This window comes from Osmerus eperlanus, chromosome 2, assembly GCF_963692335.1.
Source record: "Osmerus eperlanus chromosome 2, fOsmEpe2.1, whole genome shotgun sequence".
Taxonomy (NCBI): domain Eukaryota; kingdom Metazoa; phylum Chordata; class Actinopteri; order Osmeriformes; family Osmeridae; genus Osmerus; species Osmerus eperlanus.
Window position 1 is genome coordinate 21,846,165 of NC_085019.1, and position 139,013 is coordinate 21,985,177.

General features: G+C 46.8%; 11 protein-coding genes across 18 annotated transcripts in view; 4 read left to right on the forward strand and 7 right to left on the reverse strand.

Annotated features, from left to right (window-relative positions):
- The window catches only part of farsa (phenylalanyl-tRNA synthetase subunit alpha), a 6,564-nt gene extending 5,547 nt beyond the window's left edge, over positions 1-1,017 (forward strand). The window contains 1 exon segment of the mRNA XM_062483864.1: positions 295-1,017. Within this exon segment, the coding sequence (XP_062339848.1) occupies positions 295-400 (106 nt within the window). The 3' untranslated portion in view covers positions 401-1,017.
- A 6,395-nt stretch (positions 1,018-7,412) lies between these two features.
- On the reverse strand, positions 7,413-16,611 carry LOC134015233 (alpha-2-macroglobulin-like protein 1). Its single transcript, XM_062454626.1, has 35 exons — positions 16,450-16,611; positions 16,006-16,189; positions 15,529-15,685; positions 15,285-15,337; positions 15,160-15,180; positions 14,879-15,047; positions 14,724-14,805; positions 14,405-14,643; positions 14,178-14,287; positions 13,833-13,997; positions 13,519-13,746; positions 13,071-13,134; positions 12,852-12,997; positions 12,399-12,548; positions 12,109-12,285; positions 11,920-11,992; positions 11,629-11,770; positions 11,230-11,455; positions 10,975-11,101; positions 10,780-10,901; positions 10,647-10,698; positions 10,465-10,548; positions 10,176-10,352; positions 9,993-10,074; positions 9,712-9,868; positions 9,413-9,487; positions 9,168-9,333; positions 8,823-9,019; positions 8,531-8,743; positions 8,339-8,454; positions 8,142-8,232; positions 7,994-8,053; positions 7,751-7,856; positions 7,631-7,673; positions 7,413-7,462 (listed from the first exon to the last, which is right to left on the reverse strand). Exons 1-35 carry the CDS (start codon positions 16,515-16,517, stop codon positions 7,459-7,461), a joined length of 4,326 nt encoding a protein of 1,441 aa, XP_062310610.1. The 5' UTR covers positions 16,518-16,611; the 3' UTR covers positions 7,413-7,458.
- Positions 16,612-16,622: 11 nt separating this feature from the next.
- LOC134015270 (synaptonemal complex central element protein 2-like) lies at positions 16,623-67,808 on the forward strand. Of its 2 annotated transcripts, XM_062454690.1 has the most exons (7): positions 16,623-16,821; positions 17,120-17,205; positions 17,334-17,434; positions 17,580-17,766; positions 18,093-18,288; positions 43,863-43,909; positions 67,763-67,802. In XM_062454690.1, exons 2-5 carry the CDS (start codon positions 17,134-17,136, stop codon positions 18,285-18,287), a joined length of 555 nt encoding a protein of 184 aa, XP_062310674.1. In that variant the 5' UTR covers positions 16,623-16,821; positions 17,120-17,133; the 3' UTR covers position 18,288; positions 43,863-43,909; positions 67,763-67,802. The 2 variants fall into 2 exon arrangements, with proteins under 2 accessions (XP_062310674.1, XP_062310682.1); XM_062454698.1 differs by lacking the exons at positions 16,623-16,821; positions 17,120-17,205; positions 17,334-17,434; positions 17,580-17,766; positions 18,093-18,288 and adding exons at positions 42,754-42,836; positions 42,965-43,065; positions 43,211-43,397 and having other exon boundaries at positions 43,714-43,909; positions 67,763-67,808.
- On the reverse strand, positions 21,170-24,837 carry LOC134038109 (glutaryl-CoA dehydrogenase, mitochondrial-like). Its single transcript, XM_062483724.1, has 3 exons — positions 24,715-24,837; positions 23,305-23,465; positions 21,170-21,824 (listed from the first exon to the last, which is right to left on the reverse strand). The coding sequence occupies exons 1-3, from the start codon at positions 24,801-24,803 to the stop codon at positions 21,751-21,753; spliced, it is 324 nt and encodes a 107-aa protein (XP_062339708.1). The 5' UTR covers positions 24,804-24,837; the 3' UTR covers positions 21,170-21,750.
- LOC134015224 (alpha-2-macroglobulin-like protein 1) lies at positions 33,344-42,556 on the reverse strand. The gene is made up of 35 exons (XM_062454614.1): positions 42,395-42,556; positions 41,951-42,134; positions 41,474-41,630; positions 41,230-41,282; positions 41,105-41,125; positions 40,824-40,992; positions 40,670-40,751; positions 40,351-40,589; positions 40,124-40,233; positions 39,779-39,943; positions 39,466-39,693; positions 39,011-39,074; positions 38,792-38,937; positions 38,339-38,488; positions 38,049-38,225; positions 37,860-37,932; positions 37,569-37,710; positions 37,170-37,395; positions 36,915-37,041; positions 36,720-36,841; positions 36,587-36,638; positions 36,405-36,488; positions 36,116-36,292; positions 35,934-36,015; positions 35,653-35,809; positions 35,354-35,428; positions 35,109-35,274; positions 34,764-34,960; positions 34,472-34,684; positions 34,280-34,395; positions 34,083-34,173; positions 33,935-33,994; positions 33,692-33,797; positions 33,572-33,614; positions 33,344-33,403 (listed from the first exon to the last, which is right to left on the reverse strand). Exons 1-35 carry the CDS (start codon positions 42,460-42,462, stop codon positions 33,400-33,402), a joined length of 4,326 nt encoding a protein of 1,441 aa, XP_062310598.1. The 5' UTR covers positions 42,463-42,556; the 3' UTR covers positions 33,344-33,399.
- On the reverse strand, positions 46,773-48,425 carry LOC134038487 (glutaryl-CoA dehydrogenase, mitochondrial-like). Its single transcript, XM_062483878.1, has 2 exons — positions 48,303-48,425; positions 46,773-47,052 (listed from the first exon to the last, which is right to left on the reverse strand). The coding sequence occupies exons 1-2, from the start codon at positions 48,389-48,391 to the stop codon at positions 46,773-46,775; spliced, it is 369 nt and encodes a 122-aa protein (XP_062339862.1). The 5' UTR covers positions 48,392-48,425.
- Positions 56,938-66,141, reverse strand: LOC134015291 (alpha-2-macroglobulin-like protein 1). The gene is made up of 35 exons (XM_062454721.1): positions 65,980-66,141; positions 65,536-65,719; positions 65,059-65,215; positions 64,815-64,867; positions 64,690-64,710; positions 64,409-64,577; positions 64,255-64,336; positions 63,936-64,174; positions 63,709-63,818; positions 63,364-63,528; positions 63,046-63,273; positions 62,598-62,661; positions 62,379-62,524; positions 61,926-62,075; positions 61,636-61,812; positions 61,447-61,519; positions 61,156-61,297; positions 60,757-60,982; positions 60,502-60,628; positions 60,305-60,426; positions 60,172-60,223; positions 59,990-60,073; positions 59,701-59,877; positions 59,519-59,600; positions 59,238-59,394; positions 58,939-59,013; positions 58,694-58,859; positions 58,349-58,545; positions 58,057-58,269; positions 57,865-57,980; positions 57,668-57,758; positions 57,520-57,579; positions 57,277-57,382; positions 57,157-57,199; positions 56,938-56,988 (listed from the first exon to the last, which is right to left on the reverse strand). Exons 1-35 carry the CDS (start codon positions 66,045-66,047, stop codon positions 56,985-56,987), a joined length of 4,326 nt encoding a protein of 1,441 aa, XP_062310705.1. The 5' UTR covers positions 66,048-66,141; the 3' UTR covers positions 56,938-56,984.
- Positions 67,809-68,425: 617 nt separating the features above from the next.
- Positions 68,426-74,445, reverse strand: LOC134015262 (glutaryl-CoA dehydrogenase, mitochondrial-like). Its single transcript, XM_062454676.1, has 12 exons — positions 74,359-74,445; positions 73,689-73,802; positions 73,554-73,589; positions 73,257-73,397; positions 72,921-72,983; positions 72,351-72,521; positions 71,959-72,088; positions 70,700-70,916; positions 70,482-70,585; positions 70,072-70,197; positions 69,655-69,815; positions 68,426-69,142 (listed from the first exon to the last, which is right to left on the reverse strand). Exons 2-12 carry the CDS (start codon positions 73,789-73,791, stop codon positions 69,069-69,071), a joined length of 1,326 nt encoding a protein of 441 aa, XP_062310660.1. The 5' UTR covers positions 73,792-73,802; positions 74,359-74,445; the 3' UTR covers positions 68,426-69,068.
- A 1,395-nt stretch (positions 74,446-75,840) lies between these two features.
- Positions 75,841-93,881, forward strand: LOC134015241 (choline transporter-like protein 2). Of its 4 annotated transcripts, none has more exons than XM_062454646.1 (22): positions 75,841-76,023; positions 83,698-83,746; positions 83,861-83,934; positions 84,284-84,368; positions 84,606-84,690; positions 84,801-84,914; positions 85,115-85,175; positions 85,821-85,944; positions 86,125-86,208; positions 86,317-86,429; positions 86,770-86,901; positions 87,627-87,726; positions 88,015-88,107; positions 88,359-88,443; positions 88,623-88,885; positions 89,014-89,108; positions 89,350-89,453; positions 89,661-89,734; positions 89,809-89,879; positions 90,059-90,147; positions 90,341-90,425; positions 91,307-93,881. In XM_062454646.1, exons 1-22 carry the CDS (start codon positions 75,993-75,995, stop codon positions 91,507-91,509), a joined length of 2,214 nt encoding a protein of 737 aa, XP_062310630.1. In that variant the 5' UTR covers positions 75,841-75,992; the 3' UTR covers positions 91,510-93,881. The 4 variants fall into 4 exon arrangements, with proteins under 4 accessions (XP_062310630.1, XP_062310648.1, XP_062310622.1 ...); XM_062454664.1 differs by having other exon boundaries at positions 75,842-76,023; positions 92,777-93,881; XM_062454638.1 differs by lacking the exon at positions 75,841-76,023 and adding an exon at positions 81,059-81,742.
- Positions 93,882-99,588: 5,707 nt separating this feature from the next.
- LOC134015344 (ral guanine nucleotide dissociation stimulator-like 1) lies at positions 99,589-115,287 on the forward strand. 3 transcript variants are annotated; one of them, XM_062454802.1, is made up of 17 exons: positions 99,589-99,999; positions 102,895-103,184; positions 104,490-104,534; positions 104,904-105,073; positions 105,398-105,549; positions 105,826-106,074; positions 106,361-106,464; positions 107,201-107,285; positions 108,365-108,436; positions 109,007-109,093; positions 109,368-109,400; positions 109,974-110,095; positions 110,267-110,356; positions 110,538-110,673; positions 111,556-111,861; positions 112,272-112,386; positions 112,830-115,287. In XM_062454802.1, the coding sequence occupies exons 1-17, from the start codon at positions 99,976-99,978 to the stop codon at positions 112,964-112,966; spliced, it is 2,217 nt and encodes a 738-aa protein (XP_062310786.1). In that variant the 5' UTR covers positions 99,589-99,975; the 3' UTR covers positions 112,967-115,287. The 3 variants fall into 3 exon arrangements, with proteins under 3 accessions (XP_062310786.1, XP_062310794.1, XP_062310803.1); XM_062454810.1 differs by having other exon boundaries at positions 107,270-107,285; XM_062454819.1 differs by lacking the exon at positions 108,365-108,436.
- Positions 115,288-137,181: 21,894 nt separating this feature from the next.
- LOC134015296 (mediator of RNA polymerase II transcription subunit 1-like) overlaps positions 137,182-139,013 on the reverse strand; it is an 11,161-nt gene continuing 9,329 nt past the window's right edge. For both annotated transcript variants that reach the window (XM_062454741.1, XM_062454733.1), the window contains one exon: positions 137,182-139,013. This exon is cut by the window's right edge. The gene's annotated coding sequence lies outside the window, so the exon portion shown is untranslated.

The following is a 139,013-nucleotide window of genomic DNA, read 5'->3' on the forward strand; positions in this document are numbered from 1 at the left end:
ACAGCCCCTACTAATGACTCCTGAGTCCGAGTACTATGGAGGCCCTGTAATCCTCCCCCTCAGGGTTAATCTCCTTCTGGCCATCCCCACTTTCTCTCCTCTATGGTTGCGCTTCTATCAACTATTTACAGTATACGATGTATCACCAACCTGTCTCCGGAGGTCGGAGGAGGACATCCCCCCTCCCCCCCCCCCCCCCCCCCCCCCAAGTTGTTTGTGTTCAACTTTCCCATACTGTTGTGCTAAAAGTGACCTATACTGACATGTGACCTCTGACCCCTCTGTGACCTCCAGGCCCACCATGATCAAGTACGGTATCAACAACATCCGTGAGCTGGTGGGACACAAGGTCAACCTACAGATGGTCTACGACAGCCCCATCTGTCGACTGGACTCCTAGATTCTCATCAGGCATCTGTCCGGACAGGCCTTCTCCTCCATTGCCACCTATTGTACACCTCCAGGACCTGTCCCCTATCAGGACCCTTATGCTCTCTAGTAACTATACCACAGACTCACTCAACAAACCCATTCGAGTGCATGTAATCCGTGCTCGGGACACTGGCTGCCAGTTAGACAGATTTGTCTGTCTGAGAGTGTGTTGGAAAAAGGACTTACTTTCTCTACGTCTAGAATTGGAGCTGGACGCTTGCCATTGTCTAATCACTTGATAAACACACAGGTTATGCTTTGGATTTTAATTTATTGAACAGTTACGTAAGACACCCTTGTGTACCATTCACGGTCCTGTATGCATGTGCAGTGCACCAGTGCTGGTGTTATGAACTCTGATGATTCTGATGAACATTAGTGAAAAAGGGACTTTGCCATAAGACAATTATTTGAATTAAACTGTCATTAAACTCAACTGGATCTACTTAGGTCCTTTTGTACCCCTCTCCTGTAAAATGTTTGTACATTGACAAAACAGGCTTTGGAACTCACCGCCCATCCTACTGTCTTCTCGGCCCATGTCATGATGAAAAGATCAAATAAACATATAACAAAGACAAGTATTACTACATATCTATCTTGGTTGTTTTTCCTGAAATCACCCCAACCCAGCAGCTTCGGAGAACAACCGTGCTGGAAAACTTGACCTCTGTTACTAAGAACTGCTTGTATTCATACCGCCAGATCCAATTATTTATGGCCCGGTTTGGATGGCATTGAGATTTGTGATCCAGTGTTGTGTTGAGCGACGCTTTATTTTTGAGAGGCCCATTAAAATGTTTGACGAGCGCCGTTCTTGATGTGCTGTATTATCTTGGCCTACTGTTAAGGTGAGGGGAACCCTCATGATGGACATATTAGAAGTGTTTGTTCTCTTGAATGTTCATCCCAGACATTCCCCCTGCCAAGGAAATGTCCCGCTGGATTAGCCAGTAGGATCCCAGGAGTAATGAAGGTCCAAATCTGATCCTGTCAGATGCTGGATTCTCCGTTATCTTGGTGCAGTGCCTGGTACTCCTCATCCCATTGGCTCGTCTCATGTGAGACACGGTGTCTTCATGTTATGAGAAGTGTGTTTGTGTGTAATGGAGGGACTGGTTAACTTGGACGACTTAAGTGGAGTTCTGTGTAATTCCACGATAAGGAGCTGGGATTATGATTAACCTTCCTCACCTCCTAAACCGCAGGCATCGTACACAGCCTCCTGTGGTGTGTGTGTGTGTCTACGTTTCTTATGCAAGCACTTTCTTATGAAGTAGCTTGATCCATGTTAAATCCCCTTCCATGTCATTACTCTTTCCGATCATTTATACTCTCTCCATCCATGAACTTGGAACACGCCGATGTCACTGGACTACTCAGAATTCAACGGTTTTAGCAACAGCATGGCATGCAATTCCAACTGAGCTGATGCTTCGTAGACCAAGACCCATGTTGGACCATCCCAGAAAAACTGTTGCTGCATGATCAGAGGAACCCTGTTTAGCATTAGCAACTTGGTGAATGTCCCGCCGTTAATGAGAGATACCCCAATTAAAGACAGTGACCTTTGCGTACCTGCAGTGACCTGCACGTACACCCCCCCCCCCCCCCCCCAGACGCAATCAGGACGCGCGATATGCACCTATCTCTACCAGAAATGACCATTAGACATTCTCTCGCTCGCTCGAAATACAAAATCCCCGATTTCCGGGAGATTGTACAGCACTTGCGGGCGTCAGGGAGCCGCTATTGAAATGCGGGAGACTCCCGGACCTTCCGGGAGACTTGGCATGTCTGAGTTTGGACTGTATCACAGTAGGTGTAGCGTGCGGGCCCCAGACAGGGAATCCTGTGCGGCAGCTACAATACTAGCTCCCGGAGTAAGTCGTGTTTACTTAATGACTAGCTGGAAGTCCCTAAGTCGTTCTGTTAAGCTAATCCCTCAACGTCTGGAAATAACATTTAAACCAGAGAAGGGCAGTGGAGCTAAGGTGATGGGTTTACTAGAACTCAGCAGTCTGTTGATACCATGGATAAACAAGTTAATTTGACTGAACTTCTGTGTCAGTGAGATTGTTGTGTTTTCCCTCCAGTAACTAGTCTAGTGCCTTTTACCTGACGACTCCTTGGTTACATAACATCATTAACCCTTGTGTTATCTTCGGGTCATTCTGACCCATCAGTCATTGTGACCCACCGTCGTATTGCGACAGATTTACCGCATACAAAGACAAAGAGAAGCATTTTCTTTTAACCGTTGGGCTGTCTCAGACCCCCCACATTGCAAAGGTTAAAAGAAAATTATTTTAATTTGTTTTTGTATTGGGTAAAATTGGGTAAACACAACGATGGTTCGTTATGAACCTTTGGGTCATGTGACCCGAAGGCAGCACGAGGGTTAAAACAGAGAAAGACTTTCCAGTGTTGTCAGATTCAAAGGCTGACATGCATTGTTAAACATTTATTGTTGCATTGGTGTGGTGTTTTTGACAGAAGTTTACATCACAGATTTTAAGCAATCACTACACAATAATATTCTTTAGCAGTGGTTGTATATATTTTCAAACATCAAACTACATCCGTTTACAGTAAACAAATACAGTCATGAGTCATTTCCACACTTGTGTATTAAAACACTTTTGTGCATTGAGTTGAGACATTTGACATCAGTACATTTATGTACAAGATATGGTTGAATCTAATGGTTGCAGTCTAAGTAGTCCTTTGATGGTGTCACCTTGTTCTCCATCCCCAGTTATTTATTCAATTTTCAATCAAATTGAATTTATTTATTCAATTTTCTCCAGTTGTCTGGTATTTTCTCTGGACATTGCCTTTTTTGGTCCTCTCTGATAGTCGGTCCCTTCTCCCCCTCTCAAAGTTCATTTGGCTTCGTTGTTGATGGAATGCTGAACAGGATGCTTTACCGATATGCAATTGTCTTTGGAGATAAGTATTCATGTTTTTTCGGGATTCTGGGAAGCGAAGTTTTTAAAGGTTACGTAACATAAAGGGAAGAGTAGCTAGAAACCCAAAGTACTCTTGTGTTTTTGCACGATCACTGATGGACTGGGGATGGAAGATGACATGGAAAATCCCCATCAAATCCATTTCATCCTCTTGGATTTGAATCGGTTTGGCTCTTTTTACAACGTCGATCTTCAGCTAATCTTTTCGAGGCAACAATGTTCATTTCACTCTGTCTTGGCAGGTGAACGTCCGTTTAAAAGCATAAAGGGTGTGTTGCAGTTCAAAAGAAAATGGAAATTGATTGCATAACTGAGTGGTACAGCTATCCTGATTCCTGAGGCCAGACTGTGGGCCGTGTACTGTACAGTATATCCTGTGAAGATAAAGGTTGACGTATCCAGAAGTTGACAGTGTGTAGTCTGAAGTCAGGAGTGGTTCTCTCCCACAGTACTGACCGAGGGGCTCTGTCTCTCTCAAACCTCCCTGGGCAAGGCGCTGTAAGGAGCAGAGCTGCCGGGGAGGATGGAGGGACTGTTGTTGGTGCTGTGCGTGGGGAAGAAGGGGATGTGGGGCATCGCAGAGAGCAGCGACGGGCTGTACGGGACGCTCTCGTCCAGGGGACAGGAGATGACCACCTCGTCCTGGTCCCACACGTGGAAGGCGTTGTGGTGGGACAGAGACATGATGGGAGGTGGGTGGCTGGGTCCGGTGACCCGGTTCAGGACGTTCTCCTTCATCAGTTCGTCTTCCCTGGTGGGGCCCAGCAGACATTCTGAGGATGGGGGGGAGAACTTTGTCAAGCTCAATCACATGCATGGTGTCTGCCAGATGCTGCTGGTGTAATCATAATAATGGAAAATACTAACATACTTTAAACATCATATCAAATATGATATTAAACAGTCAGCAATACAATTAATTCGCCTGAAAATAATTGTACAAAATGGGAACAGAAATATGTATTTTTGTAACACAATTTAGTTTCCCATAGATATTTTTTTATGTTCACGGGTCTCCTTATCAATTACCTGCAATATCGATGGCCAGGTCCTTGATGAGATGTCCAACTATGGCATAGGCGACTCCAACCACTACTACTGCAGCCATCAGCATGTACAGAACCGGCTTAGGCAGCGGAATGAGTGAAGGCACGAGCGGCTTGTATTGCTTGTACATAGGCTCTTCCGTGAAAGTCAGAGCGGTGAGATTCATGGAATTCATGGCAAAAACTTGGTAGTGGCTTTCCAGAAGATGGATGACCTTTCAAGAAATCACTTTATTCGATTCCTCGGTGGAGCTCAACTTCTTTGATGCATCAGTACGATGTGGTTCTATGGAGAGAACCCGTTGTTATGAACTTTGAAATCCAACTGCTTAAGTGACACACGTTGTTCAGTCCAACATACAATTCAAGAGAATGTAAAAGCTATATACCTGCATCTTTGTCAGCCTTGTTCAAACACAAACCTGCAGCGATTTGAGCTTGTAGCCTATCTGTTGATGAGATACAGGCATTCGATTTGATCAAAAACGTTTTCTCATTGTTCAACTCAGTCCATGCATTTGGAGACTACCCTTTCAACATACAACTTTTTACGCGATAGTTGCTGTCCTCGGTGCTGAACTGAAATCGCTCGAGCCACCTGTTGTAACTAAATTTCCCTGACCGACCGCCTCCTATTTGTCGTTATCTGACTTGCTTTGGAAAATGATGGTACCCTTGAACGTACCTCCCTCTTTTTAGACAACCCTCTGCTATGCTTAAATAAGCTACCGCCGTGCCCTTAATTCTCCTGTTGAGGATTTACGAAGAAAAGGTATAGTGTAAACTAGGAGCTATTCTGAGTAAGTTGCGTGTCGGACCAATTAAACGCTCTCGACAATTGTCGAGCATCAACACTCGACCGCCTGCGGCTATTTGCGTTAATCCATGTTAGCTACCTTGAAATCACAGGTTCTAATTTAAGATACAAATAATTCCACAACCTGATGCCATAAGAAAAACTGTTGCACCAAAACAACCACACACTCCAAAAAAACTTTTGTTGTTGAACAATTTATACACCACATCTACATTCATTTAAATGCACAGGGCTATGTTAATATACAATTGTTATTTAATTATAATTTTTGATTATTCGAGGTAAAGGTTTTGACATTCATCACCATTAGAGTTCGTCATATTATGCGCAATCAAATTGTCAATAGTTTCATCCTGAGGCTCCTACTGTAGGCCTACCTCGGATTTCAAAATCTTCAAATCATAATATTCACACCCCTCAATACTTACCAGATTATCTGTTTGAAATTTGATGGAAGGTTTTACTCGGAATCAACCATAAATCTGAGTTTCATCACCGTATATTAAGCCACATTTACCAGTGGATTAGTAAGTACCTGCTAAATGTATTGCATTAATGGAATCTCGTTTGCAGTGGTGAAATGTGCAGAAGGGACACTATTCATTCCAACTCAGTGTGACTAAGATACAGTATGGGATAGTCAAGGTTGGACAGTGATAGATAAACCGTTTGTCAATCCAAATGCATACTCAACACATTTATAGACAATTTGTTCAAAACATATGACCGAATCAAAATGCAGATTCATTGGTCAAACATTGAACAGCCTTTTTCTTATGTAAGTGGGTTTGGGCATACCCACACTAGGATTTGTTAGTTTCATAATTCCCTACTTCAAATCAGAGGGAGCAGCCAGACATTCAAAGACGCTGAAGAGGTTTTATTCAGTGTAGAACTGGAGCCTGGATCTGCAGGGCCCAGCTCTCGGGTTCTGTGAGCAAGCTGGGGCCAGTTGTGCAGTTCGAGGAGCCAGTTACATTAAACATTATTGTTGTGATATACAGTAGTTTTCTTCATTGCATCGACAGGCAAAATACCAGGTTTATCATTATTCAGTCTCTACATTTAGGGGGGCCACAGGGGGGGTCTGAGCTTGTTGTCGCAGGGGCGTGACCTCTTGGCCTTGATGGGAAAAACCCTATAGATTATCCACTGGATATAGACTTCAATATTACTCACAAAGAAAATTCTGCCTCTCGTACGTCTGTGTGTGCATACTCTCACAACACACACACACAGCGGACTATGGCTGTGAGTTCCTGTTAGTGGGAAATTCTAGAAAGGAACAATGACTAAAACAGAAGGGCTCAAATACAAAACTGTTGCAGTCGCCCCTTCCAAGGACCAGTTTCCAGGGTGATCAATAGACGTTAGTTTGTAACACAATAACACTCACATTCCTCTCTGAACCAGACATCCGACAGTCAACACCATTTGAATGGGTTCAATTTAGCAAGGTAGCTGGAATAAATAGGTTATCATACTAACCACAATGATAAGATGGATAGCAGCTCGGTAGTACCAGAGCCATAGAGCGTTTTGGGTGCTCTAATGAAAATGACACCAATGAGGTCATAATCAAATACAGGCAGCACATTTTAGCGGGGTTTATTAACTGGACTTTTAACAATTAAGTGTTCCATTTGTTTTTTACTGTACCCAAATACTATCAAGTGAAATATAGAAATATGGTGACGCAATACATGTCATCGTGGAATCTTGCGACTAAGCAAATTCAGTGCGAGATTCAATTTGACAGAACTCAAAACTAAATACATGGAAGTAGTACAATTCCTATAGGCATATTACAAGCATGCCGGCGTTGTTAATGATAAGTGGACACAGTGGAAGATACGCGTCATTTAGCCTATTTGACATGGATGGCTTTATGAATCACGTTTGTCAATGTTGATCAGTAAGTGAATTATATCTCCCTTCAACAAAGGTCATTCTGATGCCCCTCTCCCAGGGCTTATTACGCAGTTAAGTGTTTACTGAACAAAAAGTTGTCACAAGTCGGGCAACATTATGTAATACACGGCAAAAAGTAGTGCCTTTGATCTTCAGCAGCAAACTAAAGCAAAAAAAATAAAAATTGGTGGGTGTAGAGAAACACAGTAGAGCAGATTATATAAAAGCTTTTATTGGTCAGATACAAGAAATGTTATGCAGATGTCCATCATGTTACACATCACCTGTGGAAATAAAGTCAGAAGTTGCACATGAACCCCTCAAAATGCTTGTTGCTACGGTGAGACATCCTACTGTCCCATTTCAGTAACAATCTACAGTAAGCAGTAATCAAAAGGCAACGTTAAGTACAGTGGGGGGCAGGAACTGCAGTGAAGCAGAGATTGATCAACTTACTTAGACAGGTAGAGCTGTACTCACTAACCGCCTCGTCACCTGAGGAAAGATGCATGGAAATTGAGCAAAAAGGCACATGATAGCCCATTGTGCGTGTGCCCGGTGTACATTCATACTTTTCTGGTAATAGTCGTAGACTTTGACCACAGCAGGTTGGAGGTTCTTGACAGGAAAGTCTTCCACCATGACGAGCGTGTAGGACATGGTCTCCATTCGCTTCAGCTGGAAAACAAGGCCTTGCATTAGACTGCAATTAAATCAATACTGGCAATGCACCCATTTGAAAGTAGTGTCATTTTTACAGCTGTGTTTGTAGATGACTGGACCAGTAGTTCCAGTTCAGCCTAGGGTTCACCTACCCGTTCTACATAGATGATCACATGTCCATCCTTCTCATCAACACGCTTTGAAGTCTTCATCTGGAGGAACACAATGCGAACATTACAGTAGGATGGTAGTGTAGAGGTATCAAGCCACTTCTAGTGAACACAAAACGTCTGAACTCACAGGGTTCACTGAGGTCTTGTCTAGGACGAAGCCGGAAAGCAGTTTGACGTCAATAATAACCATGTTGGTCTCATTCCGGAGACCACTGTACCTACAAAAGACAATTTGAAATAAAGTCACGTCAGTCCACGTGCTTAAACTATACTTGTAGCTTTAAGGATGTTATTCCAGTTGGCTTGGTCAAAGAGGGCCAGTACCTGACTTTAACCACCAAGATGAGGGAGGGATTGGGTTCACACCTATCGACCACCTCAACTGTCACAGCAAAGGCAGAGACGTCTGGACGAGGGGGGGTGTTGTAATACAGAGCGATCTGGAACAGGTTGGAAGTCAGAGGTTACACAACTGCAGTAAGGTCGGTGATGGTAACTAAGGGGGTACAGTCTGACCTGGACAAACACACAGCTCTCCCCTTCAGCCCTGATCAGGTACTCTCCAGGAACCTGCTCTAGTGGCTGTTCCTGGTACAGCAGGCGGTTCTGCTGGTCCACCCTGAAGTCCTGCCTCCAGCCACCAGAGGTCACCACCACTGTAGTAGCACCTCCTGGACTGTAGGTGGCAGCACCGTATTTTGCCAGGGCCTGCAGTGCCACCACTGTGTCCTGGTGAAAAAGGTCAATAGACAATGTTATAGTATATGGAGTTGTTTGGTTTTTTTCAGTGGAATGTAGGCATCCCTACTTGTGTAGAAGAGAAGCCTCCATTGGGGTCCTGTTGCTTGACCAGCCAGAGGACGATGCTGGATGCGTAGTCCAAGCCAAAACCCTCCATCACCGGTCCGGAGAGAAGCGCGAGCAGCACGTACGAGGTCATCTCCACGGCGATGGAGTTCAGGCCAGTCCCAGGAGTGGCCGTTCCCTCCCAGTGACGAGCACCATCTGTGGAGGGCGTGTTCTCAGCATCAGGAACAGTTCTCACACACGACCCAACCGTTGCTTCTCATCATTGGCCCCTCTGAATCTACACCAGTTGTTCCATGGTCCTAACCCATGGGCACCAACCAGCCAGGCCAGTCTAGCCAGGTACCTGTGATCTGGGCAGCCTGGTCCAGGTGGGTGATCAGCATGCTCCGTGTGTCCTGGTCTCCTGCCAGGGTGAAGGTGTAGGAGAGCAGGGCTACAGTGTAGAGGTTAGCCACTGGGTTGGCTATCGCAGTCTGTAAGCAGCCCAGACAGGTCACCACCATGGGGTCCTGGAGACAGACAAGCAGTTAGGGTAAGGGGTGTGACTGCAGGGAGGTTACGGCAATACTGTAGACTGTCTCCACCTACAGTGGTGTCATGGCCCAGCTCCAGCAGAGCTGCAGTGACGTAGGCAGTCAGGGACACGTCGTCACTCACGCCTCCCTGAAAGTCACAAGACAAAACGGGAACCAAGTTGGCCAACAGGGCTTCGACAGAGGCGCTTCGTTTCAGGTGGTCATAACATGGCCAGGTATGTGGGATTAAATGTTGTGTCCCTAGATGACACCGATTTGGTCAAAGGCTTAAAGCCTTGTCAGGTCACGACGGTCACGCTGTACAAATCAGGGCCAGGTAGTGAATAGTCAACCTGATCCTTCTGCCTTTACCTGCATGTCATTGTGGAAGAGCTTCCCCACAGAGGTGACGCAGCCATTAGGCTGCTGCAGACCGGCCAACCAGGACTTCGCCATGGTGATGTGGACGGGGTCGATAAAAACTAAAGGACTCGCCCCTCCGAAAGACTTCATTACGAAGGTGGTCAACCTGTGGCCACAAACGAAACTCAGATGGCGGCAGCCAGCCAAACATGTGCTACAGCCAGTTGAGAAATGGGATTCATTTTGCTACTACAGCATCTCGGGCATCTAGATCGACCAAGCAGACCCACCACGTGTTGCCAGACTCATCCCTCTGGCCAAAGGCGCTGTACGATCCATCAGTATGTCTGTAGTTGAGCTCATTCTGATAACCTGAATAAAAAAAAAGAGAATCCAAACCCAACAGGTGAAAACACGTCACCACTGGAAGCCAGTCATTCAAGCCTTCCCACCGGCTTGTGCCTCGGACTCACCACCCTGCAGGAAGACGACGGCCTTGAGCCCGATCTCAGTGGTCAGTTGATGGGTGCTCCGCAGGTACTCCAGGATGTAGACGTTGGGGGCGAACTGAAGCATGTTCTGCTCTCCACAACCGGAGGGCATGGCCAGCAGGCTGCCCACATTCCTCAAGGCCCTGCCCATCAGGTCACCTGGGAGGAGGCGCCAGGTGGTCTTTATTGGAGCCAATTAAAAGAATTGCAACCGATGCTGCCAAGTGGCAGCAGTACTGAAGGGTGAGTATACAGTACTGGAGGTTCTTACCCAGGACAGAGAGCGAGGCCTTGGCTGATCCAATCACAAACTCAGCTGGCAGCTGCAGAGAGATCGTCTCCTCTACTGGACCCGCTGGAGACAGCAAGTGGACAAGAGCATTACCCATTAGAAGCGTCAACATGTGCAAGCCACCAGTGTTGATATTAGACCAGTGTTAGTAGCAGGCTCACCTGCAGGGCAGAGGAGAGCATTGTAGCTGACAGTCTCTTGGATCCCCTCAGCCTACAGGTAAAGACATTAAATCTTAACATCCTTGAGTTCATATGGGCTTGAACCCACAACATTGACGCAGCAGCAACTCACCTCCACCAAGAATGTCTGGACCACCGTGTCAATGCGGCCCATCTTGGGAACAGTGGGCAGGCCTTTGCCACAGCGAACAACGGTCTTTATGGCCTCTGCGCTCACCTTCACACTCACCTCCCCTAGTCAAACACCATCAAGGGTCAAGTCTTGCATGATCGAGTGCCTACAAAGCTCATATTCCCCCCTCCTCACCTAGAGCGGTGGGGGTGATGAGCCACTGGAAAGTTCTGCTCTCAATGGCACACAGACACAGCTGGTACTGGCAGTCAACACAGGATGTGATGCTGAACTGGTCTGATTGTGACACGGTCACTTTCACCTAAGGAGCAGATAGGACATTCAGGACACTTCATCCTCAAAAACAAAGAACCAGTCGTTGCTTAGTGACACCAGTAGTCGAGCCCCGCCTCCTTCAGGCTGCCGCAAGACAAGGAGCTCCTCATTTACCATGATGCACGTGGAGAGGTAGTTGAAGACGGTGGCCCGGAGGGCGAACACCTCGCCGCGGATGACTGAGAACGGTAAGGTGAGGCTGACGAAGAACGGCTGGAAGGCTGTGAGGGTCGTACTGGGCGCCAGACCCAGACCCCCAGGGGACGTGCAGAAAGCTCCAGAAGCCCATGTGGTAATGGTGTCAGGGACGGTCTTCTCAACCGTCATGGTGCCAGAGTCTCTGGGGGGGGAGAACATGCTGGGTTAGTCTGAAGAATCTAACAGCACCTCAAGAGTAGTTGACACGTTCAACATGTCACAATTCAAGGTTGGTCCAAGCATTGTAATTGACGCTGTACTTTATACCAAAACTACAACGCGTCTATTGAATGCTCATATCGGCAGGTGATTTACCCAACAGGCACCATGTCCCAGATCCAGGTTTCTGGGAAGTATGTTCGCAGTGTCTCTTCTCGGACCACGTCAGCTGAACCACTGATGGGGGCATTCAACACTAGGGGTGCAGCCTGAGGCTCTCTCTGCATAGCATTCAGCACTGGGAGAGAATGTTTTGGGGTTCATGGTCAGTCCCAACATGTCTGGGGAGAATCTCTGGTCATAGAATGCTGAAGGTTAACTTATGAAACCTGAACCCAGTATAAATGTGATGTGCATGGTTGAAATGATTATTCTGCATGAACATACCAGGGTAAGGGTAGGATGTACAGTCAAAAGGCATCTGCACATCAGAGTTGGTCATGATCTTCATGCCTATATCCTAAAAAAAGAAAGACAAAAGACTTGTATTGAACTACAAAAATCAGGGTTAAAAAAAAATTAGCCACTTAAATTTTTGCTTGAAAACAAGAAATACCATCCCTTGATAGCACTTACTCTGAAGACTCGATAAACATCGACCCTGTTGTTAAAAATCCAGAAGTGGCCTAATCGCCTGTCCACTGGCAAGGGAAAGGGGTTCAAGGGTCCCTCAGGTGTGCATGGGTTGGATTCAGGGTCTTCGATATTGTAATTGTAGCCTGACAACTTGTAGAACGGTAGTAGGCTATACACCTGCATACAGAGAAACAAAGGGTCACTGCAACGATCAAAACGCACGCAGTATACGAGCAGGCACTTGTCAAGATGGTTCCAGAGCATGTGGTCAGATAAGAGCGGCAGGGTACCGATTGGCTGCTGAGCTCCTCTCCAGGCTGTAGCAGCAGGACTGACTGGTCGATGGACCTGACGGAACAGAGGGAGCCTGGCTGAGCCTTCAGCATCAGGGACACAGTCCCTCCAGGTAGTGCCTGGAGCGAGGAGAACTGCAGAGACACCTGCACACACACAGCATAAACTTAGCATAGCCAATACACATGTATGGAAAGTTTGTTGGTTGAGGTTAGGAAGCCCTCTTATTGTACAATTCTGGCGATGCTGACCACATCCGCGTACCCCCCCACTACACACTTCCTTTTCAGAGGGCTTCAAGCATTTTACTGTCTGGGTGGGGTCTGATCAGTCATCCAAGTGGAATCCTGAACAATCTGACAACTAAAGATTACTGGTCAAATTCTGAACCCTAGTGGGGACCATGCATCTATGACTGGGTTCTACACAGGCGGTGGAGACAAGCATACCTTGTTCTTGAGGCAGAGCTCGACAGGGAAGTCCATGCTGTCGGCCACAATCACTCCATTGGGCATGATTGTGTACACAACCACTTGTGCCACTGGGGCAAGCTCATCAACATGCTCAAGTGGCACACGCAAAGTCCCTCGGTTTTCTAGAGACAGTTGACAGTATGATCAACCTACAGGAAAAGTTACAGTAAATGTGACAAGGCTCCTCGACTGTACCTGAGTTCTTCACAACAGACACGGGGAGACGCCCACTTCTCACCACACTGCCTCTGGACATCACCTACAGGACACACAAATACCAGACAAAGTTTATTACATTTACATTTAATCATTTAGCAGATGCTCTTATCCAGAACGACTTAAAGTACAGGGACATTCGAGGCAAGTAGGGTGAAGTGCCTTGCCCAAGGACACGTCATTCGACACGAGAATCGAACCAGCGACCTTCTGATTACTAGCCCGATTCTCTAACCGCTCAGCCACCTGCCCCCCTATGCTTTGTCAATGGAATCTAAGCAAACAACCACTCCACACCCAGGTCAGGCTGTGAACCCATCTTAGCTCTGCTTGCTTACGTAAAGCATGCTACGCCATCTTAAGTTCAGTTTGAGACCATTCCCTTTTTGGTGCCATGTTAAGACAACGGTCTCATCTAGAATCTCACCATATAAAAGAAGTCCATAGTCTTCTGGCCCTTATCGAGTTCCTTCCCCTTGACAGTGTAGGAGGCGAGTAAGACGGCGTCAGCGTCGCAGGATAAGCTCTGGTTGGCATACTGGAGAGATACAGAGCTCCTGCTCTTGGAGTAGAAGGCTGTGATGTAGTGGTAGGCTGAGCTGTATACTGGCGTGCGTGTCAGTCCAAAAGACAACGCTTCCAACGTGGAGCGGGCCTGAATACAGCACAAGAAAGCCAGGGGTGGAAGTTACGTGCTAAACAAGGTCACCTGGGTAGGGGGGGGGGGGGTGGCAGGCAGACCTCCAGAGATGCACCATTCTTCCAGGTGGTGGTGACCAGAGAGAAGGACACCATGCCACTGCTGTCTGTGGTAAGGGTCCAGTTCTCTGACTGCCCATCTGTATTCAGGATCAGGTAGACCAACTCGTCAGCAGCGGGGGAGAGGTCTGGGCCCACCACCTTGATCTGGAAATCACAGGACACAGATGACTGCAGCACAACACCAAAGCTGTCGGCTTAGTTTTTCATTAGAAACCAAAATCGCATATCCAACTGTATACATGGCTTGGAGCAGTGACCATTTCAAAAATGTGAAATTGATCATGTGCCGCATAGTTCTACTACGGCTGACGGTCGAGCGGTCACCTTGCCCTGGAAAAGGATGCCAGGTTTGAAGTATGAGGGGACACCCTCAAACGTGACATCTCTGATAGTGCTGGTGAACACGGCACTGCCACTGCCCTTCATGACAACCCCTGGTGGAAGGACAGACCAGGTCAGGGAAGAAAACATCCGTTTGAGCACCATGAATAGGCTCCAACATTGTCAGCATCTCCCTTTGCCACGTCACTGACCCAGTCTCCTCCCCTTACCTGTCCCACTCTCCTCTAGTTCCGCCTGCACCTCAAAGACATCCTGATACCCATATTGGTCCAGTCTGAACAGAGTCAAGTCCACCACTTGTGTCGCACAGCCGTTTGGATCAGTCAAACCCAGGTTATACTTCTCGCAGATGTTTGAGCCTCCTTCTGGGTGACCCCAAATAGAATAGTAGTTGTTCCTGCAGACCTCAGCCCTCAACGAGCCCAGGACAGGCTTCCCATACGTGTACCTGAGGACCAGCACACACTCAGCTTAATACCAAAACTGGTCTAACGGAGTCACGTGACCCAAGGTTTCTGTAGAACTTACTTTCCACACACCCTCAGTGTGACCTCAGTGTCTAGGATGGTGACGCTGGGCAGAGACACCGTGACCTCGAACTTGGGCAGAACTGGAATTGAGACAGTGTTAGAGCAGAACCAACCATCACCAGGGGCTTGAACACACACAGGGCCCATTCTGACCATATTCTTTGAGGTCGAAGCCAGTGGAGGTCTGCTCCCCCTTCTCGTTCCAGACGGTGATGATGTATCGGCCCAGAGGGGCCTCTGCTGTGGTGGGGTGGGAGAGGTCCAGCATGCCACTGACCGTTGAAAGGTCCAGCCACTGAGCGATGCGGTTGGAGTTGGGATCCTGGGCACCCGTCAGAAATGCAGAAAGTGTGTTTAGCGTCAGAGGGGAGGGGCATCTCCAGAAAATGGCTTGCCTGTCTGGGGTTAGTCCTTCAAATACCAAGTAGTCTTACCTGAATCGCCACAGTTTGATACTGGGGGGGAAAGAGAAACAGTGTAAAGCAAAGTTGACTGATCATGGAGCTACTGGAGGAAGTTAAGGATCAAAAACTTGGAGCAGTCTCAGGAGGTAGCTCACCTTCTGGTTGTACGTCCCAAAACTGGAAGTCAGAGAGACGACTCGGAACTGAACTGGAAAATGGTCAGAAAACATCACATACAGGAACAATGCCATCCAGCCAGTAGGCTTGGAATGTTTGTAGACCTGCAAGCGTGGCACAGACTAGCCATGCGCAAGTCAACTCAATTTTGTATTCCATGCCAAGCAGAGCAAAGGGGGAAAGAAGCGCATCAGAAGGGTCTCCAACAGGAATACCACCTACCCTTCTGGCCAGGTTTGTAGATGGGCTTGTCTGTCTGGATGATGGTGATGAAGTTAGAGGGTGTAATGAGGATCTTTGTCTCCTTGCTCATCGAGTCCTTATATCCAGTCAGAGAGACACCGAGGGTGGCCACAGTCTCAAGCAACACAGAGGGTACCTAAAAGACATCTAGATATGGGCATTTTGGCAGGCAAAACACATGGACTACAGATCTCAGCATTGGGTTAAAAAAGGAGTTCACTCCTCCAAAGCCAGAAACAGCCCTGTATGCATGAAGGTCTAGTCAAGCATGGAGGGCACTTGGCTCAGCTCGTAAAAAAGGTTTGACCTTAGCCCATCTACAGTACTTATTGGAGCGTACTGGCCTACACAACTTGACATTTACAAAACAGTTTAGGTCAACAAGCTAAGTTTTTACATGTGAACCATAGAGTAAGAGGGAGGGGGACAGACAGAAGGGGGGGAATACAAAAATACCTCAAAGGGGAGACAGATATAAAAGCCCTTGTTGACGCTGGTCTCCAGCAGCCTGGCTAACTGTCCCTGCTCCAGCTGAAGGGTCACCACGAGGGAAAGGGGCTCCGTGGGCTTGTGAACATGGACACACAGGGTCTCCATGCTCCCACCCACCACCTGGGAGCTCATCGTCACCAAGTAGATGCTACAGAGGACAAGACATGGATCAGTTGGCTGCCAAAGTACGCAACTCATCTAGGCTTGTCTCGACTCCGGCGGGAGTCAACAAGTTAATGGATTTCATGACTCTGCATTGAGTGATAACAAACCAAGCCACCATGTGGGTGTTGAGTTGTCAAGTAGTCGATGTGTGCACAACAAATTAAAGTGTAGTTTGCTCATCTCATACAGGACACAATTACACATTTCAAATGTTTGGTATGGAAATAGGCAAAGCGTACTTACGATTCATTGAACATGCGCGAGGTCGCAGTTTGCAAAAGCGCAGAAACCACTAAAGCGAAGAAGAGCATTTTTGGTTCCAAGACGGTACGGTCGGTGTTGGTCAGCCGCAAAGAGGAAAATGATCGGTCAGAAAATGTTCTTCGACCGGTGAATACTAAGGACTCACTGGATACATCTACTTGTAGCAAAGAACACGACTCCCAATTGGTTAATTGATGTCCCACCGTCTTCCTCCCGCCTCTTTGATTAAATCCACCAATTTAACCTACCTGACTATCGTGCGCTCATTCGCTGTCTTTTCGCGCGCATTGAAGTTGGCAAGGTCGTTTTTAGGAAGAAGTTAACAACATTCTGCAAGAAGCGAATTTTGTCCTTATCCAACTGATGGTAACAAAACGCATTTTTTTGTTGTTGACAGATTTCAAATTTACAAACTGAAGTAGCTATAGCTAACTGCTACTAATGTTTAAATAGCTATTGACTAGCAAAGTACTACTGTTGCATCTACAACTCAGCTAACTACTGTAACTTTCCGTTAGCTACTGTAATGTCTGTATCTGTACTAGCTAGATAATCTCGCTGTACTAGCCCTACTGAACACTACTAGCGTTACATGGTAAAGTTAGGCGAAACATCGACAATATCAGGCAATGGATTACAAGCTAGCTACCTTATCCCCAGAACATGGAACAGTTCTATATTGGAGAGTCAGGTCCTGGCCGTCAGTCAACTTCAAAATCTACCTACACAGCAAAGGTAGGCTACAGTAGTGTAATTTATGTCTTAGCCAAAAAATGTAAATGCTGTGATTCCATGAGGCTGACGTTAACTGAGTAGTCGTCCCTGAAATATGATTAAATAACGTCTTATGTATTTTTCCATAGGAACGTAAAACAACTTCCTTAACGAGACCTGGCATTGAGCATGACCTTTCAGGTGATGATACATTGTCATTTGACCTGGATGAAAGCCATGAACAGCAAAGGTAGGCTTCATGACGTGACATAATAGGCTGTTAGTGGTTAGGATAGTTGCCTTCAAGTGTTTTACCTTTTTAACATTTGAATGGTATCATATGGAGTTTTACATAATAGCTTAACTGAAGAATCTTCTCGTTTTTTTGCTGCAAGTGAGGACTCTGGTGCCAACATGTCAATCATCAGCGACAGAGAGGAGTCCAGCCAGCTGACCTTTACTCTCAACTCTAGGATAGAGGAGATAGGAAGGAGAGCTCAGAATCTGGTAGAGAGGATCAACCAGAGCAGGGCCACAGACCAGGAGATCATGACCAGCTTTGAGAACAAGCTGATGAGCAAGGTGATGATGTGGCAAGTGTCCTGGCTGTCAACGTCAACTTGATAGCAAGTTTTTGTATCAGAATCAGGTTGATTCGCCAAGTGTACACAAACAAGGAATTTGCTTTGGTGGGCAAATATTGGATACTATAGACCGGTTCTGCAGCCGTGACGATGTATGTATAATTGGTCCAGTAAGTGAAATGGTAAATGGTATATTTACAGTATGTGTGTAACGTTATATAGTGATGTCTGAAATAGATCCACTTGTGTGCCAGTGTATGTGAGCATTTGACCAGTGTACATGCGTTGGTGTGTGTGTGCATGTGTGTGCATGTGTGTGTCCAGGTGAGTGAGGTGTGCCTGCAGGTGAAGGAGCAGATGTTCCGGAGCTACGACGAGCACGGCCGTGTGATGGAGGGCCGTCTGAAGGAGCTGTCCGAGGTGCTGGCGAGGAGCAGCCAGCTCAGCACAGAGCTGCAGGGAGCCAGCCACACCCTGACCGCCATCAACATGGGCCTTCAGCAGAGACCCGGGCTCTGATCTGTCACACATGCACCTGCTATGACTGCCCTATACTGTAGGCCTAGTTCAGCCTACCCATTGTGTTCGTTGTGACTGTTGACATTACTGCACGGCCCTCTGTTCGACTGTGCTATTGATAGGTTCAATGTCTAAGTCGTTCAGGTGTGTATACTGTAACTGGCAGTCTTGCATGGTTGACCTTGGGCTTGTGCCTTGTGTGTGACAGTCAATGTGGTGTAACTGCCAAATGTAATAAACAATTTGAATAAAATTGAGATATTTACTCTCTCCCAATAATTGTCTCCCGAAAAACCCATCTTAACAAAAGGGATGCTATAAATCCTTACCATTGTCATTGTGAGATTCAATCCAAGTATATCCTGGCAGACAGCACATATCCATGGCATGTGAAGGGATAAAACTAGTGTTCCTCTCCACTGTAAACCACATCACAATACATTAAATCTGGTCCAAAACGTAAGCTGCGGTGCTGTTTAGACATTGAACCAGTTGTCTTCATGCCCAATCGCATTGATTGAAAATACATAACTCCCATGGATAAGTATGACAGAATAAACACCAGCTAAAAAAATTGTAGTAAATCATGCTGAATTAAATGGACCACACCTACTGTTTGAAGGTTTATACCCCAGGCACCTGATGCGCCCAACAAAACATAATTGAAACAAACCCCAAAATGTTTAAGGTCAGAAAAGCTTTATTCAAACCATGCATGACCACATCTGGTTAATGAGCTCATAAAGTAAGTAAGTAAGTAAGTAAGACTTTATTTATATAGCACATTTCATACAAGAATTGTAGCTCAAGGTGCTTTACATAAAATCAATAAAAACAATAATACAAGTGATAAACAATTCAAACAAAAATTAAAATCCCAATAAGATCTCTGTTCAAGAGAGAAAACAACTTTAAAGTAGGAAAACCCTTTTGAGATCAAATTACTTAAATGCTTCTGTAAAAAGGTAGGTTTTAAGCTGTCTTTTAAAAATGTCTAGAGTGTTTGCTTCCCTAATATTTATGGGTAATTTGTTTCATAGTTTTGGGGCGTAATTGACAAAGGCCGAATCACCAATCTTCTTATGACTGCTTCTGGTGACCTCTAATAGGCCTGCATTTGATGATCGCAGTGTTCTAGCTGGTGTGTAGTTTATAAAGGAGTTAGCAATGTAGCTAGGTCCTTGTCCGTGTAGAGCTTTGTATGTGAGGAAAAGGACCTTAAAGTCAATTCTGAAGGTAACAGGGAGCCAGTGTAAAGTAGCTAGGACAGGACTAATGTGTTCTCTCCTTTTAGTTTTGGTTAATAATCTAGCTGCAGAATTTTGAATGAGCTGTAGTCTTTCAATGGTTTTCTTGGGAAGACCAGTGAAAAGTGCGTTACAGTAGTCCAGCCGGCTGGATATAAAAGCATGAATTAACTTCTCTGCATCATTTTGGTTTATGAATGGTCGTACCTTTGCTATATTCCTCAGGTGAAAGAAAGCTGTTTTGGTCACTTTATTAATGTGAGAGTTGAAATTCAAATCTGAGTCCAGGATTACACCGAGACTCGTCACCTCTGGTTTTAGACAGGGGGTTAAGCCTCCAAAATTCTTATTAAGCATCTCTCTTTTGGATTTGGGTCCACATAGTAGGACTTCGGTTTTGTCTTCATTTAATTTAAGAAAGTTATCATTCATCCATTTGTTTATTGCCAACAGGCAGTTGGTAATGGAATTGATGGCCGTTGCATCGTTGGGTTCAGTGGATATATATAGTTGTGTGTCATCCGCATAGCTATGGAAATCTATGTTATGTTCTCTGATTATGTCGCCGAGTGGTAACATATAAAGAGAAAAAAGTAATGGACCTAAGCAGCTTCCTTGAGCAACCCTGTAGCAGTTCTCATGTTTCTTGGACCTATGGTCACCTAAACTAACATAAAACTTCCTTCCTGTGATATATGATTTCAGCCAGTTCAATACACTATCCGTGAACCCAATAAGCTTTTCCAGTCTATTGATTAGGATGTTGTGATCAATTGTATCAAATGCTGCACTGAGATCTAACAGGATAAGGATAGAGACTTTATTTGCATCAGAGTTTAGTCTGAGGTCGCTAATTATTTTGGTGAGAGCAGTTTCAGTACTGTGATATTTCCTGAAACCTGACTGCGAGACTTACAGGATGTTATTTTCTTCAAGAAAATAATTTAATTGGACTAAAACGATCTTTTCCAGTACTTTACTAATAAATGGAAGGTTTGATATTGGTCTGTAATTTGCAAGTAGACTGTTATCCAATTTGGGTTTCTTTAATAGGGGCTTTACAACAGCTGTTTTGAAGGCATCTGGGAAGACGCCAGTTCTAAGGGATGTGTTTATAATCTCTAGCACCGGACCTGAGACACTATCAAACACTCGCTTAAAGAATGTTGTGGGTATAGGATCAATATCTGAGGTTGTGGAGTTAGATTCGCTGACAATTTTGGAAAGTTCACTAAGTGTGATACAGGTAAATGTGCTCATGGTTATGTTGCAGAATCTACTGATGTCAGTTTCGACCCCACTATTAATAATACTCGCTCTGATCAAAGTTATTTTGTTCTTGAAGAACAAAGCAAGCTCTTCACATTTAACTGCTGAGGACGGAGGTGGGGCGGGAACAGTGTTTAGCAGCTGGTCAATGGTGGAGAAAAGAACTCTGGAATTTCTGGCATTTTCTGTAATAATGTTGGAGAAATATTCTCTCCTTGCTAGACGGATGGTTTTGTTATAGGTGGTTAGTGTATCTTTGTAGATATTGTAGTGGATAGTGATCTTTGTTTTCCTCCATTTTCTCTCTGCTGCACGGCATTTTCTTTTCGTTTCACTAACATTTTTATTTCTCAGCCATGGGTGCCAACAGATTACATCTTAACCCTCAAAAAACATTTCCTCAAAATGCTCAAGTGAAATTTAACCACGAGAAATGATGAGAGAGGTTGTGAGTTTGAACTTTGGTACTCACAAACACAGATCTGAAGACTCAGTCCCAAGTTCACATCTGGACCTCAATCTAAACCGTTTCCCCCCCCGAAAACATTTTAAATCATTTGACTAAAGTAACACTTTATCCCTTTTAATTGAAATTGGTTATAATGAAACTTTCTAACTTATGTTCAGAAAGTCAGGACTTTGAGACTGAGAGTAGAAAAATAGCTTTAGTCGGAATTGAAAATCTGCCTAAAATAATTATAGTTCACAACAGCCCAAAGGTTCAGTGATAAACTTCTCTTAAAACCTATACCTGGTTATTCCCTCAAAATAACGATTTAATGTACACAATCTACAAACTTAGGAGAGAGAAAACCTTGGCATTATGGTATACAGAGTTGACAGTCCATTTCAACAACCTGCCAGCTACTTAAGCATTGTTCAGAAGCAGTTTGAAGGGTGGTTTATATTAGTTGTTGTCTGTAGAGGTGCTAACAGCTGCTGGCAGTCTACTTCCCCACAGTGAAGGACTGTAGTCCAGTGATAGCTCTGCCCAGAATCAGAGCATGGATGTCATGGGTACCTGTGGAAGACCAGAAACAATAAGCACACAGGGAGTCAGATGGCTGAGCGGTGAGGGAGTCGGGCTAGTAATCTGAAGGTTGCCAGATTCCCGGTCATGCCAACTGACATTGTGTCCTTGGGCAAGGCACTTCACCCTACTTGCCTCGGGGGAATGTCCCTGTACTTACTGTAAGTCGCTCTGGATAAGAGCGTCTGCTAAATGACTAAATGTAAAATGTAAATGTAAGCACACACTTGGAATGGTGGGTGGCAGCAATGCATAATATGGGAATATCCACCAAACTAAATGTGCGAAGAAAATACAGATCGTGTGTTCTGCAGGGAATGTCTTAACCCTTGTGATATCTTCGGGTCATTCTGACCCATGAGTCATTGTAACCCACCGTCGTATTGCGACAAATTTACCGCATACAAAAACAAAGTGAAGCATTTTCTTTTAACCGTTGGGCTGTCTCAGACCCCCACATTGCAAAGGTTAAAAGAAAATTATTTGTATTTGTTTTTGTATTGGGTAAAATTCAGTGGCGGCTGCTGATCTTTCAAAGAGGGGAAGCTCATTTTCGGCCTACATCCTAAAAATGTTTTATTTATTTGGCTATTCACTGGCTAGTTCACCACTACGACACTAGCCTAGCCTACTGAATGAATGAACGAACGATCTAACAAAACAATATTAATCAAGGAGGAAATGTGGAAATTAGGTTAAACTGAAACAAGGAACGTGGTGTATAATTGTATGAAATGTATGATGAAAATTGGTTAGCAATTTCGCCAAGCAAATACCAAGAAATAGGTTGCTGCAGCTTTGGTGACTTTTTGTAGTACAACATTACTGTCAATCAAAAGGAGACGTAGTCTTTCGACAGACCCTCCAATCATCACGCGGAAGCTCAGCGTCCAGGCCAGCCCACTCCTCCATTCACCCCCAGAGACGCTGAGCGTCCGAGGCAGGACATAATCTCAGCATTCATCCAATGACCGTATAGTTTCGAAGCACTGAAAAAAACTGTTAAAAGCAGCCCCATTGAAGTCCATGTAAGCTGAGCTTCAACAGGGAAATGCACTGTGACGCTACGGGAATGTATGAGAAGGAAATCAGTCAGTCGACCTGCTAATATATGTAGCTGATTCTGAAAGAACTCGTCTTCGATATGAACGTGTTCTAACGCATTTAAAATGTTAACACAATAGTAAATATTTGACCATTAATTTTTTGAAATTTTAGGGGACGCTGAGCTTCCCTTGCAGTCTTAAAGAAATCGCCACTGGTAAAATTGGGTAAACACAACGATGGTTCGTTATGAACCTTTGGGTCATGTGACCCGAAGGCAGCACAAGGGTTAAAGATCTCTGCGGGTCTTAATTGTGGCAAAAGCAATACTTTCCTCCCATGTCTAGTGCTCCCATACTGCCCCCTGCTGGAGAGAATGTGCACTGACCCATCCATCCTCCTCTCCCCTCCCCTCCACCCTCCTCACCTTCGTAGGTGTTGACGGCCTCCAGGTTCATGACGTGGCGGATGACGTGGTACTCGTCGGAGATGCCATTGCCCCCCAGCATGTCTCGGGCGTGCCGGGCGATGTCCAGGGACTTGCCACAGCTGTTCCTCTTCAGCATGGAGATCATCTCCGGGGCCGCTCTGACGGGGGAGGAACCCGCAACACACGTCACCCCCTTTTCTACACGCCGTACCTAAGAGTCATCTGATCCGTCAAGGTATTCTTTGTTTCCAGGCCCCCTGTGTTCTCTAAAATGCCAGCTCTCTCCCCATGTTATGTGATGAATTTGATGGTTGACATATATCAAATCAAATCAAATGTATTTGTATAGCCCTTTTTACATGCAAGCATGTCACAGAGGGCTTCACATATGCCCATAGAACTGCCCCTCAACCAACCTAAACCCTCAAGGAAGACAAGGAAAAACTCCCAAAAAACTCAACAGGAGAAAAAAATGGAAGAAACCTTGGGAGGAGCAATTCAGAGAGGGATCCCCTCCTCCAGAGACGGTTGGTGAGAGAGAGGAGCAGAACACAGGCTAAACATAGTCATACAATGTCGATGGGTTTTTAAAACACCACAATCCATTGTTCAACTTTATAGATGTAGGACAGGACCGGGAGACTCGCGACCAGGTCCAGCGTTGGCTGACCGACGACCAGGCAGGTCGTCAACTGACAACTCAAACCCCCCACACTACAAGGGATGTGTGTGTGTGTGGGGGGGGGGCAGAGAGAGGAGAGCATGGATTAGAGAATGCCAGGAGCAGCTAACAGTTACAGTCATAATAGAATGAGATCCCCACCTGTCAAGTGTGGACTGGTGCAGCAATTTAACAGAGCAAAAAAGGGGAATTTGATGTAACACCACACACCAAGACAGCGACAGCCCCCCTCATTTGGAACATGAAATCTGTTCCAGGGGAAGAGAACTCTAAAATAAGTTATACTTATAGAATAAGGATGGAAACAACCCGTCCCCCGTTGCCTCCAACTAGTAACATACTTACCTTTAACAGTCGTAGAATTGACTAAACAATAACGTTTTTAACCTAATTTTAAATGTCGAAACAGTATCAGACTCCTTAATTGAGACAGGTAATTTGTTCCAGAGAAGAGGTGCTCTATATGAGAACGCCCTACCTCCAGCTGTTTTTTTCTTAATTTTGGGAACCACCAAAATTATTTCTATATTTTTTAGGACCGAAAATTTGAACCTCGGTTTTATCCGAATTTAGAAGAAGGAAATTTGCAGTCATCCAAGCTCTCAACCTAAAAAAAAACATTTTTCCATATATGTGGTTTAATCTGAGTTTGGTCCTCTTAAGAGGTTGTTTTTGACATCTACAAAAGCACCAGTCAGGGTTCGCCGTGTCCAGCCCCTACGTACTTCTTGTCGTCGATGAGCCTGCCCAGTTGCAGGCAAGCCTGCAGGCCGATGGTGATCTCAGTCAGCATGTCGGCCATCTTCTTCTGCATCAGCTGGTTCCTGGCCAGAGGCACCCCAAACTGGATCCTGGGGTGACGAGAGAGGGGACAGGAAACCGCGTCACTACAGTGCGTGGAGGAGAGAGGGGGCCTAACAGGGCACTGTGTTGAGAAACCGTCCTGTAGATGTGTTTATATATCTTATGGTTAGAATGTTGACGAATATGGACAGTTGAGGGTTCTTGAACGTGCTTAAGTAGCAGTGTAGAATCATGACATAATTACATTTCGCCCCGGATCTCCAGGGGCGCTGTACAGGGGGGAAAAGTTAGGACGATTCTAAGGGCCCCTGACTGACAGGGGCCCCAAAAAATAGGCAAAAAGTAATATAAAATTATATTATATATACCATCATCGAGTATAATACATTTAAAATATAATAATACAATGATGGCCCACTTTGAATTTTTGCCATGGGGCCCGAAATTCCTGGCGGCGCCCTTGCGGATCTCTAACCACAGGCTCAGATTGGTTACTAATTAAGATCTATTGGGTATCAAACAGCTTACACCACCTTATGAGCAATCAAATTGCGCAATCTGCTAAATGACTAAATGTAAATTGGGTGTGCTCAAGCCTTCGGCGAGAGCACAACCTTTGTTCTCTCACATATATATTATTATTCTTTTTGCCCCCCTAAAACTCAGTCAATATTTGGCCTACATAGACAACCTAGGTGTCAAAAGTTTCGTCTTGGTAGCGATTGAGTTGCTTCTATTGGGATTTACGTTCCGTTGCATGGTTTAGGCTCAAGTTACGTTTTTGTGGCGAAAAGTGAAGCTAACGGTGGCTAATTTGCTAGCCACAGTCACTGACGTTACTAACGTCACTACGTCACTAACGTCACGAAAACACGCGTGACTACCTTTGGCAGAACATTCGTTTCGCATCTGTTAACTTGGGGGATAGCTAGGCTAACTATAGCTTTACTGCAAGGCAGCTGCAGAAACGCCACAAGCAAAGAGGCCAGGGTGATAACTATTTACTCATTTTACTTTGTGATATGACACACAATTGTGATGTGTAATGTACAATATAAGCTGATATTATTAAGGAAGTACATCTACTTTCGGAAACAGTAGTCTACTATTTCACTGAAGTATTAGCATCATGACATTAGCCTGTGTTGCCCGGGCAACACATACTACAGTGGTCTATGATGTAGCGTTATCTGTTTTCAATCGTTAAAATAAACATTCCTCACATATACATTTTCGTTGTAGGATTTATTCTGACATTAGTAAACGATTTGTTGGTGAAATTACCATTACCTGTGGTTTCAAACTAGTGTACTGTAGCTCACTGCAACGCTGTAGCCTACGCGAGACACTACACAAACATCTAGCTACACAACTGTTTAGGAAGTCAAACGGCGACAGAACATGTTCGGCACTCCCCTTACTTAAATCAAAAGTCTATCTAACTACTAACCTGAACTTCATTGCCACAGCCTAAATGTTGTCATTCTGTTCATGAAAATAATTAATTTCAGCCTAAACCGTACAACGGAACGTTAAATCCAATTCAACCAACGCAATCGCTACTAAGATGAACACAGCAGTAGTCTAGTACTGTACCGTAGTAGTACAATTTACCGGGGCAACTTTTCCACACAGGGCTATATCGCATTTTGCGTTGTTACTGACAATGAATGATCGCTACCAGTGAGCTTTTTATGAATGAGCGATTTTCCACAAAATAAATGTCAAGCTTATTTACGTTTTGGGGGGCATATTTTCAGTTAGCAGATGGTACTGTTTGAATCGCGATTCCATCTTCTACTGCCGGGTAACGTCGTAGAATAATCTTCAAAGGGGGTTCTTTATTAATGAATGAATGCAATGAGTAGGCTAAATGCCTGAAAATATCACGAGAAGGGAAAAACTTAAAATGACGTTTAAGTCATAGAGATTAGGTCAATTTTTACACCGGTCTGCCAAATTTATTCGTTTTGATTCAACGATGAGGCAGCCTCTTGCAGGGGAAATGAGAAGACATCTATTTCATTCTACACTTCACTCGTATTTTCAGTTGTAAATGAGCAGCAAAAAAAAAATGCTTTTAAATCTATGTAATCTTTATAAATAATAAGTATGCATTTTTATATAAAATATACAGAAATATCAGTTGTAAAAATGTCATTCAAAAACGGACCCCTGTGCAACCGACGCAAGCAAGCACACCCTACAATTTCCCCAGAAATTGTACCCTCTCTAGTTGTTGGTATTATTATTAGGGTTCCTCCGGTAGGAGGGAACCTATTGTTATTGTTGGTATTCTTATTAGTATTTTTCTTCTCCTTGCGCCCATTTTGCGGAGGAACCCGCATCGCAGCTTGCAGCTATATTCTTATTATTATATTTCTTGCGCCACAATAACTCAACATGTTATTGGTAACACATTTTCTAATTTGGCACATTGATACTTCATCCAAGTGGGTACCCCCACACCAAATATGGGACACCTTCGACTGTAGGGGGCGCCACAGGCCACGCCCTAAAGTCCGATTTTCAAAGTGATGGCATTTCCACCCCATTGCTCCAATTCTTCTGAAACTTGGTGTGCATGGCTCATTTTTCACGAGGAACATAAAAGCCTCAAGGACTCATAAGGTCCGCCATGATGGATTTTCCTGTACAGTGATAATTTGGGAAAACCTTCAAAATTCCTCTTCTCTTGAACCAAAGCTTTAATTGACTTGAAATGTTGAACAGATATGTATCATGGATGTATCTAAAAACGTTACTTAAGACAGTTGAATCAAATACAAAATGGCTGAAAAGGGTGTACTTATGTAAATGTCCACATTGCCTCAATACATTTGTGTCACTAAATCAAATGTCATTTTGAATGATGGTTTTTCAAACCTAATAGGGTTCAAGATGACATCACTCTGAAGTACCATAAACAATTTCACCTTGGTATGTCAAAAGATCATTGAATTAGAGCTGTTTCAACCTTGGCTGAATCTAACAAGGCTTACCACAGGAGAAACAGCTTACTTTTTCATACAGTAACTGAACATGACAATATTCAACACTGAGAATAGCTCAATGGGCTGGGACGGTGACCCGCTAAGTATAAGGTCGTAGGTTCGAATCCAGCCACAGTGGTTGAGCCTATCTTAAATTTGAATATCTGTTTAGTTAAACAGGATGACATCGTTCTGAAGTACCATGCGCAATTTCACCTTGGTATGTCAAAAGATCATTGAATTACAGCTGTTTAAACTTTGGCCGAATCGAACAATCCGTGCTACAGGAGAAACGGATTCTTTTTTTGTACAGTAACTGACCACGCATTCTCATCCTCGAGGGTAGCTCAATGGGTTGAAACGGTGTCCTACAAAGTGCAAGTCACAGGTTTGAATCCAGGCACAGTCTTTTGGCCTGTCATAATTTAGATTACTTGTTTAGTTAAACATGCAGACATCATTCTGAAATACCATGTGCAATTTCATGCAATTTCACCTTGAAATGTCAATCGTTTCTTAAACTTTGTCCCAAAGTTGACCAAAAACTAATACTCATATCACGCAGTCGGAACACAGCTAGATAATCAGCGTCAGCACCCTTGGGTACCCAGCATGCAGTGCGGCATGTCAAAAAAACGCAAAGACTTGTGGAAAATAGTTTGGTTACAACAGCCGTGCGAGGGATTTCAGTTGTTGTGTTCGTTCAGTTAGATGTTTGTAATGTTATTGTTTGTTGGTTAATATTTACATTTAGTCATTTAGCAGACGCCCTTATCCAGAGCGACTTACAGTAAGTACAGGGACATTCCCCTGAGGCAAGTAGGGTGAAGTGCCTTGCCTAAGGACACAACGTCATTTTGCACGGCTGGGAATCGAACTGGCAACCTTCTGATTACTAGCCCGACTCCCTCACCGCTCAGCCATCTGACAAATATAATTTTGTTGGTCACCCTGATTGTGCATGTTGTGTAGTTTAATGGCACCAGAGAGTCGGCTGCTGTGCTGTGACAGGCTATTCTTGCAAGGAGCTGAATATGAGTGCTGCCCTATCCCAGTTGCCCACATGACTATTGTTAGTCGTGCATTGACTGAGAGTCTGGAAAGAGATCAACTCAAAAAGAGTTTCCGTATCCTATAAAAAGTTAATACTCAGCCCTTACTAATTATAAAATCTCAGCAGTTGGTGTGTAGCAGAGAGGCTAGAGAGACAGACTAGTAACCTTATGCTCATGAGTTCAAATCCCCGTTCAGCCTATTATTGTTGGCCAAACATGAAATAGTTTTGCTCTCTTGTTGTCCAAGTCTCGATCTTCTACAGTGCACATGTTTATAATATTTTGCCATTTTGCGGAGGAACCCGCATCGCTGCTTGCAGCTATATTCTTATTATTATATTTCTTCTCCTTGCGCCCCAATATCTCAAAAGGTCCCTGGTCATAAATGTTCTAATTTGGCACATTGATACTACATCCAAGTGGGTACCCCCACACCAAATACGGGCCACATCGGACCATAGGGGGCGCCACAGGCCACGCCCAAAAGTACAATTTTATAAGTGATGGCATTTCCACCCCATTGCTCCAATTCTTCTGAAACTTGGTGTGCATGCCTCATTTGTCATGAGGAACAAAAAAGCCCCAAGGACCCATAAGGTCCACCATGATGGATTTTCCTGTACAGTGATAATTTGGGAAAACCTTCAAAATTCCTCTTCTCTTGAACCAAAGATCTATTTGACTTGGAATTTTGTACAGATATGTATCATTGATGTATTTAAAAACTTTACTTAAGGCAGTTGAATCAAATACAAAATGGTTGAAAGGGGTGTATTTATGTAAATGTCCACATTGCCTCAATATGTTTGTGTCACTAAATCAAATGTCATTTTGAATGATGGTTTTTCCAAACCTAATAGTCTTTAATGTGACACCCCCCTGAAGTACCCTGCAAAGTTTCACCTTGATATGTGAAAATATGACTGAATTACAGCTGTTTGAGCTTGGACAAAATCTGACAATGCTTGCCTTTTTTTATTATCCAGTTACTGAACATGGCAAAATCCGGATCTGTGAATGGGTCAATTAGATGAGATGTTGTGCTGGTAAACGTAGGGTTGTAGGTACAAAACCAGTCAAATGCATATTTTTTTTGTTGTTGGACAGAACTGTTTCCAGTCTTCCGGTCAATCCTCCGGTTGTAAAACATAGCAATGAGTGTTTATTTGAGCCCATAACAACACTCAGATCATCTGTTTAGGCGAGACTGTGTAAACCACTGCAAAACAAGACAGGTTTACTACAGTAGCTAGCTACTTGGAGTCTATGCATGGTAGTGTCAGATTCACAACCGAGTTAGCTTTAATGAAGTATATTGATTGTTCAGCTGGATCCCTTGCCTGTTGCACAAATTCATTTCAGTAACCTAAACCAGGACAAGGTATAAACTTTTTTTTTATTATTATGACAGAAATTACAGTTTCAAGTCTTCTGGTTAATCCCAGTGTAACTATCTATGATGTCAATTTTACAACATTTTGCCATGTTGAAGGAGGAATCCGCCATTGCTGCTTGCAGCTATATTGTCTGGTTGAAATTTGATGGAAGGTTTTACTCGGAATCAACCATAAATCTGAGTTTCATCACCGTTTATTAAGCCACATTTACCAGTGGATTAGTACCTGCTAAATGTATTGCATTAATGGAATCTCGTTTGCAGTGGTGAAATGTGCAGAAGGGACACTATTCATTCCAACTGTAGCGGGGTTTTCACGGTTAAGATTAGCTATACTTAATTTATAATAAAGTATATAGTTCTTGGGGGCACCACCTCTTATTTGTTAAAGGGACAGAGGAAACCTTATTGAGTAATATCCTTCGTAATAATCAGTCTAATCTTAAGTAGTGAATTCTATGAAAGTAGAGCAGATCAGATAACATGAGGGATAACGCGAGTATTATAAACAATGATTTATTTAAGGAAATGTAATTATAATGAACAAATACCAGAGAAGTTATAGGTTAGTTGAGAGAGTTGAGTTGAACTGTATACAGTAGGTCCTAAACTATGATGAGGGTTGGTACAAGATGGTCGGTTGAGAGCGTGTGGGGAGGGGGAAGAGAGAGAGAGATAGGCTTCTGGTGAACAATGGGAGAGTATGTTAACTAATCCTAACGAAAGTTAAGTTAAATCATTTGCAAACTAAAATCAAACGTAACTAATTAAATCACAATATGCCAATGTTCACAAGTAAGAAATGTAGCAATATCGCAGTTACTGTTGTCAGTTTGAAGAAGATGAGTCCATGTTCCGTTCGTTGTTGTCAAACGGTTAGAGCAAAGGAATCTTTCGTTCAAGTTCCTAGTGGTCCAGTGAGTTGCTGATTGAGAAGGATGTCAGATGTGTCGCAAACACTTCCGGTGAATCCTTGCGAAAAAGCAAGGTTTGCTTGTGCGTCGGCATTTTATAATCCTTGCGAAAGGGGGGTATCCTTTTGGAGGTGAACTCTTTGATTGGTCAGTTACTCCTGACATTGACGTATGGGTGTGAAGTGGTTGATAACTTTTCAGAGTTCAGCTATTTCAAATGTCCATGTATTGCTTATACTTCAAAATATAACAATACAACATTAATAAATGGTTTAGTTTGTAGATTACAATCATTTTGATATCAAGATTGACTGATTTATCATAACAGGAAAAGAAGTTACATTAAAACATCAAATTATATCAACACAGCATTAAAGGGAAAGCATACATTATAACACATCAACTACTGTCATTGAAATAGTGTCCATGAGCCATGTAGTCGTTGAGAATATGTTTGTAAATCCAGAAATGTTAGTTCTTCCTTAAAATCCTTTGTCTCCATACTGTAAGGCCATTTTGGTCTACCTTCTGACCCCATGCTGGGCCAGAAGCTTTGAAGCTCCTGCTCTGGAGATAAGGACAAAGGGGGAAAACCCCCTTTCTCCCTGTCGGGGGTAGGGGAAAGGTGTGATGGTACGTGGTTTGTCTGTTGGCTCTGCTACACAACTCGATGTGACCAAGATACAGTATGGGATAGTCAAGGTTGGACAGTGATAGATAAACCGTTTGTCAATCCAAATGCATACTCAACACATTTATAGACAATTTGTTCAAAACATATGACCGAATCAAAATGCAGATTCATTGGTCAAACATTGAACAGCCTTTTTCTTATGTAAGTGGGTTTGGGCATACCCACACTAGGATTTGTTAGTTTCATAATTCCCTACTTCAAATCAGAGGGAGCAGCCAGACATTCAAAGACGCTGAAGAGGTTTTATTCAGTGTAGAACTGGAGCCTGGATCTGCAGGGCCCAGCTCTCGGGTTCTGTGAGCAAGCTGGGGCCAGTTGTGCAGTTCGAGGAGCCAGTTACATTAAACATTATTGTTGTGATATACAGTAGTTTTCTTCATTGCATCGACAGGCAAAATACCAGGTTTATCATTATTCAGTCTCTACATTTAGGGGGGCCACAGGGGGGGTCTGAGCTTGTTGTCGCAGGGGCGTGACCTCTTGGCCTTGATGGGAAAAACCCTATAGATTATCCACTGGATATAGACTTCAATATTACTCACAAAGAAAATTCTGCCTCTCGTACGTCTGTGTGTGCATACTCTCACAACACACACACACAGCGGACTATGGCTGTGAGTTCCTGTTAGTGGGAAATTCTAGAAAGGAACAATGACTAAAACAGAAGGGCTCAAATACAAAACTGTTGCAGTCGCCCCTTCCAAGGACCAGTTTCCAGGGTGATCAATAGACGTTAGTTTGTAACACAATAACACTCACATTCCTCTCTGAACCAGACATCCGACAGTCAACACCATTTGAATGGGTTCAATTTAGCAAGGTAGCTGGAATAAATAGGTTATCATACTAACCACAATGATAAGATGGATAGCAGCTCGGTAGTACCAGAGCCATAGAGCGTTTTGGGTGCTCTAATGAAAATGACACCAATGAGGTCATAATCAAATACAGGCAGCACATTTTAGCGGGGTTTATTAACTGGACTTTTAACAATTAAGTGTTCCATTTGTTTTTTACTGTACCCAAATACTATCAAGTGAAATATAGAAATATGGTGACGCAATACATGTCATCGTGGAATCTTGCGACTAAGCAAATTCAGTGCGAGATTCAATTTGACAGAACTCAAAACTAAATACATGGAAGTAGTACAATTCCTATAGGCATATTACAAGCATGCCGGCGTTGTTAATGATAAGTGGACACAGTGGAAGATACGCGTCATTTAGCCTATTTGACATGGATGGCTTTATGAATCACGTTTGTCAATGTTGATCAGTAAGTGAATTATATCTCCCTTCAACAAAGGTCATTCTGATGCCCCTCTCCCAGGGCTTATTACGCAGTTAAGTGTTTACTGAACAAAAAGTTGTCACAAGTCGGGCAACATTATGTAATACACGGCAAAAAGTAGTGCCTTTGATCTTCAGCAGCAAACTAAAGCAAAAAAAATAAAAATTGGTGGGTGTAGAGAAACACAGTAGAGCAGATTATATAAAAGCTTTTATTGGTCAGATACAAGAAATGTTATGCAGATGTCCATCATGTTACACATCACCTGTGGAAATAAAGTCAGAAGTTGCACATGAACCCCTCAAAATGCTTGTTGCTACGGTGAGACATCCTACTGTCCCATTTCAGTAACAATCTACAGTAAGCAGTAATCAAAAGGCAACGTTAAGTACAGTGGGGGGCAGGAACTGCAGTGAAGCAGAGATTGATCAACTTACTTAGACAGGTAGAGCTGTACTCACTAACCGCCTCGTCACCTGAGGAAAGATGCATGGAAATTGAGCAAAAAGGCACATGATAGCCCATTGTGCGTGTGCCCGGTGTACATTCATACTTTTCTGGTAATAGTCGTAGACTTTGACCACAGCAGGTTGGAGGTTCTTGACAGGAAAGTCTTCCACCATGACGAGCGTGTAGGACATGGTCTCCATTCGCTTCAGCTGGAAAACAAGGCCTTGCATTAGACTGCAATTAAATCAATACTGGCAATGCACCCATTTGAAAGTAGTGTCATTTTTACAGCTGTGTTTGTAGATGACTGGACCAGTAGTTCCAGTTCAGCCTAGGGTTCACCTACCCGTTCTACATAGATGATCACATGTCCATCCTTCTCATCAACACGCTTTGAAGTCTTCATCTGGAGGAACACAATGCGAACATTACAGTAGGATGGTAGTGTAGAGGTATCAAGCCACTTCTAGTGAACACAAAACGTCTGAACTCACAGGGTTCACTGAGGTCTTGTCTAGGACGAAGCCGGAAAGCAGTTTGACGTCAATAATAACCATGTTGGTCTCATTCCGGAGACCACTGTACCTACAAAAGACAATTTGAAATAAAGTCACGTCAGTCCACGTGCTTAAACTATACTTGTAGCTTTAAGGATGTTATTCCAGTTGGCTTGGTCAAAGAGGGCCAGTACCTGACTTTAACCACCAAGATGAGGGAGGGATTGGGTTCACACCTATCGACCACCTCAACTGTCACAGCAAAGGCAGAGACGTCTGGACGAGGGGGGGTGTTGTAATACAGAGCGATCTGGAACAGGTTGGAAGTCAGAGGTTACACAACTGCAGTAAGGTCGGTGATGGTAACTAAGGGGGTACAGTCTGACCTGGACAAACACACAGCTCTCCCCTTCAGCCCTGATCAGGTACTCTCCAGGAACCTGCTCTAGTGGCTGTTCCTGGTACAGCAGGCGGTTCTGCTGGTCCACCCTGAAGTCCTGCCTCCAGCCACCAGAGGTCACCACCACTGTAGTAGCACCTCCTGGACTGTAGGTGGCAGCACCGTATTTTGCCAGGGCCTGCAGTGCCACCACTGTGTCCTGGTGAAAAAGGTCAATAAACAATGTTATAGTATATGGAGTTGTTTGGTTTTTTTCAGTGGAATGTAGGCATCCCTACTTGTGTAGAAGAGAAGCCTCCATTGGGGTCCTGTTGCTTGACCAGCCAGAGGACGATGCTGGATGCGTAGTCCAAGCCAAAACCCTCCATCACCGGTCCGGAGAGAAGCGCGAGCAGCACGTACGAGGTCATCTCCACGGCGATGGAGTTCAGGCCAGTCCCAGGAGTGGCCGTTCCCTCCCAGTGACGAGCACCATCTGTGGAGGGCGTGTTCTCAGCATCAGGAACAGTTCTCACACACGACCCAACCGTTGCTTCTCATCATTGGCCCCTCTGAATCTACACCAGTTGTTCCATGGTCCTAACCCATGGGCACCAACCAGCCAGGCCAGTCTAGCCAGGTACCTGTGATCTGGGCAGCCTGGTCCAGGTGGGTGATCAGCATGCTCCGTGTGTCCTGGTCTCCTGCCAGGGTGAAGGTGTAGGAGAGCAGGGCTACAGTGTAGAGGTTAGCCACTGGGTTGGCTATCGCAGTCTGTAAGCAGCCCAGACAGGTCACCACCATGGGGTCCTGGAGACAGACAAGCAGTTAGGGTAAGGGGTGTGACTGCAGGGAGGTTACGGCAATACTGTAGACTGTCTCCACCTACAGTGGTGTCATGGCCCAGCTCCAGCAGAGCTGCAGTGACGTAGGCAGTCAGGGACACGTCGTCACTCACGCCTCCCTGAAAGTCACAAGACAAAACGGGAACCAAGTTGGCCAACAGGGCTTCGACAGAGGCGCTTCGTTTCAGGTGGTCATAACATGGCCAGGTATGTGGGATTAAATGTTGTGTCCCTAGATGACACCGATTTGGTCAAAGGCTTAAAGCCTTGTCAGGTCACGACGGTCACGCTGTACAAATCAGGGCCAGGTAGTGAATAGTCAACCTGATCCTTCTGCCTTTACCTGCATGTCATTGTGGAAGAGCTTCCCCACAGAGGTGACGCAGCCATTAGGCTGCTGCAGACCGGCCAACCAGGACTTCGCCATGGTGATGTGGACGGGGTCGATAAAAACTAAAGGACTCGCCCCTCCGAAAGACTTCATTACGAAGGTGGTCAACCTGTGGCCACAAACGAAACTCAGATGGCGGCAGCCAGCCAAACATGTGCTACAGCCAGTTGAGAAATGGGATTCATTTTGCTACTACAGCATCTCGGGCATCTAGATCGACCAAGCAGACCCACCACGTGTTGCCAGACTCATCCCTCTGGCCAAAGGCGCTGTACGATCCATCAGTATGTCTGTAGTTGAGCTCATTCTGATAACCTGAATAAAAAAAAGAGAATCCAAACCCAACAGGTGAAAACACGTCACCACTGGAAGCCAGTCATTCAAGCCTTCCCACCGGCTTGTGCCTCGGACTCACCACCCTGCAGGAAGACGACGGCCTTGAGCCCGATCTCAGTGGTCAGTTGATGGGTGCTCCGCAGGTACTCCAGGATGTAGACGTTGGGGGCGAACTGAAGCATGTTCTGCTCTCCACAACCGGAGGGCATGGCCAGCAGGCTGCCCACATTCCTCAAGGCCCTGCCCATCAGGTCACCTGGGAGGAGGCGCCAGGTGGTCTTTATTGGAGCCAATTAAAAGAATTGCAACCGATGCTGCCAAGTGGCAGCAGTACTGAAGGGTGAGTATACAGTACTGGAGGTTCTTACCCAGGACAGAGAGCGAGGCCTTGGCTGATCCAATCACAAACTCAGCTGGCAGCTGCAGAGAGATCGTCTCCTCTACTGGACCCGCTGGAGACAGCAAGTGGACAAGAGCATTACCCATTAGAAGCGTCAACATGTGCAAGCCACCAGTGTTGATATTAGACCAGTGTTAGTAGCAGGCTCACCTGCAGGGCAGAGGAGAGCATTGTAGCTGACAGTCTCTTGGATCCCCTCAGCCTACAGGTAAAGACATTAAATCTTAACATCCTTGAGTTCATATGGGCTTGAACCCACAACATTGACGCAGCAGCAACTCACCTCCACCAAGAATGTCTGGACCACCGTGTCAATGCGGCCCATCTTGGGAACAGTGGGCAGGCCTTTGCCACAGCGAACAACGGTCTTTATGGCCTCTGCGCTCACCTTCACACTCACCTCCCCTAGTCAGAAACACCATCAAGGGTCAAGTCTTGCATGATCGAGTGCCTACAAAGCTCATTCCCCCCTCCTCACCTAGAGCGGTGGGGGTGATGAGCCACTGGAAAGTTCTGCTCTCAATGGCACACAGACACAGCTGGTACTGGCAGTCAACACAGGATGTGATGCTGAACTGGTCTGATTGTGACACGGTCACTTTCACCTAAGGAGCAGATAGGACATTCAGGACACTTCATCCTCAAAAACAAAGAACCAGTCGTTGCTTAGTGACACCAGTAGTCGAGCCCCGCCTCCTTCAGGCTGCCGCAAGACAAGGAGCTCCTCATTTACCATGATGCACGTGGAGAGGTAGTTGAAGACGGTGGCCCGGAGGGCGAACACCTCGCCGCGGATGACTGAGAACGGTAAGGTGAGGCTGACGAAGAACGGCTGGAAGGCTGTGAGGGTCGTACTGGGCGCCAGACCCAGACCCCCAGGGGACGTGCAGAAAGCTCCAGAAGCCCATGTGGTAATGGTGTCAGGGACGGTCTTCTCAACCGTCATGGTGCCAGAGTCTCTGGGGGGGGAGAACATGCTGGGTTAGTCTGAAGAATCTAACAGCACCTCAAGAGTAGTTGACACGTTCAACATGTCACAATTCAAGGTTGGTCCAAGCATTGTAATTGACGCTGTACTTTATACCAAAACTACAACGCGTCTATTGAATGCTCATATCGGCAGGTGATTTACCCAACAGGCACCATGTCCCAGATCCAGGTTTCTGGGAAGTATGTTCGCAGTGTCTCTTCTCGGACCACGTCAGCTGAACCACTGATGGGGGCATTCAACACTAGGGGTGCAGCCTGAGGCTCTCTCTGCATAGCATTCAGCACTGGGAGAGAATGTTTTGGGGTTCATGGTCAGTCCCAACATGTCTGGGGAGAATCTCTGGTCATAGAATGCTGAAGGTTAACTTATGAAACCTGAACCCAGTATAAATGTGATGTGCATGGTTGAAATGATTATTCTGCATGAACATACCAGGGTAAGGGTAGGATGTACAGTCAAAAGGCATCTGCACATCAGAGTTGGTCATGATCTTCATGCCTATATCCTAAAAAAAGAAAGACAAAAGACTTGTATTGAACTACAAAAATCAGGGTTAAAAAAAAATTAGCCACTTAAATTTTTGCTTGAAAACAAGAAATACCATCCCTTGATAGCACTTACTCTGAAGACTCGATAAACATCGACCCTGTTGTTAAAAATCCAGAAGTGGCCTAATCGCCTGTCCACTGGCAAGGGAAAGGGGTTCAAGGGTCCCTCAGGTGTGCATGGGTTGGATTCAGGGTCTTCGATATTGTAATTGTAGCCTGACAACTTGTAGAACGGTAGTAGGCTATACACCTGCATACAGAGAAACAAAGGGTCACTGCAACGATCAAAACGCACGCAGTATACGAGCAGGCACTTGTCAAGATGGTTCCAGAGCATGTGGTCAGATAAGAGCGGCAGGGTACCGATTGGCTGCTGAGCTCCTCTCCAGGCTGTAGCAGCAGGACTGACTGGTCGATGGACCTGACGGAACAGAGGGAGCCTGGCTGAGCCTTCAGCATCAGGGACACAGTCCCTCCAGGTAGTGCCTGGAGCGAGGAGAACTGCAGAGACACCTGCACACACACAGCATAAACTTAGCATAGCCAATACACATGTATGGAAAGTTTGTTGGTTGAGGTTAGGAAGCCCTCTTATTGTACAATTCTGGCGATGCTGACCACATCCGCGTACCCCCCCACTACACACTTCCTTTTCAGAGGGCTTCAAGCATTTTACTGTCTGGGTGGGGTCTGATCAGTCATCCAAGTGGAATCCTGAACAATCTGACAACTAAAGATTACTGGTCAAATTCTGAACCCTAGTGGGGACCATGCATCTATGACTGGGTTCTACACAGGCGGTGGAGACAAGCATACCTTGTTCTTGAGGCAGAGCTCGACAGGGAAGTCCATGCTGTCGGCCACAATCACTCCATTGGGCATGATTGTGTACACAACCACTTGTGCCACTGGGGCAAGCTCATCAACATGCTCAAGTGGCACACGCAAAGTCCCTCGGTTTTCTAGAGACAGTTGACAGTATGATCAACCTACAGGAAAAGTTACAGTAAATGTGACAAGGCTCCTCGACTGTACCTGAGTTCTTCACAACAGACACGGGGAGACGCCCACTTCTCACCACACTGCCTCTGGACATCACCTACAGGACACACAAATACCAGACAAAGTTTATTACATTTACATTTAATCATTTAGCAGATGCTCTTATCCAGAACGACTTACAGTAAGTACAGGGACATTCGAGGCAAGTAGGGTGAAGTGCCTTGCCCAAGGACACAACATCATTCGACACGAGAATCGAACCAGCGACCTTCGGTTAGAGAATCGGGCTAGTAATCAGCACAGCCACCTGCCCCCCTATGCTTTGTCAATGGAATCTAAGCAAACAACCACTCCACACCCAGGTCAGGCTGTGAACCCATCTTAGCTCTGCTTGCTTACGTAAAGCATGCTACGCCATCTTAAGTTCAGTTTGAGACCATTCCCTTTTTGGTGCCATGTTAAGACAACGGTCTCATCTAGAATCTCACCATATAAAAGAAGTCCATAGTCTTCTGGCCCTTATCGAGTTCCTTCCCCTTGACAGTGTAGGAGGCGAGTAAGACGGCGTCAGCGTCGCAGGATAAGCTCTGGTTGGCATACTGGAGAGATACAGAGCTCCTGCTCTTGGAGTAGAAGGCTGTGATGTAGTGGTAGGCTGAGCTGTATACTGGCGTGCGTGTCAGTCCAAAAGACAACGTTTCCAACGTGGAGCGGGCCTGAATACAGCACAAGAAAGCCAGGGGTGGAAGTTACGTGCTAAACAAGGTCACCTGGGTAGGGGGGGGGGGGTGGCAGGCAGACCTCCAGAGATGCACCATTCTTCCAGGTGGTGGTGACCAGAGAGAAGGACACCATGCCACTGCTGTCTGTGGTAAGGGTCCAGTTCTCTGACTGCCCATCTGTATTCAGGATCAGGTAGACCAACTCGTCAGCAGCGGGGGAGAGGTCTGGGCCAACCACCTTGATCTGGAAATCACAGGACACAGATGACTGCAGCACAACACCAAAGCTGTCGGCTTAGTTTTTCATTAGAAACCAAAATCGCATATCCAACTGTATACATGGCTTGGAGCAGTGACCATTTCAAAAATGTGAAATTGATCATGTGCCGCATAGTTCTACTACGGCTGACGGTCGAGCGGTCACCTTGCCCTGGAAAAGGATGCCAGGTTTGAAGTATGAGGGGACACCCTCAAACGTGACATCTCTGATAGTGCTGGTGAACACGGCACTGCCACTGCCCTTCATGACAACCCCTGGTGGAAGGACAGACCAGGTCAGGGAAGAAAACATCCGTTTGAGCACCATGAATAGGCTCCAACATTGTCAGCATCTCCCTTTGCCACGTCACTGACCCAGTCTCCTCCCCTTACCTGTCCCACTCTCCTCTAGTTCCGCCTGCACCTCAAAGACATCCTGATACCCATATTGGTCCAGTCTGAACAGAGTCAAGTCCACCACTTGTGTCGCACAGCCGTTTGGATCAGTCAAACCCAGGTTATACTTCTCGCAGATGTTTGAGCCTCCTTCTGGGTGACCCCAAATAGAATAGTAGTTGTTCCTGCAGACCTCAGCCCTCAACGAGCCCAGGACAGGCTTCCCATATGTGTACCTGAGGACCAGCACACACTCAGCTTAATACCAAAACTGGTCTAACGGAGTCACGTGACCCAAGGTTTCTGTAGAACTTACTTTCCACACACCCTCAGTGTGACCTCAGTGTCTAGGATGGTGACGCTGGGCAGAGACACCGTGACCTCGAACTTGGGCAGAACTGGAATTGAGACAGTGTTAGAGCAGAACCAACCATCACCAGGGGCTTGAACACACACAGGGCCCATCTGACCATATTCTTTGAGGTCGAAGCCAGTGGAGGTCTGCTCCCCCTTCTCGTTCCAGACGGTGATGATGTATCGGCCCAGAGGGGCCTCTGCTGTGGTGGGGTGGGAGAGGTCCAGCATGCCACTGACCGTTGAAAGGTCCAGCCACTGAGCGATGCGGTTGGAGTTGGGATCCTGGGCACCCGTCAGAAATGCAGAAAGTGTGTTTAGCGTCAGAGGGGAGGGGCATCTCCAGAAAATGGCTTGCCTGTCTGGGGTTAGTCCTTCAAATACCAAGTAGTCTTACCTGAATCGCCACAGTTTGATACTGGGGGGGAAAGAGAAACAGTGTAAAGCAAAGTTGACTGATCATGGAGCTACTGGAGGAAGTTAAGGATCAAAAACTTGGAGCAGTCTCAGGAGGTAGCTCACCTTCTGGTTGTACGTCCCAAAACTGGAAGTCAGAGAGACGACTCGGAACTGAACTGGAAAATGGTCAGAAAACATCACATACAGGAACAATGCCATCCAGCCAGTAGGCTTGGAATGTTTGTAGACCTGCAAGCGTGGCACAGACTAGCCATGCGCAAGTCAACTCAATTTTGTATTCCATGCCAAGCAGAGCAAAGGGGGAAAGAAGCGCATCAGAAGGGTCTCCAACAGGAATACCACCTACCCTTCTGGCCAGGTTTGTAGATGGGCTTGTCTGTCTGGATGATGGTGATGAAGTTAGAGGGTGTAATGAGGATCTTTGTCTCCTTGCTCATCGAGTCCTTATATCCAGTCAGAGAGACACCGAGGGTGGCCACAGTCTCAAGCAACACAGAGGGTACCTAAAAGACATCTAGATATGGGCATTTTGGCAGGCAAAACACATGGACTACAGATCTCAGCATTGGGTTAAAAAAGGAGTTCACTCCTCCAAAGCCAGAAACAGCCCTGTATGCATGAAGGTCTAGTCAAGCATGGAGGGCACTTGGCTCAGCTCGTAAAAAAGGTTTGACCTTAGCCCATCTACAGTACTTATTGGAGCGTACTGGCCTACACAACTTGACATTTACAAAACAGTTTAGGTCAACAAGCTAAGTTTTTACATGTGAACCATAGAGTAAGAGGGAGGGGGACAGACAGAAGGGGGGGAATACAAAAATACCTCAAAGGGGAGACAGATATAAAAGCCCTTGTTGACGCTGGTCTCCAGCAGCCTGGCTAACTGTCCCTGCTCCAGCTGAAGGGTCACCACGAGGGAAAGGGGCTCCGTGGGCTTGTGAACATGGACACACAGGGTCTCCATGCTCCCACCCACCACCTGGGAGCTCATCGTCACCAAGTAGATGCTACAGAGGACAAGACATGGATCAGTTGGCTGCCAAAGTACGCAACTCATCTAGGCTTGTCTCGACTCCGGCGGGAGTCAACAAGTTAATGGATTTCATGACTCTGCATTGAGTGATAACAAACCAAGCCACCATGTGGGTGTTGAGTTGTCAAGTAGTCGATGTGTGCACAACAAATTAAAGTGTAGTTTGCTCATCTCATACAGGACACAATTACACATTTCAAATGTTTGGTATGGAAATAGGCAAAGCGTACTTACGATTCATTGAACATGCGCGAGGTCGCAGTTTGCAAAAGCGCAGAAACCACTAAAGCGAAGAAGAGCATTTTTGGTTCCAAGACGGTACGGTCGGTGTTGGTCAGCCGCAAAGAGGAAAATGATCGGTCAGAAAATGTTCTTCGACCGGTGAATACTAAGGACTCACTGGATACATCTACTTGTAGCAAAGAACACGACTCCCAATTGGTTAATTGATGTCCCACCGTCTTCCTCCCGCCTCTTTGATTAAATCCACCAATTTAACTTACCTGACTATCGTGCGCTCATTCGCTGTCTTTTCGCGCGCATTGAAGTTGGCAAGGTCGTTTTTAGGAAGAAGTTAACAAGCTAGCTACCTTATCCCCAGAACATGGAACAGTTCTATATTGGAGAGTCAGGTCCTGGCCGTCAGTCAACTTCAAAATCTACCTACACAGCAAAGGTAGGCTACAGTAGTGTAATTTATGTCTTAGCCAAAAAATGTAAATGCTGTGATTCCATGAGGCTGACGTTAACTGAGTAGTCGTCCCTGAAATATGATTAAATAACGTCTTATGTATTTTTCCATAGGAACGTAAAACAACTTCCTTAACGAGACCTGGCATTGAGCATGACCTTTCAGGTGATGATACATTGTCATTTGACCTGGATGAAAGCCATGAACAGCAAAGGTAGGCTTCATGACGTGACATAATAGGCTGTTAGTGGTTAGGATAGTTGCCTTCAAGTGTTTTACCTTTTTAACATTTGAATGGTATCATATGGAGTTTTACATAATAGCTTAACTGAAGAATCTTCTCGTTTTTTTGCTGCAAGTGAGGACTCTGGTGCCAACATGTCAATCATCAGCGACAGAGAGGAGTCCAGCCAGCTGACCTTTACTCTCAACTCTAGGATAGAGGAGATAGGAAGGAGAGCTCAGAATCTGGTAGAGAGGACCAACCAGAGCAGGGCCACAGACCAGGAGATCATGACCAGCTTTGAGAACAAGCTGATGAGCAAGGTGATGATGTGGCAAGTGTCCTGGCTGTCAACGTCAACTTGATAGCAAGTTTTTGTATCAGAATCAGGTTGATTCGCCAAGTGTACACAAACAAGGAATTTGCTTTGGTGGGCAAATATTGGATACTATAGACCGGTTCTGCAGCCGTGACGATGTATGTATAATTGGTCCAGTAAGTGAAATGGTAAATGGTATATTTACAGTATGTGTGTAACGTTATATAGTGATGTCTGAAATAGATCCACTTGTGTGCCAGTGTATGTGAGCATTTGACCAGTGTACATGCGTTGGTGTGTGTGTGCATGTGTGTGTCCAGGTGAGTGAGGTGTGCCTGCAGGTGAAGGAGCAGATGTTCCGGAGCTACGACGAGCACGGCCGTGTGATGGAGGGCCGTCTGAAGGAGCTGTCCGAGGTGCTGGCGAGGAGCAGCCAGCTCAGCACAGAGCTGCAGGGAGCCAGCCACACCCTGACCGCCATCAACATGGGCCTTCAGCAGAGACCCGGGCTCTGATCTGTCACACATGCACCTGCTATGACTGCCCTATACTATAGGCCTAGTTCAGCCTACCCATTGTGTTCGTTGTGACTGTTGACATTACTGCACGGCCCTCTGTTCGACTGTGCTATTGATAGGTTCAATGTCTAAGTCGTTCAGGTGTGTATACTGTAACTGGCAGTCTTGCATGGTTGACCTTGGGCTTGTGCCTTGTGTGTGACAGTCAATGTGGTGTAACTGCCAAATGTAATAAACAATTTGAATAAAATTGAGATATTTACTCTCTCCCAATAATTGTCTCCCGAAAAACCCATCTTAACAAAAGGGATGCTATAAATCCTTACCATTGTCATTGTGAGATTCAATCCAAGTATATCCTGGCAGACAGCACATATCCATGGCATGTGAAGGGATAAAACTAGTGTTCCTCTCCACTGTAAACCACATCACAATACATTAAATCTGGTCCAAAACGTAAGCTGCGGTGCTGTTTAGACATTGAACCAGTTGTCTTCATGCCCAATCGCATTGATTGAAAATACATAACTCCCATGGATAAGTATGACAGAATAAACACCAGCTAAAAAAATTGTAGTAAATCATGCTGAATTAAATGGACCACACCTACTGTTTGAAGGTTTATACCCCAGGCACCTGATGCGCCCAACAAAACATAATTGAAACAAACCCCAAAATGTTTAAGGTCAGAAAAGCTTTATTCAAACCATGCATGACCACATCTGGTTAATGAGCTCATAAAGTAAGTAAGTAAGTAAGTAAGACTTTATTTATATAGCACATTTCATACAAGAATTGTAGCTCAAGGTGCTTTACATAAAATCAATAAAAACAATAATACAAGTGATAAACAATTCAAACAAAAATTAAAATCCCAATAAGATCTCTGTTCAAGAGAGAAAACAACTTTAAAGTAGGAAAACCCTTTTGAGATCAAATTACTTAAATGCTTCTGTAAAAAGGTAGGTTTTAAGCTGTCTTTTAAAAATGTCTAGAGTGTTTGCTTCCCTAATATTTATGGGTAATTTGTTTCATAGTTTTGGGGCGTAATTGACAAAGGCCGAATCACCAATCTTCTTATGACTGCTTCTGGTGACCTCTAATAGGCCTGCATTTGATGATCGCAGTGTTCTAGCTGGTGTGTAGTTTATAAAGGAGTTAGCAATGTAGCTAGGTCCTTGTCCGTGTAGAGCTTTGTATGTGAGGAAAAGGACCTTAAAGTCAATTCTGAAGGTAACAGGGAGCCAGTGTAAAGTAGCTAGGACAGGACTAATGTGTTCTCTCCTTTTAGTTTTGGTTAATAATCTAGCTGCAGAATTTTGAATGAGCTGTAGTCTTTCAATGGTTTTCTTGGGAAGACCAGTGAAAAGTGCGTTACAGTAGTCCAGCCGGCTGGATATAAAAGCATGAATTAACTTCTCTGCATCATTTTGGTTTATGAATGGTCGTACCTTTGCTATATTCCTCAGGTGAAAGAAAGCTGTTTTGGTCACTTTATTAATGTGAGAGTTGAAATTCAAATCTGAGTCCAGGATTACACCGAGACTCGTCACCTCTGGTTTTAGACAGGGGGTTAAGCCTCCAAAATTCTTATTAAGCATCTCTCTTTTGGATTTGGGTCCACATAGTAGGACTTCGGTTTTGTCTTCATTTAATTTAAGAAAGTTATCATTCATCCATTTGTTTATTGCCAACAGGCAGTTGGTAATGGAATTGATGGCCGTTGCATCGTTGGGTTCAGTGGATATATATAGTTGTGTGTCATCCGCATAGCTATGGAAATCTATGTTATGTTCTCTGATTATGTCGCCGAGTGGTAACATATAAAGAGAAAAAAGTAATGGACCTAAGCAGCTTCCTTGAGCAACCCTGTAGCAGTTCTCATGTTTCTTGGACCTATGGTCACCTAAACTAACATAAAACTTCCTTCCTGTGATATATGATTTCAGCCAGTTCAATACACTATCCGTGAACCCAATAAGCTTTTCCAGTCTATTGATTAGGATGTTGTGATCAATTGTATCAAATGCTGCACTGAGATCTAACAGGATAAGGATAGAGACTTTATTTGCATCAGAGTTTAGTCTGAGGTCGCTAATTATTTTGGTGAGAGCAGTTTCAGTACTGTGATATTTCCTGAAACCTGACTGCGAGACTTACAGGATGTTATTTTCTTCAAGAAAATAATTTAATTGGACTAAAACGATCTTTTCCAGTACTTTACTAATAAATGGAAGGTTTGATATTGGTCTGTAATTTGCAAGTAGACTGTTATCCAATTTGGGTTTCTTTAATAGGGGCTTTACAACAGCTGTTTTGAAGGCATCTGGGAAGACGCCAGTTCTAAGGGATGTGTTTATAATCTCTAGCACCGGACCTGAGACACTATCAAACACTCGCTTAAAGAATGTTGTGGGTATAGGATCAATATCTGAGGTTGTGGAGTTAGATTCGCTGACAATTTTGGAAAGTTCACTAAGTGTGATACAGGTAAATGTGCTCATGGTTATGTTGCAGAATCTACTGATGTCAGTTTCGACCCCACTATTAATAATACTCGCTCTGATCAAAGTTATTTTGTTCTTGAAGAACAAAGCAAGCTCTTCACATTTAACTGCTGAGGACGGAGGTGGGGCGGGAACAGTGTTTAGCAGCTGGTCAATGGTGGAGAAAAGAACTCTGGAATTTCTGGCATTTTCTGTAATAATGTTGGAGAAATATTCTCTCCTTGCTAGACGGATGGTTTTGTTATAGGTGGTTAGTGTATCTTTGTAGATATTGTAGTGGATAGTGATCTTTGTTTTCCTCCATTTTCTCTCTGCTGCACGGCATTTTCTTTTCGTTAAAGATCTCTGCGGGTCTTAATTGTGGCAAAAGCAATACTTTCCTCCCATGTCTAGTGCTCCCATACTGCCCCCTGCTGGAGAGAATGTGCACTGACCCATCCATCCTCCTCTCCCCTCCCCTCCACCCTCCTCACCTTCGTAGGTGTTGACGGCCTCCAGGTTCATGACGTGGCGGATGACGTGGTACTCGTCGGAGATGCCATTGCCCCCCAGCATGTCTCGGGCGTGCCGGGCGATGTCCAGGGACTTGCCACAGCTGTTCCTCTTCAGCATGGAGATCATCTCCGGGGCCACTCTGACGGGGGAGGAACCCGCAACACACGTCACCCCCTTTTCTACACGCCGTACCTAAGAGTCATCTGATCCGTCAAGGTATTCTTTGTTTCCAGGCCCCCTGTGTTCTCTAAAATGCCAGCTCTCTCCCCATGTTATGTGATGAATTTGATGGTTGACATATATCAAATCAAATCAAATGTATTTGTATAGCCCTTTTTACATGCAAGCATGTCACAGAGGGCTTCACATATGCCCATAGAACTGCCCCTCAACCAACCTAAACCCTCAAGGAAGACAAGGAAAAACTCCCAAAAAACTCAACAGGAGAAAAAAATGGAAGAAACCTTGGGAGGAGCAATTCAGAGAGGGATCCCCTCCTCCAGAGACGGTTGGTGAGAGAGAGGAGCAGAACACAGGCTAAACATAGTCATACAATGTCGATGGGTTTTTAAAACACCAAAATCCATTGTTCAACTTTATAGATGTAGGACAGGACCGGGAGACTCGCGACCAGGTCCAGCGTTGGCTGACCGACGACCAGGCAGGTCGTCAACTGACAACTCAAACCCCCCACACTACAAGGGATGTGTGTGTGTGTGGGGGGGGGGGCAGAGAGAGGAGAGCATGGATTAGAGAATGCCAGGAGCAGCTAACAGTTACAGTCATAATAGAATGAGATCCCCACCTGTCAAGTGTGGACTGGTGCAGCAATTTAACAGAGCAAAAAAGGGGAATTTGATGTAACACCACACACCAAGACAGCGACAGCCCCCCTCATTTGGAACATGAAATCTGTTCCAGGGGAAGAGAACTCTAAAATAAGTTATACTTATAGAATAAGGATGGAAACAACCCGTCCTCCGTTGCCTCCAACTAGTAACATACTTACCTTTAACAGTCGTAGAATTGACTAAACAATAACGTTTTTAACCTAATTTTAAATGTCGAAACAGTATCAGACTCCTTAATTGAGACAGGTAATTTGTTCCAGAGAAGAGGTGCTCTATATGAGAACGCCCTACCTCCAGCTGTTTTTTTCTTAATTTTGGGAACCACCAAAATTATTTCTATATTTTTTAGGACCGAAAATTTGAACCTCGGTTTTATCCGAATTTAGAAGAAGGAAATTTGCAGTCATCCAAGCTCTCAACCTAAAAAAAAACATTTTTCCATATATGTGGTTTAATCTGAGTTTGGTCCTCTTAAGAGGTTGTTTTTGACATCTACAAAAGCACCAGTCAGGGTTCGCCGTGTCCAGCCCCTACGTACTTCTTGTCGTCGATGAGCCTGCCCAGTTGCAGGCAAGCCTGCAGGCCGATGGTGATCTCAGTCAGCATGTCGGCCATCTTCTTCTGCATCAGCTGGTTCCTGGCCAGAGGCACCCCAAACTGGATCCTGGGGTGACGAGAGAGGGGACAGGAAACCGCGTCACTACAGTGCGTGGAGGAGAGAGGGGGCCTAACAGGGCACTGTGTTGAGAAACCGTCCTGTAGATGTGTTTATATATCTTATGGTTAGAATGTTGACGAATATGGACAGTTGAGGGTTCTTGAACGTGCTTAAGTAGCAGTGTAGAATCATGACATAATTACATTTCGCCCCGGATCTCCAGGGGCGCTGTACAGGGGGGAAAAGTTAGGACGATTCTAAGGGCCCCTGACTGACAGGGGCCCCAAAAAATAGGCAAAAAGTAATATAAAATTATATTATATATACCATCATCGAGTATAATACATTTAAAATATAATAATACAATGATGGCCCACTTTGAATTTTTGCCATGGGGCCCGAAATTCCTGGCGGCGCCCTTGCGGATCTCTAACCACAGGCTCAGATTGGTTACTAATTAAGATCTATTGGGTATCAAACAGCTTACACCACCTTATGAGCAATCAAATTGCGCAATCTGCTAAATGACTAAATGTAAATTGGGTGTGCTCAAGCCTTCGGCGAGAGCACAACCTTTGTTCTCTCACATATATATTATTATTCTTTTTGCCCCCCTAAAACTCAGTCAATATTTGGCCTACATAGACAACCTAGGTGTCAAAAGTTTCGTCTTGGTAGCGATTGAGTTGCTTCTATTGGGATTTACGTTCCGTTGCATGGTTTAGGCTCAAGTTACGTTTTTGTGGCGAAAAGTGAAGCTAACGGTGGCTAATTTGCTAGCCACAGTCACTGACGTTACTAACGTCACTACGTCACTAACGTCACGAAAACACGCGTGACTACCTTTGGCAGAACATTCGTTTCGCATCTGTTAACTTGGGGGATAGCTAGGCTAACTATAGCTTTACTGCAAGGCAGCTGCAGAAACGCCACAAGCAAAGAGGCCAGGGTGATAACTATTTACTCATTTTACTTTGTGATATGACACACAATTGTGATGTGTAATGTACAATATAAGCTGATATTATTAAGGAAGTACATCTACTTTCGGAAACAGTAGTCTACTATTTCACTGAAGTATTAGCATCATGACATTAGCCTGTGTTGCCCGGGCAACACATACTACAGTGGTCTATGATGTAGCGTTATCTGTTTTCAATCGTTAAAATAAACATTCCTCACATATACATTTTCGTTGTAGGATTTATTCTGACATTAGTAAACGATTTGTTGGTGAAATTACCATTACCTGTGGTTTCAAACTAGTGTACTGTAGCTCACTGCAACGCTGTAGCCTACGCGAGACACTACACAAACATCTAGCTACACAACTGTTTAGGAAGTCAAACGGCGACAGAACATGTTCGGCACTCCCCTTACTTAAATCAAAAGTCTATCTAACTACTAACCTGAACTTCATTGCCACAGCCTAAATGTTGTCATTCTGTTCATGAAAATAATTAATTTCAGCCTAAACCGTACAACGGAACGTTAAATCCAATTCAACCAACGCAATCGCTACTAAGATGAACACAGCAGTAGTCTAGTACTGTACCGTAGTAGTACAATTTACCGGGGCAACTTTTCCACACAGGGCTATATCGCATTTTGCGTTGTTACTGACAATGAATGATCGCTACCAGTGAGCTTTTTATGAATGAGCGATTTTCCACAAAATAAATGTCAAGCTTATTTACGTTTTGGGGGGCATATTTTCAGTTAGCAGATGGTACTGTTTGAATCGCGATTCCATCTTCTACTGCCGGGTAACGTCGTAGAATAATCTTCAAAGGGGGTTCTTTATTAATGAATGAATGCAATGAGTAGGCTAAATGCCTGAAAATATCACGAGAAGGGAAAAACTTAAAATGACGTTTAAGTCATAGAGATTAGGTCAATTTTTACACCGGTCTGCCAAATTTATTCGTTTTGATTCAACGATGAGGCAGCCTCTTGCAGGGGAAATGAGAAGACATCTATTTCATTCTACACTTCACTCGTATTTTCAGTTGTAAATGAGCAGCAAAAAAAAAATGCTTTTAAATCTATGTAATCTTTATAAATAATAAGTATGCATTTTTATATAAAATATACAGAAATATCAGTTGTAAAAATGTCATTCTAAAACGGACCCCTGTGCAACCGACGCAAGCAAGCACACCCTACAATTTCCCCAGAAATTGTACCCTCTCTAGTTGTTGGTATTATTATTAGGGTTCCTCCGGTAGGAGGGAACCTATTGTTATTGTTGGTATTCTTATTAGTATTTTTCTTCTCCTTGCGCCCATTTTGCGGAGGAACCCGCATCGCAGCTTGCAGCTATATTCTTATTATTATATTTCTTGCGCCACAATAACTCAACATGTTATTGGTAACACATTTTCTAATTTGGCACATTGATACTTCATCCAAGTGGGTACCCCCACACCAAATATGGGACACCTTCGACTGTAGGGGGCGCCACAGGCCACGCCCTAAAGTCCGATTTTCAAAGTGATGGCATTTCCACCCCATTGCTCCAATTCTTCTGAAACTTGGTGTGCATGGCTCATTTTTCACGAGGAACATAAAAGCCTCAAGGACTCATAAGGTCCGCCATGATGGATTTTCCTGTACAGTGATAATTTGGGAAAACCTTCAAAATTCCTCTTCTCTTGAACCAAAGCTTTAATTGACTTGAAATGTTGAACAGATATGTATCATGGATGTATCTAAAAACGTTACTTAAGACAGTTGAATCAAATACAAAATGGCTGAAAAGGGTGTACTTATGTAAATGTCCACATTGCCTCAATACATTTGTGTCACTAAATCAAATGTCATTTTGAATGATGGTTTTTCAAACCTAATAGGGTTCAAGATGACATCACTCTGAAGTACCATAAACAATTTCACCTTGGTATGTCAAAAGATCATTGAATTAGAGCTGTTTCAACCTTGGCTGAATCTAACAAGGCTTACCACAGGAGAAACAGCTTACTTTTTCATACAGTAACTGAACATGACAATATTCAACACTGAGAATAGCTCAATGGGCTGGGACGGTGACCCGCTAAGTATAAGGTCGTAGGTTCGAATCCAGCCACAGTGGTTGAGCCTATCTTAAATTTGAATATCTGTTTAGTTAAACAGGATGACATCGTTCTGAAGTACCATGCGCAATTTCACCTTGGTATGTCAAAAGATCATTGAATTACAGCTGTTTAAACTTTGGCCGAATCGAACAATCCGTGCTACAGGAGAAACTGATTCTTTTTTTGTACAGTAACTGACCACGCATTCTCATCCTCGAGGGTAGCTCAATGGGTTGAAACGGTGTCCTACAAAGTGCAAGTCACAGGTTTGAATCCAGGCACAGTCTTTTGGCCTGTCATAATTTAGATTACTTGTTTAGTTAAACATGCAGACATCATTCTGAAATACCATGTGCAATTTCATGCAATTTCACCTTGAAATGTCAATCGTTTCTTAAACTTTGTCCCAAAGTTGACCAAAAACTAATACTCATATCACGCAGTCGGAACACAGCTAGATAATCAGCGTCAGCACCCTTGGGTACCCAGCATGCAGTGCGGCATGTCAAAAAAACGCAAAGACTTGTGGAAAATAGTTTGGTTACAACAGCCGTGCGAGGGATTTCAGTTGTTGTGTTCGTTCAGTTAGATGTTTGTAATGTTATTGTTTGTTGGTTAATATTTACATTTAGTCATTTAGCAGACGCCCTTATCCAGAGCGACTTACAGTAAGTACAGGGACATTCCCCTGAGGCAAGTAGGGTGAAGTGCCTTGCCTAAGGACACAACGTCATTTTGCACGGCTGGGAATCGAACTGGCAACCTTCTGATTACTAGCCCGACTCCCTCACCGCTCAGCCATCTGACAAATATAATTTTGTTGGTCACCCTGATTGTGCATGTTGTGTAGTTTAATGGCACCAGAGAGTCGGCTGCTGTGCTGTGACAGGCTATTCTTGCAAGGAGCTGAATATGAGTGCTGCCCTATCCCAGTTGCCCACATGACTATTGTTAGTCGTGCATTGACTGAGAGTCTGGAAAGAGATCAACTCAAAAAGAGTTTCCGTATCCTATAAAAAGTTAATACTCAGCCCTTACTAATTATAAAATCTCAGCAGTTGGTGTGTAGCAGAGAGGCTAGAGAGACAAACTAGTAACCTTATGCTCATGAGTTCAAATCCCCGTTCAGCCTATTATTGTTGGCCAAACATGAAATAGTTTTGCTCTCTTGTTGTCCAAGTCTCGATCTTCTACAGTGCACATGTTTATAATATTTTGCCATTTTGCGGAGGAACCCGCATCGCTGCTTGCAGCTATATTCTTATTATTATATTTCTTCTCCTTGCGCCCCAATATCTCAAAAGGTCCCTGGTCATAAATGTTCTAATTTGGCACATTGATACTACATCCAAGTGGGTACCCCCACACCAAATACGGGCCACATCGGACCATAGGGGGCGCCACAGGCCACGCCCAAAAGTACAATTTTATAAGTGATGGCATTTCCACCCCATTGCTCCAATTCTTCTGAAACTTGGTGTGCATGCCTCATTTGTCATGAGGAACAAAAAAGCCCCAAGGACCCATAAGGTCCACCATGATGTATTTTCCTGTACAGTGATAATTTGGGAAAACCTTCAAAATTCCTCTTCTCTTGAACCAAAGATCTATTTGACTTGGAATTTTGTACAGATATGTATCATTGATGTATTTAAAAACTTTACTTAAGGCAGTTGAATCAAATACAAAATGGTTGAAAGGGGTGTATTTATGTAAATGTCCACATTGCCTCAATATGTTTGTGTCACTAAATCAAATGTCATTTTGAATGATGGTTTTTCCAAACCTAATAGTCTTTAATGTGACACCCCCCTGAAGTACCCTGCAAAGTTTCACCTTGATATGTGAAAATATGACTGAATTACAGCTGTTTGAGCTTGGACAAAATCTGACAATGCTTGCCTTTTTTTATTATCCAGTTACTGAACATGGCAAAATCCGGATCTGTGAATGGGTCAATTAGATGAGATGTTGTGCTGGTAAACGTAGGGTTGTAGGTACAAAACCAGTCAAATGCATATTTTTTTTGTTGTTGGACAGAACTGTTTCCAGTCTTCCGGTCAATCCTCCGGTTGTAAAACATAGCAATGAGTGTTTATTTGAGCCCATAACAACACTCAGATCATCTGTTTAGGCGAGACTGTGTAAACCACTGCAAAACAAGACAGGTTTACTACAGTAGCTAGCTACTTGGAGTCTATGCATGGTAGTGTCAGATTCACAACCGAGTTAGCTTTAATGAAGTATATTGATTGTTCAGCTGGATCCCTTGCCTGTTGCACAAATTCATTTCAGTAACCTAAACCAGGACAAGGTATAAACTTTTTTTTTATTATTATGACAGAAATTACAGTTTCAAGTCTTCTGGTTAATCCCAGTGTAACTATCTATGATGTCAATTTTACAACATTTTGCCATGTTGAAGGAGGAATCCGCCATTGCTGCTTGCAGCTATATTGTCTGGTTGAAATTTGATGGAAGGTTTTACTCGGAATCAACCATAAATCTGAGTTTCATCACCGTTTATTAAGCCACATTTACCAGTGGATTAGTACCTGCTAAATGTATTGCATTAATGGAATCTCGTTTGCAGTGGTGAAATGTGCAGAAGGGACACTATTCATTCCAACTGTAGCGGGGTTTTCACGGTTAAGATTAGCTATACTTAATTTATAATAAAGTATATAGTTCTTGGGGGCACCACCTCTTATTTGTTAAAGGGACAGAGGAAACCTTATTGAGTAATATCCTTCGTAATAATCAGTCTAATCTTAAGTAGTGAATTCTATGAAAGTAGAGCAGATCAGATAACATGAGGGATAACGCGAGTATTATAAACAATGATTTATTTAAGGAAATGTAATTATAATGAACAAATACCAGAGAAGTTATAGGTTAGTTGAGAGAGTTGAGTTGAACTGTATACAGTAGGTCCTAAACTATGATGAGGGTTGGTACAAGATGGTCGGTTGAGAGCGCGTGGGGAGGGGGAAGAGAGAGAGAGATAGGCTTCTGGTGAACAATGGGAGAGTATGTTAACTAATCCTAACGAAAGTTAAGTTAAATCATTTGCAAACTAAAATCAAACGTAACTAATTAAATCACAATATGCCAATGTTCACAAGTAAGAAATGTAGCAATATCGCAGTTACTGTTGTCAGTTTGAAGAAGATGAGTCCATGTTCCGTTCGTTGTTGTCAAACGGTTAGAGCAAAGGAATCTTTCGTTCAAGTTCCTAGTGGTCCAGTGAGTTGCTGATTGAGAAGGATGTCAGATGTGTCGCAAACACTTCCGGTGAATCCTTGCGAAAAAGCAAGGTTTGCTTGTGCGTCGGCATTTTATAATCCTTGCGAAAGGGGGGTATCCTTTTGGAGGTGAACTCTTTGATTGGTCAGTTACTCCTGACATTGACGTATGGGTGTGAAGTGGTTGATAACTTTTCAGAGTTCAGCTATTTCAAATGTCCATGTATTGCTTATACTTCAAAATATAACAATACAACATTAATAAATGGTTTAGTTTGTAGATTAAAATCATTTTGATATCAAGATTGACTGATTTATCATAACAGGAAAAGAAGTTACATTAAAACATCAAATTATATCAACACAGCATTAAAGGGAAAGCATACATTATAACACATCAACTACTGTCATTGAAATAGTGTCCATGAGCCATGTAGTCGTTGAGAATATGTTTGTAAATCCAGAAATGTTAGTTCTTCCTTAAAATCCTTTGTCTCCATACTGTAAGGCCATTTTGGTCTACCTTCTGACCCCATGCTGGGCCAGAAGCTTTGAAGCTCCTGCTCTGGAGATAAGGACAAAGGGGGAAAACCCCCTTTCTCCCTGTCGGGGGTAGGGGAAAGGTGTGATGGTACGTGGTTTGTCTGTTGGCTCTGCTACACAACTCGATGTGACTAAGATACAGTATGGGATAGTCAAGGTTGGACAGTGATAGATAAACCGTTTGTCAATCCAAATGCATACTCAACACATTTATAGACAATTTGTTCAAAACATATGACCGAATCAAAATGCAGATTCATTGGTCAAACATTGAACAGCCTTTTTCTTATGTAAGTGGGTTTGGGCATACCCACACTAGGATTTGTTAGTTTCATAATTCCCTACTTCAAATCAGAGGGAGCAGCCAGACATTCAAAGACGCTGAAGAGGTTTTATTCAGTGTAGAACTGGAGCCTGGATCTGCAGGGCCCAGCTCTCGGGTTCTGTGAGCAAGCTGGGGCCAGTTGTGCAGTTCGAGGAGCCAGTTACATTAAACATTATTGTTGTGATATACAGTAGTTTTCTTCATTGCATCGACAGGCAAAATACCAGGTTTATCATTATTCAGTCTCTACATTTAGGGGGGCCACAGGGGGGGTCTGAGCTTGTTGTCGCAGGGGCGTGACCTCTTGGCCTTGATGGGAAAAACCCTATAGATTATCCACTGGATATAGACTTCAATATTACTCACAAAGAAAATTCTGCCTCTCGTACGTCTGTGTGTGCATACTCTCACAACACACACACACAGCGGACTATGGCTGTGAGTTCCTGTTAGTGGGAAATTCTAGAAAGGAACAATGACTAAAACAGAAGGGCTCAAATACAAAACTGTTGCAGTCGCCCCTTCCAAGGACCAGTTTCCAGGGTGATCAATAGACGTTAGTTTGTAACACAATAACACTCACATTCCTCTCTGAACCAGACATCCGACAGTCAACACCATTTGAATGGGTTCAATTTAGCAAGGTAGCTGGAATAAATAGGTTATCATACTAACCACAATGATAAGATGGATAGCAGCTCGGTAGTACCAGAGCCATAGAGCGTTTTGGGTGCTCTAATGAAAATGACACCAATGAGGTCATAATCAAATACAGGCAGCACATTTTAGCGGGGTTTATTAACTGGACTTTTAACAATTAAGTGTTCCATTTGTTTTTTACTGTACCCAAATACTATCAAGTGAAATATAGAAATATGGTGACGCAATACATGTCATCGTGGAATCTTGCGACTAAGCAAATTCAGTGCGAGATTCAATTTGACAGAACTCAAAACTAAATACATGGTAGTACAATTCCTATAGGCATATTACAAGCATGCCGGCGTTGTTAATGATAAGTGGACACAGTGGAAGATACGCGTCATTTAGCCTATTTGACATGGATGGCTTTATGAATCACGTTTGTCAATGTTGATCAGTAAGTGAATTATATCTCCCTTCAACAAAGGTCATTCTGATGCCCCTCTCCCAGGGCTTATTACGCAGTTAAGTGTTTACTGAACAAAAAGTTGTCACAAGTCGGGCAACATCATGTAATACACGGCAAAAAGTAGTGCCTTTGATCTTCAGCAGCAAACTAAAGCAAAAAAAATAAAAATTGGTGGGTGTAGAGAAACACAGTAGAGCAGATTATATAAAAGCTTTTATTGGTCAGATACAAGAAATGTTATGCAGATGTCCATCATGTTACACATCACCTGTGGAAATAAAGTCAGAAGTTGCACATGAACCCCTCAAAATGCTTGTTGCTACGGTGAGACATCCTACTGTCCCATTTCAGTAACAATCTACAGTAAGCAGTAATCAAAAGGCAACGTTAAGTACAGTGGGGGGCAGGAACTGCAGTGAAGCAGAGATTGATCAACTTACTTAGACAGGTAGAGCTGTACTCACTAACCGCCTCGTCACCTGAGGAAAGATGCATGGAAATTGAGCAAAAAGGCACATGATAGCCCATTGTGCGTGTGCCCGGTGTACATTCATACTTTTCTGGTAATAGTCGTAGACTTTGACCACAGCAGGTTGGAGGTTCTTGACAGGAAAGTCTTCCACCATGACGAGCGTGTAGGACATGGTCTCCATTCGCTTCAGCTGGAAAACAAGGCCTTGCATTAGACTGCAATTAAATCAATACTGGCAATGCACCCATTTGAAAGTAGTGTCATTTTTACAGCTGTGTTTGTAGATGACTGGACCAGTAGTTCCAGTTCAGCCTAGGGTTCACCTACCCGTTCTACATAGATGATCACATGTCCATCCTTCTCATCAACACGCTTTGAAGTCTTCATCTGGAGGAACACAATGCGAACATTACAGTAGGATGGTAGTGTAGAGGTATCAAGCCACTTCTAGTGAACACAAAACGTCTGAACTCACAGGGTTCACTGAGGTCTTGTCTAGGACGAAGCCGGAAAGCAGTTTGACGTCAATAATAACCATGTTGGTCTCATTCCGGAGACCACTGTACCTACAAAAGACAATTTGAAATAAAGTCACGTCAGTCCACGTGCTTAAACTATACTTGTAGCTTTAAGGATGTTATTCCAGTTGGCTTGGTCAAAGAGGGCCAGTACCTGACTTTAACCACCAAGATGAGGGAGGGATTGGGTTCACACCTATCGACCACCTCAACTGTCACAGCAAAGGCAGAGACGTCTGGACGAGGGGGGGTGTTGTAATACAGAGCGATCTGGAACAGGTTGGAAGTCAGAGGTTACACAACTGCAGTAAGGTCGGTGATGGTAACTAAGGGGGTACAGTCTGACCTGGACAAACACACAGCTCTCCCCTTCAGCCCTGATCAGGTACTCTCCAGGAACCTGCTCTAGTGGCTGTTCCTGGTACAGCAGGCGGTTCTGCTGGTCCACCCTGAAGTCCTGCCTCCAGCCACCAGAGGTCACCACCACTGTAGTAGCACCTCCTGGACTGTAGGTGGCAGCACCGTATTTTGCCAGGGCCTGCAGTGCCACCACTGTGTCCTGGTGAAAAAGGTCAATAGACAATGTTATAGTATATGGAGTTGTTTGGTTTTTTTCAGTGGAATGTAGGCATCCCTACTTGTGTAGAAGAGAAGCCTCCATTGGGGTCCTGTTGCTTGACCAGCCAGAGGACGATGCTGGATGCGTAGTCCAAGCCAAAACCCTCCATCACCGGTCCGGAGAGAAGCGCGAGCAGCACGTACGAGGTCATCTCCACGGCGATGGAGTTCAGGCCAGTCCCAGGAGTGGCCGTTCCCTCCCAGTGACGAGCACCATCTGTGGAGGGCGTGTTCTCAGCATCAGGAACAGTTCTCACACACGACCCAACCGTTGCTTCTCATCATTGGCCCCTCTGAATCTACACCAGTTGTTCCATGGTCCTAACCCATGGGCACCAACCAGCCAGGCCAGTCTAGCCAGGTACCTGTGATCTGGGCAGCCTGGTCCAGGTGGGTGATCAGCATGCTCCGTGTGTCCTGGTCTCCTGCCAGGGTGAAGGTGTAGGAGAGCAGGGCTACAGTGTAGAGGTTAGCCACTGGGTTGGCTATCGCAGTCTGTAAGCAGCCCAGACAGGTCACCACCATGGGGTCCTGGAGACAGACAAGCAGTTAGGGTAAGGGGTGTGACTGCAGGGAGGTTACGGCAATACTGTAGACTGTCTCCACCTACAGTGGTGTCATGGCCCAGCTCCAGCAGAGCTGCAGTGACGTAGGCAGTCAGGGACACGTCGTCACTCACGCCTCCCTGAAAGTCACAAGACAAAACGGGAACCAAGTTGGCCAACAGGGCTTCGACAGAGGCGCTTCGTTTCAGGTGGTCATAACATGGCCAGGTATGTGGGATTAAATGTTGTGTCCCTAGATGACACCGATTTGGTCAAAGGCTTAAAGCCTTGTCAGGTCACGACGGTCACGCTGTACAAATCAGGGCCAGGTAGTGAATAGTCAACCTGATCCTTCTGCCTTTACCTGCATGTCATTGTGGAAGAGCTTCCCCACAGAGGTGACGCAGCCATTAGGCTGCTGCAGACCGGCCAACCAGGACTTCGCCATGGTGATGTGGACGGGGTCGATAAAAACTAAAGGACTCGCCCCTCCGAAAGACTTCATTACGAAGGTGGTCAACCTGTGGCCACAAACGAAACTCAGATGGCGGCAGCCAGCCAAACATGTGCTACAGCCAGTTGAGAAATGGGATTCATTTTGCTACTACAGCATCTCGGGCATCTAGATCGACCAAGCAGACCCACCAGGTGTTGCCAGACTCATCCCTCTGGCCAAAGGCGCTGTACGATCCATCAGTATGTCTGTAGTTGAGCTCATTCTGATAACCTGAATAAAAAAAAGAGAATCCAAACCCAACAGGTGAAAACACGTCACCACTGGAAGCCAGTCATTCAAGCCTTCCCACCGGCTTGTGCCTCGGACTCACCACCCTGCAGGAAGACGACGGCCTTGAGCCCGATCTCAGTGGTCAGTTGATGGGTGCTCCGCAGGTACTCCAGGATGTAGACGTTGGGGGCAAACTGAAGCATGTTCTGCTCTCCACAACCGGAGGGCATGGCCAGCAGGCTGCCCACATTCCTCAAGGCCCTGCCCATCAGGTCACCTGGGAGGAGGCGCCAGGTGGTCTTTATTGGAGCCAATTAAAAGAATTGCAACCGATGCTGCCAAGTGGCAGCAGTACTGAAGGGTGAGGATACAGTACTGGAGGTTCTTACCCAGGACAGAGAGCGAGGCCTTGGCTGATCCAATCACAAACTCAGCTGGCAGCTGCAGAGAGATCGTCTCCTCTACTGGACCCGCTGGAGACAGCAAGTGGACAAGAGCATTACCCATTAGAAGCGTCAACATGTGCAAGCCACCAGTGTTGATATTAGACCAGTGTTAGTAGCAGGCTCACCTGCAGGGCAGAGGAGAGCATTGTAGCTGACAGTCTCTTGGATCCCCTCAGCCTACAGGTAAAGACATTAAATCTTAACATCCTTGAGTTCATATGGGCTTGAACCCACAACATTGACGCAGCAGCAACTCACCTCCACCAAGAATGTCTGGACCACCGTGTCAATGCGGCCCATCTTGGGAACAGTGGGCAGGCCTTTGCCACAGCGAACAACGGTCTTTATGGCCTCTGCGCTCACCTTCACACTCACCTCCCCTAGTCAGAAACACCATCAAGGGTCAAGTCTTGCATGATCGAGTGCCTACAAAGCTCATATTCCCCCCTCCTCACCTAGAGCGGTGGGGGTGATGAGCCACTGGAAAGTTCTGCTCTCAATGGCACACAGACACAGCTGGTACTGGCAGTCAACACAGGATGTGATGCTGAACTGGTCTGATTGTGACACGGTCACTTTCACCTAAGGAGCAGATAGGACATTCAGGACACTTCATCCTCAAAAACAAAGAACCAGTCGTTGCTTAGTGACACCAGTAGTCGAGCCCCGCCTCCTTCAGGCTGCCGCAAGACAAGGAGCTCCTCATTTACCATGATGCACGTGGAGAGGTAGTTGAAGACGGTGGCCCGGAGGGCGAACACCTCGCCGCGGATGACTGAGAACGGTAAGGTGAGGCTGACGAAGAACGGCTGGAAGGCTGTGAGGGTCGTACTGGGCGCCAGACCCAGACCCCCAGGGGACGTGCAGAAAGCTCCAGAAGCCCATGTGGTAATGGTGTCAGGGACGGTCTTCTCAACCGTCATGGTGCCAGAGTCTCTGGGGGGGGAGAACATGCTGGGTTAGTCTGAAGAATCTAACAGCACCTCAAGAGTAGTTGACACGTTCAACATGTCACAATTCAAGGTTGGTCCAAGCATTGTAATTGACGCTGTACTTTATACCAAAACTACAACGCGTCTATTGAATGCTCATATCGGCAGGTGATTTACCCAACAGGCACCATGTCCCAGATCCAGGTTTCTGGGAAGTATGTTCGCAGTGTCTCTTCTCGGACCACGTCAGCTGAACCACTGATGGGGGCATTCAACACTAGGGGTGCAGCCTGAGGCTCTCTCTGCATAGCATTCAGCACTGGGAGAGAATGTTTTGGGGTTCATGGTCAGTCCCAACATGTCTGGGGAGAATCTCTGGTCATAGAATGCTGAAGGTTAACTTATGAAACCTGAACCCAGTATAAATGTGATGTGCATGGTTGAAATGATTATTCTGCATGAACATACCAGGGTAAGGGTAGGATGTACAGTCAAAAGGCATCTGCACATCAGAGTTGGTCATGATCTTCATGCCTATATCCTAAAAAAAGAAAGACAAAAGACTTGTATTGAACTACAAAAATCAGGGTTAAAAAAAAATTAGCCACTTAAATTTTTGCTTGAAAACAAGAAATACCATCCCTTGATAGCACTTACTCTGAAGACTCGATAAACATCGACCCTGTTGTTAAAAATCCAGAAGTGGCCTAATCGCCTGTCCACTGGCAAGGGAAAGGGGTTCAAGGGTCCCTCAGGTGTGCATGGGTTGGATTCAGGGTCTTCGATATTGTAATTGTAGCCTGACAACTTGTAGAACGGTAGTAGGCTATACACCTGCATACAGAGAAACAAAGGGTCACTGCAACGATCAAAACGCACGCAGTATACGAGCAGGCACTTGTCAAGATGGTTCCAGAGCATGTGGTCAGATAAGAGCGGCAGGGTACCGATTGGCTGCTGAGCTCCTCTCCAGGCTGTAGCAGCAGGACTGACTGGTCGATGGACCTGACGGAACAGAGGGAGCCTGGCTGAGCCTTCAGCATCAGGGACACAGTCCCTCCAGGTAGTGCCTGGAGCGAGGAGAACTGCAGAGACACCTGCACACACACAGCATAAACTTAGCATAGCCAATACACATGTATGGAAAGTTTGTTGGTTGAGGTTAGGAAGCCCTCTTATTGTACAATTCTGGCGATGCTGACCACATCCGCGTACCCCCCCACTACACACTTCCTTTTCAGAGGGCTTCAAGCATTTTACTGTCTGGGTGGGGTCTGATCAGTCATCCAAGTGGAATCCTGAACAATCTGACAACTAAAGATTACTGGTCAAATTCTGAACCCTAGTGGGGACCATGCATCTATGACTGGGTTCTACACAGGCGGTGGAGACAAGCATACCTTGTTCTTGAGGCAGAGCTCGACAGGGAAGTCCATGCTGTCGGCCACAATCACTCCATTGGGCATGATTGTGTACACAACCACTTGTGCCACTGGGGCAAGCTCATCAACATGCTCAAGTGGCACACGCAAAGTCCCTCGGTTTTCTAGAGACAGTTGACAGTATGATCAACCTACAGGAAAAGTTACAGTAAATGTGACAAGGCTCCTCGACTGTACCTGAGTTCTTCACAACAGACACGGGGAGACGCCCACTTCTCACCACACTGCCTCTGGACATCACCTACAGGACACACAAATACCAGACAAAGTTTATTACATTTACATTTAATCATTTAGCAGATGCTCTTATCCAGAACGACTTAAAGTACAGGGACATTCGAGGCAAGTAGGGTGAAGTGCCTTGCCCAAGGACACGTCATTCGACACGAGAATCGAACCAGCGACCTTCTGATTACTAGCCCGATTCTCTAACCGCTCAGCCACCTGCCCCCCTATGCTTTGTCAATGGAATCTAAGCAAACAACCACTCCACACCCAGGTCAGGCTGTGAACCCATCTTAGCTCTGCTTGCTTACGTAAAGCATGCTACGCCATCTTAAGTTCAGTTTGAGACCATTCCCTTTTTGGTGCCATGTTAAGACAACGGTCTCATCTAGAATCTCACCATATAAAAGAAGTCCATAGTCTTCTGGCCCTTATCGAGTTCCTTCCCCTTGACAGTGTAGGAGGCGAGTAAGACGGCGTCAGCGTCGCAGGATAAGCTCTGGTTGGCATACTGGAGAGATACAGAGCTCCTGCTCTTGGAGTAGAAGGCTGTGATGTAGTGGTAGGCTGAGCTGTATACTGGCGTGCGTGTCAGTCCAAAAGACAACGCTTCCAACGTGGAGCGGGCCTGAATACAGCACAAGAAAGCCAGGGGTGGAAGTTACGTGCTAAACAAGGTCACCTGGGTAGGGGGGGGGGGGGGGGGTGGCAGGCAGACCTCCAGAGATGCACCATTCTTCCAGGTGGTGGTGACCAGAGAGAAGGACACCATGCCACTGCTGTCTGTGGTAAGGGTCCAGTTCTCTGACTGCCCATCTGTATTCAGGATCAGGTAGACCAACTCGTCAGCAGCGGGGGAGAGGTCTGGGCCCACCACCTTGATCTGGAAATCACAGGACACAGATGACTGCAGCACAACACCAAAGCTGTCGGCTTAGTTTTTCATTAGAAACCAAAATCGCATATCCAACTGTATACATGGCTTGGAGCAGTGACCATTTCAAAAATGTGAAATTGATCATGTGCCGCATAGTTCTACTACGGCTGACGGTCGAGCGGTCACCTTGCCCTGGAAAAGGATGCCAGGTTTGAAGTATGAGGGGACACCCTCAAACGTGACATCTCTGATAGTGCTGGTGAACACGGCACTGCCACTGCCCTTCATGACAACCCCTGGTGGAAGGACAGACCAGGTCAGGGAAGAAAACATCCGTTTGAGCACCATGAATAGGCTCCAACATTGTCAGCATCTCCCTTTGCCACGTCACTGACCCAGTCTCCTCCCCTTACCTGTCCCACTCTCCTCTAGTTCCGCCTGCACCTCAAAGACATCCTGATACCCATATTGGTCCAGTCTGAACAGAGTCAAGTCCACCACTTGTGTCGCACAGCCGTTTGGATCAGTCAAACCCAGGTTATACTTCTCGCAGATGTTTGAGCCTCCTTCTGGGTGACCCCAAATAGAATAGTAGTTGTTCCTGCAGACCTCAGCCCTCAACGAGCCCAGGACAGGCTTCCCATATGTGTACCTGAGGACCAGCACACACTCAGCTTAATACCAAAACTGGTCTAACGGAGTCACGTGACCCAAGGTTTCTGTAGAACTTACTTTCCACACACCCTCAGTGTGACCTCAGTGTCTAGGATGGTGACGCTGGGCAGAGACACCGTGACCTCGAACTTGGGCAGAACTGGAATTGAGACAGTGTTAGAGCAGAACCAACCATCACCAGGGGCTTGAACACACACAGGGCCCATCTGACCATATTCTTTGAGGTCGAAGCCAGTGGAGGTCTGCTCCCCCTTCTCGTTCCAGACGGTGATGATGTATCGGCCCAGAGGGGCCTCTGCTGTGGTGGGGTGGGAGAGGTCCAGCATGCCACTGACCGTTGAAAGGTCCAGCCACTGAGCGATGCGGTTGGAGTTGGGATCCTGGGCACCCGTCAGAAATGCAGAAAGTGTGTTTAGCGTCAGAGGGGAGGGGCATCTCCAGAAAATTGCTTGCCTGTCTGGGGTTAGTCCTTCAAATACCAAGTAGTCTTACCTGAATCGCCACAGTTTGATACTGGGGGGGAAAGAGAAACAGTGTAAAGCAAAGTTGACTGATCATGGAGCTACTGGAGGAAGTTAAGGATCAAAAACTTGGAGCAGTCTCAGGAGGTAGCTCACCTTCTGGTTGTACGTCCCAAAACTGGAAGTCAGAGAGACGACTCGGAACTGAACTGGAAAATGGTCAGAAAACATCACATACAGGAACAATGCCATCCAGCCAGTAGGCTTGGAATGTTTGTAGACCTGCAAGCGTGGCACAGACTAGCCATGCGCAAGTCAACTCAATTTTGTATTCCATGCCAAGCAGAGCAAAGGGGGAAAGAAGCGCATCAGAAGGGTCTCCAACAGGAAAACCACCTACCCTTCTGGCCAGGTTTGTAGATGGGCTTGTCTGTCTGGATGATGGTGATGAAGTTAGAGGGTGTAATGAGGATCTTTGTCTCCTTGCTCATCGAGTCCTTATATCCAGTCAGAGAGACACCGAGGGTGGCCACAGTCTCAAGCAACACAGAGGGTACCTAAAATACATCTAGATATGGGCATTTTGGCAGGCAAAACACATGGACTACAGATCTCAGCATTGGGTTAAAAAAGGAGTTCACTCCTCCAGAGCCAGAAACAGCCCTGTATGCATGAAGGTCTAGTCAAGCATGGAGGGCACTTGGCTCAGCTCGTAAAAAAGGTTTGACCTTAGCCCATCTACAGTACTTATTGGAGCGTACTGGCCTACACAACTTGACATTTACAAAACAGTTTAGGTCAACAAGCTAAGTTTTTACACGTGAACCATAGAGTAAGAGGGAGGGGGACAGACAGAAGGGGGGGAATACAAAAATACCTCAAAGGGGAGACAGATATAAAAGCCCTTGTTGACGCTGGTCTCCAGCAGCCTGGCTAACTGTCCCTGCTCCAGCTGAAGGGTCACCACGAGGGAAAGGGGCTCCGTGGGCTTGTGAACATGGACACACAGGGTCTCCATGCTCCCACCCACCACCTGGGAGCTCATCGTCACCAAGTAGATGCTACAGAGGACAAGACATGGATCAGTTGGCTGCCAAAGTACGCAACTCATCTAGGCTTGTCTCGACTCCGGCGGGAGTCAACAAGTTAATGGATTTCATGACTCTGCATTGAGTGATAACAAACCAAGCCACCATGTGGGTGTTGAGTTGTCAAGTAGTCGATGTGTGCACAACAAATTAAAGTGTAGTTTGCTCATCTCATACAGGACACAATTACACATTTCAAATGTTTGGTATGGAAATAGGCAAAGCGTACTTACGATTCATTGAACATGCGCGAGGTCGCAGTTTGCAAAAGCGCAGAAACCACTAAAGCGAAGAAGAGCATTTTTGGTTCCAAGACGGTACGGTCGGTGTTGGTCAGCCGCAAAGAGGAAAATGATCGGTCAGAAAATGTTCTTCGACCGGTGAATACTAAGGACTCACTGGATACATCTACTTGTAGCAAAGAACACGACTCCCAATTGGTTAATTGATGTCCCACCGTCTTCCTCCCGCCTCTTTGATTAAATCCACCAATTTAACCTACCTGACTATCGTGCGCTCATTCGCTGTCTTTTCGCGCGCATTGAAGTTGGCAAGGTCGTTTTTAGGAAGAAGTTAACAACATTCTGCAAGAAGCGAATTTTGTCCTTATCCAACTGATGGTAACAAAACGCATTTTTTTTGTTGTTGACAGATTTCAAATTTACAAACTGAAGTAGCTATAGCTAACTGCTACTAATGTTTAAATAGCTATTGACTAGCAAAGTACTACTGTTGCATCTACAACTCAGCTAACTACTGTAACTTTCCGTTAGCTACTGTAATGTCTGTATCTGTACTAGCTAGATAATCTCGCTGTACTAGCCCTACTGAACACTACTAGCGTTACATGGTAAAGTTAGGCGAAACATCGACAATATCAGGCAATGGATTACAAGCTAGCTACCTTATCCCCAGAACATGGAACAGTTCTATATTGGAGAGTCAGGTCCTGGCCGTCAGTCAACTTCAAAATCTACCTACACAGCAAAGGTAGGCTACAGTAGTGTAATTTATGTCTTAGCCAAAAAATGTAAATGCTGTGATTCCATGAGGCTGACGTTAACTGAGTAGTCGTCCCTGAAATATGATTAAATAACGTCTTATGTATTTTTCCATAGGAACGTAAAACAACTTCCTTAACGAGACCTGGCATTGAGCATGACCTTTCAGGTGATGATACATTGTCATTTGACCTGGATGAAAGCCATGAACAGCAAAGGTAGGCTTCATGACGTGACATAATAGGCTGTTAGTGGTTAGGATAGTTGCCTTCAAGTGTTTTACCTTTTTAACATTTGAATGGTATCATATGGAGTTTTACATAATAGCTTAACTGAAGAATCTTCTCGTTTTTTTGCTGCAAGTGAGGACTCTGGTGCCAACATGTCAATCATCAGCGACAGAGAGGAGTCCAGCCAGCTGACCTTTACTCTCAACTCTAGGATAGAGGAGATAGGAAGGAGAGCTCAGAATCTGGTAGAGAGGACCAACCAGAGCAGGGCCACAGACCAGGAGATCATGACCAGCTTTGAGAACAAGCTGATGAGCAAGGTGATGATGTGGCAAGTGTCCTGGCTGTCAACGTCAACTTGATAGCAAGTTTTTGTATCAGAATCAGGTTGATTCGCCAAGTGTACACAAACAAGGAATTTGCTTTGGTGGGCAAATATTGGATACTATAGACCGGTTCTGCAGCCGTGACGATGTATGTATAATTGGTCCAGTAAGTGAAATGGTAAATGGTATATTTACAGTATGTGTGTAACGTTATATAGTGATGTCTGAAATAGATCCACTTGTGTGCCAGTGTATGTGAGCATTTGACCAGTGTACATGCGTTGGTGTGTGTGTGCATGTGTGTGTCCAGGTGAGTGAGGTGTGCCTGCAGGTGAAGGAGCAGATGTTCCGGAGCTACGACGAGCACGGCCGTGTGATGGAGGGCCGTCTGAAGGAGCTGTCCGAGGTGCTGGCGAGGAGCAGCCAGCTCAGCACAGAGCTGCAGGGAGCCAGCCACACCCTGACCGCCATCAACATGGGCCTTCAGCAGAGACCCGGGCTCTGATCTGTCACACATGCACCTGCTATGACTGCCCTATACTATAGGCCTAGTTCAGCCTACCCATTGTGTTCGTTGTGACTGTTGACATTACTGCACGGCCCTCTGTTCGACTGTGCTATTGATAGGTTCAATGTCTAAGTCGTTCAGGTGTGTATACTGTAACTGGCAGTCTTGCATGGTTGACCTTGGGCTTGTGCGTGACAGTCAATGTGGTGTAACTGCCAAATGTAATAAACAATTTGAATAAAATTGAGATATTTACTCTCTCCCAATAATTGTCTCCCGAAAAACCCAGCTTAACAAAAGGGATGCTATAAATCCTTACCACTGTCATTGTGAGATTCAATCCAAGTATATCCTGGCAGACAGCACATATCCATGGCATGTGAAGGGATAAAACTAGTGTTCCTCTCCACTGTAAACCACAATACATTAAATCTGGTCCAAAACGTAAGCTGCGGTGCTGTTCAGACATTGAACCAGTTGTCTTCATGCCCAATCGCATTGATTAAAAATACATAACTCCCATGGCTAAGTATGACAGGATAAACACCAGCTAAAAAATGTTGGGCACCTGATGCGCCCAACAAAACAACATAATTGAAACAAACCCCAAAATGTTTAAGTTAAGCTCAGAAAAGCTTTATTCAAACCATGCATGACCACATCTGGTTAATGAGCTCATAAAGTGCCAACAGATTACATCTTAACCCTCAAAAAACATTTCCTCAAAAGGCTTAAGTGAAATTTAACCACGAGAAATGATGAGAGGTTGTGAGTTTGAACTTTGGTACTCACAAACACAGATCTGAAGACTCAGTCCCAAGTTCACATCTGGACCTCAATCTAAACCGTTTCCCCCCCGAAAACATTTTAAATCCTTTGAATAAAGTAACACTTTATCCCTTTTAATTGAAATTGGTTAGAATGAAACTTTCTAACTTATGTTCAGAAAGTCAGGACTTTGAGACTGAGAGTAGAAAAATAGCTTTAGTAGGAATTGAAAATCTGCCTAAAATAATTACAGTTCACAACAGCCCAAAGGTTCAGTGATAAACTTCTCTTAAAACCTATACCTGGTTATTCCCTCAAAATAACGATTTAATGTACACAATCTACAAACTTAGGAGAGAGAAAACCTTGGCATTATGGTTGACAGTCCATTTCAGCAAACTGCCAGCTACTTAAGCATTGTTCAGAAGCAGTTTGAAGGGTGGTTTATATTAGTTGTTGTCTGTAGAGGTGCTAACAGCTTCTGGCAGTCTACTTCCCCACAGTGAAGGACTGTAGTCCAGTGATAGCTCTGCCCAGAATCAGAGCATGGATGTCATGGGTACCTGTGGAAGACCAGAAACAATAAGCACACATTTGGAATGGAGGGTGGCAGCAATGCATAATCTGGGAATATCCACCAAACTAAATGTGTGAAGAAAATACAGATTGTGTCTTCTGCAGGGAATGTCTTAACCCTTGTGTTATCTTCGGGTCATTCTGACCCATCAGTCATTTTAACACACCTTCGTATTGCGACAAATTTAACGCATACAAAAACAAAGTGAAGCATTTTCTTTTAACCTTTGGGCTGTCTCAGACCCCCACATTGCAAAGGTTAAAATATATATATTTTTTGTATTGGGTAAAATTGGGTAAACACAACGATGGTTCGTTATGAACTTTGGGTCATGTGACCCGAAGGCAGCACAAGGGTTAAAGATCTCTGCGGGTCTTAATTGTGGCAAAAGCAATACTTTCCTCCCATGTCTAGTGCTCCCATACTGCCCCCTGCTGGACAGAATGTGCACTGACCCACCCATCCACCCTCCTCTCCCCTCCCCTCCACCCTCCTCACCTTCGTAGGTGTTGACGGCCTCCAGGTTCATGACGTGGCGGATGATGTGGTACTCGTCGGAGATGCCGTTGCCCCCCAGCATGTCTCGGGCGTGCCGGGCGATGTCCAGGGACTTGCCACAGCTGTTCCTCTTCAGCATGGAGATCATCTCCGGGGCCGCTCTGACGGGGGAAGAACCCGCAACACACGTCACCCCCTTTTCTACACGCCGTACCTAAGAGTCATCTGATCCGTCGAGGTATTCTTTGTTTCCAGGCCCCCTGTGTTCTCTAAAATGCCAGCTCTCTCCCCATGTTATGTGATGAATTTGATGGTTGACATATATGTGGTTTAATCTGAGTTTGGTCCTCTTATGAGGTTGTTTTTGACATCTACAAAACCACCCGTCAGGGTTCGCCGTGTCCAGCCCCTACGTACTTCTTGTCGTCGATGAGCCTGCCCAGTTGCAGGCAGGCCTGCAGGCCGATGGTGATCTCAGTCAGCATGTCGGCCATCTTCTTCTGCATCAGCTGGTTCCTGGCCAGAGGCACCCCAAACTGGATCCTGAGAGAGAGAGAGAGAGAGAGAGAGAGAGAGAGAGAGAGAGAGAGAGAGAGAGAGAGGGAGAGAGAGGGAGAGAGAGAAAAGGTGTGTGTGTGAGAGAGAGAGAGAGACACCAGACAAGACAGCTGTGAGCTATGAGGTGGTGTACAGCAGGCAGGCTGAGTTTCATTCAATATTACTATTATTATTATAAACATAACACTGTATGGAGTTCCCGTGTACAAAACATCCTGTTATCCTGAAATTGTTCATAAACAGGTCTACAAGCTGTCCAGCTGTCCCACCTGTCCAGTGTGTACTGGCGCGCGGCGTGGAAGCAGAACTCTGCCGCCCCCAGCGCTCCCCAGGCGATACCGTAGCGGGCGTTGTTCAGGCATCCGAAGGGACCCTGGAACCCCGAGAGAGCACAGACGTGAGACACTGCCAACCAGAGAGAGAGCAGGAGAACCACAACACACACACACGCGGTCACATCATCTGTAGAGCTCGCGCCCCCCTTTACCGCCAGGCCGGAGACTTTCGGCAGCAGGTTCTCCTCGGGGACCTCCACGTCATCCATGACGATCATGCCCGTGGCGGACGCCCGCAGGGAGAACTTGCCCTCGATCTTGGGCGTGGAGAAGCCCTTCATGCCGCGCTCCAGGATGAAGCCGCGCACCTTCCCGTCCTCGCACTTGGCCCAGACCACCGCGATGTCGGCCTCGGGCGAGTTGGTGATCCTGAGGGGGCGAGAGAGGGGACAGGAAACCGCGTCACTACAGTGCGTGGAGGAGGGAGGGGGCCTAACAGGGCACTGTGTTGAGAAACCGTCCTGTAGATGTGTTTATATATCTTATGGTTAGAATGTTGACGAATATGGACAGTTGAGGGTTCTTGAACGTGCTTAAGTAGCAGTGTAGAATCATGACATAATTACATTTCGCCCCGGATCTCTAACCACAGGCTCAGATTGGTTACTAATTAAGATCTATTGGGTATCAAACATCCGTCTCTGCCAGAGAACCTGAAGTAGGCACAGACATAAAGGTCAGTTCTCAGTGTGTACTCCCCTTAATGCTTGGTAGCTGCTGAAGTTCAGTTCTTTGCTGCTAAGCTAAGTATCATAGGCAAAGCGAAATATGAGCACCCTGCATGGGAGTGCAATCCAATATGCCTCATATTAGAATGCACTTAAACAGCTCCACCTTGTGGACGGACAGGACATAGGAAGTGGCATGTTTACAACCCCAAAGCTTCTAGGTATAGACTCGACCTTGACTAAATATAGCCGGGGGAAAAAGTACATTCAAAACATGCGTCTTCACATTGTATGCTGTTGCAATGTGATTAGAGTGGAAGCTGAAATACGCTGTTATAAAGGACTGCATGTCTACCCCAAGTGCTGAGAGATATCTATTTCAAGCCTGGAATTTGGCATCGTCAGGTATTATTATCGTCAGGTTATGACCATTTCTGGTGTCATTAGTATCTGCTGTGTGTTGATTCAAAGCATACTATGTACCACAGGCTATAAAATCGGCAGATATCAAAGAGAATAGCCAAGAAGGACACAGACAACCGGAAGGATCAAACCAACATGCCGAACAAGGCTATCTCCTCGAGGCTGCTTTGGACAGGGCAGTGCAGACCACACTGCAGGTGTTCATGTGTGCACGCAAGCAGAGCAGCTGCTGTAGGACCCAAGATCAAAAGAGACAACAGAGTTCGGAGCAGAGAAGCAGAGCACCCCCCCCCCCCCCCGTCGTCGTCGTCGTGTCTCACCAGGTTTTGGAGCCCGAGACGGTGAACGTGCGGCTGGACGGGTTGTACTTGGCCTTGGTCTCCATGCCGGAGGGGTCGCTGCCGTGATTGGGTTCCGTGAGGCCGAAACAGCCCAGGATCTCTCCACGCGCTAGGGGGGGTCGTATCAGAGATCACATTAAAGCATGGGGCATTTGACTGCACCTAGTTTCGTCACAAACAAATGTATGGGATAGAATAAGTCTGTCGAGAATCCCTTATTGAGGTCTCAATCTCCTTCAAATCGAACACATGAAAACTCGAAATGATTTGAAAGGTAATAAGGTGAAACGGTGTCCTCCAGGAAGATGGTAGAAACGTGCTGCTACCCGACCCCCCCCCCACCCCCCCACCCCCACCCCCGCTGTCCTCACCGAGCCTGGGGAGGTACTTCTCCTTCTGCTCCTCGGTCCCGTAGGCGTAGATGGGGTGCATGACCAGGGAGGACTGGACGCTCATCACCGACCTGTAGCCGCTGTCCACCCTCTCCACCTCCCTGGCGATCAGCCCGTAGGCCACGTAGCTGGTCCCGGCACAGCCATACCCTGGACGTCAGGCAGGGGAGAGGACGGAGAGGGAGACGAGAGTCCATGAATGAGATCGTCCACATTTCAAGCGGTCAATTCATCGCTGTGTTCTAGTGTTTTCTGGGATGACGCAAACAGCAAGCGGGGGCTACTTAAAACAAATATCCTGGTCGCTCCATCACCCGTGAGGTGAATGACCAAAGTCCACTCCACAAAAAGCCAAATCCCTCTCAGTTTCGACTTCTGAGCTGTGAATTGTGGTATGTCCAACAGCAAGCATGCCAGTCAGGATATTGTGGTTGGCTTAGTCGTGAAAACCAGACTGTGGGCTTGATCCATTTGTTCTTGACGTACGAAAAGTCTAGCTAGCAGATTAAATAAACACAGAGCCTGAATAAAAAGGTTGTTGTTTCTTACCTTTAATAGTGGGGCCGAGTACACCTAGTTCTCCCATCTCTGACACTATCTCACGATGGAACACTGAGGACGAGAAAACAGACCGGTTATTCATTTGTCGGTTGGAAATACAGCAACCTTCTACATTCTATAACAGGCAGAAGTGCAACTTTGAGGAGTAGAAGAAATCTGGCATTCGGTTTGTTTCGTGCGTTTGGTCTGATGTCGTCTTCTTCAGTGCGTTTAACCTAGTACCCGGGTGACGTGAGTGTCAGCATACTGGGATGAAGGACTGAGTGTCTGAGGAAAAGTGCCTAAGCAGCCCAGCAGCTTCCAGCGTATGGGTTTCTGTCGCACCTTCATGTCTGTTGGCCATAAGGATGCGGGGCATGAGTTTGTCTTGGCAGTAGGTACGGAAAGAGTCCCTGATCATGATCTCCTCTTCAGTCAGCTGACCCTCCAGCTCCAGGCCATCTTGCCAGTTAAACTTGACCTTGGCTGGGGGGAGGGTGGGGGTGACACAGCATGATTAGACGGCATTTAAACCATAACTGAAAGCACGTGCGTGTTGAAATTCAAGTTAAAGTGATCAAAGCGACACGGGTGAAGTATGGCGGGAGACGGTGATTCGAGGCGGTAGATTTGTCAACGTACGCGCTTTTGCTTTCTTCTCACTTGACTTCTCGGCATCTGTGGGAACAAGGTTGTGATGACACATACAATGCTTACTTGGATGAAAGAGTTGCCAACGGCAAGCGAGTTATTATGGGTTATCTATCTTCCTCATACCCCACTGTGCAGGTGCGGCGGTTCCCTGTGCTCTGGAAGACGTGATAATGGCGCATCTCTGTGAGTTGCCGAGCAGACGGCACACAGCGCCTCTCAATGCCATGGTCAGTGCACCTTTCGGAGGTAAGGCACATCATTGTAATTATGTAACATGCAATTAGCAAAGCAATCTAACTTCACAACGTTGACGACTAGGCGAATAGTCGACCTTTTGTCCACTTCGTTTACAGGTAAATAGATTCACCAAGTTGGTGGGTTATTTTTCCCAACCACATACACACACACACACACACACACACACACACACTACACACTATCACAAAGGAAACACACAACGACACACACTTGAGTCGTGGCGAGTTGCGTAGTCTAGTCTAGAGTCTAAATACATTAGTTAAAATAAATGTTGAGAACTTCGAATGCTGAGAAATAACAAAAGACCTAGCAAGCTAGTTACATATAGGACGGAGTTAGCAGCTAGCTAGCTTGTTCAAGCTAACTCTGATATGCTTGCTAGTTAAATAGATCGTACTAAAGTCATGAATCGGCTATTTATTTAGAAGCTGTCACCACTGCCACTAGCATTACAGATAACAGGCACTAAAACATTCAATTCCTAGCTAGGGTAGTTAATAACAGCAAGCGCACTTATGATAATAAACATACTGACCTGCTGTTACTGTACAATGTAGCAATCCGTGACCTGACTTTCCCTTCAGACAGGTAGCAAGCTAAGATAGCTAAAAAGACAAACGTCAATAGCTCTTCGTGGTTATGATATGTCGCCATGTTGAGTGTGTCTTATCTTACTTCAGTTTAGGGAAAGATTCTAATTTCATCAACATTTTAACTGAACATGACCTACACAATACTCACATCATTTTGATATAAGAAGGTACACACACCTGATGAAAAATGTTGCCTAAATACATACGTTACCCTGAATGTACTACTGTCATCATCACAAAAAATGTCTACTTTCTGAGGTCTCTCCGTAGTCCCTACCGTAGACACGTCCGAAGAGGAAAGAACCGGATTGGTTTATTTTCGGGGCGTATATCGACAGGGCGTGGCCATGGGATAATTTCTTTTCCCAGAATAAACAGTCCCCCAGACCTTTGCCTCAAGCATTGATTTAAAAAAAAATCAGTGATTAAAGCATTGAATGTTTAACTTTAATGATTGCTTGTCATTCATGATGTCCAATCAGCCAAGATTGGTGAACTACTTATGAATGATCAGCCATAAATTGACACCATACGAAGTAAGACCCATATGAGTTCATTTAAACTATCAAAGTGTTTTATCAATGTGTAGGCCTATACTATTAGAACATGAATACATTTCAAACAAAACATTTACAGATTACTATTTTAAGAAGGAATTGTACTGTATCTGGGCCTGGGTTTACCAGCAGAGTGCAGCATTCAACAACAAGTTGACAAAATCTGGAGGGGAGGATACCACCACACCACATCTGATCAGTCACCATGCAGACATATAGTTTAAAAACTGTAGAACAGAAAGGAGTTCAGGAATTAAATAGTATACATCATATAAATGCCCTTTGATGGGTGGGGGTGGGGTGGGAGGGTGGAGGGGTGTCTAGTGTCTTTTATTATTTAGGCTATTTGTTTGGCTATCTACTGTGAGTTTTAAATGAAATACTAGAAACCTGACTAGTCTTTTTAGATTTTAGGAGGACTTCAGTCATTCACTTACACAACACACACAGACATATGGCATTGACCAGCTGTTCGGCTAAATTATAAATGAACAGGTGATATTCATTACAGTATTTGGTGGTGTTAAATAATGTTGATAAAGTAACTTATTCAGGTCCTGATCATATTTTGTGAAAGAATAATCAACCACTAATAGTGATCCATACATTCGTATTTTACTTTGAAGATAACTATCGTCCTTAGCTCATCTGAAGGTAATGAGATATAACTTTTATGACTCACATGCATCGGACAGTGTGGAGCTAGGTGGGGACTGACTGTAATAAATAGATAATAACGCTCCGTTGGAATAGCGGTGCATGCACTAGTTCCCGCCTACTGTACGTCCAGGGAATGGTTTGTTTGTTTGTCGATCAAAACTTCGCCAGCATTCATTGGTCAATTCTCTCCAGTAAGGAATGTCAAAGTAAATGTTATGAAGTGAGTACAGATTGTCAGTAGACTTCGGCAGACTAGTAACATTGACCCACGTTCATGTTCACGTCAACCTTTTCCATCAAGATTGGGAATTATGGTGCGTAGCTTTTAGGATTTCCTTTACAAGTCTTTACACCATTTCATGATGGAACTACAAGAGAAACCGAAATATGGTAAGTTTTCGAGTGTCCTCGACCAACACAGCAGACCATGTAGACGTGCATCTGTCCTGATTTGTCAGTGAAGTCCATGCTCACTCAATCAAATGTGTCGTTTATACCCAGACAAGCTTTTGTATTACACACAGCCTCTCACGTCATTGTTATTAATACGCAAATTTGACTGTGTTTCATGGTTTCTCAGTTGCATATATTCTCATATGCTCTTATTCATTTCATGTTTTCATGATATGAAAAGGCAAATTATGAGTTATGATATATCTGTTATCTATTCAGGAGGTTTCAATGCTCCTGATATTTGCAATTTGCAATAGTTATTTTGAGTTAAGACTATACTTTATTGCCTGGGTTGTCCTGCCCCACAGGGTTTTCATGTCTTGTTGCTGTTACATTCCTCAGAATGGCATGGTAAGCTTGGTATCTACCAGCCGTATGCAGACACAACGTGTAACTCCCAGCTAAGTATAGAAGGGATAATTAAAAAATACCTTCTATATTAGAAATGTCTGAACTGAAAATTGTGCTTGAGATGTTTTAAATATTTGGCTCTGTACATCTTTTTCAGCAGTTGTAATTGTGATTTAAACATACCCTGTAAACAATCTTCTTGTGGTGACACACCCAGTTGTATGGTGGTTTTTTGCAAAGGATGGAAAAATAGGCTAAGAAATGTGCTATTCTCAGATGTTATACCTTGGCATACATGTGCAGATATCGTCTGATATTTGATAGGGATTTTGATGATTGTACAGCACTGTCAGGAGGTGAAAGGTCAGCTTGATGGCTGACTCGTTAGTCTCACATCCCCCTCCAGCCATAATGTGCTTTAATGTTTCCATCCTTTTTGGTGAACACACCCTTATCCTCTCTCTGTGCATCCCATGATCACTAATTGATTTTATAAACTCCTATGATTCCTCTCTCTTTCTTTCCTCCTGTCTCTGTCTCTGTCTCTCTCTCTCACACACACACACATACACACACTCGTTCTCACACTCTCCCACAACACACAAGCAAGAAGAGAGTTTTTATGGAAAGTCTAAAATGTCACCAACATCTTGCACAAGACTGACTATTCAACGAGACACAAAATATTGCCCATAAAATTACTCAATTCCTGTTATGACTCATTAAGTAATGAACAAAAGGAAGTAATGGTACTTGAACAGCAGAAAACATACCCCATCGGTAAATGAATAATATATAGCATTGGCAGGTTATTATGAGGTCATCAACAGCTAGAATGACACAGGGTCCGTTTTTTTTCTTTGGCAGCTCATTGTTGTTTTTTTCAACTGCCTGGACTACATAAGAGGGTCAGAAACAAAGCAATTAGCAGAAGGGCCAACATTCCCCACAAGACACACAAGACAATACTCAGGGATATTCAACATCCGCACTGGATCTTTGTCATTTTCTTTACCAAACAGCCGAGGGTACATCCTGGAGAGTATAGGCGTAGATCTCCCCCTCCACAACCCAATGTTTTTCAGGTTGTAATTAAGCTTTTCCTGGTACTTTCGAGCCTCCTATGCAGTATTGGTGGGTGTAGTCCTCCAAACATAGCTAGCAGCTAGGCTAGGCCAAGTTCTCTCTCACATCATGGAGTAATTTCAGGCCATGATAGACCAGGAAGCCTCAATAAGAGGGGCCCAGGCTGGATCACAGCCTGCCTGCAGCCATAAGCAGTCTTATATGATGTATAATTATAAGACATAAATAGGAGAGTGGTTTTGTAACCTGATTCACTGAGTCACTCAGATCTTCACTTCAAGAGCCTGTCAGTTTGCCATGTTGTCGTTTTTTAGCTCGTCAGGGACATTTATAATTTAGGTTCCCAGTTCGGCTGTTTTGTATCACAGCAATTGCTGTGTTCCCACCCTGACACGCTTCAGTCTCTACAGACAGACAGAAGGCAGTGAAGACGCCGTTCGGGTCAGAAAGAAGGTGGAGAAAAGAATAGGCTGTCAGGGCCAGCCCTTTTAATAGTTGGGTTGTGTGTTATGGGACCTCCCTCACAGGAACCTTCAGGAAGACTCAGTCTATTTGTGTAATGTGCCAGTCGGCCCCACCTGACCTTCCCTTTCCTGACTGGTCTCCATAGCTGTTGACCTGGGCTGGGATTCTCATGAGTTTCTGTCAGTCCTGATGACACAGAGGGCGAAGGCCAGTGCATACACCATACAGACGGAATTAGAATATGCAAAATATATACATATAAACATATACATAATCAGTGGTTAGAAAGGGCACTTGCCAGAGTTGCCAACGATTGGCTAGATTGTTAGATTGTTTGTACAGTCAGATTCTGTGTGTAGTCTCATGGATTTTCTGTTGTTGTTGACATTCCTTCTGCATTTCAGTGAATGTAATCCGGTTTTCTCCATTGTTTATGAGTTGGTACTTACAATGCTGCTGAAGCTGTGCTCTATTTTTCCCGCTTATTCTGTAGAGGTAAACTGGCGCCAGACACAAAGAGCAACTGTCTCTGAATGTAATTAAGGTTTTATTTGTTTAAAAAGTTCACAACCAAGTGGTGATTTCACAGACTTCTCAAAATGTCCACTCCTCATCTAGAGACCTTGTTTTGACGGCAAGCTGTCACCAGTACACTCCTGTTGTTCGTACTGTATATATGGTCGGAACTGTACCTGTCATTATCATCTAGTCCAACTGTGAAGACATTAGAGGCAAAGAGGTCTGAAGACGATACAAGACACACATCCCATAGACGATGTCTAGAAACCTCCTTTTCTGGTTTTGTAAAACTGAAACCGCAGTGTCACTACAGCGGCCCCACTGTTGATCGTCAGCAGAATGATGTTCACAGTAAGCACTCTTCTCCACACCACATCAGCTGTCTGTGATGAGAGACAGAACGAGACACGAAGGAGAGACTGAGAGGAGAAGGAGAGAATGAGAGGAGAAGGAGAGACTGAGAGGAGAAGGAGAGACTGAGAGGAGAAGGAGAGACAGAGGAGAAGGAGAGACTGAGGGGAGAAGGAGAGACAGAGGAGAAGGAGAGACTGAGAGGAGAAGGAGAGACTGAGAGGAAAGGAGAGACTGAGAGGAGAAGGAGAGACTGAGAGGAGAAGAAGGAGAGACAGAGGAGAAGGAGAGACTTGAGAGGAGAAGGAGAGACTGAGAGGAGAAGAAGGAGAGACTGAGAGGAGAAGAAGGAGAGACTGAGAGGAGAAGGAGGAGAGACTGAGAGGAGAAGGAGGAGAGACTGAGTGGAGAAGGAGAGACTGAGAGGAAAGGAGAGACTGAGAGGAGAAGGAGAGACTGAGAGGAGAAGGAGAGACTGAGAGAAGGAGAGACTGAGAGGAGAAGGAGAGACTGAGAGGAGAAGAAGGAGAGACAGAGGAGAAGGAGAGACTGAGAGGAGAAGGAGAGACTGAGAGGAGAAGGAGAGAGCTGCTGCCATTGGAGCAGCAAGGACTGTGTTGGTATGCAAGTGGGTGAAGCGTAGTGAAGGGAGTGAGTAAGAGAGGATGGGAGGATGGGTCAGAGCAGAGAAGAAGATGAGTGGATAACTAGGAGAGGGTGTGAGTCAGAGAAAAGATGAGGGGAGGGAGAGTGGAGAGGGACAAGAATGGGTGGAATCTCCCCGCAGGAAATGACCGTGAAAAATAAATGGAGACAAAAATACACCAAGGCAACCCTCCCACAGATCTGGGAAGTCCTAAAAGACTAGACGTTGTCTAAGGAACTGTTTTCCTAAGACAGATTCTGGAGATGTTGTAGCATTGTTGTTAATCACGACCTAGCCACTGACTATTCTTAGGGATGTAGCAAATATCATTTTCAGTGGAAGTAGCCAACCTTCTAGGCCATTAGCAACATGACAGGGCAGAAACCAAGAAATAGAATTAGCCTAGATCGTTTCAGACGGGCGATTTTTGACAAAAAAGATAGGACCAGTAATACCACACACTGCCAACTGCCTTAACAATGAGTCCTACTGCTACCAGTGCTGATGGGCTGTTTTAAGTATAGAAATACAGAATCATCCACTGTCTCCTCCTAAATATCCCCCTACAGATACACAAATCACTAGCATGTTGATGAGCTAATATTGTAACCTTTTGTTCTTTTTAAATGTAGACCAGCCTTTATTTTGGGATGGCACCACCTTGACGACCCGTTTGTGCAGGCAGAGCCGTTTCCAATGTGCTTGACGTCTTCCGAGGAACCTACAGGCAGAGATTCACCAGAAGTAGAGGTCTAGCGTCGTGCTAAAATTCACAAGAAGAAAGAAGTTCTCTTCTCTTGTGAGTGGGTGGAGAGTTGGCCCAGCCCAAAGCGAACCCAGAGCAATAACATGAGAGCCATAATGAAACAGAACAGCATGGAACGTTTTTCAGATTCATTCCAGATGAACTTTTTAAGCACTGTACCAGAAGTGTTTACTATGTGCTGTGTCTAAACAGACTTAGACTGTACTCGTCTCTCAATGTCCACAGAATATCCTCTCCTTACATGCACTGGAAACCAACACATTCAATATTTGACTGCTGATTCAGACTGGTAGAAAGCACCCACAATGTGGAATTTCCTTCTAGTATGCACCACCAGAAGTTAGAGCTCTATAAACAGGATGTGGTTTGGATTGACAGTTGGACAGTGCTAGGGAGGCTGGGTGGAACCAGCTGCAGTGTTGTAGCATGACCACCAGGGGGAGAATACATAGCTGAGACTGGGGAACATGCACACAAGGCTTAGCAAAATCTCACCTGACTATTATAAACGTAAACTTTTTTTTTTCTTAAAATGAAAAGTGCAATTGTCATTTGAATGGATAAAACAAGAACTTTATACCCATCTACTTTGACAATGATTGTTGGGATACATCAGGTACTACTTATTAGGTGAGATGATCTCAGTTAGATTTGCAAGTCAAAATAGAGTGTTGGCTGGGTGAGGTTGATCAGGTAGTTTGACGTTGTGTGCTCGGCTTGTGCGGCTGACTTAATTACCAGCACACCTGCATCTCATCAACCACCACCTTATCTTGCAAATACCCTTGTCGTCAGTTCAACTCACCCTGAAGCACTCGTTCACTCGCTTGCACGGATTTCGATTGGAAAACAGTTCTATGCTAGAGTCCGTGCTCGCGCCGATCCTGCTTGTAAATCTGAAGGAAAAGTTTCTCTCTTTCGCTCTCGTTTTTCCTCAGAGGGGGAGGGGCGAGCCAGTGTACAAAAACAAGCCATTGTGTCTCCACCCTTCAGCCCTGCTTCCCACCCCTCCCCTCTCTCTGTAGGTGTGCTACCTGCTGGCCCTACGTGCCTGACTCTCTAAAGAGGGCAGGGAAACTGAGAAAGAGAACAGGGTACGAAGACAGGAGCCGGAATAGACAAAAGAGCTCTCTGTCGAGTGGAAAAAAGGGAAGAGAAAGAGAGAAATGTGAACAGGTGAGGCCGAGGTTTGAGACGTGCAGCTGTTGGGGGAAGAGCAGAGGACGGTGAGGAACCCCTGTGCAGAGTTGCTCAGGACTGGTTGGACAAGTTTCTCCAGCTCCCTCCCGCTCTCTCCTTAGACGCGTTTCGAATCGTTCGTACTTTTGTACATGGTTGTCTTGAAAGGAAGGGAAGGGTCATATTAAAAACATAAGCCCAAAGAAGAGGAGGAAGGAGAGGGAAAGTCAGTTCCAAGATCGACCCCTGAAAGGAATTCAAGATGCCAGAAGAGAACTTTTACGGAAAAAATGGTACTGTAACTTCTAAACTCTTTGATGATGCATGTTGTTTTGCCAGGGCCAAAGTATCTTCCCAGTATCTACCTTGTGTACAAACGGTAATGTATCTAGTACCACATGGTTGGTGTTGTGTGTCTCTTGCCAACACTCATTGACTGGGTTGTTGGCGGGTATCCCACTCCTGAACAAGATAAACTGTCACTAGCTTGTCGAAGGTGTTGGAGTAACTTGTTGGGTGTAGAATGCAGCTCAAAGGTGAAACGGGAGCGTCAGTATCATTGTGTCAGCATGGTTGGCCAGCCTGGGAACGGGTGTGGGCGGATTGCTGGTCGGCAAAGCTGATTGTACAGGTGGACTGAAGTACACGGCAGCTTTTCTTTTTTATCAGTGTTTTCTCTTTCCTTAATCAAATAAGGCTGTGTGTGTCCCTCTGTCTGTCTGTGTGTGTACACATTGATTAAACCCAGTTAAAAGGTGCCTGGTACCCTTGTTTACTGTGCTCTGTGGTAGCTATGGGGCTAGGCCAGCATTTACATGTGTCTAACATGGCTTGGTCCTCCTAACTCACTCTGAGCACCTCAGGCTAGCGTCCCGTTCAGCCACACATCCTCTCTCCCAGCATCTCCCGGCCTGAGTGGAGCTGAGTTGCTGAGCGTGCCCAGTGGAGTCATGTTTGTCTGAGCTCAGGTCCAGGAAATGCATGGCTGCATTAGCGGCTGCATTAGCGGCTGCATGAACGTCGGCCGTGTGCATTATTAATGGGCCATGACGCCACGCAGAACATCATGCATCGATATCCAGAGTCTAGAGGCCTGGGACTGTGGAATCTTCTCACAGACGTGTGTGTGTGTGTGTGTGTGTGTGTGTGGTGGGGGTTGGCTACGGTCAAGTATCATCAGTGATCACCATGACACCATTCTTGTTCTTTTGAGGTCTAAATTAAGTTTGTGATACAGCTTAACCTTCTGCTCTAGACTCCGGGTAGATAATTGATTTTGGCTTGTGCTCTTCCTGCCGTATAATGATAACTGAACTAAAACGACGCTGATGTCACATCCTTCTAATCTCTCCGGAGCGAAGCCTCGGTCTCAGTGTTTGTTGACAGTTGATACATGAACGGGGCCTGTTCCATAAAGAGAGTTTACCGAATAAGCCAGGCTTATGTCAGTTACTTTACCTGACATGGATTTTCCCCCTAAACTCGCTTTATGGAAAAAGCCTCAGGGGTCCAGGTGTCTTACTGCAACAGGACGCTCCAAGTGACTGTAGGTTTCAGCTGGTGACGGCTGAACCCAGAGAAGCAGATTTCTCAGACTCTGGACTTCTAGCACTGAGAGATTAACAGCCTCTCCTCAGTTAACAACCGCAGTTGTAGATTGGGAGTGTTTTTATATGGGAGTGTTTTTATATTGTACTATCAGCCAGTCTCTGGTTTAGTTGTTTTGGTCTCTGGACTGGTCGTCTCGCCGTCTGAGGATTATATTGTGTGGAGGGAGAGGTCAATAGAAGCTTTAGCCGTATACTGGTGTTGCTGACCTCAAGTGGTTGCAGGGTGGTACTGCAGGATTACATGCTGCACAGTGGGTGCTTAGTCACCAGGGAGGAATCTCTCTGGTTGCCGGGTGTGTCTGTGTTACTCTAGAGCGACGAATGATATGACTGCCTGGGGAAGGAGAGGGGGAGTGGGGTAAAGGGAAGGATAGCAATTTGAAGTATTTATGATTCCCATGAATCAGATCGAACTCACGTCTATGTTTTTGTCATGCTCATTCATTCCTGCTCTAGAGTACTTGAGATTAAAAGTTATTTGGCAGCCATTGTTACACATTGAGGAGGGTAATGTAGTATCGGGAGTGGAATGCACGGGTTACAATCTCATTCATCGTTCACAAGACCGTCTCCAAAACATGTTTTGTAAGCTGTTTCAGAGGAGTAGTTCTCATGACGCTACTGTTTTGTGTGTGCAGGTGAACCAAGAAAATATGACCCCACTTTTAAGGGCCCCATCTATAACAGGTGAGAGAATTTAATGTTCCTTTTAATGATGTCGGCCTTTTTAATGATGTCGGCCCTTACAGCCCTGCTGCCTTAACCGAAGCATCACTGATCTGCCTGTCCTCCTCTCTCCAGAGGCTGCACTGACATCATATGCTGCGTCCTCTTCATCATCGCCATACTGGGCTATGTTGCTGTGGGTATACTTGGTAAGGACCTTAGCCGACCCCTAAGATCGTGTGGCACCTGAGAAAATGGACCTAATTGTGATGCTGTATGGGAGATGTGATGTCATTTCCTCTCTTTCTTGGCAATAACCACTGTAATTCTGTGCAAGTATAGTCCTTGATAATTTGCTGCACTTAGTATGTGCACATTTCTTTGGATAAATGCATGTGTTAAGTGGCTAAACCTAATAGTTTGAATGTAAATCCCTACGGTATGTGTTTAGGAACCTGGACGAACTCTAGTGGTGGAGGTTCCTCTCTTGTTTTAAGTCAAACATCCAGCCGTCTCTCTGGGTGGTAATGACCCCTGTGTGTCCTCTCCTGCCCCCAGCCTGGTCTCAGGGCGACCCCAGGAAGGTGATCTACCCCACGGACAGCAGAGGGCAGTTCTGTGGGCAGATCGGCACCCCTCTGGAGTAAGTCATCCCAGGACACTGAGCAGGATCTGGGAGCACTACCCCCAGGCCGTTGACTCATTGTTGTCTCCTTGCTGTTTATTCACCGCATTTCTTTGGGGATTCTCCGAAAACTGAAACTTGCGTATGTGTGCGCTTGTATTTGTGTGTGCTACCCTCTTCCTGTGTGTGTTTGTGCTTGTATTTGTGTGTGCTGACCGAGATGTGTGTGTGTGTGTGTGTGTGTTATTTCTGCAGTCAGAAGCCCTTTTTGTTCTACTTCAACATCATGAAGTGTGCCAGTCCCTTGGTGCTGCTGGAGTTCCAGTGTCCTACCACGCAAGTAGGTCCACCCACACCACACCGAATCTCTATCTTCTTACCGTCATATTATTTGTCTGATCTTGCTTCACACACTGTTTCTTGTGACCCCTCCCCCCCCCCCCCCCCCAGATGTGTGTGCAGAAGTGCCCTGATAAGTTTATGACCCTCGTCAAGGCTTACGTCAACAAAGAAGACTTCAAATATTACAAGAACTTCTGCCAGGAGGGGTTGACTGACAAAATGGTGATTAAAATGCCAGGAATCTTTCCTTGTCATGGCTTTCAAATAATCTAATTTCATGGACTCTGATAAATGCCTGAGTGAAAATGGTTAATTTCCAAAACTACGTTGCCCTTTCTGTCTGAAGAAATTAAATCAATGTTTATGTAATTATCTGAACCAGTGTCTGAGAATGTAGTCTTGCCCTTGGCCGTGTGTTTCAGACTGTCCCAGAGATCCTGAAAGCTGGCCTCTGTCCTGCCATGTTGACTCCTAGCAAGCCCTGTAAGTCTGCTGTCTGTCCCTCCAACCTCTACATATAACCCACATCACTAACCCTAACCCACATCCCTAACCCTAACCCACATCCCTAACCCTAACCCACATCACCAACCCTAACCCACATCACTAGCCCTAACCCACATCACTAACCCTAACCCACATCACCAACCCTAACCCACATCCCTAACCCCCATCCATAACCCTAACCCCCATCACTAACCCTAACCCCCATCCCTAACCCTAACCCACGTCACTAACCCTAACCCACGTCACTAACCCTAACCCACATCACTAACCCTAACCCACGTCACTAACCCTAACCCACGTCACCATCCCTAACCCACATCCCTAACCCTAACCCACGTCACTAACCCTAACCCACGTCACTAACCCTAACCCACATCACTAACCCTAACCCACGTCACTAACCCTAACCCACGTCACCATCCCTAACCCTAACCCACATCCCTAACCCTAACCCACGTCACTAACTCTTACTCCCATTACTGGCCCACTCATCCTAGTTCCCTCTGGTACCCTTTGTGTATTCAGAATGTGACAAGCTGGACAATAAGAGGAGATGTTTGCTGTGCTTGTTGCTCAGTGTTTTTTTTCCATTTCTATTCCTGCACACACGCACACACACAGTCACACGGAGATGCTTCCCAGCCCTGGGCCAAAAGGGAGGCGAGATCACCGTGGGAAACAGCTCCCATTTTGATGACGGCTCGGGGACAATGCGAGACGCCAAGGACCTGGTGGCAGGGGTCAAGTAAGCTCACTGGTGGCCTCTGCTCGGACTGGAGGGATGATAGCTTTACGCCCCTCCCTCATCCCAAGGGTCTTTTTGGTGTCTTTGCACCCTAATACTTCCCCACGTAGCCCATCCTGTAGTGGCTGTGTTGTGGTCTATGAGAGTCCTGCGATGTGAGTGCCTTGTGTGTTCCTGTAGGAACGCCACAGTGGTGATCGAGGCACGCCAGGTGGCTATGAAGATCTTTGAGGATTACACTCACTCCTGGTACTGGATCCTCATGTAAGAGGCTCTACTCCGTTCTCGGCGTGGCTCCCTTTGAATTGAATTTACCGGCGAGTAACACGGTCTAAAATGTAACATGGTTTCTCTCCCTTCTCCTCACTCCAGAGGCTTGGTCATCGCCATGCTCACCAGCCTCCTGTTCATCGTCCTCCTGCGCTTCCTGGCAGGCATCATGGTCTGGGTGATGATCGTCTTGGTGATCCTGGTCATAGGATACGGTACATTTTTACATTTTACATTTTAGCAGACGCTCTTATCCAGAGCGACTTACAGTAAGTACAGGGACATTCCCCCCGAGGCAAGTAGGGTGAAGTGCCTTGCCCAAGGACACAACGTCATTTTGCACTGCCGGGAATCGAACCAACAACCTTCTGATTACTAGCCCGATTCCCTAACCGCTCAGCCACCTGACTCCCGGTAAGCTGGCCAGGTGGCTCCTGGGTGGCTCTTGTAACCACATTTATGTTACGGAGTAGCAGGTGAAGTGTCACTCCCGATACGGAGCCGTAAAAAATGTTTATGTCTCCCCTTGTGGCCACCGTGTGTGTTGCGTGTCAGGCATTTTCCACTGCTCCATGGAGTACGTCTCCTTGAAGGAAACTCCTGGTTCAGACGTTACACTGCAGGACCTGGGCTTCCAGACGGACTTCGCTGTCTACCTCCAGATCAGACAGACCTGGCTGGCCTTCAGTGAGTAGAACCTTTCTGTAACCTGTCCCAAAACCCCGCCTTACCACCTAGCAACCGAAGTCTTACTGAAACTGAGAAGTTGACATTTTTGGAATGTCTTTGTTGTGACAACTTTACGTTAACCAAGACAACAAAACCTGTCTGTCTTTGACAACTTGACTCTCACCTCAGTTTATCCATCTTTAGATTGTTTTGGTATGAGTTTTAGAGATGGATGGCTGTGGAGATGTCTGCCACCTTTAGAATATAATGGAACTAGATCTGATGGTGCTCAAAGCAACAACAAAATCATATTTGGAAAAACTCAACAGCAATGTCTCTTTCCAGAAATCATGACCCGGTCACCCAAGATAATCCACAAACGTTGTTGTGAGCAGTTTTATGTAGGAACCATTTTGTTTCTGCCAAACGACACTTGCCAATCGTATCACCGCGCTGAAGCAAGCGTGCATCCACTAATGGATGAGAGGCTCATGCAGGGGTGTAGTTCGGTGTAATGTCAAGTTGTCACAACAAAGACAGTGACAGTTTGTTGTCTTGGTTAATGTCAAGTTGTCGTAACAGACATCCCAATGTCATTGTTACATAAAAAATGACCTAATGACAAGTCATAAACACCCATAAAGATTCATCCAGGCCATGTCATGGTTATAAGTGTCAAGCCAGTCTCATGCACACCCCCTTCAAATAAAATGTCACCAAGGATAGAATCATTTCTCCCTCAGTTATCATCCTGGCCATCGTGGAGGTCGTCATCATCCTCCTGCTCATCTTCCTCAGGAAGAGGATCCTTATCGCCATCGCCCTCATCAAGGAGGCCAGCAGGTCAGGACACAACCAGACAGTGTGTCTGCTACTCTGGTTGTACAGCCCATTAGGAAGACGGGGGGGGGGGGGGGGGGAAATGGAAGGGTCCGGAGTGCTTGACTTCCAACTGCATGTGTCTGACTGGGGAGGGAGAACGGATTGATGAAACCGGCTGACGAGGGCGTTTACCAACAGAAGCTCCTTGACAAATGGAAACGTGGCCAACTTGAGCCTGTAGATGGTCTGGTCACGTGGGGTTCCTCTTGATTGGCTAGCTTCTTGACGTGTTTTGTGTTTTGATTTCAGGGCCATAGGGCATGTGATGTCGTCTCTGTTCTACCCCCTCTTCACCTTTGTCCTCCTGGCGATGGTCATCGCCTACTGGGCTGTCACCGCTGTGTATCCTTAATCACCTGGGAAATGGAGTCATCCGAGTAAGAACTACATCACTATGGAGATGTATTGTAGTCCCTTCATGTGCACAAAGTGACGCAAAAGCCCTGTGTACCCACGTTTTGAAGTAACTGGTTTAGGACCAAGATGCCATCTGATATTTTGCTGCCCCATGCCTGAACTGGCGCTGGCTGGCTAAGTGTTGGGATTTGTAGTTTTCTGTCCTTCCTGATGTAGTCCTTGACAGCCCTGCCCAGTTTCCTATCCACGTCTAATGAGCCCATCTATAAGGTGTTCAACGAGACGGCGTGTGAGTACTCCAGACAGAACTGCGACCCAGCTGTAAGTCCCACCGCTGCCTCACTTTCACATGTGCATCCTGTTTTAGTCTTTTTTAGTCATTTCAGTCTTAATTTCTTCATTTCATTTCAGTCTTCCTCGACTGTTTCCCTTATCACCCTCTCTTCCCCTCTCCTTTCTTTCCCTTGTTCGTTCGTTTGTTCATTCTCTCCTCCTCCCAGAACTTCACCACCTCTGCCATGAAGGCCAGCTGCCCAGACGCCCAGTGTCTGTTTGCCTTGTACGGTGGCGAGACGCCCTACCACAAGTACCTGATCGGCCTGCAGTTCTACAACGTCTTCCTGTTCTTCTGGTGCGCCAACTTTGTCACGGCGCTGGGTCAGATGACCCTGGCCGGGGCCTTCGCCTCCTACTACTGGGCCTTCGTTAAGCCCGACGACATGCCGGCTTTCCCTGTCTTCGCCTCCCTAGGGAGATCTCTCAGGTGTGTGTGTGTCTGGGGAGATCTCTCAGGCGTATCCGTTTATCGGGGGGTGTCTCGGGTGTGCGATTTGATCTCTCAGGCAGGTGTGTGCGTTGTAGATACTGTAACTCTTTCTATATCCTGGCCAGGTACCACACAGGATCTCTGGCCTTTGGTTCTCTGATCCTCTCCATTGTCCAGGTCATCAGGGTTCTGCTGGAGTACCTGGACCACAAGCTCAAAGGTTGGTCAGCCTGCTCTGGACACAGTGGGACAGACCATCACACATTGATTTGCTTTATTCATTGATTGGTTGACTTTATTTATCCCACCCTGGGGAAATGTCACCGTTACAGCAGCCGATTTGAATAGATACAAATAATATACAAATGATGGACATCTTTGTAGTTTTGAGGGAAATCTAATGAACTAATATGTTGTGTTGAGTTACTGTTCTTTTTGCCTGCTGTTCATTGTCTCTTCAGGAACAGAGAACAAGTGCACTAAGTTCCTACTCTGCTGCCTCAAGTGCTGCTTCTGGTGTCTGGAGAAATTCATCAAGTTCCTCAACAGGAACGCCTACATCATGGTAACCTCTCATCGCAAAACAAACTGTTTCTTCTGTGACCTGTTACTAGAGTGGATACAACTGTAAACCACTATGCTTGTGAGCTGGTGTGGATGCAAATGTTGGACTCCTGGAGCCCCGGTGTACTCGGCTCTCACTGTGGAGGAAAAGGGAAGGTCATGGTTTTGAAAGCCCCAAGTTCTCATCTGTATTTCTGCCACCCCTCAGGTAGCGATATATGGCAAAAACTTTTGCGCATCCGCCAGTGATGCCTTTTTACTCCTCATGAGGAACATGATCAGGTGAGTGAGGTCGAGTGTGAGGGGGGAGTTCCATAACTGAGTTCTGTGATACATTTGACGTTTTAACACCTCAGGGTTGCCGTCCTGGACAAGGTGACAGACTTCCTGTTGTTCCTGGGTAAACTGCTCATTGTGGGCCTCGTGGGTAAGTCAGCCACTAGGACTTGTTTTTAGTAAATCCATAAACTAATCAACACCTTGAACTTCCAAGTCCTCTAGTTTGACCATTGCGTCTTGTACATGTAATAATAATGATCCATAAAAGAATCACTGCTCATTTTGTAGTACATATCTGAGACCGGTTCTCCCTACTTCTTTTCTCAGGAATCTTTGCGTTCTTCTTCTTCTCTGGGAGGGTGAAGGCGTTGGAAAACACAGCCCCCAATCTGCACTATTACTGGGTGCCTATCCTGGTAAGTCTGTGGCCTTAAGTTGACACAACACTGGCAAAGATTTTCACATACAGCAACAAGAAGCAACGAAATTGCAAAAACAATTCCACCGTGTTAACCCAGAACGTAGTGAAAAGACATATAGACAATATCCAGTATACTAATGGAGTGTGGACTGTTGGGAGTGGTTTGTGACGTTTCTGTCTGTCCACAGACTGTGGTTGTCGGGTCATATCTCATCGCCCATGGGTTCTTCAGCGTGTACGCCATGTGCGTGGACACTCTCTTCCTCTGCTTCTGTGAGTATCGCCATGACGACCCCTCTGTTTCACTGCACATGTATACTGTACACATGGCATGCATATATAACGTGACGTAGAGGAGGAGGTGAGCAGAGGCCTCCAGGTACAAGAAGAGGTCAGGTTTGAGGGACGCAGGGGGTTGTAGTCTTATCGTACAGAGAAGTCACACCCCAGTACCTCCCCCAAGTTGAGCTGAAGTCTGTTACATTTCCAGAAATGTAATTTTAATGTAATGTTCTGGGCTGGCTTCAAGTTATGGCTTTACATCATGGTCAACTTTACAAACCTCTGCTATCAAATTCATGTTTATTGTAAATTAGAACACGTTATGGTGATCTTTTGCTAACTTCTTGAAGATGTGATTGCATGGAGGTGGACTGTCTCTGCTCCCAATTGCATGATTGGGTCTTTTGTAATGCTTTACTGCTATATCAGCGCTGTGTATTGTGTACTAATATGGCTGAATGGTAACCTGAACTCAATAGTAACTTGCTAATAATTGGTGATTTGGGTGTTCTGGGTGTTTTGGCAAAACCTAAAATGCATGTGGGATGCTTTCGCTTGAGATTTTGACTTTCTCTTTCTCTGTCTCTTGTTTCTCTCTCTCCCTCAAATCAATATTCCTCCATTTATCCTCTCTGCCTCAATATTTCCCTTCCTTCTGACTCACTGTCCTTGTCTTGGTTTTAAATAATCAATCTGACCATCCCTAAACCACGAAACACGCCCTATCCCTGATTTATTTTTAAATAACACACGCACTCACGCACACACACACGCACTCACACACGCACTCACACACGCACGCACTCACACACGCACTCACACGCGCACTCACACGCGCACACACACACGCACTCACACACGGCAACTTGAAGGCGAGGACCTGGAGAGAAATGACGGTTCGGCGGAGCGTCCATATTTCATGTCAGCGACCCTCCATGACATCCTGTGGGAGAACAAGGCTCCTGAGAACGTGGACCCGGAGGCCTCTGTACCTCTGCGGTCCGACAGCCAGGAGGTCCAGCTCCGACTGCAGCCACAGGAAGGGGAGAAGAAGGAAGAGGAGGACACGGGTTAACTGGAGTAGTTAGAGCAGGGATGCCGTTGATGGGCAGAACTAGGTCAAGAGGCGGAGGTCTTCAAGTCCACTCAAATTCCTTTTCTTGTAGGAGTGCATAGAAGTTTGAAGCATTTGGACTGTAGAGGGAAGACACTGTAGTTGAATCGCAGACCGTGGTCAAATGGTGTTTTGAAGTCTTTTCAAGGACTGTATATTGAGGTTTGCTTAAACCTTGAACTGTAGGAAGTGTTCTCATGTCTTAACCCCCTTCCTACCTGAAGCCAAGTCATGTGCCTCATTTATAAACTTCCAGCTAAAGTAATGTAATTTATGGTTTAGATTACTATAGCACTTATCAATATTAATCTGTGGTACTACTTGAACAACGTTAAGTGCACTTTTATTTCTCAAGACCGATTCACTGATAGCAACAGCCATTAAGTGATCGTTTTGTATCCTTTGGTACCTTCCTGATAGAGCTGTTACCCTGACGACCATCTCTATTTGAGAGTCTATCAAAATCAATCCAGTCTAATGAAACACCTCTTGACTTGCAATGACTGCCTGTCGACACAAGCGTTTCATCACCCTGGTTTTAAAAGGCACAGTCTTCACTTGCACATTGTAGCACTGTTTCACTAACAATGTCAACTGAGCCGTAAGTTGTTGCATTCCCTTCATCTGGTGGAGCAGACACGCAAAACTAGGTGACTTGTGCCTCAAGTCCACATTTTACAGGGTAGTTCCAGTAAACATAGTAGATCAGAAACCCCCAGGACAGCCTGACTTCTGTCGGATCATTATTGTGAAAAATAATATTTAAAGAGGAACAGTTTGTTAGGGTATTCATCTCTGTGGTAGAGCTTTCATACTGAGTCTCCTGTGCCTCCCTTTCCTCTGTGCCCTTTCTGCATGTTGGTAGTCGTGCTTATGATCACTTCAGGATTAAAGAGACCTGATTTTCCATTTCCTGCTTCTGCCACTCCTTTTTTTCCCTCTCGGCGTTCTAAATGTGGGGGGACCCAGATGAATGGGAGATCTTACCAGAATTGTCTAGATGTTTTACCATACAGTTACTGTGACCCTTCATAAGCTGGATTCACAGCAAGGCAGGCGAATGTTTGGATGTATGTTGACTTTTTCCAGCTGTAGAGAACCGTTTCCATGTTATTACATATGATGCTGTCTTCCACGTGGCTATCTGCATCTTGTCTGGCCTTTTGTTGTAGATGTTTGACATGAAAGGCTGATCTTGAGTACCTAATTATACGTTTGTGTTCTTCAGTGGAGGACCTCGAGAGGAATGACGGCAGTGCAGAGAGACCATACTTGATGTCCGAAAGCCTCCTCCAAGTCCTGAAGAAGAAGAACAAGGCGGAGCCTGCGGAGTAGAGCGCCCCCTGGGGACGGAGGTGTGCATGGGAGGAAGGAAAGTCAGGCTGACGTCCATCTTGGTTTGAGTTTGAAGTTCCAAATGTAGTGGAATATGCATTTTTTAAAGCCGGGATTTAGCCAAAACTATTGTGCTGGAACACTTATGTAATTGTGTGTGTGATCTCGGTAGTGTCATATGTCTACACATACACACCAGGTGCCGTCCCCTCTGGTTCAGGTTGTGTAAAAGTTCCCAAATGAAGTTTAATGCTGGAAGCCAGAGCTGCATCCGAGCCAGGATTTTGTCAGGTGTTTTGGATTTGCCTTGTAGTCGTTTTTAGGATTTAAATATATATATTTGACACCTCCTGAATGAAAAATGTACTTATGACAATCTTGTTTGGTTCGTGTTTGATCTCACTTTCTCAAATATCAGCACAAATATTTGAGGTACAGGTATTTTATGTGGAATATTGTTTTGGAGTGAGTTACATGAAGGCGGGCAAAGAACTAATCTATAGTCATATATATATATATATATATATATATATATATATATATATATATATATATATATATATATATATATATATATATATATATATTTATATATATACTGCAGGTCTGCACAGAAAAGGTCTCGTTTCTGTCAGTTTCAGTTTTTGATAATCGAACCTCATGAATACTATGCAACTATTTCAATGAATACTAAAGAATGCTTTTGTCAATACTTCCAATTCCTTTTAATTTTTACCAGAGCTGTTTATATTCAAGCCTCTTGGCATCCCTATATTTATCAGCAACCTTAATGCCTTCTTTCTATACCAGCTCCTGAGGGCACCATTACGTGTCCGCAAACATGCAACTAAACCTTTTCTCTCAAGGGCTCTTAAGCACAGTTTGAAGCAGTCTTTTTGTGTGTCATGTGTAAACTTAGCATGCATAGTAAAATTAACCTGTGGTATTTGGCATGTCAGTGTGTTGTTTCTATAAATTAAAATAAAATGGATTTTTTTTACATAAACCTGTTTGGACTGGCGTTTTGTGTGCTGGGAAAGCAACCTTTTGTTTTCTACTCATCCACCACAAGGAGGTGCTCACAGTCAATTATTTAACGAAGTACAGCTGATCAGTTCTGATTTGGAGCACACCCATTCTTTACTCTCTGCTCGTAGAGATAAACTAGATTGGCGTTGTCAAGACCCAGATGAGGGTTCACAGAGAATAGCCTGCTCACTACAGTTCCATTACTGTAGACTTGGGTTAAATACATTTATTTACATGATTTTTTTTTTGGACCGTAAAATACTTTGATTTAAGTATTCACTCATACAGAATCGGAGAAAAGTTTGATTTATCTTTGATGAACAAATCAAACAATAAACAAATGTATAGGCTCCAGGGGCCACATGTAAACAATGTCTTAATTCATTCAGGGGATAGAGAGGTTCAAGCACTAATCACAAGGTTGGTAGTTGGATCTCTGACTCCTCCTGGCCATGTGTTGAACTGTCCAAGAGCACAATATTGAACCCCTAGTTTCTCCTGATGGGCAAAACATTTTAACCCCTTTCAGTGCCACTAAGGTAGAAAAGCTCTATGTAAATGCAGTCCGTTTACAGTTTTTACATTTAAAGGTGTGCAAATGGAGAAAGCTGGAAATCTCAAGTTTTTCTGAGATTAATATCCACTGCGTGGTCGAACGGTATGTTTGTAAACTCATATTTTACCAGTCATGGCTGTTGAAACACCCATAACTTGTCCGCTGTTGAGGAGCAAATGAAAACATAAATGTCTCGATGAACCCATTCTGCACGTCGTTCGTTCTGCGACGTGTTAGGCCCCAGGTCTGCTTTAGCTGTGGAGATAAGATGAGACACCTCCATACCTCCCCCAGACTGAAGGCTGCCTCTGGAGTCTCTCTGGGGCACCTTCCACGGCCGGGTCTGTGCTGCTGATGGCGTAGAGCTGACGAATCACCTCCTTGCGTTTCTAAAGATGCAGTAGCCGATCTTTATCTGTCACTCGTGGCAGTTGCGTGACTTTGACCCCAGCCTGGCCGTCCTCCAACTCCAAAGGTACCTACAGGCTGATTGAAGATGTGCTTTCGAAACATGTACCTCACCTTTTTTTTATGTACTTGAGGAATTGATTGACAAACAGATTGGTGTCCTGGTAAAGTAGTCACCCTGTCCCTTCCATAACCAAGGCTTCCATTCTCAGGTATTGTAGCTGATGATGGTTGGGGTCATGACCATGTTTTTCTTTGGGATTCTGCGATAGAGCATTTCCTTCACCCACAGAAAGATCTTTGTGTTATAATAGCTTGTAGCCCGAAAAGTCACTTCTTGCTGTCCTATCTGTAATGTAATTAACAGTTGTTCCACCCCAAATCACTTAAAAGCTACATTTATGGTGCAGTCTTGCACAGCTGCAAACATTTGTGTCTTCTACAGCACACAAGGTCTCAAGAGAATGTCACAAGACTGTGTTTTTCTCCAGAACGTCACAGCCCTCAGACGGCACAATAACAGGGTATTCAGGGCAGGAGAGGACTCTAAAACCTGCCCTGGAGGGGCCGGCCTATTCCAGCTTAACCTAACCCTCCTCACTGCCCCGTAATCAGAGTGTGCTCACTGTCATTTTCTTTCACCTTAAATCCTGCAGGGAATCTGAACTGTGTAGGTCGGTGCTTGTCGACTTACAGAGAACCATGACAGCGTCGGTGTGGTTCTCATGCAACACTTGTGTTGACGTGTTTGCTCGTGTTTTGATGTGTGTGGCTGTGCGCTGTGCGTCTGAGTGTGTGTGTTTGGGATTAAGCGGTGACAAGAACGGGGGTTTTGAGCGGAGATGCAGGTTTGCTGATGGTGTCGTGTGTCAGAGTGTCTGAGGTCTGAGGAGATTGCTCGACGGTGGGGTGGATTCCTGTTGTTCAGCTCCTGGCTGGGCTGGAGGGACCAGGGTCGTGGCTGGAACAGACCTTCAGACGAGTCGTGATGCACTATACAGGGTCGGCTCGCTCCAGACACCATGGTCAAGCGCCTCAAGTGAGGAAACTGTGTCAGTGTACAAAATTGTGAAAGGTGATCAAAATGTGCTGACTTGACATTCATAGACATGTTCACAAGGGAGAGAGATTGGGGGGGGGATGCAAATGCTTTCAAATGGTGGAGGTCAGAACACGAGTATGAGGAACTATTACATAAGGATTGGTCTCTTTTAGACAGGGGCATGTGTACGATATATATGGGTCCTGTTGCTGATATGACGAATATCTGCGGTTAAGGACACTAACAAAAGACGTCAGGTGGCTGAGCGGTTAGGGAATCGGGCTAGTAATCTGAAGGTTGCCAGTTCGATTCCCGGCTGTGCCAAATGACGTTGTGTCCTTGGGCAAGGCACTTCACCCTACTCGGGGGGAATGTCCCTATACTTACTGTATGTCGCTCTGGATAAGAACATCTGCTAAATGACTAAATGTAATGTAACAGTAGGAAGTACAATTCACGGGAAAATTCACATTGACGCAAGTTCCCTGACTACATTCCTCTCAAACGATCTTTTGATTATGTTCATAGTTTAGACGGTCCCTCAAGAAATAGTGTGACATTCTGGAAAGAGACATTCCACTGCATGGTTCACTGCCACAGGTCGCTACTGCATGCAGACGCCAAGTGACGCGCATTCAAAATCACCCCATGCAGGCACAGTACATCACCCCACAGATCACCTTGGATTAGATGTCCATCAATTGTCTGACAGCTGGAGAAACCAATCAGGTTGGGCTAAGGATGCAGGAGGAGGGAATCCAACGTGCACTCGTGCTTGATGATTGGGTGCATCAGAAAGGAGACAAACATCCCTGGTTAGAGGAACTAACAGAAGCAGGAACATGGACTTGGCACAGGAAGAGGTCTGAAAACCATCTGAAAGCCGCAGACGTCATAGATAACTGGCTTAGTGAGACTTGCACACATCGTGGTTGAATCTGGGTGTGTCTCCAAATTCAGCTGAGAGGCTCGGAGATTAGAAAATACTAATCAATGCAGGATTAGTAACGCCAATATCACAGCAACCATAAACGAATACAAAAAAGTACAATACTTCATTCGTTCAGCTTCGGACTCTACAGCCATAAAGTGAGGGAGGGTCAAATAAGGGGGTAGTGTCCCCCTCAGTAACCAACCCTAATCCAAAACAGCTGGCCACCTTCAACAGGAGTGTTTTGCATCTGGATGAAATCGAGGGTGCGTTTGTGTGCCAGGTTCTTGGGGAGCCACGAGGCAGGCTGTCAGAAGGTCCGGTATTTGAACTCGCTGACGAAGACCTGCCTCCATCTCCGTCGTGACGTTTGCGTGTACATGAACAGGTTGTTCTGGGGTGCAGCGGCTTGCTCCAACACAATGAGCTCCTGGGGAGTGAATGAGGAAGAGTGGAGCTGTTGCTAGATGTTGAAGGTCCTTGAGGGTTTAGGGTGGTTGAGGGGCAGTTCTATGGGTGTATGTGAAGCCATCTGTGACATTGCTTGTTAAAAGGGCTATACAGATCAATTTGATTCGATTTTAAGGTGCTACGCATGTAAATTGCGATACTCCAGACTCACCCCTTTAGTCCAAGGGGACTAAAACCACCAATCTGGATCACTAGCTAAACCTTTTCAGACACGAGCAAATCATGGTTTTGACGTTTCAAAATGTGGAAGAGGTAGCCGTTTGATTGGCTCGTTCTCATGTCAGGGAAGTGAGACAGACTGTTGTCCAATCACAGCTGTTTGAAGCATGATATGGTAAAGTAAGGTTGAGTCATGTGGTGTTCATAAACTGTGTGTGTGGCGTGTGTTTGAAATGACACTATGAATGGGCTCCTCTTAGACATCTGAACACTGAACAAGAGGTTACAATCATAGCAGAATGTGCTCAACAGCTCCAAATAATGTATTTCTGTCACGACCTGTTAACAGCTGCAGTGAAAGAGTGTTTCCTAAGTGCAGGAAATACTCTCTTTCTGAAGCCTTGGCGTCACCTAATGGCCTTGTTTGCGTGCTTGCTAATGCTCTGAATACAGACATGTGACTGCCTCTGTCTCTGCCTCCAGTCTGTCCAGAGGCACCAGGGAGGGCATCTGTGGGTTACGAGGGCTCACGTCAACAGAGATAAATCAAATCGGACACAGTATAGCCCCTTTTTCTCATCTGCAATAAAGACTTAGCAGTGACAATGACATTGTTTTCGGTTGTTTCAAAATGTTTGCACTAAGTGCTGTCCTTAATCTAAGGCCACTGTTTTTGAAATGATATTCCCTGCAGGTATGTGTTGAGAATAGTGTGACTGTATTGCATTACTGCAAATGAAATCAGTTACCATCGGCTGTACTCAAACTAGTTACACCACGAGACAATCCACCTGCTCCTCTTCATGGTCAGTCAGTTTTCAGCCCATAAAACTGGCCGAATAATCCACATTTCAGCAAGAAAACACGTGAGTCACGATCAGTCGGATACCCACACAGTGGTAACTCAATTCACCAATTCAGGCCAAGCCTGAAGTGACTCGAGCGTTCTAACGCCTCAGGCAGGACTGAACCACTTCACATCCACGTGTTCTCTCATTCCAGTGTCATGGACCCTGCAGCGTCCACAGTTGTGTTGGCCTGTTTGGGTGGCTATTAGCCAGGACTGTGCAAGACTCAAGACAACTGTGGGTGGCTTCTATCTCGAGTGGAGGTGGCTCTGGTCGAGAGAGTCTTTCTGGGAGTGAAAGAGAGAAATGGTGGGGACACCTCTAAACACAATTCAGTGTCGAATTTGGGTCACTTCAGTCAAACAGATGGACGGACGCAGGGACACGCAGTCAAAGAGAAAGAGAGGGGGCCGCTGGGAGAGAGAGGGAGAGAGAGAGAGAGAGGGAGAGCGAGAGAGAGGGAGAGAGAGGGAGAGAGAGGGAGAGAGAGGGAGAGAGAGGGAGAGAGAGGGAGAGAGGTGTGGAAGCAGACATTATCGAGTGCTCCTCTTTCCTTGTAACGAGTCATTGTGCTCATTCTGTCAGCGCTGTCTGTGCGGGTCAACAAAAGACAGAACCAAAACAAACCAGGTAATAAAAAAAAGAGAGAAAAAGAACAAAGACAAATGTAAATCCAAGAGAATGGAACAGGAAGAAGCACAAGCTACTTCTTTGCTCCTGGGGTGGTGTACATACTGTCACCCAGTGAGCAGTGCAGACATGTGGACATCAACCTGGATGGTGATTGGAGGAAAGCTTGGGACCAACAGGCAGGGCCAGAGTTGGGACTCACCCTAACCCTAACCTGACCGACATCCATGGAAATGTATCAGCTGTGAAGCTTTTGTTGTGTTTCCATCCCTGCTCTAAAACGCAACTGAGATCACGAGTAACAAAGATATTCATCTTTACCCTCAGGAATAGAATTACTGGAATTATTGTGTGTTACTCTCATTTTGTGTTAATTACTGGAAAACTGTACGTTTTCTCTTTGCCAGGTCCATATTCAGTAGGACCATGTATAATGTATTAAAATATTGACTATAAATGTATAGTCGATAATTGGTTCAGTTTGACAGAGTTCAACAATATGCGATTCAAAAACTGTCGAAGGGCATGAATCTCTACCCTATCACAGAGAGCAGTGTCAAAGTCACACCCCCTTCTGCTCACAGAAGCAGACTCCTCCCACCGACACCAGCCACTCTATAAAGAGCTACAACTTTCAGGTGAGGCTGTCAAGTTTTGCGCTCGTCAGGATAACTTTGTCGCGAGGATCAGAGGACTTTTACCTGCCGTACCCTACTCAGATCTTTTTAGCGAGCGAGTTAATTTGTAACGTATTGAACAAATGTCAAACCGCCCCTCTTGTCTAACCGAGCGCTACCCACAGTGAAGAACGTGATAGGCTATGTGACAAAGAAGTTGCAGGCTTAAAACAAGTTTTATTTTTATTACACGTATTGATGTAGTTCAAAAGAGTGAATTTGGAAATACTCGTATTAATTATGCAGCCCTAACTTCATCTCGTGAGTTGGATGCGTGATATTTTTAGTTGATCTTGTATCTATCGAGATGGAAACTGTCACTCCATAAACGATCAGACGAGATGGGGAAATGGGAGATAACAATGGTAAGCCGGATTGATCAATGTTATCAATAATGTTTTCGTATGTTATGTTGTATTTCACATTTCCTGTCATAGGTTTTCATTTTGAATGTGACTGTAGTATGATTGTAGTCGGAAGTAGTTCATTCCAGACATCTCATAAATCCTAGGTTGCATTATCGTCAGGAATAGAACATGAAATGAATGCAATTTCTCCTCCAGCCCCCCCCCCCCCCCCACCCCACACACCTGTTGTCCTTAAATCTTTGGGAGAATGGTTGTCATACGGCTGTGTGGAACATGCATGCCACAAATAAATAGAATAACAATTGCTTCATCATAGACTGTAACGTCATCGACATGTAAGCTCAACAGGCCTACACAACATGCACATCGATGCACCGGTGAACTGTACCAGTGTGTAATCTGTCTGTCAGAGAGACTGTTGTTAGTACCTGCTATCTGGGGACGAGACAGGCCATCTCAAAGCCTCAAGGTCTACTCATTCAATCAGACCCAAACAAATTGGGAAATATTCCAGATGAAAGCCATATAACATGCTTGTGTGGTCCCAGGCCAATTCTAGGCCCGGCCTATTGCATGCAGGTGGTGTCAGGTGGCTTAGCGGTGAGGGAATCGGGCTAGTAATCCGAAGGTTGCCAGTTCGATTCCCGGTCATTGTGTTGTCATGTGCCCAAGGCGTCCTGAGCTGCTCAGTACCTGTAGCAGAGGTGGTTCGAAGGCCACTGCTCAGTGATGTCTTAGCCCTGCCTGGGACTCCTCCCCCTCCCATGGTGAACAGCAAGGTTGCAACGGTCCTGGTGGTGTGCGTGACTAGACGGCTCCGTCCGAAGCGCCCTCGGGTTCTCTCATCCGGGCCCAGTTGTTTCCTGTCGCCCCCGAGCTCTGCATTTGTTGTGGTCTTCTTTGCGTGGTTTGCAAATGCATGCAGTCCGTGTTGCTGGTCCTGGTGTTGCCGGGGACATGTTTTGGAAGAGCAACTGCGGTTGAGCGTCATGTACAGAAACAGACCAGAAGAGAATAGGACAGGCAATTTACTTTCTAGGAACTGTGCTTTAGTTGTCAGTTATCCATTGTGTTATGTACTGTGTGGGAAACTTGATTCCCGTGATGGGAATGATGTAGATGAGATCAAGTCGTGAGAACCACACAGTTCTGGGAACGGAGAGGACGGGAAGGAGGACACACACACACTGGCTAGAACACACACACACACACGTACACACTGGCTAGAACACACACACACACACGTACACACTGGCTAGAACACACACACACACGTACACACTGGCTAGAACACACACACACACACGTACACACTGGCTAGAACACACACACACACACGTACACACTGGCTAGAACACACACACACACACACACACACACTGGCTAGAACACACAAACACGTACACACTGGCTAGAACACACACACACACGTACACACTGGCTAGAACACACACACACACACGTACACACTGGCTAGAACACACACACACACGTACACACTGGCTAGAACACACACACACACACGTACACACTGGCTAGAACACACACACACACACGTACACACTGGCTAGAACACACACACACACACACGTACACACTGGCTAGAACACACACACACACACACACGTACACACTGGCAACAGAACGCACACGCGCGCACACACACTCTGTATACAGAACACACACGCGCTCACTCAGTGGCTGGAACGCTGCACATGCATGCGCACACACAAACACGCATGACCGTGGAAGGAAGAGGCGGGCGGATGGAAGGGGGGGGGCAAGGGGGGGGCAGGGGGGGGGGGGGTGAGGATGGAAGGTGCGTGTGGGGCTCGTTCTGGAGAAAAGAGGGGGGGAAACGGGGCAAGAGGGTGGACGAGTGTGTGTGTGTGTGGGGGGGGGGGGGGGGGGTGGAGTATATGAAGGTGAAGAGGTGGATGGCTTGAATAAGGACAGTGGGAGAAGAGGGTGCGTGGAGAAGGCGCGGCGGGCTGGATTTCCCGACCGAGGATGGATGCAGATTCATGGGGGTTGTTTGTGTGTCCCGAGGGGGGTCACTCCCTCTCCGTCTCTGCCTCAGAAGCCTGATCACACAGGTGCCGTCTCTTTTGTCCTGCGCAGCTTTCATCTGCATGGAGAGGGGCGGCTCTTTTCATGGCCGCTCGAATTAAAATGTACCTCTGCATGAGTCACTCTCCGTTCAATTGGGAGAGGGTCAATGATTGCATTGAGTTCTGTAGCTAATGAGCACATTGCCTCTCATCAAGCCTTGAGATGAAACGTGTGTGATCTGGCTTGAAAACCCAAATCCTCCTTCATTCCCTTTCTGTCTGTGGAAACCACAGAAGGAAATACTATTCCGACCCATAGTCGAGATGACTTGACCGTTCCGTCCCCCTGGCAACCTGCTAGGGATGAGGTGTGACCCCTGGTCTGTATCAGGTCGTATCAGCCTACTGTCAAATGATGTCGACTCAGTAGTGCTGACTGCAGAGGAGTCCTCACAATGTCCTGCAAACCGCTCAGGCTTACTGTCACAGACCCTAAACATCACCTGCCTATTATGGTCTGTCCTGTGGTTGCGCTACTGTTATTACCTTCAGAGCCCAGTAGCGCTTCCATGCTGCCAAGGGATGGGGGGGGGGGGGATGGGGGCTTGTCACACCATTGCATGCCAGTAAAGCCACCAAGCAGTTTTCTTGCTGATGAACTTGTACACATTATCACCTCAGTGTTGTTTGCCCAAACACCAGTGTTGCCAGATCCACATCTAGACCTGGGTCCTTAGAAAGCAGGTTTTTCTCCGTACGAGGGCTTCGTGAACGTGAGCCGTGCCTCCTTGTCAGCGTGCGGGTCTCACCCCTCCCTCTTCATCTGCTTCCTGTTACCCAGAACCCCGTGCAGGAGTGGGGCGAGGAGTGCGAGGAGGGGGTGGTGTATGGGATCACCCTGCGTCGAGAGCCCGCCCCTTCGTCCCCCAACCCCAGTGAGGCCCAGCCCAGCCAGGCCTACGTCCAGTACCGGACCTGCAAGGTCCGTCGGCTGAAAGCAGCCACTCTGAACCGGCTGGTTTGCCACCTGCAGGACCCGTGCTGCCCAGAACCAGACTACGGTAGAATCTTCCTGTCCACGTACAGAACCTTCACCAGTACCAAGGCACTCATTGAGCTGCTGTTTCAGAGGTAGGCTGCAGGCTCCCCCCCCCCCCCCCCCCCCACACACACACACACACAGGAATACACTCTTGCGCATCAGTCAACACTTCCCAGAATTCCCAGATAGGAAAAATACTAACAGTAATAGCTTACAATGCAAAGAATGCCATGATAAAAAAGGCCATGGTTGCATAACCCAATCTCGTTAACCTTGAAATGTTTCCCCTTGACTGCATTAAAATAATCTCATTCCCTAATCTAGTTAGTTAGTATGCTTAGTGCTCTAGACACACAATGTGTTCTAATACGATGGCCCTAGGCATTGTTGACGCTAGCGCACAGACACATTCAAATTCCATATTTACATGATGCCTGTTTCTCTGCTTCAGGCTCGCTCTCTGTCTGACTGCTTCCCTTCCAGCTCTCCCTTTGAACAGCGAGAGACGGGGTGACTAGCGTTGTGTTTCTAGTCTTCTCATCTCCATCCCTTGTTCGTAGACGCCTTTGAGAAACGGCGCCTCTGTCAACACACATTCCTGTTATCCACGTCAACAAAATAGCATTTAGGTATATTTAGCCAGCCGAAGGTTGCGTTAGACCCAGATGACAGAGCAGACTTCCTCGGCAGACGTTTGGAAATATATATATATATTTTAAACGCCTCACGCCGTTCATGCCAAGTCACTGAGGAATGTCTACTGTTTCTATGGCAGACCTCTAATCTCTGCTGCATCCTTGATGTGCTGATAATCAGCACCCAGACGGTGGCCGTGACCTTGCATGCCGTCAAGAACAACAGTTTGACATGGCCTCAGAGGGATGATGGGATGAGGGGTGAGGTCACTTTCAGGGGGACAAACGCAGCACCCATAGTGCATGATCTCTACCACGAAACACTCCTTAAGTCTTTAGGAGGATGTGATCGTATGACAACAGATCACATGCAATATCTCAAATATTTTGGGGTGTTTCCTCCTCTTTAACTATTATGATAGTTATATAATAGGTTTATCCAATGCGACGTGTAGGGGGATTTGAACATGCAATCTCTGGATCTGCAGTAAAATTCCTATTATTATAACGTTTCTCATTATTATAATTATTATTATTATTATAATTGTGATCACCATTATCCTTATTGTGTTATTATTACTATTATTATCATCATCATTATCAGTCATGCATTATTCATTCCTTTGCAAAATAATAATAAGGTTTGTTACTTCGTTTAATTTGCTTGTTAAAAAAAAGGCCGGTCGTCTAAAGAATGTGACTGAGCGCTCCCAGTGTCGCAGTGTCTGACTCCTCCTGTGTCTATGTTTGATCCCACAGACAAAATGGTGCCTCGGACCTGGACAACAGTGAATGCCACACGAGGTGTGTAGCGAGTAGACTCCGTTTCCCATAATCTCATTTACTTTCTAGATGATGATTCAACTAGTTTAATCACGCTATGTTGTTGTTTCCAGAACACAAGTTCTATCATAAATCGGTGACACTCTAGATCCAGGTGCATGATTAGCATTAGTTAATAGATAAGGCCCATATAAAATGCTTATTAAATTCCAGAAGTGTTAATACAATCTCCTAACTTAACAAGGCCTTTTTTTACCTATTAACTGTCGCTTATTACAAGCAAGCACCTGGATCGGAAGTTGCCCATAAATCTACCCCTGCTATATCTAGATCGGTTAGGAAATGGTAACACTTGAATGCAATGCACTGTTCTCCTGTCTGTCTCTCCAGCCCCCTGAAGACTCTGCTCCACACCTGGCTGGAGGACTACAGGGAAGACTTCCGGGACCCCCCCGAGCACACCTCCCTCAGGCTGCTGTTGGAGCACCTGAGGCCCCAGCCTGGCTTCTCCTCTCTGGCCCTGAGGGCCGAGGCTCTGCTCAGGACTCTGCAGCGAAACGGTACAGCCCCCAGTCAACGCTAGCCCTCGTTCCGTCGAATCGACGCTGGAATCGACAGAGCTTTGAGTGACAAGAAGCCCCAAAACGGGGCTTTTTCTTTCTCTCTCCATAAATACAATTATTCTATCGCGCTTACATGACTGTAGATCCTGTCTCTGATCACACTGAAAGATTACTTGTTGTTTGACGGGACCAAAACTCCACTAAACAAGGCTTACGTAACACAGATCCAGGTCTTACCGAGACTGGCCTTAATTGTCACGGGTGGTTGAACTGGTATTTCCCTTCTGATTTCCTTGTTTTCTGTCTCCGTAAAAAAAACAGAGACTGACAGTGGTGCAGCCCAGGGAGAGTTGGAACGGGAAGAGGAAGAGTCTGGCGAGGAAGGTCCTGATTGCGACAGCGCTCTGTATCAGAGTGACATCATGGACTTCTCTGTCACGGGCATCGCAGAACAGCTCACCCGAATGGACTCGGTAGGTGTCAATCAAGAGAAATGTTTTCTTCTTCAAACATCGAAAAGTCCCTTAACGCTTGATGTAACCTAACTGAATTGACAGACGTCGTAGATCCTACTTACCTGGTCCTTGTTGGATATGTCAAGCAGCTTACCTTATTATCACATCGTCATGCCATCTGCACATAATAGAATTGATATGAGATCTAGATATAAACCAGACCGGCATTCCGACACTTTGCTAATCCCTAGTCCCTTGTCACTTGTCATACCTCTCCACCTCCCTTCTCTCCAGGAGCTGTTTGTGCGTGTGCTGCCCTACCAGTGTCTGGGCTGCGTGTGGTCTCAGAGGGACAAGAAGGAGAGCCTCTCTCCCACCATCAGCGCCACCATCTCCCAGTTCAACGCCGTCACCAACCGGGTCATCACCTCCCTGCTCTGCCCGGCCGCCTGCGCCTCCGGCAGCCCCGCCTGTCCCCGCCGGGCGGCCTCCAGCCCCGCCCAGAGGGCCCGCGTCATCGAGAAGTGGATCCGGGTCGCGCAGGTGAGGACGGGGAGGCAGGTCTGCGTGAGAGGCCTGTGGTTAGGCCTCTCTGGCTGGACGCTGCGGTCTGTGCTGTACGGTAGCTGCTTTGATGCTTGATACTTGTATTATACGACGTTCCTTTTTGATTCCATTGGCATTGACATATTTTGGAATGCTCTGGAGCCTAAGCACTTCTCTTTGGAACCCAGATTGCTTCTGTAGTCCCAAAGACTCACTTGGGTGTGTTCGCAATGAATTTACTGCTATCAGAGTTTCAGCCTGTTGTACCGTTTTCCTCCTGAAGGAGTGTCGACAGCTGAAGAACTTCTCCTCACTGAAGGCCATCCTGTCAGCCTTGCAGTCCAACGCCGTCTACAGACTGGGGAAGACCTGGGCAGCTGTCAGCAGGTACGAGTGTGGGAGATGACTCCGAAACAAGTGGTCCTGTAGGGGTAGTTTAGGTCCCGATACACAAGGTCAATGGGTCAAATCCCTTCAAATGTAAATATGATAATAACCCAGTTTAATCGCCAATTATTGATTTGACTACTTATTAGAGATACTTTTTGAGAGTTGTTTCATTGGAAATATACCAGTAGTCACTGTGGACTTTTCCACAGTTGTCGGCTTGGCTGCCAGTACCTGGGTTTAGCTAAACTCAGGCAGGTAAAGAGCCAGTGATTTAACATTTACATTTAGTCATTTAGCAGACGCTCTTATCCAGAGCGACTTACAGTAAGTACAGGGACATTCCCCCGAGGCAAGTAGGGTGAAGTGCCTCATTTTGCACGGCCGGGAATCGAACCAGCGACCTTCTGATTACTAGCCCGATTCTCTAACTGCTCAGCCACCTGACTCCTGACTGATTTAATGTAGTTATGTAATCACCATCCCTCTTTAACAAGAGCTATGACCCCTTATCACTGGGATTATAAACCTCAGACAGCTGGGGAAGGACCCTGAGAAGACCTACGTTATTTTTGCTGACATCGGGCCCAACCCAAGGTTACTACCTTACCTTGTCCAATTACCCTGAAATATACCCATATTCTCGTAAAAAATAAATAAAAAAATTTGTAAAAAAAATAATGAGGTCTGTACTTGAGTGACGTAATGATGGGTTATTTGTCCTGTTCCTCTTCAGAGAGAGCATCTCCACCTTTGACAACCTGTGGGAGACCTTCCCTGATGAGAACTGTGTCCTGACCAACAGAGAGATCCTTCAAGAGGTGAGCCTGGAAGAGCGACAGGATGCCAAAAGGATTACGCAACTTGGAGGGAAGACAGGGGAGATGTTTAGTAAAGCATTTTTGGGTTTACATTTCCAAACCTTTCCTCTCTGATACGTTTCGCAACTCATTCAAACAAATTCTGTCTTCGGTTAATGTTTCAGTGTTCGCTAGCCGTTGACTTCATATTGATCTACTGTTCCAAAGCACACATGTAAAGAGTGTTCCGGCACTGCATTTACGTCAGTTTGGCCTCAGGTCTAATGAAGTCAAGTGAAAGGAGTTAAGTCAACATTTAGCTATTCCCACTTTCACACAATCACCCTTAAGTACATTATGTTGTCAACTAAACATGGATCACAACTGGTTTCCATGGAAATGCTGGAACATGTCACACTTTTAACCAGTCTATCCATCCCACTCTCAAGTCTAGTGTTCTATTTTAGTTAATCAGTCTCGGGTGTTGCTTGCTCCAAATGTTTTAGCCGAGTCAATACCATCACATGTACTTGTGCTGAATAATGTTTTTAACTCTATGTTCTTTGCTGAAAACAAACTTGTCATTGTCACATACTTTGACTGGTCATTGTTGGCCAGGGGGTCTATAGCCAAGTCTTACAATCTGTCACCAAATGTATAATACAACATGATATTGTGCGTGTATATAATATATATATTGTTATTGTTGTTGTTATTATTACATCTGTCTTCTTCTTATCATAATATATATTATTATATGTGTATGTAATATATATGTATGGTATTGGAATCACAGTTGGCTGTGACCCAACTCTACTGAATATAGATTACACATTAACCCCATCAGCCTTTAACATAATGAAACTGGGTGGTGAGGGAATGCATACAAGCTTTACTTCAGCTCTACTTTCTCCACGGCTGAAGTCAAACACCCTTACTTACTCTTTCACTCCTTTATGAGTTCCCGTGTGTGCGCCCGGCTGACAGAACTGGGGCAGTGAGCTATGGTGGCGGGCTGTTGTAGATTGACAGGCTGACTATGAAACACGCAGGGCCCATAAACTGAGACTCAATATAGCTCCTCTCTGACCCCTCTGTAGGATGGCCTGTTGCCTGTCGTAGATAACATTTCTCCCAAGATATCCAAACGATGCCCCATGCCCAGACAGATGGTAAGAGACACTTCATGGTGAGGCCTGAGTAAGAGGCCTACTGTGTCCATATGGACATACTGTACTCCTAGCAGACAGGGCATACTGTATACTGGATCACCATCGTTTGTAGACTCACTCTGGCCTGGTAGGTTGCGAAGTAGCAGTGAAAGAACCCTGACGGATGCCAGCAAGTCTTTTGAATCTGTCAGCCATTGAGGGTTTCTTGTAATCTCTCTGTCATGGAGGACAGAGGACGGAAGATGGGTTTCTCGACGCCGGTTTCACATGCGTTCAGTGCCGAATTCCCCCCAGCACAGTTGGGAATGTTTCCAAACAAGGGATATTAAATACGGCCACTTCCCTTTGAATAGCCCCACTGTTCTATGGTAGCTGACGCGTGGACCAACCCTACAGTATCTTTAGCATGTGACGCTGCAGACCAGCGTCAAGTGGCACCAGATCCCTGGTCTTAGAGGACTGTAATAATAGCTCAGGTCAATCCTCTGGGTGCTTTCTATGCACTTGTATCTCTAACTAGAAAATGTCACTGACATTGTCTGTTTACCGTGTGTGTGCGTGTGTTTCTAGAGTACGTCCAGCGGAGTGGTCCCCTACCTGGGCACCTACCTGACCGTGCTCACCATGCTGGACACGGCGCTGTCCGACAGCGTTGAGGTGAGCAGGAACGCCTCACCTGACACGCCGTGAAACGAGAAACCAGTGGTCCTCCTCAGAGACTTGGAATTTAGAAGAATTCCAAAGGCCAATGGCCCAAACCAGCAGAACTTCTCATTTTAAGCTCAAAACACTATCAAGGTTCAACTCTCAGAATTCTGTCTGTTCAGAGGCAACGCTCCTAAAGGCAATGGAAGGATGTTATCGAAGGCTACATTGAAACGGGTGGCGTGCTCAATCAGATGTGTCTCACCGCATGCTCTTCTCTTGACAGGGGGGGCTCATCAACTTCGAAAAACGGAGGAGGGTAAGTTAGTCCTCTTTCCTGTCTCACACTTTTCAGTCTGCATGCTTCGTGTTGGGGGGGGGGGGGGGATGGGGGACGACAACATAGCCCCCCACAGGCTCTCGAAACTAGGGTGGGCCGTGCCGACCGGTGTGTTTGCCGAGCACACAGCATGGAGGGTACGTTCTCCACCGGTCGTTAGCAGAGCCGCGGACGTGCCGAGAGCGCAGGGGTAGGGCAGCCCCACCTTGGTGTCCAGGCCCACCTTGGTGTCCAGGGACGTTTGTGCGCTGTTCCCCTGTATGCCTTCTGCCCTCGCTTGTCAGGCTGTGATGTGGCCTCGTGACCTTTCCACGTGTTGGCAGGTGTTTCTAGTTCAGGGTGGGTCGGCGTAACCGGCGCAGGTGACGTCCATGACGACGACCTGTTCCCTTTTTCTTCTTCCTGACAATGTCGTTTTCTCTGATCTCGATCGCTCCTTTTTGATCCTCTTGGTCTAAATCTATCATTCTTGCGCTCTCTTTCTCTCTTTCTGTGTATCTCTCAAACCCTCCCCCCCCTTCTCACTCCCTCTCTCTCTCTCCTTCTCTGCAGGAGTTTGAAATTCTCTCCCAGATCCGTGTGCTCCAGGGGTCCTGCTCCCAGTACAACCTCCCCCACCACCCCAGGATCGCAGCCTGGCTGGGGGAAGAGAAACTGCTCTCCGACCAGGAGAGGTGAGGGACCTCCACTACACTGCCCTGAACCAGTAGCCGCTGTTGCTCAGCAACCAGACAGTTGGGCTGCACACAACTGACCACATATATGAACACATCCGTTTAATCTAGGACCTATCATATGTGGATATGCGTGTCTAACCGCGTGTGTGTGTGTGTGTCATAACCCAGCTATGAGTTGTCTCGAGGGCTGGAGCTTCCTGTGGACCTATGTTCCCAGACCCCCTGGAGCCACCGCACTCTCACCAAGAAGCTCTCTGCGTGAGTCTCCTGGGCTGCTCCTGCTTAACACACAACAATGGGCTCTATTTGCAAATACATACTAAGACGATACACAATAGAACAAATAGTTACCAACACCAACAACCACATGTTGGACAGTTCCGAGGTCATATATATATATTATGCCAGTTGGGTCACGTCTCTGTGGTGCGTGCCATAGGTTCCTGACGGTCACGGAGAAATCCGGTAGGAAGACCCATGCGGACCAGATCAGCGTGTCCTCGTCAGGATCCAGTGGGATGGATGAGATGGAGGATCTGTCCCCCTCTCAGCCAGCCTCCTCAATAGGACTGCTGGTAAATGGAGAATTGGCCATCTGCTCGAACATGTGCTTGTTTCTTCATCCATCCATCCATCCATCCATCCATCCAGCTCTCTCTCTCTCTCTCTCTCTCTCTCTCTCTCTCTCTCTCTCTCTCTCTCTCTCTCTCTCTCTCTGTCTCTCTGTCTCTCTGTCTCTCTGTCTCTCTGTCTGTCTCTCTGTCTCTCTGTCTCTCTGTCTCTCTGTCTCTCTCTCTCTCTCTCTCTCTCTGTCTCTCTTTCTTTCTTTCTCTTTTTCCATTGTCTGTGTGTTTGTCGAGCTTTCTCTCCCTCAGAGTTTGTTAACACTGTTGGCCTCTTTCGTTGTCCCATGTTGGGGATTAATCACGCCTTTAGTCACAGAGCACACAGACAGTCCACCCAGCCAGCAGCCAAACAGACTTTGAAGCCAAACTAAGGAGTGTATCAAAAAGAGACTTGGGCGCGTTTCCCTCAAGTGGGATGTTTGACGTAACGTGCCCCATTCATCGCCCCGGGCCCACGTCAACATCCCATCGAAACTCGTGTCCTCGAGGCTGAGTGTGTGTTCAGTGCCTGCTGCTCCTCTGTTGGAGCACGGCTCAGTATTGTTCTTGGTCCCCCGCGGTGTGAATGTCAATACTTCACACTGGGTAACTCATTACACTAAGTGGGACAGATTCACTGTTCCTAATGGCCCTTATTGATGTGCTCTCCCCCCCCCCTCTCCCTGTGTGTCTGTCTCTCCTCTCTCTCTCTCTCTCTCTCTCTCTCTCTCTCTCTCTCTCTCTCTCTCTCTCTCTCACTCTCACTCTCACTCTCACTCTCACTCTCACTCTCACTCTCACTCTCACTCTCACTCTCACTCTCCTTCCTCTTCCTCTCCTCCCTCATCCCAGTCTCTGTCCAGCTCCTGCCATAACGTGACCGAGGCCTTCCCCTCCTCCTCCCTGGACTCCACCGTCCCTTTCAGCTCCTCCTCCAGCTCCCAGCCGGACCTCTCCGCCCCGGCCCCCTTCTGCCCCCCTGCCGCCCCGGCCCCTGCCACCGCCCCCAGGGCCAAGCCCACCCTGGCCTCCCACCACAAGCGCTCGATCTCCATGACCTCCCTGCCCCTCTACAATCGGCAGGTGGCCGACTCGTGCATCATCAGGCTGAGTGTGGACTGTGGCAGCGACAACGGCAACATGTACAAGAGCATCCTGGTGAGTCCTGCAGAGAGTTCTACTGTAATAGGCCTGCATACAGTTCGACTCTATATAGTCCTGCAAAGATGCATAGAGTTCTACTGTATATAGTCCTGCAGAGAGTTCTACTGTATATAGTCCTGCATAGAGTTCTACTGTAATAGGCCTGCATACAGTTCTACTCTATATAGTCCTGCAAAGATGCATAGAGTTCTACTGTATATGGTCCTGCATAGAGTTCTACTGTGTATATAGTCCTGCATAGACTTCTACTGTGTATATAGTCCTGCATAGAGTTCTACTGTGTATATAGTCCTGCATAGAGTTCTACTGTGTATATAGTCCTGCATAGAGTTCTACTGTATATAGTCCTGCATAGTTGTTCGTCCATGCTTAATGGCTCTTGTGTGTGTTTGTGTGCGTTCCAGCTGACCAGTCAGGACAAAACGCCCCAGGTGATCCAGAGAGCCCTGGAGAAGCACCACCTGGAGCACATGAGCAGTCAGGACTTCAGTCTCACTCAGATCATCTCAGGAGAGAGAGGTGAGGCGGGCCTGGAGCACCTGGCTGGAGCTGCACTGGGGCCTGCAGTCCAGGGCAGAGGAAGTCTCACTCACGCCAGTTTCAGTGACTCAAAAGGCCTATCGTTCGAGACATTCTCGAGACGTTTAGGCAGTTTGTTACGAATGAGCTAGAAGAGTCCAGCTGGCCTGATACAAACCCTCTATCTTTACTCTGTCATAATGAAGATCTTAATAATTATAATAGATCCGTTAAAAGAGAGCTTTTTCCAAGCACAACGATGCATTGCCTATGAAATGCACTGCACTGATTTAATCTTTGCTTAAAGTCTCAAACCAATGCGGTAGTAAACATAGCGACAGTGTTCTGTTGGATGAGCGATGTTGTTGAAGATACTGCTTTCCACTTATCGTGTGTGCTTCCACTCTCATATCCTCTCCCTCTTCTCTCCCTCTGATCTCCAGAGCTGCTCATCCCGGAGAAGGCCAACGTGTTCTATGCCATGTCAACCTCGGCGAACTATGACTTCGTCCTGCGCCAGTGTCGAGGCAAGAAGAAGCCCTTGTGTGCCACCTCAAGTCTGGGTCGCTACACAAAGTAGCGCCCCCTGTGGCGAGGAGTGGTCGTGCAACGTGAGCTGCAGCAACACGGGACAGATCAAGCTAGAGCCTTGACGTTTTAGAATTTGTAAAAAGACTATTTACCCGTTTTCAAGACGGACAAACGTCCATTTGAAGTCCTGAGCGGTAGAATGAGAGGGCACTTGAGAACTGCAGAGGAAGCGGACGAGAAGATGGCACTTTGTGAAGAATGCATGTGATGAGTGCAGCTGTCACACGCCTTGAACAGAACCTTCTTGAATGATTGGTGGAGACTCTGCCCTACACCTCTGGAAACGAGACTGGAACACAGCATTCCATTTGAAGTGTGTGACTTCCCCTCAGGGTGTCTGGCAGCCCTGGAACATGAGTCACATGGCATCGACAAACAGCAGGATATTGAATTGGTTTTAGCATGGAGACTGCTTTTAGACACACGCACGCGCACGCACGCACACAACACACACACCACACACCACACACACACACACCACACACCACACACACCACACACCACACACACACACAGGTTGTTTCCCTTTTTGTCTCCTCTTTCAACAAGCCCACCCAAGTTCGTCAGCGGAGCACGGGTGAATGACCGGTGCCTGGCTTCTAAATGAACATGAAGAGCATTTGACTGACAGCTTCCCAACTGGGAGGAGAAAATACCTTACCGGTTCTAACCTTGGGGTCCGGAAAGGGACAAAGACCAGGCTCAGAGTGAAGGACACATGGTGTGACAGGAGCCACACACACACAAACACACAGACAAACAGACAGATGGACAGACACACAGACCTCTGCTCACATAAGACAACCAGCCAGCTGGAGCTAGACCTAGTCAAGTATATCCAAGTGTCATTTTATATTTTGGGACTTCACTGATGGTAGAAGTATGCCCGGGCGAGTTCTGCTGACAGCGGGGAGCGTCCGGCTCAGACATGATGTGGCCCAGGTCTGGTCCCAGCCTCGCGGCCGGGCCACCTGAGAGGTGGATGGGAATGTTCCCGCCACATTAGTTCTGTTCCGCTGCCCGATCGACAGCAGACGCGGGCCGATAAGAATCGGGTGTGGGGGAGAGAGAGAGGAGTGTCTGGCCTGACAGGCTGAGTGACATTCCAGCTACATAGAACCACTTAGTAGACACTTAGTAGACAGGCCTAGAGCAAAAAAGCAGGTGTAGCAGAAATGGAAGAAATAGTGGAATGTAGAGACTTGAGCCAAGAGAACACAGGTGACTGTCACATTTCTAGGGATTAGAATGGTGACCAGAATCACATGTGCATTGTTTAATTGGACTACTGTAGAGTGCTGCATTTCAGTGTTATTGTAATTAATGATTGGTTGCCAGTTGATTAGTTTCGATATTATGTTTTTACATTGTTGTGCATTGTTATTTATATCTATGGTTCTCGATGATGTTCAAGATGTGTACAGTACAACTCTGTGGAACCTATTAATTTAACACAAACAAACTTTCACACTGAATTTTCTTGAATTGACCAAAACTGATTCTAATGAAATGGAAATGAAGTGAGGTCATAATTTATGTAGTTTTTAAATGTACATAGTTTTATTTATGATCCGGGTAATAGGGCCTGTCAGGCCAATGAGAGCTGAGCATTTAAAATCATCATGACTCAAATCAGTTATGCAACATTCTGTCAACAAAACAACAGTCTTTGCTAGTCCTCTAGCAAAGACTAGTCTTTGCTAACTCTCTGACAAGAATGGTTCTTTTTAGACCCCAAAAAATTTCTGTTGCATGCTTCATTTAACGCAAATAATATAATCAATATTAAATTATTCTTATATTATATATTAATATAAATTGTATATGAATATTGAATATACCAAGAGTTTCCAATAATAACGGTGATATTAGATGACCTATAGATTCAGTAAAGATAAGTGATTTTACAGTCTGCATTAATCACAACAACGATGCCACCACAACACGAATATGTAATCAAATAGTAAAAACTAAAGGCCTACATATCTCTCATAATAATGCTTGGAATCTGTTGGTTTGTTTTGTGTGTGTGTGTGCGCGCGCACGAGCTTGTGTGTCCACGTTAGTTTCCTACGATTGTCTGGAGAACCGTGCACTCTGCAAAGTTCGAAATTTCGCAGGTGTCTTTATCATCCAACGGAGTTACAGCCTCTAGATGTTTGTGGTGGTTAGACAATTTAACAGAACAAATGAATACTTTTTGATCAACGTAAAATAAGTAATTGATAACGTAGGAAACAGCAGACAAATTAAGGCTACATAATCATTTGCATGTATAGGCTACCACAGCATCGGCAATTTGACTAGAATAGATGATTATGGAGGTTGAACAAGTACTTCAGAGATTCTCAATTGTGATCTGAGAAATGTAGGTACAAAAACCACTGAGAAGCACCCACATGAATTCATTTCAATTACATCTCTGTCAGCGGAGAAAAATGTTTGAATTGCCTCCGCAAAGTTAAAAACACATTCTCACAATGACAGTTGGCATTGGAGCAGACCCTCTTTTATTGCAGTTTGTCAGTCTGAACATGTCATGTTCCATCGATGTCCGTGTGTGGATATTGGTTTGGGACACTCCAGGCTGAAGAGGAAATGGAGCCCTGCCAGTCACTGCAGGGAGCGGGCCACACCCAACACTTCTGTCACAAAGTAGTGGCTTCATCCATCCTGCTTGGAAGGGGATGTGTTGCATTCCTGCAGAATGAATACACATGTAAGGTATTTCCTCATAGCATTTGCAAAATGCCAAGTCAGCTCATTTGAATTAACAATGGACATAATTCATCCAAAATCATTCTCAGCAAGAAGGCTCGACACGTACTTCATCAAGGTAGTTATGGACGTTGTAATCTCTCGTTAAAAACAGGGCAGATTTACCAGGGCTGCATTCCTCTTCAGATCTGAAATATTATACCTTCTCTCAGGTGAAATATCATACCTTCTCTTTATGCTACATCTTATCAAGGAGGCTGGATAAGAGCTGTCTGGGACTGCGTCAGCCTGAAGATATTTGAGGTCATGGCAAGCCGAGCAGCATTCATGTCGAGGTTGACAACTTCACCAAAACGCTTTGCATGTCCTGATGCATCTGTGACAGACACGGGCTTGTATAACAAACCAAGCTTTGAAAAAGCATTTGTGTGTTTTCTGCCACGCACTAAATGTACATTTACATTTAGCAGACGCTCTTATCCAGAGCGACTTACAGTAAGTACAGGGACATTCCCCCGAGGCAAGTAGGGTGAAGTGCCTTGCCCAAGGACACAACGTCAGTTGGCATGACCGGGAATCGAACTGGCAACCTTCGGATTACTAGCCCGATTCCCTCACCGCTCAGCCAACAGACTCCCAACAGAAATGTAGTAACTCTTAAAAGCCTTGGGACTTCACCTCATTTTTTCCCTCAGTTTTCCCCATAGAGTATTTCCCACTTATGAGTTTACATCATCCAAGTCTGGACTCTGGACATTGATTCACGAAAAAAGGATGATTCATCAGCAGAATAATGATTAATTAATCAATTGATACACACAACCTGATCCATAAACGAAGAGCCCTTATTCTTATTCTTCATATATCTTTCTTTTTTCCCAATATACAGTATCTCCGTCATCTGTTGCACAATGCTGTTGTGACGTCGTCCTTTTCATTAGACAGTGACGCGGGCTCCAGAGCTAGAGACTGGCTGTGTTATACAGAGAGGAGTAAACGCAGGCAGGGCCTGTTTGAATACTCTGGATGAGCATCCTTCCCTTCACCCTCACTCGCCACTTCCTTTTCCAAGCTACAGTCGTCTATGAACTAACATGATGACATGGAAATGATGTCTGATAGCACAGCCACTCAGTCCTATCAGATCACTGACCTTTCAAAGGACGTCGCCTTAACCCTTGTGTTATCTTCGGGTCATTCTGACCCATCAGCCGTGTGACCCACCGTCGTATTGCGACAAATTTACCTCATACAAAAACAAAGTGAAGCATTTTCTTTTAACCGTTGGGCTGTCTCAGACCCCCCACATTGCAAAGGTTAAAAGAAAATTATTTTTATTAGTTTTTGTATTGGGTAAAACTGGGTAAACACAATGATGGTTCGTTATGAACCTTTGGGTCATGTGACCCGAAGGCAGCACAAGGGTTAAAGATAGGGGGAGACACGTAAAAACACAGCATCCGAAACTACACATACAGTATATGTCAATTGTGGGATCCTCACATATTCATCAATATTTGCAAGTAAAAGCTATTTAAAATGTAGAAATGACGTGACAAATAAGTGAGGATTGGTAATTGGGGCAAAGAAAATATAATTTAATCAAGGGTCTGTTTCAGCTCATGGTCCATCGGAGTGTAAAGTGTGATGTGCAAAATATTTACAAACCTGCTACTGCAAGTAGGAAGTTAAATGCAGTATATCATTCTGTGCAAACCAGGAGCTGTGATTCCATAGTTTAATAATAGTTGTATACACTTACTGGAATAGGCCTATTGCGTCTTTCGCCTGTGAGCTCAACTTGACTGGGCTTGGCTGCCCCCTGCAGACAAGACTTCTTTCTCACGAGCTGTGTTTGACCACACACACTGACTCTCTGCCTTCACGTGCTCCGAAGCGAAAAGTTTGAAAGAACTCATGTTCGTTGTAACATATTTAATGATGGATACAAGTTAGGGATGGATAAGAAATGTTCATTGCCGCCATTTAAGAGGCCAGCCTGATATCGTCCTATAACTTGCAACTGGACAAAGTTACCAATAGCCTCTCAAATCACAGTAAGAACCATCACACCAAGTCACAAGCTTTCAGCCATGTGTTTCACATTTCAAAAGAAATGCTTATGGGGAATAGGTTGAAGGTGGTATTTTCTCAAAGTTCTTCATTGAATCCACATTTTTCCTGGGGTTGTCATTGTTATGCGAAATATTGCCACTAAGCGGCAGCAAACCCATATGTGCGTCACTGTACAATTGTTTAATCAGAGGCTGTGGCCTATGAAGTCTATTTGCAGCTTCTCGCCACCGAGAGGCAGTCAAATCCCAGACCAAGTGTGTGTGTTCCGAGAGCGGCAGTGAAAGGACATGCACCTGCATAACTAAATGTCCACAGGACAAATCACAGGAAGTTTATTTCACTATCATTTCAGACCTTCAATCCTCTCTTTTCGACATAGGTAGTTGGAACACATAGTTGGGTCATTTCTCCAATTTACGATTTCTTCCAAGAAAGGAAAAAAAGAAGGGATAAAAAGCTTATCCGATCCATCCTTTCACACACACCCATGTTCAAGGTGTTGGACTGTTGTAGACAAAAACTAAGCAGCCTTCGATATGGTTGGCTGGAGTTTATTGATTTGTTGAAGCCATTGTCTCGTGTCAGGAATTTCAGCACCTAATAATCGAACTATCGCTACCATTTTCATTGGCCCAACAATGGTACCATTTTGCTAGCCCACTGATATGAAGTAGACAGTGGTTTATATAAATGTCAGTTTGTCACAATGCAGGGCAGCAGTAGTGTATGTTTATGTGCGAGTGTGTGTGTGTAGGTGTGTGCGTCCTGTGAGTGATCGGTGGAAGTAGACAATTCAGATGCCAGGTCAGCAGTTCTGGAGGAGAAACCGGACGCCTCTCCACTTAAACACACTCTCATGTATTATGTATGTAGCCTTGAGCTGTGTGTGTGTGACCTGCATATTACGCGCATCATATCTATTATATCTATGTTGTTCTCAACCATGAGCTCAAGTATCCTAATCACAGCCAATCTCAGGAAGGCGGTTGCATGCCGGTCGAACAGCAGCCCGCAAAGGCTCATTGGTATGCGTGTGTGTGAGGAGAACAGTTAGTCCGTTGGATTTTTAAGCTAGATTGATGATTAGGACGATGGATGTCAACGGATGAAATCAATTATCTCCGCCTCGTTTGACCTCGGTGAAACGGAGCCCCGTGTTGGTGAAGCCAAGGCTGCTCCAGGTTCCCTCACCGAGCCGTGGATGTCACGTGGTTGTTTACACGATGTTAGTGCGTCCCGCTGGCAACGACGGTAAGTGCTCTGAGCACTTCGAATAGCTCCGCGTTCATGTGAAACGTTTATATGACCGTATCCCTTTTCTCATTTCCCATCGTGCACTCGAAGCGTTTCCGTGGAGGACAGTTTGGGGTTCGGCCGTGTCACGGCAACGCTGGGTGGCGTTCCTCTGCGACTCTGTGCCCTCTGTGGCCTCGCCTCGGATGTGAAGGGAGACCACTTATCGTGTATATTCAGCGTGTCATACACACACACACGCCCCAAGACAAGCTCAGAAAGTAACCATATTTGGGTCTTGTAGGGAGCCATCATCCACAGTCATCTCTCTGTAACAGTGTGCAGTTGTGTTTATATTGGCGAGGCCTTCCTCTGTGGAAGATGACACTGCCCCATTAAACCCACTTTACTACTGCGGGATGGAGGAAGGTTCTAGAGGTCAGTGTGTGCCCTGGAACCAGAGGAAGATTCTAGAGGTCAGTGTGTGCCCTGGAACCAGAGGAAGATTCTAGAGGTCAGTGTGTGCCCTGGAACCAGAGGAAGATTCTAGAGGTCAGTGTGTGCCCTGGAACCAGAGGAAGATTCTAGAGGTCAGTGTGTGCCCTGGAACCAGAGGAAGATTCTAGAGGTCAGTGTGTGCCCTGGAACCAGAGGAAGATTCTAGAGGTCAGTGTGTGCCCTGGAACCAGAGGAAGATTCTAGAGGTCAGTGTGTGCCCTGGAACCAGAGGAAGATTCTAGAGGTCAGTGTGTGCCCTGGAACCAGAGGAAGATTCTAGAGGTCAGTGTGTGCCCTGGAACCAGAGGAAGATTCTAGAGGTCAGTGTGTGCCCTGGAACCAGAGGAAGATTCTAGAGGTCAGTGTGTGCCCTGGAACCAGAGGAAGATTCTAGAGGTCAGTGTGTGCCCTGGAACCAGAGGAAGATTCTAGAGGTCAGTGTGTGCCCTGGAACCAGAGGAAGATTCTAGAGGTCAGTGTGTGCCCTGGAACCAGAGGAAGATTCTAGAGGTCAGTGTGTGCCCTGGAACCAGAGGAAGGTTCTAAAGGTGAGCGTGAGGCCTAGAACCAGAGGAAAGTTCTAGAGGTCAGTGTGAGCCTGTGGACATTGTGAGGATGCCGAGCTGGTCACAACCCAGCCAGGCCACACAACTTCTGGCTGTGGTTGTCTGCTCAGAACACTGGTCATGAACACCACCTACTTCCCTGTTCTCAACCAGGAAGTTGGGGGTTTAAATATACTGTACACTAACTTATGTACACGTGGATTCCGCACTCACTCACACACACTGACACACACACAGACTCACACAAACTCACACACACACATACACGTTAAAGTGTATGTGAACCTCGCCAAAACAGGACTTCTCATCATCCCGGCTAAACCCTCCATCTCCCACGATCTCTCAATCACCCTGGGATCTGCGACGGTGACCCCTTCATCCTCTGCCAGGAACCTTGGGGTTACCATGGACGACGAGCTCCCCCTCACGGCCCACATTGCTGCGGTCTCCCGGTAGTGTAGATTCACCCTCTACAACATCCGGAAGATCAGGAGATACCTGTCTGAGCACTCCACCCAGCTGCTAGTCCAAGCACTTGTCCTCTCCAAGTTGGACTATTGCAACTCACTGCTCGCTGGTCTCCCAGCATGTGCAACCCGCCCTCTTCTGAGGATTCAGAACGCAGCGGCCCGCCTGGTCTACAATCTACCCAGACGCTCCCATGTTACCCCACTCCTCATCTCTCTCCACTGGCTGCCTATCATGGCCCGTATCAGATTCAAGACCCTGGTACTGACCTTCCGAGCAGTGAACGGGACTGCACCCGTCTACATCAAGTCTCTCCTGCAGCCTTACACCCCCACCCGTCACCTACGGTCTTCTTCAGACAACCGCCTGGTGGTCCCACCGCTCAAGACCGCCCGGTCCCAACACAAGCTCTTCTCCTGTCTGGCCCCCCAGTGGTGGAATCAACTCCCCACCTCCATCAGAGACACTGACTGTCTCTCCACCTTCAAGAAAAGGCTCAAGACGCACTTGTTCCGGGAGTACAACGGTACTTAGGAATGGTTCGCTTGACCCGATGTTAGTTTCCTCAAGGATCACAATGACTCTTGCTTAGAGACTTGTTGCTCTTGTGGTTAGTGGTAACTGATTAAAATGTTTGTACTCGCTGTGATATATTGTTTTTATTATTGTTGCTTGCTTTTTCCACAGGTACACTTGCACTTATAGCGGTTCATGTTGTTTAATTGTAACTTGTTTAACTACATGCTCTTATGGTTCTTCCCTTTGGCACTTAATTTGGTTGTTCACAATGTGTGCTTCATGTTTTGGCTACTCGCAATGTTTTTCTTGTTTTTATGATCAGTGACCTATGCACTTTGTAAAGCTCTCTCTTGGAAGTCACTTTGGATAAAAGCGTCTGCTAAATGAATAAATGTAAATGTAAGTGGAGGTTTCACATAGGAATACTCAGTTCCCCAAACATCACATGCCCACACACAGATGATTAGACTCTAGTTAGTCAGTAAGAGTTACGAGCAGGAAAGACCAGAGATATGGATGTGTTTTTTGCTCTCAGACTCTTATCTTTGTCATTTCCTGCTGGAAACCCACGTGTGCCACAGTTATATACCATTATAACTTAACCATGTCATTAAAGGCAGTATTTCTAAGTGTTATTGGTGCTGTGGTACTGTTACCACTGCTGTTATGGCCCAGTAACATCCCAACCTCATGTTTGCCTTCGCAACCGAACAGTCCCGCTTACAGCTTTAGCAAAACAGGAAATAAGACCGTTCTTTTATCACACCCTTATTAGCCAGCAAAGGCCAATCCTAACAGCAGCCCTTGTCAAATACATTTAAAGTGTTACATCAGGTGATAGACTGTATTTGCAAATACTATTTGACACCGGTGCTCTCCCCGGTTGTTCCTGAGCTCCTCTGCTGGTGGTTGCCCAGCCAGGTCGGAGATGTCCTCCATGGCTCCATGTTCAGCCCACAGCAGCGAGGGAGAACTTTTCCCCAGTGGCCTGCTGTGTCTCAGCCTGTTGCTCACCCTCCTCCTCCTCCTCCTCCTCCTCCTCTCCCCGTTGAAGGAGCAGAACATTGTTAGCGCTTCTCTATTTTAGTCGCCGAGAGTGAAAAGGGAGAAAAAGAGTCCGGATGTATTTCTCATCATTATTGTCCTATTCGCCTGGTTTTGCTAATGGGTTTTCCATTCTCTCCTGCTTCTTCTGTTAGCTGTGTGTGTGTGTGTGTGTGTGTGTGTGTGTGTGTGTGTGTGTGAGTGAGTGAGTGAGTGAATTGAACTGCACAGCCTCCTCCACTTGAGTATGACTAATTCTCTGACACCAACACTCTTGGCTCTAGCACATGGCTCCCAGACAACACACACTCAGCTTTCCCGTGCTGGCTGCTCTCCCTCTCTGTTACACACACACACTCTCTCTCTCCCTTTCTCCCTTGGACATTCATCCCGTACTAGAAGGACAGCATGTCTGCCTCACAGCAGGGGAGAGAAATGCATTGCACACATGTATTATTGCTTTGTGTGTGTGTGTGTGTGTGTGTGTGCAAACGCACACATAACCATGTCCTCTTCTCTTTAACCACAGAGCGAACAACACGGTTCCCATGCTCTTTCAAAAGCTGTCTGGCGGTGCTATTTTAACTGGTATTTACCAGTGGTTGAACCAGGGTCACTTAGAAAACATGTTGCAGTATTGTTTACACAGTCGTCTCTGTTATCAACCCATGAGTGAAACCTGGTCCTACACGTTCGATGACCTTCATACCCTCTCTGGCGTAAATCCTAGCTTATCTCCTCTCCCTCAAGCGGGAAATCCTCTTGGAGATTCAGGCAGACGCTGGCTGTCTGCTGCTTGTTTCTGTGAAGCCTGTTGATTGTTGACTGTGTCTCCCCCCGAACACAACCCCACCCCCAATCTGACCTGGATCCACAGTGAGCGTGTGCTGGGGTACGCTCGTTTTGCACCCTGTGCATGCCTGTGTGGCCGCTAACCGCTAATCGGGGTTTACTGATGGAGCTTCTTGATGGTGTGTCAGGCGTAAACACATCTGATGGTTTACCGCAGGCTGTACAGCCGTGGCCAAAAGTATTGGGAGCGACATACATTTTGTGTTTGCAAAGCTTGCTGGGCCTTGGCATAAAATTACTGCTAACATAATGTCAGTAAGTCATATCATCAGCACAGGAGAAAGTGTGTACTAGTTCTAGCCAGGTGAAATCACTCATTCGGATTGGATTTTAAGAGCAGATTGACGGCTGTAAAAGAGGGGACTATTTGCATATATAGAAAATTTTCGCCCCAAAAAAGCTTGAAAAATTACTTTGCACTAAAAGCCCTTATTGTATTCCAGTATTCTATAGAAACATATGAAAACATTTTCCTCAAATACTGAACCAGGAAACTTTGCAAAACACAACATTTGTCATCGCCAAAACTCCTGGCCACGCCTGTGGATGTGTAGAGGAGGGTGGAAGTGAGGCGCAGAGGCAGCCTACCCAGGCTGTTGGCGGCACGCTTCTCCCAGCGCACGTCTCCCAGCTCGGACACCGTAAACAACAGCTGTCGCTCCCCCACTCCCTGCGACTCGCTGCCATTCCTCTACGGCCACCCCCCCCCCCCCCTCCGCAGGACTCCCCACGGCGCCATCCAGCTCCCTCTCCTGGCCGGGCAGCTTTACGTAACCGCCTGAACCCCACCCGCCATGGTGTTACTGTAACACGTTGCTCCCAGGCTGCATGTGAGAAGCCTGTCACATGGAAACACCTCTCAAGCCCTCCCTCCCTCCCTCCCTCCCTCCCTCCCTCCCTCCCTCCCTCCCTCCCTCCCTCCCTCCCTCCCTCCCTCCCTCCCTCCCTCCCTCCCTCCCTCCCTCCCTCCCTGCTTGACGGTCTATAGGTGTTTGGATTAGAGGGGGGAGGCATGAGAGGAGAGGGAGGAGTAAGGGGAGAGGAGGCCCCAGCTTGTAAACTGACTCCCCTCCGCCCCCCCCCCCCCCGTCCCACACCCCCACTAAACAGGGACAAGGTCCTCTGTTTTTTTCAAAAGGTGGTGTTTTTCGCGCACACTGCTGTCTGTCGACATGTTTGACAATCTGTCTCTCCCTCTCTCTGCTTCTCGCAGTGTGAACAGCTACCATTAGGCTGTTTCTCAGCCTGTCAGTCACTCTGTCCGCAAGCGCCTAGGCACGTCGTGTTTTGACACGCTGTAAAAGTGACCCGTACGGGAAACGCTCCTTTTGTCACAGTGGTCTTTCACAACCTCATTGGACACTGGCTGCAAAGTGACCCGACCCCAGCCTAACTATAGCCAACCAGAGACCCTGTAAGAGTGTGTGGAAGAACAGTCACAGTATGGATAGAGGGTCACTGGTCTCCAGAACCAGTGTATCTAAACAGATGGATGGGCCTGTTGACAGTAATCTACTGAATGAGGTAATGGAGTTAGCATGTGTTTGTGCTCTTGGCTCTGGCTGACTGCCCTACTTAACTCACGTGGCACCAGAAAGAAATGCTACACTCCCTGATCCTTTCCCAGAAACTCGGAAAGCAACCGGTGTGTTTGTGTGACTCCATATGTGTGTGTGTGTTTAAATGTGTGTGTGTGTGTGTGTGTGTGTAGGCTACACATACTGTCTGTGTATGGGGTTTTAAGGGAGGAGAACCGTTTTCTCTGAATTCACCGTCTGCTACGGCAGCTATTGTGATCTACACTCTTGTTACCAAACTAACACAAAGTCTTGGGCAGATCATTAATGACTCTAAGGTGTGTCCCATACACCTACCTTCGCAAACACATTATGTAACATAGGCCACATTATGCTGTGTGGTCATATGTACTTATTATGTACTGACCGTGGCAACAAATTCCCTGAAAATAACAAGAAAAAATCGATTATGATATAATTGACAAAACTTATGGAAGACATTGATGACCTTGGGATAATTGTCCCGTCTCTAGGCTAATCAGCCTCCCTCCCCCTCTGTGTGTGTGTGTGTCACTGTGGCTGCTCATGACCTCGTTACTTACATAATTTACACCTGTTGCTGTTGGTTTCTCCCTTTTAACCTGGTTTGTTCCTCTTTTCTTTGTCAGATTGTTTTGCAGAACTCGAGTGACTGCTGGTTGGTGTCAGATTCCTTGTGTCTGGATTAGTATTTGGAATATAATAATAACAAACAAGAGAGGCGATGAGTGATTCAGACATGTGTGGGACGTAAGCTCGATACAAATTTTCAGTGAGAATTGTTTTTCTAAACAGATAGTCGGTGAAATATTACCTATGTACATAGTTCTGCACCACTGGAACATTAGCAGAGTTCTGCATCAATGCTATTTAGGGCAGTTAGTCCTACACAGGGCAGTTGGGCAGTGGTCAAATTTAGGATCAGCATAGACCCACGAGTCTGTCTGGAAGGAACCAGAAGCTCAAGGTGGTTCATCAGAGGACATGGACATCCGATGACTGCGTAGCCATCAAGGGCCAAACCTCAGCCAACCTGTACCCGGGCTAAACCTCATTGCTGAGAACTCCTTCCCCATGTCAGTGGCTTGGTGCATGACCAGGTTTTTCATTTCCTCCGTTGACTCATTTGGCCTCGTTCCTCATGCCCAAATTCAGACTGCCAATGGCTATTGAGTAAGCCTAGACGCGCATTAAGAGCAGCGAAGCTGTTTTTGTAATGAGTCCCTCTCATCTCCGGAGTGGGTTTCCTGAATGAGGGGTTTTTCATTTATTTGCACATTGACTCACTGGCTGGTTGTTTTCCTGTGCTGCACACCCGTATCCATCTCGTCACAGGGTGCAGAGGGGAGGAGGATAAAAAGCGAAGCAGAGAGGCGACAAATAGAGACTGTTGACATGGAGGGAGGAATAGAAAAAGCCGGGGAGAGGAAGGAGGCGTGAGGAGGGATAGAAAAGAGGCGGAGCAAAGACAAACGGCCGTATTCACAAAAACATTTGATCCTACCACTAAGAGTTCTCCTAATTGGCAGTCAAAGTTCTTAGCTAGGAGTTTCCTCTTAAAACATATTCACAAAGCAAAGACCGACTTTTACTAAGGAATGGGGAAAGATCTTAAGCTGAGACAAAGGGCTGGGTTGACCTTGTTGCTATGGATGATATCAACAAGCTTACTAATATGCCCACAGTGATTGGCTGATAGGGGATGGATCTCTGTCAATGATTTCATCATGGAAATATTGTAGAACGAGGTATTATGTTGCCATATGTAAAGCATATTCAAATAAAGATGTTCAGTTGTAGGTTGTGTCACTAATTAAACAAGAATATGTGCATCTCGTAAACAAATAGCGAATACGCATAAAGGCAGCCATATGAATTGTCGATGTGGGGTCTGCAGAGGGCATATTGATGCAATGTTATGTGTTCTACTGACGGATGGCTGAGATACACCAAGTTCGTCTGCGCTGCAGCGCTGCAACTCTGGGCGCTGCAGCGCTGCAGTTTCCCTGTGGCCAAGTAGCGTAGTTGTCGCCCTTGATCTCCGGTGTTACTGGGTTGTTTCTATAAGTGACTGCATCTCTGATAACTCTACTACAATCATAATAACCCAACGATACCTTTTCAAAAGCTCATTATCACGAAATGTTTCTCAAATGTTTACGTTCGAAGGCGGATTGCCAGCAACAGAACTTTTAGGATTGTTTGTGATTTGGTCTTAGTGACTTAGGAGTCCTCTTGACCCCCCCTAACTTTTCACAGATTTAGGAGTTGGTTTTAGCGCTAAAACGCTTTGTGAAATACTCTTAGAGTAAAGAAATGTGGAGTCCTAAAATCAGGACTGACACGCCCATTATTTTTAAGAGTTTCTCCTAAATTGGCACGTTAGCAGCTACTTTTAGCCTTATGATCTTTCATGAATACGGCCCCTGAACTAGAGCCACCATCAGACCACCAGCAGTCAGACCCAACTCAAGACCTCAGCACCCCTAGACCCAGAACCCTCCGGAAGCACACTGACACCACAACAACACGGCATCTACATATAGTCTGGAGCTCAACGTTTGAACTGCAGCATGTGGGGTGAGGACAGGTGGGTCGTCGAAGCCAGTCGAGTCGATCTTTCCCAGTGACCTCTGACCCTGTAGAGGAAACAGGGGAGGTCTTTTTTCGGACACCTGACCCTCGTAATGACACAGCTGCCTACTTCAGTCCCCCTTGCACAAGCGTGGGGTCTCTGGAATGTCAGCTATCACATTATCTCTTTGAAAGCACACTCAGTTTTCTGCCAGCCAACTTGGCCCTGTTGCGCAACCAGAGCCTGGGGAAAACGTTCTCCAAAGTTCTTTTCTCTACACTCTTTTTTCGTGGAAGCAGAATTGTAGCTTATAAGTCATGCAGCCACAGTCAGCCATGGGGTCATCAACCTCTGGACTGGGTCGGTTTGTGGAAGCTGTCAGAGAGACAGACACAGACTGTCTCTGCCCTCAATGGGCAGTTTTAACTAGAATAGGTCACAGAACAGGCTGAGTAGACCAGGCCCAAAGCCCCAGGCCCCAGGCCCCAAGCCCCAGGACCCACGCCCCACGCCCCAGGCCCCAAGCCCCAGGCCCCAGGACCCAGGACCCAGGCCCCAAGCCCCAGGCCCCAGGACCCAGGCCCCACGCCCCAGGCCCCAGGCCCCAAGCCCCAGGACCCAGGACCCAGGACCCAGGCCCCAAGCCCCACGCCCCAGGCCCCAGGCCCCAAGCCCCAAGCCCCAAGCCCCAGGACCCAGGCCCCAAGCCCCACGCCCCAGGCCCCAGGCCCCAAGCCCCAAGCCCCAAGCCCCAAGCCCCAAGCCCCAAGCCCCAAGCCCCAAGCCCCAGGACCCAGGCCCCAAGCCCCAAGCCCCAGGACCCAGGCCCCAGGCCCCAGGCCCCAAGCCCCAAGCCCCAAGCCCCAAGCCCCAGGACCCAGGACCCAGGCCCCAAGCCCCAGGCCCCAAGCCCCAAGCCCCAAGCCCCAGGCCCCAAGCCCCAGGCCCCAAGCCCCAGGCCCCAAGCCCCAAGCCCCAAGCCCCAGGCCCCAAGCCCCAGGACCCAGGCCCCAGCGCTGTCTGCCAGTGGCATGATGGAGGCTGTGTTTGTCCCCAGTATGTGACACATTGACCAAGGCTCACAGTGCTGGCCTTTGAGCCGCCAGCCGGTCGAACAGCCAGCCACACCCTGACATAGTCAGCTGCCATGGGGGAGGGGGGGGGGGAGAGAGAGACGGATAGAGAGAGGCAGAGAGAGAGAGAGAGAGAGAGAGAGAGGGGTCTCTCACATTCTTTCTTGAGAGTAGGCTCACTGCTCCTCTATCTATATATATACTATATCCCCTCTCTCTACACCTGTCTCTCTCCCCCCTCTCACTCCCCCCTCTCCCTCACTCCCTTTCTCTCCCCCGGTCTCTCTCTCTCTCTCTCTCTCTCTCTCTCTCTCTCTCTCTCTCTCTCTCTCTCTCTCTCTCTCTCTCTCTCTCCCCCTCTCTTCACCCTGTCTCTCTCCCCCTGTGTCTCTCTCCCCCTCTCTCCCTTTGTCTCTCTCTCCCCTCTCTCCTCACCCCTCTCTCTCCCCCTGTGTCTCTCTCCCCCCTCTCTCTCCCCATGTCTCTCTCCCCCCCTCTCTCTCCCCACCCTGAACGAGACTCAAACGGCCTCTTTGTGTTTGTCTCCTTAAAAGGTCGTCTTGTTTCGACGCTCTCGCATTCCTTCCAAACACAAACAACTTTGATTCAACATCAACACACTGCAAAATCTAACTTTCGCCCGTTGAGAGGGATAATCGGTCTCTCGTGAACTGGGGAGTGATGGAGAAAGAGAGGGACAGAGAGAGAGAGACAGAGAGGGGGGGGGGCAGGGGGATCAAGTTCTTGCATTCCTGCAGTTGGGTTGGCTAGGGCAGAGGAGGGGCTATAGGGGAGGGGCTATAGGGGTAGGAGGAAGATGGGGCAGGCACTACTTTGCCTGGGCAAAACCCTACCCCTCTTCCCCCCCCCCCCCCCTCCCCCCAGGCCACAGCTGCATTGCCGTGGCGAGTGGGTTCACTCGAGGTTCCGCTGCTTGAGAAGGGGTGTAACCGGGGTTGACCTATATTCTGTCTGGGCCCGCAGGCTGCAGCTAAGCTCCCAGAGCAAAATTCGGTTCTAAACTGTGTTAAACTGACTGCAGGACAAGCACGACCCCAGACTGGGGCACAGCCAAGAGGAACTCCAGCGCCCACAATGCTCCACTCTGCCCCAGGGCATTTCCCCTATGTCTAAAGAAAATATTTGCGCACATTTATAGGAACAGAGATAAAATTGTCAATATAACAGGGAATGACTGACCCACATTGCCAGAAATTGGCATGGGCACAGTCAGTAAGAATCATGTTTTTAGAGTGGCCAGGCTAACTGGTGGACCACACCGTCTTGCACGGACACTCCCTAATAAGGTCTCTAGATGGTGTGTGGTTTATCATAGTCCCTATGTCTCTCACTAGTTTTCCCCTCCCTCCCTCCCTCCCTCCCTCTCCCTCTCTCTTTCTGTCCCCCCCCCCTCTCCCTTTTAACGTTTGGCTGTCAGGGCTCCTTCCATGCTGAGCCACCCCACCTGTTGCCTCTGTGGAAGGTTGGAATGCCTCCAAAGTCAACAGAGTCACAGCGCCATGGATAGAGTCAACCGCCATTAGGAGCTCGCTGGAAACACAAATACAAAGGAACTCCCCCACACACACACTCCTGCTCCCCCCCCCCCACACACACACACTCCTGCTCCCCCCCCCCCCCCACACACACACTCCTGCCCCCCCCCCCCCCACACACACACTCCTGCTCCCCCCCCCCCACACACACACACTCCTGCTCCCCCCCCCCCCCCACACACACACTCCTGCTCCCCCCCCCCCCCCCCACACACACACTCCTGCTCCCCCCCCCCCCCCCCACACACACACTCCTGCTCCCCCCCCCCCCCCCCCACACACACACACTCCTGCTCCCCCCCCCCCCCACACACACACTCCTGCTCCCCCCCCCCCCCCCACACACACACTCCTGCCCCCCCCCCCCCCCCCACACACACTCCTGCCCCCCCCCCCCCCCACACACACACTCCTGCTCCCCCCCCCCCCCCCCACACACACACTCCTGCTCCCCCCCCCCCCCCCACACACACACACTCCTGCTCCCCCCCCCCCCCCCACACACACACTCCTGCTCCCCCCCCCCCCCCCCCCACACACACACTCCTGCTCCCCCCCCCCCCCCCACACACACACTCCTGCTCCCCCCCCCCCCCCCCCCACACACACACTCCTGCTCCCCCCCCCCCCCCCCCCCACACACACACTCCTGCTCCCCCCCCCCCCCCCCCCCACACACACACACTCCTGCTCCCCCCCCCCCCCCCACACACACACACTCCTGCTCCCCCCCCCCCCCCCACACACACACTCCTGCTCCCCCCCCCCCCCCACACACACACTCCTGGTCCCCCCCCCCCCCCCCACACACACACACTCCTGCTCCCCCCCCCCCCCCACACACACACTCCTGCTCCCCCCCCCCCCCCCCACACACACACTCCTGCTCCCCCCCCCCCACACACACACACACTCCTGCTCCCCCCCCCCCCCCCACACACACACTCCTGCTCCCCCCCCCCCCCCCCACACACACACTCCTGCTCCCCCCCCCCCCCCCACACACACACTCCTGCTCCCCCCCCCCCCCCCACACACACACTCCTGCTCCCCCCCCCCCCCCCACACACACTCCTGCTCCCCCCCCCCCCCCCCCACACACACACTCCTGCTCCCCCCCCCCCCCCCACACACACACTCCTGCTCCCCCCCCCCCCCCCCCACACACACTCCTGCTCCCCCCCCCCCCCCACACACACACTCCTGCTCCCCCCCCCCCACACACACACACTCCTGCTCCCCCCCCCCCCCCACACACACACTCCTGCTCCCCCCCCCCCCCCCACACACACACTCCTGCTCCCCCCCCCCCCCACACACACTCCTGCTCCCCCCCCCCCCCCCCACACACACACTCCTGCTCCCCCCCCCCCCCCCCCACACACACACTCCTGCTCCCCCCCCCCCCCCCCACACACACACTCCTGCTCCCCCCCCCCCCCCCCACACACACACTCCTGCTCCCCCCCCCCCCCCCCCACACACACACACTCCTGCTCCCCCCCCCCCACACACACACACTCCTGCTCCCCCCCCCCCCCCACACACACACTCCTGCTCCCCCCCCCCCCCCCCACACACACACTCCTGCTCCCCCCCCCCCCCCCCCACACACACACACTCCTGCTCCCCCCCCCCCCCCCCACACACACACTCCTGCTCCCCCCCCCCCCCCCACACACACACTCCTGCTCCCCCCCCCCCACACACACACACACTCCTGCTCCCCCCCCCCCCCCCCACACACACACTCCTGCTCCCCCCCCCCCCCCCCCACACACACACTCCTGCTCCCCCCCCCCCCCCCCCACACACACACTCCTGCTCCCCCCCCCCCCCCCACACACACACTCCTGCTCCCCCCCCCCCCCCCACACACACTCCTGCTCCCCCCCCCCACACACACACTCCTGCTCCCCCCCCCCCCCCCCACACACACACTCCTGCTCCCCCCCCCCCCCCCCACACACACTCCTGCTCCCCCCCCCCCCCCCACACACACACTCCTGCTCCCCCCCCCCCACACACACACACTCCTGCTCCCCCCCCCCCCCACACACACACACTCCTGCTCCCCCCCCACACACACACACTCCTGCTCCCCCCCCCCCCCCACACACACTCCTGCTCCCCCCCCCCCCCACACACACTCCTGCTCCTCCCCCCCCCACACACACTCCTGCTCCCCCCCCCCCCACACACACACTCCTGCTCCCCCCCCCCCCCACACACACTCCTGCCCCCCCCCCCCCCACACACACTCCTGCTCCCCCCCCCCACACACACTCCTGCTCCCCCCCCCCACACACACTCCTGCTCCCCCCCCACACACACACTCCTGCTCCCCCCCCCCCCACACACACTCCTGCTCCCCCCCCACACACACACACTCCTGCTCCCCCCCCCCCCACACACACTCCTGCCCCCCCCCCCACACACACACTCCTGCTCCCCCCCCCCCCCCCCACACACTCCTGCCCCCCCCCCCCCACACACACACTCCTGCTCCCCCCCCCACACACACTCCTGCTCCCCCCCCCACACACACTCCTGCTCCCCCCCCACACACACTCCTGCTCCCCCCCCCACACACACTCCTGCTCCCCCCCCCCCACACACACTCCTGCTCCCCCCCCCCCCACACACACACACTCCTGCTCCCCCCCCCCCCACACACACTCCTGCTCCCCCCTCCCCCCACACACACACTCCTGCTCCCCCCTCCCCCCCCCACACACACTCCTGCTCCCCCCCCCCCCCACGCACTCCTGCTCCCCCCTCCCCCCACACACACACTCCTGCTCCCCCCCCCCCCCACGCACTCCTGCTCCCCCCTCCCCCCACACACACACTCCTGCTCCCCCCCCCCCCCCACACGCACTCCTGCTCCCCCCCCCCACACACACTCCTGCTCCCCCCCCCCCACACACTCCTGCTCCCCCCCCACACACACACTCCTGCTCCCCCCCCCCCACACACACTCCTGCTCCCCCCCCCCACACACTCCTGCTCCCCCCCCCACACACACTCCTGCTCCCCCCCCCCCACACACACTCCTGCTCCCCCCCCCCACACACTCCTGCTCCCCCCCCCCCCCCCACACACACTCCTGCTCCCCCCCCCCCACACACACACACCTGGCTGAGGAAATGAAAACAAAAACAAAGCCTTGGCAAAGGAGGGTCATTGGACGTGATTCCCTCTCTCTCTCTCCCTCTCTCTCTCTCTCTCTCTCTTTCTCTCTTTCTCTCCCTCTCTCTCCTTCTCTCTCCCTCTCTCTCCCTCTCTCTCCTTCTCTCTCCCTCTCTCCCTCTCTCTCTCTCTACCCCCCCCCACACACACACACACACACACACCAGACTGACTCCACACAGCAGCAGGTTGTGTGTATTGTGTAATACTCCCTGCCAGTTCCTATCTGTACACCAGCATTGCTAATCCATCTATTCCAGTATGTGACATAAACAACATGAACGGTGCCTACAGCACTGGCTAACCAGCCTGGAACAACAGCCATCCAGTTCATGATCCAGTACTTGATGAAGGTACCCCAAAACAGAAATATTCAACCCTCCCTTATCAAACATGGTCAAATCAATTCAATTCAAAACATTTGTATCTCCTAAAGGATCTCAAATTCAATTCCCAATATCAGTTCCATGAATAGCTCTGCTATCCAGTACCAGGAAAGACATTGACTAGCAGCATCCTCTTACAGTAGACATAAGGCCTCCTTTATTTATAACTTTGTTGACGATAACAAATGTCGGACGGATTGACATTGGAAGTGACTGTATATAAAACGTAATCTGTTTAAGTTTCAGTTCATGCTTACGTGCATTGTTAATCCATAAAGTCCGTGTTTGGATCAAATAATCCGACATGTGTTTGTTTATGGGACTGTAATCTCCTTTCGTTTTACTGGTCAGCTTCATGGAAGCAGCAGCCTTCCTCTTACTGTGAAGGAACTACACTGTGTTTCCTCTGCCAGCGGAATGTTGCAAGCAAGAGGGCATGCAGACACGTACGCACACACACACACACATACACTCCCTCACACACACATACTCTTGTGACAAAGCTGTACTTACCACACGCAGACCCACAATAGATATTACACACTGTTAGGGCCACACACACACACGATACATACCACACACACGCGTGTATGCGCACGCACACACACACACAGAGTGGAGTGGTTTGTGCCTGCACTGAAAGACAGTGTGTGTTGTGTTGTGTTGAGTGGGTGGGGCAGCAGTGGGGTGAGGCGTTGGCGCGGCGACGTGTTGCCATGGTGCGGCCTCCGAGGTCGCACATGGCCTCTGGTCTAGCAGGAACAGAGAGAGAATTGAGGAGGGAGACAACCGGCTCTTTGTCTCACAAACTCCTATTCACCTATCACCTAGAGAGAAGTCACCTATTTCTCTCTCTACCACACGCCGTCACTCTGTCCCTTACGTGTAATTCGCCGTAATTTTCCGTCGAATAAACCTGCTCCCAGGCCCGCCGCACGTGTCTGAGGACCAGAGTCTCATGGCTCTTATCATGACACAGTTATCATGTCTTTCAGGACAACTGTGTCAAGGACCCGCTCCCACCGTCCTCTTACATCACATGGGCAGCAGCCCGTTACGTGAGCGGACTCATTGGTTCAGTAGGTCAGCCAGTTTAAGGCAACTGAACGACCCGCTGGGGTGGGAGGGGAGGCCAGGTGGGAGGGGCCCAGAGTGGCCTGAGGGAAGCAGGTAGCCAGACAGACAGGCCGGGAGAGGGAGGGGGGTCCAGGGGGCTGGCTAGCCTTGAGGGGGAGGGGGAGTGAGGAGGGGGGGGGGGGGGGGGATGGGCCTCTCCCTGCCTCCTGGCCCAGCTGCTTTGGCCCAGTTAGGCTCTAACAGAGACTGTTGTGCAACCACTCTGCAAAGAGTTGTTTTTCTATTCATTTGACAGGTACACTCCCCACTCCCCTCTCTCCCTCTCCCTCTCCCTCTCTCTCTCCTTCTCCCTCGGGGGGGGGGGGCTGTGGGGGGGGGGGGGGTGCGCTAATCCTCCGTCCTAATACATATGTTGGTAAAAAAAAAGAAACGTCCGATTTTTTCCTCTGGCTCCACGCCCGGGGACAGAAAAGCCCACGATGTTCATGCCTGACTGATGTACCCTAGTTCTCCAGGAAACCGTTTCTGTTTATGGTCTGTTCATTAGATAGGCATGCATACAGTCATGATAACACCCGAGTGCTGGATCACTAGGTGCTGTTTCATTTGGGTCGCGTACTAAGGAACTGTTAGCTAGCATCAACAGTGGTAAAGGTGTGTGTGAGTGTGCCGCCCACCTGTTAGCAGTCCATTATGGGTTAGCAGAGCTGACATTAACATTACAATGCAGCACCAAAGACTAGTCGGTGTCATTCACATCGTATTAAAACAGAACTGATCCAGACCCTCTAGCTTGCTTCATACGGATAGGGCTGTATGAGTCACTCTCAGGCCTGGTGTGTATGTGTGTGTGCGTACAGTATGTGCGTGCGCGTGTGTGTCTCTTTGTGTGTGTGTGTGTGTGTGTCTGTGTGTGTGTGTGTGCATCTTCTTTCTCCCTCCTGCTCCCCCCAGCAGAGGAGGAGCCAGGTAACAGGAGAGTCTGGTTTGCCATTTGGTGACGCATGTCAACACCAGCCAATCCCTTAAACCCTTTCCTCTCCCCCGCTCCCCTGTGCTCCTCCCCTCTCCCCCCTCCCTGCCATGGTGACCTACTTTCCTGATGACCTGTTTATACTAGCTGCCGCACTGCACTGCCCCCGCAGTCAACTCAGGAGAAACAGAGAACATTAGTCCAGACCGGGGCTGGGGCCGGGGCTGGGGCTGGGGCTGGGGCCGGGGCCGGGGCCGGGGCCGGGTCTGGGGTCAATGATAGGGCTTTGCCTCTAAGGGTTAGACCTGCAGCTAGGGCTAGGCCTAGGACTAGCGCAGGGACTAGGGATGGCACCTCGCCACAATCCCACGTGATGTGGTGGCTATGGGGGAGCAGAGGAGAAACAGACTTGTGCGTGAGCGAGTGTCTGACTCTATGACTACGAGTCCGTTTGTGAAGGTCGTTGATGCGTCAGCCCCACAGAAATGCTTTGTCTGCAGGACTAGTCCACACGTTACTGCCCTGTTTGGAACGATGTGTCGGTATCCCTCCTCTTCCTCCCCCAGCCCTCTCCTCCCCTTGACTCCTGTTCTGTTCTGAACAAGACCCTGTTTGCAGTGTTGGAGAAGGCTGAAGAGTGAGGGGGAGAGAGGAAGAAAGGAAGATAGGGAGAGGTCTATGGTTATATCAGGTCCTCTTTACGCCACTATCCGTCTAAACAGAGCCTTATCTGAAGCCTGGCCGTCCAATATGCCCTTGAAAACACCATTAGTGGAGTGCTGTTCTGTAGTCCTTGGTGATGAAATACTCAAGTCTTTATATAAACCCCCTTGAACAAGAAGGAACAGTAACAATGAAGTAACAATATGGTGGACCGAAACAGACTGAGAAAAACACATCTTTCTGGAAGAGGAGGAGGAGTTCATGTCATTCTGTCGATGCAGGATCAACGCGGTGGAAGGAAACTGATTGATAGGGTCGCTGATGACGAGAGGAGAGAAGGGGAACCTAGGGGAGAGATGTTGTTGTGTTTCTAGCTGGTTATAAGCCTCGACCATTTTATCTTCCCTCAAGATAAAGTGGTGTGTCAGTGGACTAGGACATAACACAGGCCGTCAGTATGGGTACAGTAATCTGTCTGGTGTGTGTGTGTGTGTGTGTGTGCGCTCTGCCCTTTGTGCGTGGGTTGGCAGTGTGTTCAAAGTAGGGCAGCGTTACATCAGGCCAGTCGGTCAGCCTGTGGGACTATTACATTTACATTGTCATTTAGCAGACGCTCTTATCCAGAGCGACTTACAGGAAGTACAGGGACATTCCCCCCGAGGCAAGTATGGTGAAGTGCCTTGCCTAAGGACACAACGTCAGTTGGCATGACCGGGAATCGAACTGGCAACCTTCGGATTACTAGCCCGATTCCCTCACCGCTCAGCCACCTGACTCCCCGTCAGTGTGCCAGCACGAACAGGCAGTGATGGGACACGGATAAAGAGAGGGCGACCCCAAAAAAAAAGAAGGGGGACAAAAGATAGGATCGAGAGAACAACAACTGAAGGATATTCGAATGGAAAGATGGGTGTTGGCTTCCCTTTCTCACAGATAATAGGAATTCTAGTCTCTGGCCAATCATTGCGAAGTGTCAGAAGCTATTTTTGAGCTTAGCTCATGTCTCCTGGATTTGCTGGGTTAGTTCAGCAACACCCAGTTTGCAGGTGAAAGCCCGCTGGTTCATATATGGTGAGCAGTATAACAGATGTTCAGGACTGAAATATACTTCACGCGAATTCATTTGCTAATTTGAGCATGTGTATGGAAATCAGTGAGCAAGAAGGAAAACCCGCGTGATCGTTTTTACGATATGTCGAGAAATTCAACATTCTTTTTATTTTTCAATCTTGAAATGCACCCATGCTCCATGTCGAACATTAGTGTCTTTACATACATAGGGCATGTCATTAAGAATGGAGAGCGCCAACCCAGGCGACGCTCCCAAACACCACACGATCATCGCCTGTGACTCATTTTTTTTCTGTTTTTCCTTTGTCTTTTTCATGAAACCATCAGCCCAAAACACAAACGTTACGGATCGATACAGGTCGAGAAAACGGGAAGGCTTGAGGGACAAAGACGGGCAGTTACATGTCATCACAGCCAGTAGAAACAAAAAGACACCATAAGAGAAAAACAGAACAACCAATGACGAAAGAAGAAATCAAAAGACATTGAAATAACGTTACAGTGTTGTCTGAGGGAGGGGGAGAACTTTACATTTATACACGAGTGCCGAAAAAGCCAATCATGGTACATAGACTCCATTTCAAATACTCTCATCCAGTGCAAGTGGTTCACTGTCGCCCAATAGGAGAGCTAGAAAAGGCCAGGGGGCGGTCCCCCCCAGTATTGGTTAAAGAGGCACATTGGAAGGAGTAGGAGGAAATCCATGTTTCCTCAACAAAGTAGAGTTTATCCTTTTTTTGTGTAACTTAATTAGGATAGCCTTGATTAGCTCTAAATTGATTTTGAGCCATAAGATTTAGGTTGAATTTAATTAGATCTAATTTACTCATGTCTGGGTTTATGGTCAGTCTTGGGGGCACTTTGTCAATGTCTGGACTGGCCCAATACAACGGATTACAATAAACTCTAATTAGGGAAAACTTTTTCTGGTGTGCGTGCATGTGATTAAGAAGGCTTGTGGTTTGAAGCTTGCTCTAACCCTACAGTACAGTGTAAGTTGAACCAAGGCTTCATATGTATCTTCAGAGGGCTGTACACATTCATAACTGTGGTCTATGTTCCTATGGGCTTTTCTGCAGTAACTGGGCACAGGGGAGCGGGAGAATTCAAAAGGCTAGTACAGAGAAGCTGTTGGCCGTTTCTCATTAAACATTGTACACACAAGTGATTGGGTCCGACCTCAAAAACAGTGAAAGGGGACATGTTTTAATCTCAGTAAGGGGGCTGGGGGGGTTGCAGGAGCAGTAAATGAATAAGTCTGTACAGTAACTCGGACACTAACAAGAACGATACAAATTCCAACCATGTTCTTTCTTTGCCTTTAGCAGTTTGAAGCATTTTAGTTTTTGTTTGTTTGTTTGTGTTTTTCTTTGCAAAATATATATTCATATACGATATGTAAAATGATATATCACAGTAATATACAGTACAAACCAAGTGCTTTAAAAAAAGAAGGAAGGTGATTGTTTGGTGCCGTGAGATCATGGTGAAAGGAGGGATTGAGGATGAATAGCTGGAGGTAGGGCATTTCGGAAGAGAGATGGTCGTGTGTCGTGTCGTTGCTTCTTTGGTCAGGGGAAGGTTCCCAGAATTTTGTAGCAAGTTTTTGTTGTTCAAGCTTTGTTTGTGTTTGCCTGATGCTAGAGTGGATACGCTATGTAAGTTGAGTTAAACAATCACCAACGGTCTCGTCTGAAATGACTTACTGTGCTTTTTGCTGGGAGAATGTTGACTTTAGGCTAGTTTTTGTCGGACGCGGGTATGTAGAAAATGTGTTTAATTCTCTGTCGTTCATAAAAGAAAAAAAAAGGAAACAAAAGTGCCTCTGTTGTTATGGAGAAGATGCAAAGAACAACAACAACCAAAAATCTGTACATTATTTACATGTATGATACATCTTAAGTCCAGCTCCACTTTGGAGGGCGTTTGGTAAAGCAGGT

Bases quoted from the DNA above. Each gene is read 5' to 3' on its own strand.
- LOC134015233 (XM_062454626.1), bottom strand. From the start codon at position 16,517: ATGCTCTTCTTCGCTTTAGTGGTTTCTGCGCTTTTGCAAACTGCGACC. The intron at 13,747-13,832 runs GTCTGCCTGCCA...TGCTGTATTCAG, and splicing joins AGAATGGTGCATCTCTGGAG to GCCCGCTCCACGTTGGAAGC. The intron at 12,286-12,398 runs GTACCCTGCCGC...CTCTGTATGCAG, and splicing joins AGGAGCTCAGCAGCCAATCG to GTGTATAGCCTACTACCGTT.
- LOC134015270 (XM_062454690.1), top strand. From the start codon at position 17,134: ATGGAACAGTTCTATATTGGAGAGTCAGGTCCTGGCCGTCAGTCAACT. The intron at 17,435-17,579 runs GTAGGCTTCATG...TTTTGCTGCAAG, and splicing joins GAAAGCCATGAACAGCAAAG to TGAGGACTCTGGTGCCAACA. The intron at 17,767-18,092 runs GTGATGATGTGG...GTGTGTGTCCAG, and splicing joins AGAACAAGCTGATGAGCAAG to GTGAGTGAGGTGTGCCTGCA.
- LOC134038109 (XM_062483724.1), bottom strand. From the start codon at position 24,803: ATGCAGAAGAAGATGGCCGACATGCTGACTGAGATCACCATCGGCCTG. The intron at 23,466-24,714 runs GTACGTAGGGGC...CTCCCCCGTCAG, and splicing joins AGGCTCATCGACGACAAGAA to AGCGGCCCCGGAGATGATCT. The intron at 21,825-23,304 runs GTGAGGAGGGTG...GGTCTTCCACAG, and splicing joins GGCCGTCAACACCTACGAAG to GTACCCATGACATCCATGCT.
- LOC134015224 (XM_062454614.1), bottom strand. From the start codon at position 42,462: ATGCTCTTCTTCGCTTTAGTGGTTTCTGCGCTTTTGCAAACTGCGACC. The intron at 38,489-38,791 runs GTATGCTTGTCT...GTGTGTGTGCAG, and splicing joins AGCTCTGCCTCAAGAACAAG to GTGTCTCTGCAGTTCTCCTC. The intron at 36,489-36,586 runs GTGAGCCTGCTA...TGCTGTCTCCAG, and splicing joins TGCTCTCCTCTGCCCTGCAG to CGGGTCCAGTAGAGGAGACG.
- LOC134038487 (XM_062483878.1), bottom strand. From the start codon at position 48,391: ATGCAGAAGAAGATGGCCGACATGCTGACTGAGATCACCATCGGCCTG. The intron at 47,053-48,302 runs GTACGTAGGGGC...CTCCCCCGTCAG, and splicing joins AGGCTCATCGACGACAAGAA to AGTGGCCCCGGAGATGATCT.
- LOC134015291 (XM_062454721.1), bottom strand. From the start codon at position 66,047: ATGCTCTTCTTCGCTTTAGTGGTTTCTGCGCTTTTGCAAACTGCGACC. The intron at 58,860-58,938 runs GTAGGTGGAGAC...GTCTGTCTCCAG, and splicing joins AGCTGGGCCATGACACCACT to GACCCCATGGTGGTGACCTG. The intron at 58,270-58,348 runs GTAGGGATGCCT...CTTTTTCACCAG, and splicing joins GAGGCTTCTCTTCTACACAA to GACACAGTGGTGGCACTGCA.
- LOC134015262 (XM_062454676.1), bottom strand. From the start codon at position 73,791: ATGGCATTGAGAGGCGCTGTGTGCCGTCTGCTCGGCAACTCACAGAGA. The intron at 73,590-73,688 runs GTATGAGGAAGA...TTGTTCCCACAG, and splicing joins CGCCGCACCTGCACAGTGGG to ATGCCGAGAAGTCAAGTGAG. The intron at 72,089-72,350 runs GTGAGGACAGCG...GACCCCCCCTAG, and splicing joins GAAGTACCTCCCCAGGCTCG to CGCGTGGAGAGATCCTGGGC.
- LOC134015241 (XM_062454646.1), top strand. From the start codon at position 75,993: ATGATGGAACTACAAGAGAAACCGAAATATG. The intron at 84,915-85,114 runs GTGATTAAAATG...CGTGTGTTTCAG, and splicing joins AGGGGTTGACTGACAAAATG to ACTGTCCCAGAGATCCTGAA. The intron at 89,109-89,349 runs GTTGGTCAGCCT...TTGTCTCTTCAG, and splicing joins CCTGGACCACAAGCTCAAAG to GAACAGAGAACAAGTGCACT.
- LOC134015344 (XM_062454802.1), top strand. From the start codon at position 99,976: ATGGGGAAATGGGAGATAACAATG. The intron at 104,535-104,903 runs GTGTGTAGCGAG...CTGTCTCTCCAG, and splicing joins AACAGTGAATGCCACACGAG to CCCCCTGAAGACTCTGCTCC. The intron at 106,465-107,200 runs GTACGAGTGTGG...GTTCCTCTTCAG, and splicing joins ACCTGGGCAGCTGTCAGCAG to AGAGAGCATCTCCACCTTTG.